This window comes from Scophthalmus maximus, chromosome 13, assembly GCF_022379125.1.
Source record: "Scophthalmus maximus strain ysfricsl-2021 chromosome 13, ASM2237912v1, whole genome shotgun sequence".
Lineage (NCBI taxonomy): Eukaryota > Metazoa > Chordata > Actinopteri > Pleuronectiformes > Scophthalmidae > Scophthalmus > Scophthalmus maximus.
Window position 1 is genome coordinate 14136025 of NC_061527.1, and position 139693 is coordinate 14275717.

Below are 139693 nucleotides of genomic sequence, written 5' to 3' on the forward strand. Positions count from 1 at the left end.
CTTTGACAGGCTACAGTAATTAGAGCTGCAGAGGCGAATAGATGCTTTCAAACACACACATCCACGTCCACACACGTCCACACACACACACACACACACACATTTGAGTTTGAAAACAGCTGCCGTGTTCTTCTCTGCTGCTTTGCCGATTGCACTTAAGGAGATGTTGACCTTTGAGGAACTGTCAGCACAACCAATCTACATTGGCTTTTATACACTCTGATCACAAAGCCAGTGACACGGCATAGATGGGGATCGTGCGCCTGAGCCAGTTTATGACGCTTCTACTTATTATTATGGGCAACACCTTTCTGTGGTCTGACAATCAGTACTGCAGTCAGCCTCAGAGAAATTAGCTGTCATTAGGAGGTCAGTTATGCAAATACATTTCCTGTTCCATGTTCAATTTTAAACTGTCTCATGAATATGTAAATGTAGGGAGGCAGCTTGGAATTACAGACAACTGAAAAGAAAAAAAAATATAGCCTTCTGCAAGATTATTTAATGGATGAATGCTGAGGATATGTAAATCTTTAATTCCACTCAAAGTAAGGAAGAGTACCTACCTGGTAAAACAGATTATCAGGTGTCATCCTCAGACAGTAATGTTACATAGCCAAATTTGTAGTCGTGCTAATATACCTTGAAAATGCTGTGCTTTCTTATAAATTCAGAATACATGCACTGCTAAAGGGATGAGGAGAATGGAAAGAGCCAGAAAGCATGAAAAAAAAAAAAATTTCAGTCAAGGTGCAAACTTTCACATTTCTCCATCAGCTATCAAGGCGAAGCGTCCTCATCCTTCCCCCTCTCTCTGTCTGACGTTGACTGGATGAAGAAGAGTGCGGCCGCCTCGATTCACCCCGCATTTACTCTGTCAAATTGAAAAAAGAGACGGTATAGGACTGCGATACTTGTGAATGTGTGTCACCAGGAGTGGCTCAATGAGATGTCAACTGTCAGGAAGGTTGCGCTGTAAGTTATTGGCCTCTGAGAAAAGAAAGCAGCGCTGATCGTTAAACCTGCGCACCACCCAACAGGGGCCACTTAATCCACCTCTGCCCTCCATTGAGCCTTTAGCCTAATTCCGCACACTTTAGAAAGTGTACAGTTACCGTGGCGATAATGATCAACATCTAAATAATGTGTGCCTGCGAGCTGATGCAGTTTTAATGCTCAGCCACCACTGCTCATAATTTATGACATTAAATGCCGAGTACAGCATCAAATGTGCCCTGAGGAAGCAGCGCTGCTAGTTGTTTGTGTTAAACGCTGTTTTAAGCTTACTTCTTATTTTGTGTTTCTGCATGTCCATTTTAAACATGGCATAGCGTGATGACATCGCTGCTTCACTGCTTTGCATGGTCTACAATTGTTGCAGACTTTTCCACCGTAGAATCTTTATGGACACAACATTGTGCATACATTTTCCCCTTCAGAATTCTGAATTATTTGATTAATTTCCATAAAATGCAGACAAATGCAAATTGTCACCAGCCTCATCATCCAAATCCTAGTTTAATTAAACTAACAGGGGCCTGTTTTCGTTTCTTTTTTCATTTTCTGTGTTTCAGTTTACTCTTGTCTTTGCTCACGACTCCTCTCTCACCTCTAAATAGTTAGATCCTGCCAGTCGTTCTCCTTTAGGCTTGTACTCTATGGCTTGGGGATTTGGAAGCTCTGATGCAGTATTAGAGGCTGACTGATGGGGTTTACTCTGAAAGCAATTATGATTGCGGTTTTCCCCTGGGAAGTGTACAAACTGGATCAAACTGATGAGGTTGGAATCGGTGTGTGGGCAGTAACTGACTGGGACCCGAACCAGAGCAAGACTCCCATCCTTCTTCTTCTGCTGCCCCTCTTAATGCCATGGCTCTGTGTAATCCAGTCGAGATCTCACCAGAAGTCACTGAAGTTACCCATAAGGTTGAACACATTTCTTTTTCAGACCGTGTATTGCCTACGGGGTGTTATGCATTATTGATCAACGTAGACGACCCTCTCTCCGCATGATAAGGTCAGCAGCAAGTGTAAGCACCGTGGTGCCAATTTAAGGCAAAGCGTTACCTGTGAAAGGAATTTGATTACCATCATTCATTCATTCATTCATTTAACAGTCTGTGAATTGTATCCTCCACTCCTTGACATCTGATATATTCTCCATCTGATTCAGAAAGCCCTTCTCCCTGTGATACAGGGTTTGTGAGTGGTTATTTCGCAGAAGCATCACACTGTCACAAACATGGGGCGCGTCAGACACTTTTATACTTTCACAGGCACAACACTGACCATGTAACCTTCAATTTCCTTCTACTAGTTTAACATATTCCCTGACTGTTAAACGGTGTAAAACTTGCTTGGGAGTAATTGTTTGCTCCGTCTGTTGTATGTGGAAGAACAAAAAGGAAAAGGGAGTTGAGTTTTTCCTCCGTGATGGCAGGGAGGGTGTGTTTGAGCAGTGAAGCGTGTAATTTACTCCAGCCTTCCTGTTATTGAGGGAGGGGGTCTGAGCACAGACACACTCCTACAGGAAATGGCTTCTTTTGGGCGACGTGTTGGGAAATGAAAATGTGCGTGCGTGGTGTGTGTGTGTGTGTGTGTGTGTGTGTGTGTGTGTGTGTGTGTGTGTGTGTGTGTGTGTGTTTGTGTGTGTGTGTGTGTGTGTGTGTGTGTGTGTGTGTGTGTGTGTGTGTGTGTGTGAACAGAATAGATTATAGTTGATTTTGGATCTAGACAGACTGCAGACACACACACACACACACACACACACACACACACACACACACACACACACGCACACACACTAGGCAATCATTCAGTGTGGGGTCACAGATACTGTATGGTGAGGGAGTATTATAAATGTAGCAGTGGGAGCAGCACAGCCTGTGGCCCTGGTATTATCACCTGTATGTATGCACACACTCACAGACACATATACACTCACATACACACTCCCACCTCGGAGCCTGATGGAGTGTGAAGCTCAGAGCACAGTTCAGAATGCCAATGTAGCTCTCCATTAAGTTTGGGAATAATTCATGTGAATAGTCTCGTTTTTTTTTGCTGTTGGATCACTCAGTTTGAGCACACCTCTATCCTGGTTGGACACAACAACATGAATACCTGCTCAAACCAATACAACAGCTCTGCAATATACAGCGCATTCTTTGACAGTCACATTTTGTTCAGGTCCTGTTTGGACACAGATGAGAGAATAATCATTGGATTAAAGTGCACGTTGTCAACTTTAATTTGGGACTGTTTTTGGCAGAAGAAATCATTTTGCTTGACACATGAGCCATGACTATATATCTGAAAAGCCTGGGTATTAAATTTCAACCTTTTTTGCATTATCAGAGATGTTTTATGTCAAGCTTGTGGAAAGTGCCCTTGTCATGTCTGTCATGTGTATACATGTGTTATTGTGTAGACTTTCCTGAGCTTTGTCAGGGTCACATTTTAAGTCCAAGGAACTCTGCATGTACGATCTGACCTGGATGACCAGATTCATTAGGCTCTTTCCTTTTCTCCGTCGTCTCTGTATGTGCATGAAGCAGATTCATTAAGCCCCATAAAATAGATTTTTGGAACATTGTCCACTTGCATAGGCATTTCAAGTGGACAACCTACCCACATGAATTTGCATGTTATTGACTGTAAATGCGATCATGTTGCATCTAAAATTTGCATTCTGTCTTGTTTACACACCCTCAGCTTAGCCTTACAAATGTCATACTGTAATCCTTAAAAAGGCTCTAACAGCAGATTAAAAAGAACTGGTTTTGCAGTAATGCTTAATAAGAATATGCTCAAATCAAAAATGAATGTTTCACATGCTGTCTACAATATTCTGAGTTAGGGAAACTGCTGTCATTTCTGACCTGTGACCTTTTCCACAGTCTCTGAAGATGCACTGCAGGACTTGTGCCCTGGTGACAAGCTCGGGTCAGCTGACTGGGAGCAGAAGGGGAGAAGAGATTGATCGCTCTGAATGCGTCATCCGCATGAACGACGCTCCCAGCGAAGGCTGTCAGCGGGACGTTGGCCAGCGCACCAGCCTGCGTGTCATAGCTCACTCCAGCCTGCAGAGGGTGCTGCGGAGCAGACAGGAGCTGCTCAACGCGAGTCAAGACACAGTGTTCATCTTCTGGGGACCAAGCAGCTGCATGAGACGGGACGGAAAAGGCCATGTTTACAACAACCTGAGGCTGCTAAAGCAGCTACTGCCCAGACTGAAAGTCTACATCATTTCTCGAAGCAAGATGCTCAAGTTTGATGAACTATTCAAAAAGGAAACAGGGATCGATAGGTAGGTTTATATTGACGGGACCTAACTGAGACAAATTGCAAATGTCTGCACGTGAAAAGAAATGGGGCAACATACACACCATGAATACTGTCAACAGTTTTAGTCACTTTAAAGTCAAATTTGCCAGTAGGGGTGAGTACACCACACGATACACTGCTTTTTGAAAAGCCTCACGTGTAATAATACTTTGCAGCTGCAAACACACAAGGGATTTAGATAAAAACTAAATCTGTATGGGATTTGATATCACAATCTCACTGTTGTTTCGCTAATGTCAGGCTTAGGGAGAGTAGTGCAGAGTAATTTGCCATGCAGTGCGACCATGACTAGATTTACAGATCATATTTTGATTACATTTGGACCCTTTCAAAATGTTTCCACAGTCATTACAAGCACAAAACTGCACGGCGAGTAGTGAGCATTAATCAGTGTGATGGAGGGGGAAGTGAGTGAACTAGTTTCTTCAGGCAGTATTGATGGCGAGTGGTTGGCCACATGCTCAGCAGCATGAGGATCTGTAGGGAGAGAAGTGCCTCAGCTGCCAAGCCTCGCTCCATTAGCATAACTTCTCACTTCTCATGTTTATTTTGAAATGAGACAAAGAAATAATTTTCCAACTAAAATATTTGTACCAGGGGGATTTTTGTGCATTGTCCACATTGCGAGCACAACAGGACATCCCATACATTAATAGGACAAAATTAACTGAATATACACTGGTCAGCCACAATATCAATAGCAGTTACTAGTTTTAATGTTTTGGCTAATCGGTGTATGTACTGTTCTCTTGGGCAACAGGAAATTTAGTGCTTCATTTGGAACAAACAGAATAAATGTAAAGGAAGTTGGTACAGATATGTTATACAGAGAACTCTCTTTTTATATTGATTATGAAGGAGATGCAAAAAAGGGTTCGCTGAACATGAGCAAAAAAAAGAAAAGAAAAGCAGTCAGGCTGTAATGATTCTGAAACGGAGCCAGAGACTTTGATACTAATGTCTACAATCTCTGATCGAGTGATCACACCCGCGGTAAAAGTTAGTCTAGGTGAATGAGCTCAAGATGGATAATAGTATATTTGCTTTATACCTTTATGATTTTCTGGTAATATTGATGCTCTCTTGTCTTCCAGGAAGATTTCCAACTCCTGGCTGAGTACCGGCTGGTTCACCATGGCCATAGCCCTGGAGCTGTGTGACAGGATCAACGTGTATGGCATGGTGCCGCCGGATTTCTGCAGGTAGCATCAGAATAGTAATTGATCCAAGACTTTCAGCTGCACAGCATGGTACTGTAATTAAAGTTGACGGAATGCCTCCTTACTACTTAGTGGATGGATCCAAACAGCTTCAGAAGCTCACTGCCCCCAGTGAAAAACAAAATATATGTTACTAGAAAACCATGCTTTGTGTCTGACAAGCAGCCCAGCCGGTAATTACCTTAGATACGTTTTGTCCATTTATTTAAGTTAATTAAAACATCGGAAACTTTCTTGTCCACATAAGGAAATGTGTTTTGCATTTAGGTGAAATATGAAACACACAGTCTTGAACATTAGATCTACTAAAATACACAAAACATATGAAGTATTTAAAACACAGTAAAACCTCGCATCACATAAAATCTGGAACTTATCCAGCCGTCATCATCCACTTCTGTGAACTGATGTTTTAACGTTGTCCTGTCTTATCGGTGCCTTCACGTCGGGGCGTGTTTGGTGTGTCATAGCATGGAGTAAAATTCTGAAGCTGATTTCAAATAAATCAATTATTTTGAACAGTCACTCTCTGCAACTCCCTGTTTCATCCATTAAACTATACAACCCGGACATCATGGAAATGCCTCCTTCCCAGGACTTACATTTTCAGTTTGTCACTTTCTGTTTGAGCAAGTGTGGCGAGTCTGTCGCAGCCTCACTCTGTGCTAAAACATGGGTGTGGTTTGACACAGAAATCTCGTCCGCTGTATCTTTAACGATGTCTTCACCTTGTATTAACAATTCAACATTTACTCCCTGAGTGACAAATTCCAGTATCTGTCAAATTCAAAACAATTTGAGTATTTTATGGCAGTGTAGTCAGGCTGTGATTTTAGCACCAGGGAAATTATTCATTTTGACATTAAACAATAGAAAGAACTGATTTTACTGAGCAGGCTGAAAATAGAAAGCACAGCTGTTTAATATGCCTATGTAATATTCAGGGTCACTGGAAATAGGAGAGTAACTTGGCTGATATTGTTCTCACATGAATCGACAAGGGCAGAAAGGACTGTTAGGCGCGTTGGGATATTCACAGATAAATGCAGGCCTGACTGAAGTGGCTCTCGAGTGACTGAGTCTTCCTCTGAGCTTGGTGGGACTGAGAGTATCAGAGGCATTAGATGGCGCATAATGAACACATCTGTTGGCCCACATTCTTCTTATCGGTCTGCCTTTCGTTGTTCTCATCTCCGTTTTCCCCCACTGAGATTCACTCCCTCTCCTCCCCTCCTCCCCCCATGTCATAATTATCCCCATGCTGTTTCCACATCCCTCCCACACTTTTGACTTTCATGCTTTACTCCTCTTTCTTCTCCTCCGCTGTAGGTCCTCCTCACATCCCTCCGTGCCGTATCATTACTATGAGCCCCTGGGGCCCGACGAATGCTCCATGTACCTCTTCCACGAGAGGAGTCGACGAGGAAGCCACCACCGCTTCATCACGGAGAAGACGGTGTTCGCCAGCTGGGCTCGAACCCTCAACATCCATTTTCACCAGCCGGACTGGACGCCGGCCGCCGTCGTCAGCAGCATGAACAGCTCGCACACTCCAGCACCAGCTGGATCCTGAGTCTCACTCGACGGATGATCCCCAGAATAGTAGGGTATGAGTGTGGACAGTTTCCAGTGTGCAGATTCCCAGTCCGGTCAATATGAATGTACGTGGCAGCAGCAGGACAGAGCAGGCTGCGGAGGCTGTCAGGCGACTGCCAAAGCAGCTTAGCAGAACGGAATGGTTGCATAAGCAGCACGAAGGCTCAACATTGTTTTGGAAGTGTAACTATAATAGGATGAGTTTCATACTGGAGTCAATGCCAGGCTGGCTCAAATGTGTGTGTTTTTTTTTCTCCCACCCACTCATGTGTAGAGCTGCTTTAATAACACTTGAGCTGTAGGAGAGCGGACAGATGATGAGTCAATACACCACTGCAATAACTTAGAGTACGACTGATCCCTTTTCATAAATCCCAACTGAACACAGATTGATTGACACTGAGGTCTTGTCCTCAGTATTGTTTCTGGGGTTTTGATGACCTGAGAAAGAATTTACATTCTACAGCTACACACAAACAAGTCACTGTGTTTTCTGTCAAAGCTAACTGTGATGTTTCTAGAGTCACTATCTTTAATTTTGTAGACTTTGAATTGATGTATTTGTACGTTTTCAACAAGACAGTGTGAATAAGACAGCAACAGCACAGAATACAATCTCCTCATACATGTCAGTGACATAACATGTCTGTCCTGTTATACCGAAGTGTGGGTATTTATTGTTATATTAAAGCAAATTAAATAATATGATTAAAACAATCCAAACAAACTATAATGGAGTGGGAGATGGAGAAGTGATTTGTTTTTCTTCTAAAAATGTAAATCAATCTCAGCTAACAATGAAGTAAACAGTACAGCATTCAAATCATATGAAGTAATGCTATGGAGGTAAGTGGACTGTGGGTCTATTGATTTGTTTAAGGAACTAATGATAATTTTTACTTTCAATAAATGGATCAAAACCAACAGATATTCAGCAAAATGGTATAAGAGAAGCAACAGGTTGTGACAGGAGGAAACATGTAGTAACATATACATTTTTTTTTTTTAAATAATTAGACCGTTAAACTGAAAAATAAAATGTTATTTCAACTTCTTGCAGCCCTGCCTGGAACAGATGTGCTGATTTGTTTGATTTTGCAACTTCGAAAAAGGACTTCATTCTTCAAATTTCTGTAGAAAAAAGATCCTTGAACCTCTGTAGCACAGAACAGATGGGCCCCAGAAAGGCCCTGTCCGCCACGTGCCTGATAACTGAAGTGCTTTGTCCTGTTGTGTTCATGTCAGAACGAAAACCCTTCGCATTTGTCTCTGCTGAACACAGAGCAGGTCGACCGCGGTTATACAGACTCAGATGAATACTGTGCACCAGAGTGTCCTGGACAGCCTCTGCAATGGTGACACACAGGTCTCATGTCTCCGCCTCCTCATGATACAGAGGGGAGCTGGTTGTTGGAAAGGGCATAGACTGCTGCCTGTTCCTGCGTTAATTCAGGGTGGGTTTTTTTCACCCCCACAGCCTGCACTCAGGTGGAATGTTAATGTCGTAAAGCTCTCAGGTGCCCTGAGAGAAGCCCATGCATTGCTGGGGCGTCAAGCTATAAGTGCACTCGCTGCTCCTTAGATCTCTGCAGCGGGTATTGCTCGCCGAGCACTGGCCCTTCAGGTAGTGAGGTTGGATTTTAGCAGCTTCAAAGGACAAGCTGGCTGCCACTGAGCCTGCTGTTGCTATCTTGAACACGCGCTTGAGGCAACGCTGGGGTTTTCATTGACCTTGGAAACATCAAGAGACAATAGGGATACTGAAGTGCTCGGAGCCAGAAGAGTGGCGCAGGGGCGTTGCTGTTTGATTTGAGAAATGTGAGGCTAATGCAGAGAGGAAAAAAGAAAATAGAATTCCGAATTTGTAGAATTCCGTCTCCATTAGTGGTGTCGTGATTCAATATGTTTCTGTACAAAATGAGTTAAATGTGCCCTAAATTTCTATTTTCGAATGATTTGATCATTTAATCAAGTGTATGTGCAGTGTATTATATGAAAAAAAGATCAATCAGGATTTGTAATATAATAAAAATAATCACATGTGATGACAGAACAGATACAGAAAAACATTGATATTCATATTACAAATTGGTATTTTTTTCAAAAATGTGTGATGAATTGTTTCATACAAGGATGAATTGACTATTGAATTATTCCATATAATAAGATATTGTCCACAGTTTTATGCTGTCGATTTCACAGCATTTTTGACTTACAGCAGTTAATTTCTAACATAAATCTGAAAAATTGTGAGAAATTATAATGCCTTGTCTTTTTCTTCAAGAATACATTTTGACCCAATCTCCAGATTCTTAATTTCCATCACTGATGTAATTTCCCACTGTGAAACATAGGACACATACAGTAGCCACATACCTGCTGCTGATAAGCCCAATATATAAAACGACCTGACTTACAGATCTGCCCTGTTTGTGATAGCTAAGCTTTATCAGCATGGCAGCAAAATACCATCAACCTACAGCACCAAAATGTTTTAGTGATAAGAATTCATGATTGAATTCATTCAGATTCATAACATATAACCAAGTCTCCTTATCTACAATTTTTTTTTTTTATAGCCAGACTCAATTAAAACCAGACAAGTGTTTAAAATGTATTGTGAGTCTTCACTGACACCTGGTGGCCTCGACTGGACTCACAACTCGATACCACCGAAAAAAATGGTTTTTGATCAAACTTATTATGTTTATTGTACAGACATGTATAAGTAAGTGTAACACAGCGTGTGCAAGTGAAATAAAGTTTGACAGTTGATGGAAAAAGACCAAAATAAAATACCGTGTTTGGTTTGGAACAAACTGGTCACAGTTAAGTCAGGCCTAATAAATGTACCGCTTTATTTCATTTTAATTTATATGAATTCTGATTTTATTGTCCGTCAGTCACATAACCTTTAATTTCAGTGACATTTGAAACGGCTACGGCTTGATCTAATTTAATTTCAAGTGAATTTATTTAAACACTGTTAGATGTAATGTTGAGCTCAGGAGATTTTTCTCTGTCGTTCTTTTTAACCGGGTTTTCAAGATTAACATTTTACTTTCTGTAAACTCTTTTACGATTTAAATAAAAAAATTTTTTAAAATATCTGGCTAATTACATACTTAAGGATTTAAAAAGCAGACTTCAAGACATTTTTCTTCCTGTCGTGCTGGTTTAAAAAGGTTGAGGTAAATGATCAAAAGTGCCTCAACCATCTTTAGTCCAGGGAAACGGCGCAAGATGTTCCCACAATGCCCCTCACTAAGTGCAGGTGTGTCACGGCTCGACGGCGTGTTTGTTTGTCTGTGAGAGTCCTTATGTTCTGTGCCGGCTTAATGTTTAAGCTCCTCGCAGAAAAGTGAGTCATCCTGCGCAGCACTCTGTCAGCGTTTATTGAATGTTCTTACGTCAAGTGAAGTTGGCAGACCCCATGCAAGGGCAATTAAAAAGCAAACCAAGGAAAATTAAACAAAGCACACTCACCCTGTGTTGGACCTCGGGTTTTTCGAATGCTTCCAGTTTTTCTGGTGATAAGCAGAAACAAACACATAGGTTTTTAGGTGTTACCGAACATGTAGTGTATGTGTTGTGTATGTGGGCATCAGTGTATGTTCAGACACAAACACAATGGAGAAAGAGCCAGTAACAACTTCGCCACCATACACACGCGTCTGCGTAATTGAATCGACATTTTGACTTTGATGACAACAAATGAGGGAAGCAAGCAAAGTTAAATTTATTCGGAAGCTGCAGCTTTCTTTTCGCGAATTCGTGGCCAAGAGAATAAAGGAGAAAGCAAGGTTTATAGGAGACCAATATAAACGCCGAGGGTGTGGTCTTTCAAACACCATTAACACTGTGCAATCAGTTTCAACATCATTATCACAAGTTTAAGAAAGGTGTATGTTCCCACTTCAAGGGTTATGAGCTCACGAGCTGGCTGTGCTAGTGGAGTTGAATATTCAGAACACCAGGCTTAGTAAATCAGATCTGTTAACAGCAGTTATGAGATGCACACCGATGCCTTCGTTGAACCTCTAATACGTAGCAGGATCACAGATGTCTCTTTCAGCTGTGCTGCCCAGCTGTAGTCTATATCAGTGTCTTCACAAAGGTCAGATGTTAGGTTCAGTGTGACAATCTCTGTGGGACTATGCATTAATCACACACACACACACACACACACACACACACACACACACACACACACACACACACACACACACACACACACACACACACACACACACACAGGTACTATGGGACTCAGACGTCTGGGAGGCAAGCCAGCAACTGACAGTGGTCCTCTAATTCTCAGTCGTTAATGTCACATCATTCGATTGGCACTCCAGTGTCACGACCTCAGACAGTATGATCCAATTTGTGGTGTGTCTGAACACCAGAAGTTTGACCGGCTAAAGGTGAGAATTTTTAGGTGAGGATTGTGGCACAAGGACGTCACGAGCCCAACGTGCGTCCAGTCTGCTGAGCATTTACTTTTTCTGGACTGAGCGCTTTCATCACCAGTCCCTTGTCGCTGTGGCTTTAGCTTTGACACTTTATTTGCCCCTTCCTCCCCATTGCGCCAACTCTGCTCCATTAACAATTTCCAAAATGCGGGGAAATGCTTCGGTCAGAGACTCGGAGACAGACGGAGAGAAAAGAAATGATGGGAGAGGCAGGATGAGTGAGAGGAGAGGAACAGACACTTTTTGTGATTAGATGGAGACGCTGAGAAGGAAGTGACAGTGCTGCTGCTGCTGCTGCTGCTGGCAAAAAGCCTGTATTATGGGTTATTTCCCCATCTTGCTCAATCTACTCCCGGCTCCATCTATAACCCACTGAGGCAGTCGGCCTATTACAGCAACCTCATTTGATGCACTCCACAAAAGAATGTGATTGCACTTCCCATGCCTGTGCTCGCCTTGCATTGTGAGCGCCCACTCCGCTGCCCGTCATTACAGCACACTGCAGACACTGTATGACACCACACTTGTAGGTGTAATGTCACCTGGGAAAAGACTTTATCATGAGCCACCGTGTTGGATAATCTGTGACCATTAGGCAACGTGAGAAGGCTTAGTAGAAGAAGAAGAAGAAGAAGAAGAGGTTTCATTAACACATTGAGAGGACAAGACGTTCCGTTTTTACAGTGAGAGCAGGACCAGCAGTAACTATGTTGTTAAAAAATGTGTTTGTTTCATTTCCTTTTTTTTTTCTTCTTTAATTTTTTTTTTTTTACTGAAACAAGATGACCATTCCAACATGATGGGAAAGAAATTGCAGCCTTATTTGACAAGCTGCTGGGAAATGCCTACTTGGCTACTGCCTACATGATGCTGGGGTATAAGACGGAAATGAGGTGGCATTTTGATCACACCGCAAAACAAACAGTATTTCACTAAGTGTATATTTTGGCTACGAACATGACTGAAGCAGTAGGATCATTATAGTTTGGCTGGTGAAATTATGAGCAAAGATTAGTAACATAATACCACTAAATCTCACACATTTCCGGTATTTCCAATGAAATACCAACAATGTAGGAAATGCACACACGAGTTGTTCCCACAGTCTGACTGTGGATGTGCCCTGGGTCAGATTTTCCTCCCTCTTCCACCGTAATTGCGGCGAGAAAAGGCGACAGAGAGTGAAAGGAACATTTGACGCCTCTTCTGTTGAGCGAGAAATTACAGAGGAAATTAACTTCAGGAGGAGCATCTCTTCACACTTCAGGCTCGATAAAGCAATGTCCTCCGGGGTGCAGCAATGAATTGGTTTAAAAAGAAAAAGAAAAAAGAAAGAGGACGATTCCTGTGTCTTATCAAACTGAACTTCAGTTTGGCTTATTCAAAGGAAAATCCATTACTACTGATTGAAACTTCGTGACCCAGGACAATTGTGGTTGAAGATGCAGTAAAGTCACACGAACTAGCACAGAGCCGCATTGACTTTAAAATAAGTCTAAGGTGTCAAGTGTGACTGACGGCAACATGATACACTTTCTATGTTCAAGATTCTACAAATACTAGTGATGATTTTTGCTATAGGTTGATGAGGAATTTGAGTTTACTTATGTCAATACGATGTTCCCTGGAGTCCATGAGAGTGATACAGAGTTTGTGTCACTCTCCTTGGAACTTACTACAAGGAACCTATGCTCTCAAATCATGTGCTCATTCTTTCTTCTCTTTTTCCATGTTTCGGCAAAAAAAACTATAAAACAAATCTTCCCTTGTTGACATCTGCTCCTTGTTGTGAGTGAGGAGGCGAAGAGAATGTGGCTTCCTCATCAGAGTAAGAACACAATCATCATCTAAAGGCCCAAACTTCACACACATCCTGTCTGGATATGCTCAAGTTGTTCCCAAAGCCAGGGCAGGACTATAACCGAGGACTTGACTGTGTGCAAACAACTACCGCAAACACATGATTATGTTTTAGTGGAAGAAATAATCTCCAGAAAAAAAAAAAAATACAGCCATACTGGAGATGCGATGAGCATGGAGAAATGTATTTTCATGCCTGATTAGAAGGTGTGATTACTGTCTGTTGATTCACTATAAACACGGGGTCTGCAACACTTCAGATCCCCATGAGAGCAACTTCCACCTCACAGTTACTGCTACAAGCATCCTCTTTATTCATCGTATTCAACATCATACACAAAACTGTGACTGTTGATGAAAAGGGATCAAATTCACAGGCCAGGTTTCATTTTGGAAATACATACCAACAGTGGACCGGTACAACCAGCATCTGTTTTTCAAATGAAGCACATCTGTCCTCATCCTTCTTTCTTATCCCGGTGGCTGCATAGCTGCAGGTTGTTCAAAACAACCGTAACATATTTTTCCACCAGACAAAACAATCTGGCTATCATTCCCCCACTGACTGGGTCACTACCTCAATAAAAGGGCACTGCGATGAACCACAGCACGAAGCTCTGTCCGAACCATCAGAATAATGTATTAATGTTACATATAGACAAGACATTTAACATTTTGATAACAAAATTCATCCGAGTGAAGTTGGGACTGGATAATGAATGTTGAACATGAGGATAAGAATTATACCCCACACGTTTCCAGTTAAAAAAGTTGCACCAAAATTTATTGTGGAATTTGATTTTGGTGAATCTTTGGGAGGAGGGCTCTAATTGTTTCAATTAATCTAAGTGCAAAGCACAAACAAAATGACTTCAGCAGGTGATCCCATGGCTTTCACAGATAAGGATGCAAATCCATGGCACCATAAGAAGTTGACCAAACAGCAACCAGTTGAAAGAATGGAGAAGTGATGGGATGGATGGATTATTTTTTGTGACATATGTGAATTTAGGATGAGCCTCAAAATTGCAATGATACAAAACAATATACAGTATCATAAGATGTCCAAATCCAAAGACACATATCGTCAAATAGGGCAACCATGCGTAATTGCATGCATTCACAAAGTGTATTAATCAATATACTGAATAGCCACAGTGTCGACACTTAAGTATGCAGATTTAGGCCGAATGCGAGAGACACTCATACTTGATGTTCAGCCTCCGAGCTGCGCGCTCACAGAGACACTTGGCACCAGCTGAGCGCAGGAGGAACCAGCGGCGCAGAGCGCTGCGTCCACAGAACCGTGGAGCAGCGGAGCGGAGTCGGGACGTTCAGTGGCTTCCACCGCTGCGCTGACGGGACGTCCCTTTGTGTTATTGACTGTTGTAACAGTCCCGGAGTGCAGCAGCTGTTGACTGATGGCGAGTTGTGTGAGAGAGGGAAGCGCAGAACGGAGGTAAGGAGCTGTGCCACGTATCGACCTTTCGTCTTCTGTCGTTACTTTTTGGAGCAGGCTTACGAGAGTCTGGGAAATCCTTCAGCGTGAAGTAATGACTTTTTTGGGGCGACTGGCCAATGTTGACCGGAGTGGCAAACAATTATTTGTGAGTGGAAACCTATTGCACAGTCAAACTCAATGTGCACTGTCTAGAGTCTGCAAGAAATCATTACAATTCTGAGTGTAGATGAATTGATCAGTTTTTTGAAGATGTAAAATCTCTTATCAGACCGCAGGTTACATTTTGAAAATGTATTTGTTCAGCCTTCGGAACAGCATTTTTTAAATGCACACCCCACTCAACCCATTGACCTTCTCCTTCAGATTCCATTTCCACCATGTCGACCAATGAGAGCTCAGAGTCTGGCTGCAGGTCAGAGGTCAGACCCGACAACAACACCTGCGGCCAGAAGGAGCTGTCTGTCACCGCGTCCGTCATCTCCATGAGCGTGGGCATCTTCTCCAACAGCCTCGCCGTCTTCATCCTGGTCAAGTCCTACAACCACGTCCGGATCAAGTCCAGGGCGTCCTTCCTGCTGTTCGCCAGCGGCCTGGTGGTCACAGACCTGCTGGGTCACCTCATCACCGGCGCCATGGTGCTCTTTGTTTACAGTTCGCAGAAGAAATGGGAGACGTTTGACCCTCACCGCATCGTGTGCAGCGTCTTCGGGGCATGCATGGTGTTCTTCGGCCTGAGCCCTTTGTTCCTGGGCAGCGCCATGGCAGTGGAGCGCTGCATCGGTGTCACCAGGCCCATCTTCCACTCCACCGTGTTGGCTCCCCACCACATGAAGCGGCTGCTGGGTCTCACCTGGCTGGTCGCTGCCCTGGTGGCCGTGCTGCCTGTGCTGCTGTGGAGGCCCTACAAGGTTCAGAGCTCCAGGAGCTTTTGCTTCTTCCACATGGAGGAACCCGAAGACTGGCTGGATGTGTTCCTGCCTCTGCTTTTCTCCGTGCTTGGGCTACTGGCCCTGCTGCTCTCCATTGTATGCAATACTCTGACGAGCTGCACTCTGCTGCAGGCCAGACTACGCCGCAAGCACCACTGCAGAGGCACTTCCTACCACATAGAGATGATCTGCCAGCTCCTGGCCATCATGTTGGTGTCCTGCGTTTGCTGGGGCCCGTTACTGGTAAGACTTTTTCTTCAGGATGAAAAAAAAAGTGCAGGTTAAAACTATTGAATTCATTTATAGTGTTGGCTCAGTTAAGATGCTGAGGCTATTGAAAATTAGTTTCCCCTCTATTATTCCATTGACATTCCCACACACCATTGCTTTTGTGATCTTTAAACCACAGCAGCTTGTTGTCAGTTCTGGGGGTATGATCATTTTTTAGCATCACTAAGAACAAAGTGACTGGCAGTGAAATGAGTTTTGAAGAATAGAAACCCGCTAGGTGAATTAAAACAAAGCTGATTTTCATCTGTCCATCCCTCTAAATCCCTGCTGCAAACTAACTAAAAGTTATGTAAAAACGTTTTTCCCCCAGTACTGTTTTGTTTGATGTTTTGATTTGCATCAAACATCTGTCGTGCAGACGGTACGGAGGAGCACAGCAAACAATTTTTTAGAGAGTCAGGAAAACAGCCAGTCAACAGCTGCCAGTAAACTTTGCAATGGGTGTGACCGAGCACACGGTTTGTCATCTTGAAAGTCCTGTGGAAACAAACATTGCTTTGTGAACATGAAGAGCGAGTTTGACGTGGTATTTGACAAAAAAGCAAACCCTATATGAGAGACTTTTTAAAGGATATCCTACAGATTGTCACATATTTTAAAATTCCGAATTTTTTCTGTCACAGGACTTTTGTTACTGTAGTCAATAACTTTAGTTGTGAGTCCTCATTTCAAAGACGTCTGTGTACTGAACCTCGGCACATTTGTGGATGATAATGAAATGTTCTTTCTCAAGGGCAGATTTTTGTCTACTGATAGACACCATCAGTCTCTGGAAAACATAATAGCTGCTTTTAAGGTTCATTGTGTAACAATGACTATAAAAGATGATTCCAATGAAGCATTTGCATATCTTACCAAAACATGGGAGGGGAACGCGAGACAAAGCTTTTGATCACTCAGAGAAATGACATTTGCATCACTTATATTGAATAATTCACAAAAGTGTTAACTCATTCGTCCATGAGAACCACAATTGTTGATTATGCATTTGTCTATTTCTGCTTATTAAACTCTGTGCTGAAAGATATTTTGGCCTCTTCCAACTTGATTTCCATTATGCCAACTAAAAGGATTTCATTATTTTACGACCACCCCACCAGATCCATGTGATGATTCTCAGCAGCAGAGCCACAGATGGGCCCGCATCTTTCACTCTGCTGATGCTGATACGCATGGCCACGTGGAACCAGATCCTGGACCCCTGGGTCTACATCCTGCTGAGGAGGGCCGTTCTGAGGAAGATCTTCACGCTGATCCACTGCTGCTGGGACTCAACGTCTCCGAACCCGCACCGCTGGACGTGCAGCATGCTCCGCAGCTCTGTGGAGACCAGCAACTCTGGAGGTGTCGGCCCGTCCGACTGCCTCAGCAGAGTTCCTCCTTCAGACATTGTGATCAAATCCATCACATGATCCCTGGTCTGAATGGTTCTGATCTGAGAGCAGCTGGGAAGTGAGGACAAAAACAGGAGGAAGTTGTGGAGAACTTTGTTGAAATAAGAACATTGGGAGAGCTGCACACAGAGTCTGTCTTCGTGTTAGCTTTGCAAACTGATCACTATGAACTCTCAGTATTGTGATGTGATAGCGTTACATTGGCGGAAGTTTTTGCTCTTAGCTTGCAGCTCTGTTCTATGGACCAGCGGCTGTGACCTATAACTGTCCAAACTGTTCATGAAATATGACAGTCAGAGTGAGGTTGCTTCAGTTATTCTTTTATTGTGCTTTTTGTATTGAGAAACTTGTACTGAATGTGTTTGATTCTCTTTGCCTCACGTTATCACTGTTGTTGCTGGCAGTGGCTCTGGTCACAAAATGGCATCGCAGAAGACACGAAAATGTCCGCAAACCAGTTGATGCTCCCAAAAATCTTTTTAATTACCTCCCAGGTAATGTTTCAGAAGAAGGGCCTGTGGCCGAAACATCACCTGGGAGGCAATTAAAGCGCGTGCGGACATTTCCGTCGCTGCCGTCCAGCACCTCGTGATTATCAGGTTTGGATGTGGTACAGCCCTGCATGTTTCCACAGCCCTCACATGTGAATAGTAAGATGATGTGGATTCATAATCAGTCAGCAAACACAGGCTACATGTGAAGTCTTGATTGTAATGTGAAGCAGGTCCATGCAGTTTATGTAGTTTAACTGTAGAATGTGCAGAATGTATGTAACTGCGCTGCTGTAACACACACACCATCCGATTTGATCCAATCTTCAGAGATCTTTATTCTTATTCACGGAAGTTTATAACACAGATCCTTTTGAATACTCTGTCAATTCATTTTTGATGGGCACAATACACTGTAAAATCTAAACTCCTGATGTTCAATTATTTCCATGCAGTTATGATAAATGTCATTCAGAAGTCTGCTGGTTGGTTATACAGTGTGTACATCAAAGTAAGATGTGATGCTCTGCACAAGTGTTTATTTAGTACATAATCTTCCTCTCGTGGAATCCATTTTCAATATTTGGGCAAAATGTGAAATGGTAAAAAATTTTAATAAAATAAAAACCACTACAGACTAGATTAGTGTCCTGTTATAATGGGTGTTATTCAGCATGTGACTTAGAAGGGAATTATTTTTTGCCCAAAACATCTTTTGAGGATGCTAATTATAGAGTTTTGCAGTGGGCTTTTTTGGACATTTTCATACTTTTTTGCTATAAAATCTTGATATGATCTCATGATAGAGTTGTTTTCTGTTAACCTTGCAGTTTCTACCGTGAGTTCAGTCTTTCACAGTGAAATTAGGAGATTCTGGGTGAACTGTCACTTTATAGTGGAGGAGGGTTTATTAAGTGTAAATTATAAAGTGTCCTGTAGGTGGCAGCACGACATCCAAAGTCATCCATAATATGATGTTGAGCTGTGAGAAACAGGGCGAAGCGATATGATATTATATATTGTGTTACAATATAGATGCATCATTTCATATTACAGTATGCTCTGTTGTGAGAAACTGTATGATTAACTATTTGTATCGTTCTGGATATGAAACTAATTCTCAATCAGGATATGAGATTGTCAGGTGTTGTGATTGAAAGACTGGACTTTCAGGAACTGGTGGAAACACTAGTTATTGTTGTACATGTGTCAAATGAGATGGACTCCTTTTCCGTTGAAAGTGCTTTTGCATTTGGGGGTAGACAGTGTTGTGTGTTGTACAGTTTGTAAAGCCCCGTGAAACAATCATTTGAGGCTGCATGAATAAATGACTTTACTTGCCTCGAGGTCATTGTATTGTATAAGGTCAGAAAAGTGAAGGTGTTATGCAGGTTGCAGCACCACTGTCAGATTTGGTCACTGACTGGTAGAAAGTTGTGGCCTACGATCTGATGATTTCGTATCGAGATTGATCTTGAAGACGTCCACAGTCGACTTTCCAAATTAACCATAGAGATCGTGGCATTTTATGACATTTGCAGTCGGTAGTTTTAACGTGGCTCCACGCTTCATTTAGAAAACCTGGCAGAATGATTTCTTACTGGCTGTGCTGATTGGCTCTTTTATGTCTGACAGTGTTGAACTATTTTCATCTGTGGATTAATTCCCATTTGGTGCGATTGAGAGAAAAAAAACTACAGCGCCAGTTTTATGAGGGAAACAGTCACAATGGTGTGACTCACTGTTGAGTTTTAATAGTGTGGACGACTGTGGCACAGAGGAATACCCTGCACATACAGTGCAGGTCTTTGATGACAGCAAAAAAATATACAGAATATCAACAGACATATCCTCTGAGAAAATATAACACACCTGGTTACAATTATTATCTCTTTTTTTTGTATTTACATTTCATCTTAGTTCTCAGCAAGCCTCCAAAGGGGAGGACATTGAGGAGGATGGTGATGGTGTTCCAGGTATGAACTATTAGAAATATGTTGTCTACATACATGAAGATAATAATTTTTCATAATGCCATCCAAGAATTCTATAATCTTTTTGTGTGTGTATTGTTTACTTACACAATTTGTAGAAGTGGTATTTTGTTCAATGCACGCCCTAAGAAAATAAATTCAATAGTGCATTTGGAGAGGAGAGTAAAAGCGGAGGTGTTCTCCATCTTGTTGTTCTGCAGATCTTGTGGAGAACGTCGATGAAGCCTCGAAGAATGAGGCAAACTGACACACAGGTTCATCTGCAGTATGAAGGAGAAACCTCCTGTGGCGTTTCATCCAGACTTATCGGACACTCTCCCCCATTAAAACCAGACACTATCATACTTTGTTATGGCCCCAGGGATGTCTGAGTCAGCCTGGCTTGTGCACTAAGTCAAGAAAAGCGTTGACAAAGGATTACAGCCATTAATAGTGTAAATGACTTTTTGGGGGGTTTATGAAGCAAGATAAAAGTGATTTCACATTTTCTTTTAGACGGTGCTGTGGTCATTGAGAAGATTCTGTTCCTGTTAATGGTTCTCGGCCAAATTGAAGATTCATTTTTTGAAATGCACTTTTGAATAGAAACTAGTCAAATACAATGATGGTGACCTGCTGAAACCTTCCATCTCCTTCAAGATGCACGGTTGAGCGTGCAGCCATGCAGGCTTCTCATCCTCTGGCACCGCACCACATCTGTTGTCTTGGCTTGGCTCGCTGTTCTGCGGGATGTGCAAACTGGGGGTGGGGGGTGGGGGGACGTTTCTGCACACCTCTTGAGTTTCTTCAAAGAGCTGCAGAGAAACACAGGGGAGGAGGGACTGAGGGAGATCATCACACGGAGTGTGGGGCAGAGAGGCGAAAATCACCCGCGTCCTCCGCTCGTCGGGAAGCCGCTGCTGCTCGGATCCATCTGCCTCGGCCCCTTGGATGTGACGGGATCGGGGGGAAAAAATGCTGAAGTTCTTCTCCGCGCGGGATGACGAGAACGAAAGCCTCCTGGGGGCGATAACGGAGGGTAAGAGATGCACTGATTCCAACCGGGTGGGGACGGATGCAGCCTGCTCCCCATTCACTGCCCGTGTGTGTGTGTGTGTGTGTGTGTGTGTGTGTTGCAGGACGATGATGCTGTTTTATCACAGAAAATCGCTGATGCAGCGTTTGACTGCGCGCACAGTCAGCATCACCTGAAACGCATGGTGTGTGTGTGTGTGTGTGTGTGTGTTGCGCACATACCAGTGTAGCGTACATACATACATACATACACACACACACACATCAAACACCTCACTGAGCATCACCTCAGCGAGGTGTCCCTCATGGTCTGATGTAACGGGGGTGCGTGAGGTGCGGGGTGAGTGTCGCATTGCCGCCGGCCTCGGTGCCCGCGAGCGGATTAAACATTTGCACGTGCGCTGAATGCGTCACTGTCCCGCGGAGCGAGCGACGCTCGACGCTCAGTCGGGTCGGTGCAGCCGGGGAATGTTCCCTCGGTGGCCCGCGGACGGAACGACCCGCTCCGGCCCGGTTCGCCTTTTTCCTTTTTTTTTTTTTTTTTTTTAAATGAAGATTTTCGTGACGGAGCTGCAATGCAGTTTAACCTGAAATACATGTTATCTTACCCGTCTTGACAAAAGCAACTAGATCCCATTCCATCAGTTTGGTGCCAAACCATATCCAACGATATGGCAAAAAAAAACAAAACATGTTTAAGTTGGAACTAGAGGCTGTAGAGACTACCAGTGTTTGTTTTAGTTCTCCCGAGTCACAATCAAAATGAAACACCATAGCCACATTAACCCCCTTTGCATTGCATGCTGGTATAATGTGCAGTAATGGTTATGATGCAATTACCGAAAGATGCTGAAACAGCAATTGGCTAATGAGGGATTTGCCTTTCTGTAGTCTGATGTTGAGATTATGGATGGAGCAGTTAGAGAAAAGAGCACTTATTTATATTTACTGGAGTGCACATTCAGGTTATAAGTGCATAACTTGGGTCCAAACCTTTTAATTACATACACATTTGTTAATGTAGTCCATGTTTTTTTTCTTTTACCGAATAAAAACATGAATATAGGCAGTATATAAAAAATACCAGCATATATTTTTAGTTTGAACACCAAACCCTCAGGGTACCACACTGATATCTTCAATATGAGATGATTTACAGAGCCAATTACCAATACTGAACCTGTAACATCAGTCACTTCTATGGCCTATAATGGTTCAACATCAATAAGCACTGACCAAATCACTTTTCTTAAAACTGTACAGTCTGTCCTGTGATCAACTCTCAAGGACGACCGAATGCTAATGCTGCCTTTAGCGGTGATTGAAAGCCACGGGGGGGGGGGGCTCAGAGGGGATGATATGAATTAACTCGTGCTGTTAAAAGGCCACTTAGCACATGTGAACACAGCTTTTCCACCTAATGGGTCATTATTAATCAGCGTGCCTGCATGGCATGTGTAAATGTGTGTGCGCCTGATGAGGGGCGAGAGCGATGGAGGCGGGGAGTGTTGATGGTATCATCATGTTCCCCCCTCGAAACAGATGAAGGAGACAATCCATCTCTTCAGGACACCAAGCATCACTGGCTGAACAGACCGTGCCTGCTTGTGCTCAAAGATGGGGACGTGTCCAAACCTGGATTGGGCTGCGGACAGATCAGGCCAGAGTCGCCTTCCAAGCCTGCTTCAGATGCAGCGGTCATGACCACTCTGGTGCCGTGTGAGCTGGAACCACCTGAGCATCCTGCCAAAACTGCTTCACCCTCCCAGCTGGAAGAGGGCAGCTGCACTGTGACGGCCATCTCCTCGTGGGGCGAGGGGTGTTTCGGGGAGTCATCCGGCCCCCTGGTGCTGAGCCCAGCTGAAGCTGCGTGGCCGGAGGATGAGGCCGAGGTGGAGGAGGAGAAACCCCAGACCCCCCAGTCGAAGGAGGACTCTGTTATTGAGGAGAAGGAGCTGGAGGAGAGCGGGCAGCAACCAGAGCCCTGCAGCTCGGAGGCAGCTGCAGCACCTTCTGCTCTTTCACACGAGGAGGCATGTGGCAGGGTGTCCGGGGAGCTTCAGAGTCAGTCCAAGAAGACCCAATCTAACAAAAGAGATGAGCCCAACAGCAGCAAGGCCCAGGCAGGCAGTGAGGAGGGAGCAACGGGAGACTCTGCAATTTCCCCTGGGGATCCTGATAATGACAGCCAGCCGAGCCCCGCTGGTATTCTGTCCAAGGATCGAGGCAGCGTCCTCGGGGAGGTGGCACCAGTGTGGATCCCTGATGCTCAGGCACAGGTCTGCATGAAGTGTGGGTTAAAGTTTACATTTACTAAGAGGAGGCACCACTGCCGTGCCTGTGGGAAGGTGAGAAATGATTTTTGTTCATGTGTTGTGCAGCATTTAAAAGATGCGATCATAAGCGTTTAATGTGCGTATGCATCCTTTTGTATTGTGTGCATGTGTACGTTTGTATCCTCAGGTATTCTGCGCACTTTGCTCCAATCTGAAGTTCAGACTTACACATCTGGATGGCAAGGAGGGACGAGTTTGTGTTTGCTGTCACTCAGCCCTCATCAAAGGTTAGGACACATAGTTGGTTTTTTTAGTTTTTTGTTAAAGTTAATCATTTTATGAGGAAACTTTGCTTAAATATTCAGACGTTGTCTCCTCAGGGACACCCCCGAGGGGAAAAAGGAGGGTGTGGTTCGCCGATGAAATCCTCACCAGTAAGCAGTCGGAGTCTGCTCCCACCACGCCAGTCCGAGGGCCGACGTTCTCACCGCTGATGAGACGAGCGCTGGGCGAGCAGGTCAAAAGTCCCGTGGGTTCGCCACAGATCAGGAGAGCCTCGCGGCCAGATCGGACATCTATCAGTGTAGGATCACCCAAAACATGACACCATAGACGTGACACTTGTTTCTCTATGATTAAGGGGAAACGGAGTCATGAGTGTCTGTGGCCAGCGTTTCTATTTGCTAGATAACTTTTCACAACATCCATCCATCCATTTTTCGACCTCTTATCCACACCTGGTTTGTAATGGAAGGAGGTCAAGCATGGTACCACGCCAGGTAGTTTGCACAACATAGATTTGACAAAAAACCATGCCCACCTCTCTGTCTCCATCTTCCCCTAGGAGGCCTGTGGTCCTTATGGCTGGGGCACCACGGCTTTAGTGAGCAGCTCTGCCAACCTCATCCCCCTGGATGGCCTGCCTCCCATCCTCACCTCCACGGGAGTTAAGGGAGGTAATGTAGTGAGAATCACAGATTCAGCAAAAAGGACTTTGCCTCATTGTTGCTAGTAGTGCAGACACTGGTATTTACCTTGGAATATGCTTCCGTGCCTTGCTCAGTGTTCAGTGGTGCCAAGAAGAGACGGGAGTGCCATACAAATTCAACAGCACAAGACGAGGTGAAGGACAGTGTGGTGATGACACAGGAAAGTGCAAAATGTTGTGTAGTGACAGCAGCACTTAAATGGACACTTTTAAGCTCATCTGTACTGAATAAAAGATTAGCCAGTGATTTAATTTTCTTTTCAGTGGTTCCTTTTTTGCATCAAGATCCATTGCAGCAGCCTGGTGTTGGTGATGCATGATTTCATCCTGCTAACCAAGGATGAAATCATGCAGCATCGAATCATCAAATCATGAAATCATGCAGGCTGCTGCAGATCACCACAAAAAACGGATGTGGTTCTGTAACATATTAATCAGACTGGTTTGTATGAACAGTCTCTTAGATTCATCTCTGTCCAGCTGTTGTTGTACTTCGTCCTTCGGTCATTGTGTTTGTGCTGTTAAACGTAGCGTTGTGACACGAGTACAATCAGTACAATGCAATGAGATGAACACGCATCCCCGTCTTCACTGCTCACCATCAAAGTGCCGTTGAGCAAGGCATTTAGCCAGTGGTTATTAATCTCCACACAGCTGTATGGAATTTATTTTCACACATGAATCTTCGGCGAAGCTGGTTTCTCTTTCTTTTCCTTTGAAAAAAAAGAAAGAAGCCTTTTTCAAACTCAATAGTATAATTGCAGTGATACTATGTTTTTTTGTTGTTGCTCAGATTACACAGTGGAGGAGCAACCCTCGGAGATGCTGCTTATTCAGGAGCTGGAGAGCAGTAGGCCAAGGCCCCTGGTATTCGTCCTCAACGCAAACCTACTCGCTATGGTTAAGCTGGTCAACTGTGCGTATTTTTTCTGTTATTTTCACCGAATGATAAAATGCATTTAAAGTTTATAACATTGCTGGTAATCTAGTGCTTTCACACAGACTAAGGAGCTGATTTGAAAATTCTAATAGGAAAGAACTACGCCGAAACAAAAAAATACTTCAATTGGTAACACAAATAAATGTATATGATAAATAAATAAAGTTGAAAGGTTGAATCATTGATTTGGTCACTGTCATAAATTGTTAAGTTGAACAACCTTAATTCATTTGTGAGTTGCCAATTGACGTGATTTCTTTGCGTTGGTAAACATTTTCTTTCTTCAGTGTACTTTCTTACCTTATATTTTCACGTACTTATTTTCACCTTGACACCTAGACAATGTATGTTGTGATGTGGCGCTATACAAATAAAATTGAATTGAAAATTGAATTGAATATTTTCACTTACCTGTCCTTGTCCTGTCCTTGTAGACACCTGATGTTGTGCCTCGATTGTGTGACAGATGTTAACAGGAAGTGCTGGTGCGTGACCACAAAGGGAATGCATGCTGTGGGCCAGGTGGAGGTGGTGGTGCTGCTGCAGTGCCTGCCTGAAGAGAAAACCTTCCCCAAAGACATTTTCAGCCACTTCGTCCAGCTGTACAGGGACACGCTCACAGGTCACAGCCCCACGCACGCACGCACGCACGCACGCACGCACGCACGCACGCACGCACGCACGCACGCACGCACGCACGCATCAAGATTTAAACATGCAGTTTTGCAATATCTATATTGAAAACAGTCTCAACACACTGACTGCCATCTCCTTCTTTTTTTGTGATTACACATCTTTCTATTTCCTCTTCATTTCTGTAGGGAAGGTTGTCAAACACCTGTCACTCTCCCTGTTTGGCAGCACTTTCCTCGGCAGCGAGGAGCATGCAGGCTTCCTGTATGTTCACTCCACTCTCCAGTCCCTCCAAGGTCTACCTCTGCCAAACCAGCCCTACCTCTTCGGCCTGCTGGTCCACACAGCGGAGGTGGCCTGGGCCAAAGCCTTTCCCTTGCGTCTCATGCTGCGACTGGGGGCCGAGTACAGATGTGAGCCAGGGGTTGCTGTGAAATCTTGCATCTGTGACGCGACATGTTTCCCCCTTCAAGTTACTCACTAACTTTCTCTTTTTTCCAGTTTACCCTTGCCCTTTGTACAGTGTGCGCTCTAGGAAGCCCTTGTTTGGGGAAATTGGTCACACCATAATGAGACTATTAGTGGTGAGTGTGACATTTTGTAACAACTTCTTTATGTTGGTGATACGAAACCTTATTTAGCATCAATAACAGGGAGTTTTAGTGTCTTCATTTTTACCAAACGTACCATCTTAGACATTGTGGTATACATCTATGAATGAGGGTTAGGGTTTGTATTCCCAAGCTTCTTGCAAGAGAGTCTCAACTGCATATAAATCGCACAAGAGCTGAGGAGCCCCAATCAAGTCTCCATCTTTTATTTCCCTGTGCGCACGTGTTCGCTACGTAGCGACTACATGTGCACTTCCATACAGGAAATCTTGCAAGAACTTTTGGACCAGTTTCATCTGGTCTGTGTGATCATGATATATAGGAAGTAAGAAAAGAGAGCACAGAAAGGTCAAAGCAGTCGTGCAAAAAAAAATGTTCAGTGAAGCTAATATGTTTTTCCAGAACGAACATCGACCTGTTTCTCTCATCCCCGTTCCAGGACTTTAGGAATTACCGTTACAGCCTACCAGTGGTGCCGGGGCTCACTGTGGATCTAGAGGCTCAGACGACCTGCATAAAGATACCTACCTCTGGGTATAATGAGGTCAGACTAAGCCTCCACACGCTTGATAGTTCATGCTAAAGTTGTGTGCTTTTCGTCACCCTTCCCTCTCTGCTCACTTGTCTCACATTAGCTTATGAAGGCTTTGAATAAGTCCAATGAGCACGTGCTGGCCATTGGGGCGTGCTTCAATGAGACTGCAGACTCCCACCTCATCTGTGTGCAAGCAGACAGTGGCCAATACCAGACCCAGGCCATCAGCATCCACAACCAGCCACGCAAAGGTGGGTTACATCACTATACTGGACATTATGTTCTAGACATTACATCAGAGTCTGGACTCAATGCCCTGAAGTGGGGGACTGAAGAGCGCATTATGCGCATTATCTGCTGTTCAGGGAAACACTGATATTTTTATGATTTACTGCACAAAAAGTTAGAGATCAGCACATTTTATATGTGTATAAGAGCTAGAATCAGTGTCAGTTTTCTCAAGAAACTTCAAAGAAGTGCAATTTCAAAGGTCATTTGATGCTATCTATTAATTAAAAAACTTGTATTTAATTAATAAGAAATAATTTTAACTATATATTTTTCTTAAATTTCAAGGATTTTTTTTAATGAGTGATCCATGATCACCAATATATGTTGTGCATCCAAACATTGTGCAAACCCATAGACATGTACTATACATTATAACATTGCCAGAGATATTAATATTTTTTTTGGTCTATGGAGCTATATATAAAATAATGCTAGTTTTATTAATTGTGCAGCCATACAAAATTGAATTGTGGCATTACACTGAATTTAAGATTACAAATTAATATGTATATGCTGTTCATGGTTCATCTGGAGGCTGCTCAAGGGGAAAAGTAAGCGCTGCAAACTAACCATGGGTTCTAGTGTAGATAGTTAGTGGTGCACTTTCCTTCATACAACACTAGATGTCGCTACACCATCATGTCACTGTAAAGACTGCTCACACTCGGATTAAACCCTGTTGTCTAAAGACGGTTTCTTTCTTTCTGTCATTTTGTTTTTGTTACAGTAACTGGATCCTGCTTTTTTATATTCAGTAGTGCTCTGAAGGCGTCTGCAGGATACCTGGCCAAGTCCAGCATTGTAGAAGGTAGGATGTTCACTCAGAGGGGAGTGGGGTTGACCTTGACCTTGTTTACTTGTTTGAAGTAGTGCCTGTTAACATCCCTGCCTTCAGACTGGTGCATTCAGAACATGTTGATGTTTGTATGTATGTGTGTCTGTGTACATTTTAACAGACTATATGTCTAGGTGTGTGTGTACGTGTGTCTCCATCGGTGTCTGTTTGTGTGTTTCTCCTGTACCGCTCTCCGCTCTCCTCAGACGGGCTAATGGTGCAGATCACCGTGGAAACCATGGCAGAGCTCCGCCGGTCACTACGGGAGATGAAAGACTACACTGTCACCTGTGGACGGCTTGACCAATCAGAGAGCCAGGAGCTTGTTTGTGTACAGTGGGTGGAGGAAAAGTACACTGTGAATAAAGGGTGAGTGTGTCCACCAGTTCGAAGTTCACGTGCCAGCTGCAGAACTAAGAACAGCACAACCATCGCACTCAAACACAGATGAATGAAAACGTTCAAAAGGCTTGAAATGAATAGATGATGATCAGAAAACATCTATGATATGTAAGATATTCCTCTTTTGCAGCAGCAAAGGGGCAAAGACATTAGTAAAAAGTAATAAATGAGTCAACATGCAATATAAACAGAAGGAAACATAAGAAATAGGGAAAACATTACCATGAGTAAATATAAAAATAGCAATAATTTATATATAGTGTAAACAGGATAAATAGTGGTAGTATGATTGCACATAAAAAATATTGAAATATTGAAATTGGAGGCACATTTTAAAGCATAGTTGATAGAAATCGCACTTGAGGGAACTTGCCGAACTTTCAGTACTCATTTCTTCTTCAATCACTTCTTCCCATCTAGCTGTGGTAATCTAGAGGTTTAGAGACTATCCAAACTTACCCTACGCCTGCATGATGTTACCTTCGTTGTCAGTCTTAATAATGGTTTCTTTACCCCAGAGTTATTAGTCCCATCGATGGGAAATCCATGGAGTCCATCAGCAGCACCAAGATGTTCCAGAAGTCAGAGTACAAAGAAAATGGGAAGATCATCCGCTGGACAGAAGTAAATTTGACGATCCGCTGAAAATATTCAATTCAATCCACCTGAAATGGTCTCCCCCCTTGACATGTGCGTGAATGTGTTGTGCAGGTGTTCTTCCTGCAGACGGGGGATAATCCCAAAGGGGGAGCGAGTGACTCTGCAGAACACAACCGGCTAACGGAGCGGATTGCCCGAGCCTTCTGCTTGGCACTGTGTCCACACCTCAAACTGCTGAAAGAGGACGGGATGGCCAAACTGGGACTGCGTGTCACGTTTGACTCTCAAGAGGTCGGAAAATAATTCAAATGTTTGGAGGTTAAAACTGGTCTTGGAAGCATCAGATGTCATGTGTCCGCCTCCTATTAAGACGGTGACATCATGAATGCTGCCAAATACATAGTACCTGCATACTTTCAGAATTGAGTTAAAACTCTGTTATGATTATATAAAATATTATACTCATGCTATAGATTTTTTTTCTATGAAAACGCCATGAAACATGCAATTATCACAAAATAGAATTCAAAAACCAAGTCAAGCTGCAAGTAGCTGCACTTTGGTGCATAACTAAATGTATTTGATGACAAATATATTTATAACATTGATTTCAATATCAATGTTATTAGTAGACAGACAGACTGGCATAGCAAATCATGTAAGATGTGACTCACATGATGCCTAGTAGTAAAGTTTATAACACAGTCCCCTGGGTGTGACTATTTGCTTTGTAATTTCAGGTGGGATTCGTGGCTGGGAGCAACGGGCAGCCCCTCCCAGCTCGGTACCTTAACGCCCTGGACAGCGTGCTGATCCCCGTCATACACAGCAGGGGGCACAAGAGGGGCGACGAGCCCATCGTGATGGAGCTCATCTTTTACATCCTGGAGAACATCACTTAGACCACACACACACACACACACACACACACACACACACACACACACACACACACACACACACACACACACACACACACACACACACACACACACACACACACACACACACACACACACACACACACACACACACACACACACACACACACACACACACACACACAACCATTATAATCTTTTCAACCCTGACCACAACTCTGTCTCTGGCCCGTCTCATCAGCGCTGCCATCGGTTTCAGGGCAAGTATAGCATTCAAAGGGCGAACCGGACCACACCCAAGGCCTGCATCCATCTCATCCACCCTCGAGTAGAGATAAGTGGTCCGACTCCTTAGTGGTTTTCTGAACTCACTCTGCCCTGCAGCAGACAATCTCAGTACGCATGCAACCTTCAGTGGACCAACAGACCAGGGTGCTGCACTTGTAGCACTGTAGTAGCATATTTCATAGCTTGATATCATCCACGTCACGATGTTCAATACGATTTCCAATATGGAGAATACCTTTAAAGTGGGAGCTGGATTCAGCCCCACGAACCTAATGCGAAAAGAAACAGAGAATGACTTGAAGTACTGTATGTAGTAGATCTGTAGAAATCGGATGCACACCGAATGAATGCCTGAAGAATGTTTTCGTACTGGATGTGTTTTAACTGACTGCTAATGAAATGTACAATGTACAATGTAATGTCAGCCTTGAATTAAACTCAAACAATGACTGAATTACTGCCCGTTTATCGCTGACACTCTTCACAGCACCCAGTACATTGAATTAAGTACATTTTAAAGTATTTTTACTTACATTAGGTACTGTCGTTGTATACTTTACTTCTACTTTGCTACCTTTCAGGGAATATTGCCATTTGTCCTTCACTGCATTTGTTCAACAACTTTAATTAGCAGGTGCAGATTACCCTCATCACAGGTCAAATATTGCATGTAATAACCTACAAGTAATTTTCTCTTCTCACATAGTTTGTTATTTTCCAATTTAAATTTTGGTATTAATAATTGCATTCATTGAGAGGATACAAATACTTTTTTACAACTTGTTAACTCCAATTTCAATTTGAACAATTTCCCATTCACAATATCAGTTTCATTCAGCAGGTTTAAGGAAGGTTAATTTACAGTTGTGACAAAGTAGGTTGGGTTAAAGAAAAGTTGTGTATTCCAGTGTGTAATTTGACCGAAATAGATATTGTTTTATATTCTGGATTAGTGGTTTATTAATTTTATACCCATTATCGTGGCGAATGAATACAAAAGTAACACCTTTATGCTGCGTGATATTAAAAATGTTTTCTGTCCCAAAATGAACCAGCTGAGTATTTCAGCTTTCTGCCTCTTATGATGAATCTTTTCAAACAAAACAGAATGGGTCCCTTGTTCTGCCTCCTACTTGCTCCGCATATTTGAGATAGCAAAGACAAGAGGCCCAAGCATTTGCAATGCTCACACTCTGTGGCAACAAAGCACAATGTCCGTCTTCCCAAGGACCTGACAACTACCGGAAAACATTTCCAAGTAGTTACGCGTACAGCAGGCAATGGAAATCCTGACACAAAGATAATTTAAATTGAAATTTATTGGCATTTATTTTATTTTAAATACACAATGTAACAAAATTTAGAAAGTCTAAAGCATACCAATATAATTAGTTATTGTTTGTTGTAAAAGTATTTACAAAAGTTTTTTTTCAAGTTTGAAATAAACTGTACAGTCATCTGTCCACAGGGGGGGTCGAGATATAAGTAGTGAAGGGAAGTTGGGTGAAAGGTCACCGGTGTGACAGAACTAGGAGGTCGTCTGCAACATCAGTAAAGATGGCATTTAAAACATCTTCTCATCATACATCGTTCAACATGGTTCAACAACTCAAAAACAAACCAACCAAATGTGAGACCCCAACTGTGGAAATCATTGACCCCGTCTTTTGCCCATGTTTTACATATAAAAATTAAAATCAGGAAAAGAAAAAAACCAAAATTATCTTTGGAATCTGTAGTAATTTTAACAGGTTCGTTGGTCATACTTTTTGGGGAGTTTTCTACCTGAGAGCCTACGCCTTCTTCATCTTGCTCACGTGAGCGCTGCCGTTCTCGTGGTGAGCGGAGCTATTGGTGCCGTTGGAGGCTCCGTAGTTGGCGCCCTTGCCGTTCTCGTGGTGTTTGCCGTTACTGTGCACAGCCGAGCCGTTCTGACTCTGCTTAATGTCCTGTTTGGGCAACCGCTTACCCTTCACATAAGCCTGGATCCAGAAGTTGGAGAAGAGCACAAAGAAGAAGGTGCCATAAATCCAGATGAGGTGGAGGATCATGGGGAACTGGTAGTCGCAGCTGTCCATGAAGTAATACTGGGTAGCGTGGAGAGATACCAGGACAAACTGGATCTGTTGGGATGACATCAGGAGTTAGCCAAACACACAAATACATGTAAATTAACTCACCTAGGTGCTTTAGGAGCAGAAACATGGACACGAACAATGCAAACGACTGGTATACATACGAGTTGAATGGCGGTCATGTATTTCTTCCACCACAAAAACTTCTGGAAGCGCGGTCCAGCCGCAGCGAGGAAATAGTAGAAGTACATGATGATGTGGACGGAAGAATTCACCATGGCATGGAAGGATCCCATTCCCCCTGGAGTAATAATCACAAAAACACATTAGGCTGACTCCATTGAAGCCAGAGAGCTGCTGACCTTGCATGAAAATCAAGAACGTGGAGGCCATGGAGGTTTTTATGACTGATTAATAATTTACTAATGATTAAACAGAATTCAGTACTTTACAGGCAGCCGGCACAAGGGGTCTTGAAGGGCTCAGAAAGACCAAGGTAGACACCAAAACATAGAACATTGCAGCTGACAGTCTGTTATGCAGGATGATGGAACTGCGCTACACACCCCTGGCTGCTTTTGTCTCTTCATTAATCAGTTTCTAATTCGGACAAGTTAAGATTTAGTTAATGTGTACGCACCAGGAGCATAGCAAATTCCCCACCACCATGTCCAGGGCATGAAGGAGTGGTGAAAGATGTGGAGGAAGGTGATCTGGCCGTGCTTTTTCCTCAACACAAAGAAGATCTGACCGCAAGAAGATATTGATTAGTTGAAGCCGACCTCTGCTGACCAGAAACTGAGCATTAAGACTAACTGCACCGAGGCGTCGGGTTAAAATAGACCGGACTTACTGTGTCCATAAGCTCAATAATCTTTGAGAACCAGAACAGCCAGGCCACGCGCACCATCTAGAATGGGGAACACAGACCCATGTTGACAGGATATCAGTGCACAGTGAAAGAGGATTTCCGCCCATTGGTAATAAATTATAGAATGTGTGACTTACTCGAAGAGCCTCAGGACTGTTTGAGGTATCAACAGGATCACATCTCCAGTTATATGTTGTGACCCAACCAGACATCATGAACTAAATGACAGGTAACGTGGGAACAAAACACTCTATTAAAGTTACCAGTCATTAGCTAATAAGCAAATTTCAAATTTCATCCGTACAAACACAAATTCAACCAAACTACACAAGTTTGTGTCCATTCAGACAGCAGCGATGTGTGAACATTTCTGAAGTGCTGGAAATTCACAGAGACATTGAACGACAGTCTCTTACTTCATAGACGATGAATATCGACAGTGCCACCAGCAGGAAGTTGTAGACTATCATGGCTTCCTTTAGCTGGAATGGCTTGCGATTGGCCATTAGGCGAGGTCCGAGGTACAGTACGAAGAACAGGTAGCACAGCAGTATCGTGGACATGTGAATGGGACTCTGCATCAGTACATAGTCCTTAAGCCGTGGATCTAGAGGGAGAGAAAAAAAAGGATGACATGACATTAAAAACAAGGGTAAAAATAACCCAAGGTATTTGAGTTTTGCACGATCAATCACTTACCAAATCCTCCCACGAGGTAGTCATAGATATCCATGGCGTGCAAGCCCATCTCCCGAATCCCTTGAAGCATGGTAACCGTCTTGTGTTGTTACGGCCCAATTATCTGCAAAAAAAGAAAAACATTGTCAGTTTCACTTCGTCAAAGCCAAGCACAGCAGTGATCCGTCCAGCAGTCCCCTGACAGAAATTCTAAAGTTAAATATCATTCAGTTTTTGAAAACAATATTTTGTTGCACTTTTGGAAACCGAAAATGCAACAGGCAGAGTTATCTATACACTACAACACAATTTCTAAAGACGCAGCACAAATACAATTCACGTGTGTTTAATTCATTGCTGGTGATCACCCACATGACCAATAAATGTCTTCAAGAAGAAGCATTTTGTGACATTTCCTGATTCAGCGAGACTGAAATGCAATTACTGGGACACCGAAGTTCATCCCTCAACAAACGAAACACTCCCATCGAAGAAAAAAAAAAAAAAATCCCAGGATGCTTTGCCTTGGCTCCAGCCACTCATCAGACATCAGACATGGCCTGATATCAGAAAGGAGGTGCTACGGGGAACTGGGAGGGCATCCCACAGGGAGGCGGCATTCAACAAGCAGTTTGTGTGCACGAGTCAAGCCTGAGGCGAAGACACAAACATCCAAACTGCTCCTCACAGCGCACCCAACTGGGAGCAAAAGAAAGTGAAAGTTCCTGTTCAATGAACTTGAAACACAAACTGCTGAACCTTGACACAGATATCCAGGCTCCACTTAACCACAATCACTGGAACACCGCCATCACAAACTCAATCCGTTAAACCATCAAATATAACGAGAACCATTTTGCAAATGGCAACTGCCTTGATATGCGGCCTTGCACGGAAGAATGTTGCTATGGTTATTAGACCTGCGTGTTTTTTCTGTTGACAAAGGCTTGTCATATCAAGTGTAAACTGTGAAGTGTAGACACAATGTAGAGGGCATGCAGGGTGCGGTCTCCTTTCAACATACTGGACCCAGAGGGGGCTTTTGTTTGATGTGCAGGCGAGTTTTCACAGTGCAAGGACTTAAGCACAGCCCTCCTTAAGCCGATAATTATAAGAAAATAATTTGAGGTTATAGAAGGAGGGTAGGGAGCTGAGCAAATGGCAAGAAAGAAAACCATCTTAAAGAAACTCCGGGTGTGAACTACAGTTATGGATTTTGCCCACAACGAGTTGGACAATGTCGACCTGATTTTGGAATACGTTTTAAAAAAATTTATTAGCGCAGGATATCTGACAAAGAAATGTAATTTGCAAGGATATGAAAGAAATCAGAAATGGGATACACCATTTCAAGAGAATTTTTCTATCTGCAAATCATCTTACAACATTAGAAATAAACTGGCTGCAGAAAACATGAATTGACACGTGCAAGTGCACGTGCACACGCACACACACACACACACACACACACACACACACACACACACACAGGCCTGTTTACACAAACCAAAACAATTGGCTCAAATCACAATAGCCCACAAACTAATCGTTACCAACTTTGTTAAAACAAAAGAAGTATCGAAAAGGGAAGAAAAAAAAATTTAATCAAAATGAATCTTAAATTAAATGAAATTGATACATTGTCTCACATTCGTCTTCCCGTTGTAGATTAACCCCTGCAGTATGTTCACCTCAGGCTTTGTCAGTTGTTAGTCACTGAGCTACGTCAACTCTTTTAGCAATGTAAACTGGTCTATAAATGAAATTTATTATTATTATCATAACACCAGTGTATCTTCACTGTGAATTCTCTTGTTAAGCTTTACAGTAAACCAGTCGCAGCATTCCACACCAGCCACATTTGACACTACTGATGAACTTCCTCCTGTTGACATGGCGAAAACTGGAGTTTCGTCAGCTCGCAGTCCTTAAGTGTTGTATGTGCAAACGGTGGTGGTTAAGAACAGAATAGACACACGACATTTCAGAAAACGCTTACATAAAAAGCTGTGGTTTGTGAACCGACGATGAGGCGTTCGGTGAGACGCCTCACATTTCAACAAGAGTACCATCGTGTCTGTTGTGCAAGGTCTTGTTCTGAGGAAAGATGCTGAACAGTTATAGTGATTACATCCTACTCTAGTCAGGTTGGTGGTAATGTTCAGGTTATTGTAACACGGTGACCTTGAATTGTGTGTGAGGCATTTTGGTCACATCGCATGGCTTAAATTTAAACATTTGATTTTGCTGGATATCTTGAGGAGATCTTAAGGCCAAAATTCTCCCTTAACCAGTTTCAATAATTGGGTGTTTTATGTCAGTTTGTAAATCTACAGCAAAATGTGCAGGATTGGGTTTTGAAATTTAAATACAAGTATGGCTAAATTTATATGAAGTTTTTTAACACAAATATCTAAATTTATATTAGTAACAGTAGTATCTAGTTCATGATCAACATGTGATTCACTATGGAGTGGATTTTTTTTTTTAAATACTGACAATAATACACCTGATTGTCAGGGGGATATTGTGTGAAATTCATGGTAACAATAACAAAAATATAATAATATTTCAGAATCCGAAAAGACTCAGATGAAGATAAAAGTTCCAAGAAAACCGAAAATGTACCCCCTTCCATTCCAGCTCAGTGAATCCATTATTACAAGAACAACCAACAGTCGCTACTGCACCTCACTGCTCTGACACTTCTTTGCCAATTATTATATTGAGTTATCGATTAACTGCTACTAATCTTTACAAATGAAAAGGTTTGTACAATACCACCGAGTTGGACTGGCACAAGTACAAACTGATCTCAAGTGGTCTTTGTTCTGCTATATCAGCAGTACTGACAGTAATTCCACAGGAGGACAGGAACTTAAAAAAAAGTTGTCTGCCCTTATTAATCCCATGACAGAGTGATGCAACGTAGCTGCAGACACATGACCACTGAAGCACCCGTCTACATTAGTTGCAGCCCAAGTTTATGCCGGTCTGTACTTGTGACCAAAATTGAATTTGTTTTAAGTCCCACAAGAAAAAAAAATTTGTGGTGGGTTTACATCTACCAAGGAGACACAGTACAGTGCAAAGGGAGGGGGAACCTTGTCCACCAATCATAAGGATGGAAAAAGGGAACTCAAGCTCACGAGGTAGAAGTTAATGATGAACAAACTGAAGAAAGGAAATCAGAGAGGAGTAGCCAGGAATCCATTACTAAAACTAAAAAAAAGGGGAAATACATTTTACACAGAACAGCCCAAGATCCTCAAACACCAAATGAACCTACTGAGTAAAAGAAAAAGAAAAATGAAATAAAACCACACACCAAGGAGCTCAGCATGTGGGCAAACTCCACACGTAAGTTAGTTCACCATCAACTTACCTTGCCGAGACAAGAATTGTCACCGCAGGGCAAGGCTTCTTCGTAAACTATATAAGGCAGGCAGACAGGCAGGCAGGCAGGCGGCAGCAGCAAAAAGAGAACGGAGGAGCAGGGAGGGAAAGACAGAGTAGGGGAATGAGAATGTAAACTGACAAAGTGTGACTGGTACAGCGGTCTTCCGAATCTCCACCCTCCCTGACTCACACAGTGGATGAATAACCAGCTCACAGAAGGAGAGGGAGGGAATGAGGCACTGCGCCAAGAGAGAACGAGCACTGTGTCCGCTAGCGTCCGAGAGAGAGCAAATAGCCGGGTCGAGAGTGAGATGGCCCCTATTTGGACCCACAGCACAAAACAGCCCCAAATAAAAATGCAGCCGGGTAGTTTTTTGGAGCGCCGCCCTGACTTGAACATGTGCGAGGTCTCCTCGTCACATGAAACACACACAACTCTGGAGTGGAGTCGCCCTGTAAGTTTTCTCCGAGGGGGTGGGTTGATAATATTATTCACAGGCAGCAGGCGAGAAATCAGTGGAGACTCTGTTATCATCAAGGGGGCCATTGTTGTGGCCTTTACTGGCTCTCTCACTGGCCAACACCCATTAACCAAAACTAGCTTCCATTTCGTTTTCTGTGTTGTGGGACAATCCGTGTCATGATGCCTGAAACAAGTCGCAGAGTAGTTTCCAATTCTTTCCACCACCATTTTTAACTTTATGGGTTGCATTAACCATATAAGCTCATTTACCTTTTCAAGGTATAAATATGCTTAATATCTGGCCCAGATCTACCGTCCATCCTGATTCATGAACTACAAAGACAAAACAAAGGTGTTCAACACAATAGCTCAGCGAGGAAAAACAAAAAACACTCCGGAGTTAGGAAATGGAACATGAGTGGTCATACCACTATGTGTACTCAGGGCTGGATAGCGAGGCTAATGGCTGAAAAGAAAACTATTGCGGCATAGGGAAGAGATGACTCATACGCTAATGTTTAGAATTCTTCAAAGTGTGTTATGTAATGGGGTTTAGCTCACCGCAAGAGGGAATCACCTCGTCTGATCTCACTGGCACACCCAGAGGATCCAAAGAAAACCAGGGCACCCGATAGAGTGCATACCTCCACCAAGGCCCAACAGAACAGTCCCTTCATGAAACCACACCTAAATCCACTAGATCTGGACTTTTTATAAGCTAAACCTGCACCAAATTGAACACACTCGTAGATATCGGTCCCCTAATTATTGCCATTCTTTTTCATCAAGATCCATGCATTGATCCCTGAAAAATTCCTAGATCTGCACCAACATTTATTGGGTTCTTTCTTGGCCCATGTTCCATCCTTCCAAGGTTCGTGGAAGGATGGGAAGGTCAATTTTTGCACAATCCAGCTGACAAACTAACCAACAGGGGTGAAAACGTAACCTCCTTGGTAGAGGTAATACACCCGTCATTAACAACACCACCACTAATAATAGGTAGTTACGTTGGCTGCACATGAATGCCTTTGTCTTTTAGCAGGAGGCGGGGACGGGGAATGCATTGGGGAAAACCCTCTAGTTCGGTTTCATTCAGTTTTTTTGACTATGACTAGTCGTTTGTGCATCCTAATCGGAAAAGTACACAACGGCTTAAACGTTGGGAGCTTTACAGATCACGTTTAACATTTGTTTTAAACTTGCGAGGCAGCATTGACTCTTGCAGAGCAACAGAAGAGCAAAAAGAGACTTGACAAAGGCTGCAACAGAGACCCTCGCAGTCTGTATGATCTGAATCTTTTGCGTTAGAGAGTAATTGTAAATACTCTCACCGGTGTCCACTGCACTGTATCGAACCAAGTGGGCTGTTTTTTTGTGGGGGGAGGGGTGGTAGTGGCAAAGTTGACAACAAGTTTAATTACTTTAAGTTACATAAATCTATGAGCATATTGAATATCAATTTGGCTTCATACCAGCCTAATTTTTCTTATCAACTGCATGGAGACATTGCAAATTTTAGTGAAGTAAAAGTCAAAGTTATCAGACAGAAATTATATAACATTCAATTTTTGTCGATGCTGTAGCAGTCGTGTAGAGGGTGCAGGGTGTGAACCTTGTGCTTCAAAAGGAATGTCAGTAAAATTCAATACTGTAGATACGTGCCGCAGATAAACCCTGATGTTTCCCGGACACAATGCCAAAGAAAATACATCTGCCCATGTTAGAGTACAAAGCAATTTGTACATTTTATACTGATTAACCATGCTATCTATAATGTAATCATGAAACAAATAAGTAGGGTCCAAAAGTCTGGGTACATCTTAGCAATCTGTATAGCCTTGCAGACCTTTGGACACCACCCCCCATTGAAGATCAGTTCAACTCTACTTACTGTATGTGGATTTCAAGTGTGTTTGACATAAAAAATGCCAAAACCAACCCCTAACTAATGATAACTTTGGTAAATCAAAACTGTATAAATTCATCCAATCCAATACATTATCAATCAAGTGTAAATGTGTAGCAGATGCATCATAGGATGAGCAAGTCTGCTAGCAAAACAAGTCTGCAATAAGTCCTCACTGCACTGAAAACAGAGCACACACAGCCACGGAAAGTACTACAGGTCAAAGTTGACCCAAGAAGCCATTCTGTAAACCGAAAAAATGCCAAAACCAACCCCTAACTAATGATAACTTTGGTAAATCAAAACTGTATAAATTCATCCAATCCAATACATTATCAATCAAGTGTAAATGTGTAGCAGATGCATCATAGGAATGTGCACGGTTCCCAGAATTTCCACCAGCATGTGACACACGGGTGTGAGGAGTCAGACTTTGCCGCGGAGGCCTTGTCACTGTACAAATCTCAGGTCAAGCTATGCAATGTGATTAATGACATTTCTGTGTAGGAGCAGGCATCAATGACAACACATGACATTGATGATGTCAATTCCAATTTTGCATAAAAAAACAGGTCCGTATCATGTAGGGTCTTCACCAGGGTGTGAACCTGAGAGCATCTATCTGGTTGGAAAAATTAGGAGCAACACACACGCAGGGTAAAGCATAACAACATTTTAATGGTTAAATAACATTGGCTATATTATTACATTTTCATATTTGGTATATATGCTGGCAGACATGAAAAACAAAGTACAGCATGTAAAGAGTTCTAAGACATTCCTGTATATTGGAATATCTGATAATAAACTTGTTTGTAGTCTTTATAAAATATTATTTTCCACTGAGATCAATAATGACCTCAGCAGACTTCATAGCACACCTTCTTTCAAGTAATGTTATGGGCTTACAGTGCAATACATCTGTGAAGTATCTGTCTTTTGCCCTATCAGAAAATAAAAATGCCTGGGATGGTGACATTGTATTGAGCAAAAATATTTTTTGTGACAGATCTTCCTCTGTCTGGAGATCGGGCTTTTAAATGACAGTGGCTCAGTGACAGCATATAACTCCAACTGGTCTCCAGACAGATTTGTGGCATGATACAAATGAATACCAGTGACATAATGACAAACATGTTGACCCCCCCCCCTCTAGCAGTGAGCTAAACCTCATTACACAACACACTTTGAAGAATTCTAAACATTATCGTATGAGTCAAAAGAACAAGAATGTTGGTGAACTTGTTTCTGGACTGACGTGTGTACATGATCTACCCTTCATTTTGTGTGTGTGTGTGTGTGTGTGTGTGTGTGTGTGTGTGTGTGTGTGTGTGTGTGTGTGTGTGTGTGTGTGTGTGTGTGTGTGTGGTGGTAGTTGGGGGGTAGTACAACCTCCTACCTGCCTACGAGAGCGATAGTTCAACACTGCTCTCGTTCTCTTCACGCCCCTCCCTCCCTCTGTTCCCTCTGCAAGTTTCACCCACCAACGACTCAGATTTCTCAAAACACACACGCACACACACACACACGCACGCACGCACGCACGCACGCACGCACGCACGCACGCACGCACGCACGCACGCACACACAGTAATGCCAACCTCAGCAGGTTCAAGAAGCAATGGGGGAAGTGAGTTCACACGGCGGCATCCTTGGGTCCATTTCCACAAACTGACGTGTAATAGAGGGTCTGCAAAAACACAGATACCAGTTGATTTACGACTTTAGAGAGGAATTCCTGTTTTTCAGAACTCAAGTGTCTGTTTTATGATAAAATTGTACTCAAAGGTAATTGCCAAAAATCTAAGAGCATTGAGACATCACCACAATTAAGTTAAACAGTGCTAGAAACCGGCTTGTTCGAACAAGTAATAAGCCAACAATTCTGTCCTATTATCAAACCACAGGTGAGCAAAACAAGTCTGCAATAAGTCCTCACTGCACTGAAAACAGAGCACACACAGCCACGGAAAGTACTACAGGTCAAAATTGACCCAAGAAGCCATTCTGTAAACCGATCAATGTTTACAATGGACAGGTTGGGTTTGTATTTAAAAAAAAGAATCTGTATGACCATCTCATTTCTTATTAAAGATGTAGCTTTACATGTAGTTCTGAACAATCAAACTTGGATGGTACTATGTTATGACCAACTGTAATGGTACAGCGAGAGCCAGCCCAAGAGTGAGAAGAAAAAAAATTGACAAGTCTTGACTTGAGCCATCTGTAAAGTGTCATGCTATTCCGACAGGGATTCCACACCAAAGCCACGACTCCAGAGGAACAATTATCTGGTATTTAAAAAGGAGGGACAAAAAACCAAACAAGCCCCCACTCGAAACAGTGAACACCACCCACTCCCCAGAAACAACCTACTGATGTCTGAACGGAAACGCTCAGTAAAACTTTTTACCACAATCATGGTTCAAAGATGGACCACACGTCGCACTAAATGGATTTAGTTTGCTCCTATTTGGTACAAGCAAGTACCACTGGTAACCAAATTGACAAAAGATTACAAAAATAAAACTGCAAGTTAACTTTTCCTTATTATTTTGAATCAGGAAACTCTTTAATAATCTGGAATGATCTGCAAATCTGCCAGCATGCTGTTTATTGGTTTTCCATCTGTGCTGCAATACCATTCCAGTTTTTACAATTAGCAACAATTTGACCTTCCTAGTTTTTCAAAAACTGATAATGCCACTGTTAAAACAAATCACAACAACAAGAAAAACGGGAATTGACCCAGCGCTGAAATATCTTAAGAGCTTTGCAAATGTCATGAATTAAAAATATAAATTTAACAAACTAAGTAATAACTAAACAAAATGCAGTTCAATGACAAAAGTACAAACTTAACTACACTCAAGGCCACTTTGCCAGACATGCTGGTCAAAATAAACACCAGAGGCCACCGTGACATGTTCAAGAAACATAACAAGGCCTGTGCTTATATTTGGCAGCATAAACTGACTTTGCATCGCATCCGGCCACCGTTTAAAGAAGAACAAGTTACACCCACATTGTGTTGAGTCATATAGTTGAAGCGTACTATACACTTACCAAATATAACTTTACATAACCATCATCTGGACTTAACATTTGGCATGATGTTAAAAATGCAAGTCTCTCTTCTCCGGTTCCTAATTTGATGAACCAGAACACGCCGATATTCAGGCCACACACCAATCACTTCACACAGGGTTGGAGTTGGTTTGTATCTTTACACTTGTATGTTTCTTACTAAAAACTATTTTTTATAAAGTTTGTAAAAAGAAGGAAAACTTGACATAAATAAAACTAAATTGTTTTCTTATACATCAGTAAAACAATAAGAGAGCTGGTAAAACAGAGCTGATCTTAAAACTTCAAAAGGCTGTACAATTAAACCTTTACAGCCATTTGGAGCATTCAGATGTGAGGAATGCAGCAGGAGAATGTCTGGGTCAGACAAGTTCAAAACAGCAGGAACCCTTCCGAGACATTGGCATCCAGGTAGAGCACCCACTCCTTTCGCCGTTAAACCTTCTGGAGATTTTCCTTCTGTATTATCGCATGAACTCACTCAGACATTTTCTAAGAGACAGCACTAAGCAAACATGAGCCTTGAATCAACTGACAACATCCAAATACGGAAACGGTTGAACAGTTCGCCAGAGACTGTGATCATGAAGCGACTGATCTTCATTTAGTGTGAAGCGCTGTTTAAACACCGGGGGGAACAGTAAATACAACTTTGTAGGACGTCTGATCTGTGACAGTGACTTTACTACACTTTGTGCGTCGGTGATTCAAGTCAATGAGAGGTAACAGAGTGACACACCCCCCCCCCCCCCCCCCCCCCCCCCCCCCCCCGAAACACCAGACCGGTGGGGGAGCGTGTTGTAACGGAAAAGCGAATGAGTAACTTTTTCCTCTACCAGACTGTGGTCAACTGTGTTAAGGAGGACTACTGCAGAAACACACCCTGCTCAGCCACTGTAATTACTACCGGTCGAAGCTTCAACTATGTATCAGTCAATGCGAGTTTCAGTTCAGTGATGGTGTTGACATGGGAAGCTGATGGAATGATAATAACATGCAGCCTTGAAGCAATTTAACAGGCACAATGCTGTTTTGCTGTTTACATTAGTATCAGTGACCCACCTGCGGGCTGGTTGGCCTTCAGGCCGTCATTGTCTCCAACCCGCAGTCGCTAGCGACGGCTAATGTTTACATGTTAACACATGGGTAGTGATCCATCATGTCCCTCACTGCGGGCCAGTCCACGTACTTGTTTTCTGCTCATACAGGAGGACATCAGGGTCTACTGTAAAAATATTCACATATGCATATTCTTATCTCAACATTTGCCAGTTGCAGCAGTGCAAATATTTAAAGTATGAAACAGTACGATTTTATCTGATCCCACCGTCTAACGACAGCATTTATCTGTTCCTCGATTTGTTCAGTGGATAAAGGAGTTGGACGTGGTTCTCTGTCTGTGCTGAAATGAAGGCGGAGTTTGACTGTTGCATTGAGTAAATAGGCGTGGGACACAAACACTATCAGTATCTACACTGAACATTACTTTGATACAAGTGTGTTAATATTTACTCCTGTATTGTGAACAGCACATGAAAAAGGTATGACTGCTTCGATCAGTCCAGTAGAGCAGGCTGGGGGAATTTGTCTCAATAGATTTATGTGATAAATACCATGGAAACCAAAAATACCTTTTCATCATCCATGAGCCAGTGACCCGATTGACCTCTTCATGGCAGATTCTCTCATTCTGCATGTTGAAAACAAAAAATGTTTCAAGGCAAGTCGCCCACATCAATCCTCAGTACTATTTCTGTTAAACATCTTCATCGTTGTTGTTTTGTCCCTCATACCATCTCACTTGGCCGACTCCACTGAGCAAGTCAAGCTCAGTCAAGAAGACGTATACAGGTGATGTCAAAAATGATTCAACTATGTGCTAGTTATGGTTGGATCACCTCTGACGCAGCCCGACCACATCACCTGGCGTGGTGAGTGCACACACACACACACACACACAGACAGACAGACATAACTCTTTTGTTCGTTTGTCGTCAGGACCGTTAGACACCGTTATAACATGTGACCAGCAGGGGAGCTTCGATTTACGATCCACGGTCCGGAAACCGCACAACGCAATAATTCATAGTCTACCTGTTGAACGCGCACGCGCGCGCACAAGCACTCGCGCATACACACACACACACACACACACAAACACCCCGACGTTTTTTCCTCCATCGATTGTATGTCAACCTCAGACGGCAACAAAGTTGACAGGCAACGTCATCACCTGCCAACAACAGCCGTTGCCCCCCCACGCAGGTGAACACGTTGACCGGCAGTAACCCCAGATGTCGAAGATGATCCATTCGGATCGAGGGACACAGCGGACACGATGTGAAGGGTTAAAAACCCCCCACAAACCCTACTCTTCATTCAGAAACATCAATCGGTGGTGCTGAAGTCTACCTGTTAGATTACACAAAGTGTTTGCAGGACGAACGACACTTCGACGCCGCTTGAATTAAAGTCCTTTAACGCGACGCCGCGGAAACGCGCGCCCCTAACAACGCCCACCGGAAAGAAGAACGACTAAAAAAGTGCACCTGAACGCATCTGAGAGCCTCCTGACGCGGCAGGTGAACACGTCGCGAGCTGTTACGACCCCCGCACACGCGGTGTCCTGAGTGGTACTCACTTGTGCCGAGTCAAAGCCCCCCGTGGAATCCGTCGAAAGCAGCCTGGTGGTCCGGCCCGGCGCGAATGAACGGCTCAGACTGAACCGCTTCCTCGTCGCTTCCGCCTAAACCTTCCTCCTCCTCGCGACCGACCCAGCCCTTCGACAGAGCTGGGGAAAAAAAGGTGGAGTCATTTGGGCTCCGTCGCCTAATATGGACGTAGTCAACTGTGCGCGCTGCCCCCGCTGCCTCGTCCTAGCAGATCTGACAGTGGGCAAAGGTGTGCTCACCTAGATGTTGATGTACAGTGCGGTTGCCATGGTGCACCATCAGTGTGGAACATTGATATACATTTGACAAATCCATATTAATCTATTTACATTTCGTCCCTTGATATGAAGCGAGCAAAGACTCCAGGTAAGTTTGTGACATCAAATTAAAAACATGACAAACACTTCCATAGTAAAATAACCGACTAGAAGCACACACATGGGCAACCAACCTCCACGTGTTTATTATTTTCCATCTTCCATTGCTCTCGTCATTTACACAACTCATTTGTGTTGAAAGAGGATTTGAATCGATGAATGACAGAAGACAAGGCTCTGCTTGTAGATGTCTGCAGCATGGTGTTATATAAACCATACCTCGGCTCAGGTATGTGTCACTTGTGGGTGACACGGCCCCAATTGAAAAAGCGTTTACAGAAAGAATGTTATACTTTACCTGCAGGCAGCAAAGTTTTAGCAGCATGTGCTGTTAGACACCTGCTCCGTTCGCTTACATGGTCATAAATCATCCATCTGCGTGGTTTAGAACCAAGAGCCAAGAGAAGTTGGTACCCAGAGAGGAAAACTTACTGTACATATAAACAAAACTTCCTTGTGTGTGTGTGTGTGTGTGTGTGTGTGTGTGGATGAAGTCCTTATATACACTGTCATAAATCTGTGACTTTGTTTGAGAAGTTTGACTGTCTAGACCCAGACAAAGACTGAACTGACAATGAAAGTGTGTGTGTGTGTGTGTGTGTGTGTGTGTGTGTGTGTGTGTGTGTGTGTGTGTGTGTGTGTGTGTGTGTGTAAACGTCGTCATTGTTTTGCTTGGAATCCATGCGATCAGTTTGAGGGCTCAGAGCGACAGGCAGCTTGGTTTTGGTGAATAATGATTTTGAGCGTACTATGCTGAATGATGATCAAAGAGAAGGCCTGACTGCAGGCACTTCCTCCTTTGTCATTTCCTGGTGACAGTAACACTGAGTGCAGGACAGCTGTAGGCCTCGTCTGCCATACACACTTCCTGTGAATGTCGACATTGTTTTTGAAAAAAATCTGAATACCATTTGTGTATGAAATCAGGTACTGTTTTCAATTTAATCTTCATTTTGACCTTTTTGTTCAGAGCTCATATAATTGTTTGCATATAAAAGAATGAAGACTCTATAACCTTTTTTTTAAGGAAGCAGCTTTTACCTTTATGAAATGAGTTTGGCAAGATAGTCCATCTAGTGGTGTAAGTTGACAACTTCCTCTTCCACTTTCAGATTCTTACTTTGATTATATATTATGCAATATATATAATATTCATATATAAATATACTAAATTGTATACTAAACAATATTCAATTAGCATTCCCAATAAATCCATACTAATGACTGAACATGACTGGGAAATCAAATTAATTAAAGATTATATTTGTGTAGTCTTAGAATTTTCATATATTTCCTTTACCAGTATGAAAGAATAATATAATTTTATTTATTTTCCATAAATAACTAACTAATTGCCCTAAAGATGGTAAGAGTAGTGTAATAAAGCACAATTCAAAGGCACAGTAATGGTGACCCCAAGTGGATATGATGGATTATTGCAACTCAGAAATTATTTTTTCTTGATTTGATATTTTTATTTTTATTGAAGTTTCATCTAGGTGCTAAATGATCCAAATTCAGGAAATCCAGAATAGAACACACACACACACACACACACACACACACACACACACACACACACACACACACACACACACGTAGACCCCCGATATGACTTAATCTGTATGTATAGATTAAGATTTGCATGTTTTTCTCTTTATCTGTGGTCACATTCTTCTGGTCATTCCAAGGAAATAGCAGTCACAATTTAGATACTGTACTTTAACTTACCTTTCTCTAACCTTTTAAAATACAACACATCCTGAACCCACAGGCTGTGAGATATGGGGTTTAGACTCCTTCCGTTTTAGCAGTGAAAGAGATCTTGTTGTATTGTGGTAAAGTTTAAGAAAGCAAAGAAATTCCCAAAAATTGGGAACCTCAATGCCTCAGCTCTTCCGTTCAACTTGATTACTGCAGTTGCAGAAACAGGGCAAAAAACATAGCAAGGTTAACACTAAATGTCATTATGAATCTAATTACAGTTGTCTCAACTGTTTTTACAACTGTTTCTCCTCAACAGTTATCTGTCAACTCTGAAATAATCTATAATCCATTAACAGTTGAGTCCACACACCCAAATGTCTGCAGCTGTATTTAAAAGCAAAATCATTTCCTTAAGCATAATCAGTTTGTACAATCAGCAGCAGAATTAAACATTAGAACCTGAAACTTTTTCCTCACTTTAACCCATCCTACAGTTTTCTCTCTCCTTCGTCCCAATGAGTCAAGCCGACTTCTGCAGGTTGTGTTTCATTCCACAGAATAGAAACAGACACCCTCTGGATTTTTGTGGCACCCATTCACCTTCAAGACAATGGGTACGGTTGTGGCAGGTATCATTAGAACACTCAGCCCTCAAGGGCACGTGGGAACTACACCAGTTCAGTCAAACGTGCCTTGTCTGTTGAATGTGGATTCTTGTCTGTTTTGAAGAGCATTTTTAGTGTGGAGCACATTCTCTGTTTAAGCTTCAACTACAATGTCTTTAAAAGACCAAGAATCTAAATGATATGTTACAGAGACTTCACAAATAAAAGGAGCAGGCATGGACTGCCAAACATCCAGAAATGTTTGTGGGATCAGTCTGTCCTATATGTGGCCTAAGAGGAGGGGTTGTTTTCTCAGGACCTTTACCAGAGGGCTGGGCTTTGATGGGACAAGTGGGCTGTCCCCACTGCCTGCAGGATGAGAAGACGGGGGAAGAAATGGAACAGAGGGGAGGGCCGAGTGGGGGTTTGGAAAGACCTTTTCCAGCCCCTTCTTCTCTTTCAATTTATAGGTTCTCTATACACACACACACACACACACACACACACACACACACACACACGCAGACACACACACACACACACACACACACACACACACACACACACACACACACACACAGACGCAGCAACAGCAGGGCCCAGTAGACAAAGTCAGGATGTGACATCATCAACAGGAAGAAAAGCCAAACAACTTTTTCTCCCTTTACTGTGCTGTCTCTGCTGCCGAGTGAAGTCGGAGCCTCTCGGTCTGTGAGTGGCCGGCGGGGAGGGAGAAGAGCCAGAGGAGCTGGAGGGGGCAGAGCGGCTGGAGCTGACCTCCACAGGGAATTTTAATGTCAAGAGATCCGATGCCCAAATCCTCCCTGAACTCCCCACGACTCTCCACCCCACTCCAGACCGTGCAGGATTTCAGCCAGGTACAGTGCAGACAGGTTTTTCCATTCAATAATCTCTTGGTTTTTTTTTATCTCCCTCTGTCTCGCCCATTATTTTTGGTTTCTGTGACCTGCAGTGTTTTACACATAGAGGCTTGTTTTTTCCTTTGTGTCTCCTGACTTTTGTTAGTCTGCAGCATTCGAAGCAAATTTCATAAAAAACCTTGAAAGTATGCACGGAGTGCTGCCAACCACAGTACACGATAAGACACGCTTCAGACACGCAGGAGTCTGTTGAGGCATGCAGAGATCAAAACAGTCACCCTTATATACACATACACGATCACTGCCTCCAGCAAATGAGTGTCCAAGCTTAATGTTTGAAAGAAACCGTCTCCCTTGGTTTGCGGAGTGAGTGAAGTACTATAACTTGAAGCCTTCCACACAAGACCTTTTGTTATGGACACATTTTTAGAGCTATCTCATGACCACGTATTCATTCTCCCCCAGTGGTGAGTTTTGAACTGGGATCAGGCGGACTGTGAAAGCTAATGGAAAGTAAAAGTGCCCTGCTCATATATCAAATGCTGTGTGCATTTTACATCCTCACTGTTCACTAAAATCAGCTCAAAAAAGAGTGAGGCAGACGTATGAGCCTCACAAACTTGTGTAGGGCTCTGTAGATTGTGGGTTTTCTGAAAGTTCACAGCAAAGAGCCGTTATCAGCGCTTGGTCTATTGTGCGAGTATAGATGATAACAAGCAGAGACAGAAATTTCTTCTAATTTGAGTCACAGAGAAGCGACCACAGGATATGTTAAGAGTGGCAGCTCCACAAATGCGGATGTAGTATCATGTTGCAACCACAGTCACTTGAATGTGACTGCAGTGTCAAACCCATGGAGGCAGCACATGCTCTAATCCTCCAAAGCACTGAATAGAAACAGACTTGAGTTGCCATTGTGACACAATGGATTGAGCCCCTTATAATTATAATTATAATCTGTCAATAATTTATTGGTCATGTGATATCCCAAGACTCATTTCCCAAGGCAGGGGAACCTCGGACTCTCGTCATGTTCTGTATTTTTACACCAGACTTTTTCCCCCTGATAGTATCAATTTTAAAACACCAGTGTTTTAAATGAGAGTGGAAGTACTGTCCCTGAGCAGGGAGACCACATGAGGACCTTTTTTCTCACATGGTGTTGAAAATCTTGTTCATCCTCACTTTAGTTACAGCATGCTATAGATTTTTTCAAATATGCATGACTCTGATGGTCTGATATTTGTTTGACTTCTTTCAGACAGTTTTCCCCCAAAGTTAACTGAAACTGTTGTTAATCCACATAACTGGGTGCGAATGAAAAATCTTGTGATAAGATCATTTTTGTCACACAGAGCAGACGATGTGTCAGACTTGAGAAGCTGACTTCTCCTGTTCTGTTTCACAGGGACGTCCCGCCACCTGAAAACAAGGACGCTGCATTCTTCGCCTGACAGAGGCGGACCCTGGGTGACCTGATTTCAGAGCCGCAACCAGCTTGGTTCCCTCGCGCAGGAAGGTCACACTCTATCAAACTCAAAACTAATCATCATTCTGGAGAGCTCATTCTCCCCTTATCTCAGGGGGAAACGACAAAGTCAATGGCGTTGTGTCTTGGACAAGTGTTCAGCAAAGACAAAACATTCAGGCCACGGAAGCGGTTTGAGCCAGGGACCCAGCGATTTGAACTCTACAAGAAGGCCCAGGCCTCGCTCAAGTCCGGCCTGGACCTGAGGAAAGTGGTTCAGCTCCCAGAGGGAGAGAACATCAGTGATTGGATTGCTGTTCATGTGGTGGATTTCTTTAATAGGATCAACCTGATCTATGGCACAGTGAGCGAGTACTGCACTGAGCGCACGTGTCCCATCATGTCTGGGGGGCTGAGGTACGAGTACAGGTGGCAGGATGGCGACGACTACAAGAAACCCACCAAGCTGCCCGCTCTCAAGTACATGAACTTGCTGATGGACTGGATAGAGTCACTCATTAACAATGAAGACATCTTCCCCACCAGAGTAGGTGTGTGTGAGGAGTCTACAAATGAAGGCGACAGGCCATTATTGAATGTGTAACCTCATACATCATTTAGCAGCCCACGCTAATGTTGTGCTGCATCAGTGTCTGCCCAGAGAGCCACACTGCTCTCCGTCATCAACATTGCAAATGGGATGAGGAAGTTCAAGCAGAGGTTAATTAACCAATAAGGCTGACATTTAGAAGGGGATGAACGGGTAATCCTGGTGTTATCTTATATCAGCACCTCAACTCATCTGTAATGGAGGTATGAGCTTGGGGGTGGCACAGTGGATCAATGGTTAGCACTGACACCAATATGGCCCTTTTATAAAATCAACTGTGAGCCTTTCTTTGTGGATTTAACCACAGACAAGGAGATAATTTACAATAAGCACGTTTGCAGAGATGTGAATGGGTTTAGTTTTTTTGTTGGCCTGTGATAGATTGAAATATTGGTCCATGGTGTTTTCCTACCTTCTGCTCAATATGTGTACAGTCCCCCCATGGCCCTGAGCAGGATGGATAGATTAAGCACAGCATGATTTACCCCCAGAGGTGCTTGTCTTATATGTACCTAACTTCTATCGATGAGATAACCTCAAGGAACTGTTGGATATTTGTACACCTCTGAAAACACCAATTCATGAAAGACATGCTGATCCAGCAATTGGCAATACTTAGGTTTGGTTTCTCATATCTTTTAGTACATTTAGTCAATTTTAAATTTGTATTACTGCTCTTCAGAGTGGCAAAAATGTGTCATTTCAGCGAATTGTCGCCTTAATTTTAGCCGTGAATTTGAACTTTCTGATATCTTCCCCACTACTCTTCATCTTGTCGGTTGATCAGGACTCAGGACAATTAGTTGTGTGTTCTTTTTCATCATTTCTGTTTTGTGAAATAAGCGGAGCTACTCCACAATCTTTACACATTCTCCTTAGTAATCACTGAAGTCACCCCTAAAGTACACCTGCCCCTGGTTTAGAACCGCTGCATATAGCTGCACTTTTACTTACAAATATTGTATCTGAATCTTTTTCAGTTTGTCAACAAAAAACATTTTGACTGATGGATTTTTATCAACCCAGCACCTGAATTTAGGTTGTGCATGAAGTTACCTCCTGTCACTGAGAGATATTGTCCATGCAAATCCAATTTTTAAGACATTGACTCAAAGTTTGATGCTGTAGAGGAGAAATGATAAGAGAATATTACATCTGCTAAATGATCGATTTCAATTATGAAAAAAATGGTTTAATTTTTGCTTCAGATCTAATCAAACAATTTCTCACGTGGAAGTCTCTTTTTATCTGTAACACTTATTTTCCTTCTCCACTTTAGGCGTACCCTTCCCCAAGAACTTCCAGCAGGTGTGCAAAAAGATCCTGAGCCGTCTCTTCAGAGTCTTTGTGCATGTTTACATCCATCACTTTGACAGCGTCTGCAGCATGGGCGCAGAGGCCCACATCAATACCTGCTACAAGCACTACTACTACTTCATCTCAGAGTTCAACCTCATCGATCACTCCGAACTGGAGCCCCTGGTGAGATGATATTGGGACCTCAGATGTGTTGGGGTGAAGTGAGGGAGCAGGGGAAAGGTAGGGGAGGGTTGTCAGAATCACTCCCATGACTGGCAGTCTGTCAGAAGATATCAGCCATCCTGTAGTCTATGACCTGGCTGTGCACCATGCTCAATTACATATTACATCTTCTTCAGTTGGTTATCTTTGCCAGTGCATGTGCAGCACAAAGGAAATGACAGCCATTTCTATTTCCTCAAGAAGCTGCACATGCTACATGATCACTCAGTCTTACTGTGGGCATGAAACACATGGACACGTGTTTTGCCTAAGATAACAATACTTTTCCAGCTGACACTAGGGATGAAATCAGCATTCACTCCCCCTCAGTTTTCCATCATGAGAGAAACTCATTAACTGCTTTATAGAAATTGGTTCGGTTTGAAGCTACAGTCCACAAAAGAGAAATTGCTGACTTTGTGCAGTCGTAATGAGACAGAGTTTGTATAGTTGTTACTTTTTTCCAATAAAGGGACCTCTATCACACATGAGCTTATTGGAGAATGGTTCTCCATGCATCAATAATAGGCTTCAGTTATCATCATTATGTTGTTCTGGCTGTGTAATTCCCCTCGCAATGTGAAATAGGGATGAGACATTTATGAATTTTTGAAACAGACCCTGTTTTATTGTCCCACCTTTGATAATCAAGGCAATTCTTTTTGTTGATGGTCCCACAGGATCACTATCTTTCTTTTCTTTCAATAAGAATTCATGTTCTTCATATTGAAAGTGTAAAATGCCCTACACAACAATCATGCGGTTTCACTTTTTATATTAACTTGTCCTGTGTTTTTTTTTCCTACAGAAAGAAATGACGGATAAGATCTGCAATTAAACAAAACCACATGGACAGAGGAGTTTACATTTTGACGTTGTCTGAGCCCTGTGAGAAAACACCAGCGTCAAAACAAAGAACTTTTTTAAACATATATTTGCATGAGTGGTTTATGAAGCATAAATGGGTCGGTCCAATACCTACCACACTTTCTCCGATGGTGGTGCTCTATAATACATCTCCTGTTTTTATACTTTACTTGTGCATGTATATGTTTGTGTTTTACCTTTTTACAGTGTTGATCATTTTGATCAATCAAAGTTTGTATTTTATTGTTTGACATAAAAATGCAGCCTAAAAAATGGATGATAGTATCGCACTTGTCTATTTATACACTGCTCCACATAACACACACACACACACACACACACACACACACACACACACACACACACACAGTGCTACTGAATCTGCCAAACCTCTGATATAAATGTGTAAATAAAGCTCATGATCATTTACCTAAAAAAAAATGCGCTCTACGTGGAGTGGGGTGTGGCGGATAGTAGAGTCAAATGACGCGAGAGTGGTAGCCTCGTTCTCGACCAATGGGAGAAGCGGGGCCAATCCGGAAGGGGGAGGGACAAACGTCTGTTTACGTGTTTTCCCGCCCCGTCGCTACGTCACCGGCTGTCCGACTGATGGATTTCAGTTAGCGATGGATGCTTACATCAGCAGGCGGCGGCTCTGACAGGGGGGACCTGGCTGGTGTCGGACAGGTGAGAACGTTTCTCTTTCTACATATTCACCTTCACGCTCCCTCACCCGCGTGTAAACGTCTGGACGGACAGCAGCAGATGGACGTTACACCGTTGGACAAGCTAGCTAAGGGGTGTTCTTGCTAGCTAGCAGGCGCTAAAGACAGTAACACAACGTATTATTGTTTAGTTAACGCTTACTCTAGCTTTTCTTTTTCAATGTGCTGTAGTAGATCGTTTATGATCTGTTCTCTCGTGTTCATGGGGCCCCCACGAGTTAGAATGTTGATTAATGATGTGACTATTGTTAGTGGTCTGTTTTAATAACAGACACCAACCGAGAGCTAAACATATAGCATCGACATCACGTCAGCTCTTATCGCGGTAGAGGATTCTCCCCTTACCGTAGAATACCTCGTAAAGCTCATTCTCATTCAACTACTTCAACCAAAGCGAAATCAAATGTGACACAGTGAAAGGAGGAGGAAACATTGAAGGACCTGTGTGGTTTTTGTAGCTCAGATTCTCAGGCCTGCATTGCTCTGACTTATATCCATGTATAGTATATTTATGTTTCTGCTGATGCAGTTCGTTCCGGTCTCTGAGGGACTCTCTCAGTTGCAGACATGGTGAGGCACAGCGTGATGGCGGAGTTGCAAGCCTTCCAGCACTCTCTCCCGGTAGGACCTGAACAGCTGTTACTGCTCATGTCAAAAAAACCCTCCAACTTCCTGAATCATTTTGTGTTGCATAGCATCGAAGTGCCAGAAAGGTGTGTGTGTGTGTGTGTGTGTGTGTGTGTGTGTGTGTGTGTGTGTGTGTGTGTGTGTGTGTGTGTGTGTGTGTGTGTGCGAGCGCACGCACACACTGGGTCAAAGTTGTCCACACTGAAACAGAAGTTTCATCACTCTCCATGAGTCACGCACTGTGCCCGGCTGTGTGACTGTTTCTGGTAATATCCAGGGTGAGATAAGGCCTGTCAGGGGGTTTCCCTGTATTCTCATCGGCCTCCTGTTTTGGCCGGCTGCCATATGGGAAGATATTCAGTGCGGTTGCACTAGTATATTATGTGATCATAGTGGTTCATTTTCACGAAAGGATTTATCATTTATAAGTTAGCCTGTCTGAGGACATTTCAGCTTTATGTTCCACTTGCTGAATTATGCAGTGGCTCTTGTGCTCTCTCTACCACACTTCCACCTGGTTTTATACTGACTACTCTCGCACTCCCTCTGTTACAGGTTAACTCCATGGCTTTGGGTCCCACAGGGCAGAGATGTGGGGAAACTCAGGAGGACGAGATGCCCACAGAGGACAGACAGCGCCTTTCCCAAGGCCCATCAGGTACAACAGCTCGTTATCATTCAGAACAGCACATTGCACTGACAAAGTCTTTGCTGTGTAAACTTATTTTTATATATTTGATATTTATATATGTTTTGGAGGTGGAGTGGGGTCATTCCCTTATGGGACCGTTGGTGATTTGATCGTCTGGCTCCTCCAGTCCTCATATCAAAATGTCTTTGGGCAAGATGGTGAACCCCTAATTACCCCTGATGGCTGTGCTGTCAGAGTGTCATGGGATTTATGAGTGCTAGCAAACTGTGGTGTGTAATTGTGTTTGTGAATGGGTGGATGTGACAAAGTGCTTTAAGTGGTTGTTGAGACTGGGAAAGCACCATGTAAATGCATTCCATTTACCATTTTGCTTGCTTAAGAATTCTTCTGTTTTGTGGCAGATTTTGAGAAAAGCCAGCCAGTCAACATCCCTGATACATCCAAAAGAAAGAAAAAGAAAAGAACACGGGCAACAGACAGCTCCACTGGCACGTTTGATGGTAAGAAAAATTGTGTTATTGTAAGACATTTAATGAAAATGCAGAAAATTGGATAATTAACTTCTGTGAACTCGTATTTACTTCTTTTTGACAGACCTCTACAAGCTGACGGATGAGGTACTTGGTCAGGGAGCATATGCTAAAGTTCAAGGATGCATCAGCCTGCAGAACGGACAAGAGTTTGCTGTGAAGGTGAGTGAGGATATTTGACATCTTCAATCGTCATTTATGCTTTATTTTTACAGTTTAGATTGGCTGAGGATGGAGCTTGTTTACAGCCATATACAATGTTTACAATTGTACAAAATATATTACAAAAAATAAATAATATTAATAAAATTATAAAGAAAAATACAAAGCCAGCTTTTTATTCGGACAACTAATTGTGCTCTGTCTGCTTTTACTTTCACAGATCATAGAGAAAAGTGCAGGTCACAGCCGCAGCAGAGTCTTTCGAGAAGTGGAGACACTCTACCAGTGTCAAGGAAACAAGTGAGTTGTTGCATTGAGTTTTTAAATACATTTCTAAAATGAAACAGGTTCTAACCAGATGTAACCTTATATCTTGAACCAGGAATATTTTGGAATTGATCCAGTTCTTCGAGGACAGCTCATGCTTTTATTTGGTTTTTGAAAAGCTGCGTGGAGGTGAGTCTGAATGAGTAACTCCTCAATGATAGTGTCGCTGTTTCAGATGACTCACTGTGAACATGCTCCGACTGCTACAAGTGCTTCTCTTCTCTTCCCATCAGGCTCCATTCTCACACACGTTCTGAACCGAAAGCACTTTGATGAGCTGGAGGCCAGTAAGGTGGTCAGGGATATTGCCCAAGCACTTGACTTCTTACACACTAAAGGTGGGTCAACATTCCAACAGCTAATCCTAGACAAGTCCAAACAGAAAGTCTGTAGATCGTCATGGTGACAATGTGCTTCTCCACAGGCATTGCCCATAGAGACCTTAAGCTGGAGAACATCCTCTGTGAATGCACTGACCAGGTAAGTGGCCATTAAAGGACAATGGTTGCCCCTGGAGTATAACAGTGTAATAATGTTTTTCCCTCCATCTTTTCACTCAGGTGTCACCAGTAAAGATCTGTGATTTTGACTTGGGAAGTGGAGTGAAGCTCAGCAGTGCCTGCACACCCATAACGACTCCAGAGCTCACCACACCGGTAATAGCCGGACACACAAACAGAATCAATCGAAAGAAAACACTTACTTCCCTCTTACCTGTGTTTTTCTTCATTTTTATTTTAGTGTGGCTCAGCTGAGTACATGGCTCCAGAGGTAGTGGAGGTGTTTACTGATGAGGCTTCCTTCTACGACAAGCGCTGTGACCTTTGGAGCCTTGGGGTCATCCTCTACATCCTGCTGAGCGGCAGCCCCCCATTCACAGGCCACTGTGGCACCGACTGTGGCTGGGATCGTGGAGAAACCTGCAGAACCTGCCAGGTATGCTTTCCCAATCAGTCGGTTTATTCGCTCATTACCTGTGTGCTGTGTCTGTTCCCCACTCTGTCACCGCTCTGAAACAAAGGTGCAATTTAAAGCGACAACATGAACATTAAAAGTCCTTAATGTGTGTTGTAAAAAAATCTCTTCTTTCTTTCTTTACTGTTGCTGCCTCTTTAAACTGAAATCATACTTAGTCTCTTCGGTATCTAAGACCCAGCTATTTAATTATTGATCGATAAAAAGCTGATGCCATAGCATTTTAACCAGATCTATCTATTGATGAAGAAAGTTAAAAGCGCCTTTTGGTAATCAATGATTTAGATTTTTAAGTATTCAGTGAAAATTCACTGTTTCCAGCTCCTCAACTGTGATAGCTGTCTGGTTTTTGTTGTCTTTTATGATTTTAAACTGAATATCTGTGGGTTTTGGCCTTCAAATCAAACAAGCGAACACTTTAACGGAACAGTTACAAAGGATATTGTATAATTGTCTCTCCTCAGAGTAACCTGTTTGAGAGCATCCAGCAGGGCAAGTATGAGTTTCCAGACAAGGACTGGGCTCACATCACTGCGGCAGCCAAGGATCTCATATCCAAGCTGCTGGTTCGGGACGCCACGCTTCGCCTCAGTGCTGCTCAGGTCCTAAAGCACCCCTGGGTGCAAGGGGTGTGTATCATTACATCTGCGCATTAGCATAATTCTTTGTGTAATTTCTATGTTCACTGTGTGATAACGTACATTATTCCCCTTCTTTTTTACAGAATGCTCCAGAGAGAGGTCTTCCAACTCCTCGTGTTCTACAGAGGTATGTATGACAGTTTTAAAAAATCAAGTGATAGGTATATGATATTCATGAGGTTTTTCAAACAAGATCGGAGAATGTTACGTTGCCTTAAAGAGGGGTTCGCCTGGCACACCTGGAAACAAGGTAAAATCAGGCAGAATATATTATCACACAACAGGTAGGGATGTTAGAGGTTGCGACAATCATGGCAAATCACATTAACCACTTTCATCCCCTTTAAAGAAACTTCCTAAACTGTCATGATGACACACAAATAGACAGGGAACATGTGAAGAGTTTTCCTCAGAAGAAACATATAGAGTCTGAGATGTACAGAGTTTCAGTTATGAATGCCGCAGCTAATATAAACAACCAGGAGCAGATGATACGTCTCCTACGCTTATTTCACGTTAAAAACGTAGTCTAGTTTGAAGTTACTGAGAAGTTTAAAGTGATCTATGATCTCATCACGAGACTGAACGGTTTTCAGCGTGTTAGTATCCAACACATCTGTTCATTTGCAGTCGAAACTGGGAAATAATTAATCAAAACAAGCAGTTTGTTCTGCTTTGTTGTGCTTGCTGTCTTCATGTGGCTTTATAAAGAATGACTAGAATAAAGTAAAAGGCTTCAGTATGGGCCACTGACTGTACAAAGGTGCTAAAAAGTTGTCACTAATGTTTATTATGTATGGTTGGTATTAAAGCCAAAATCAGAATTTAACTTTTTATCTGATTTGAACAAAAACGTCCAATACTAGAAGGGGAAAGTTGTGCAAAACCTGAATAAGGGGAACTGTGCAACATGTATCCACACCAACATTGCAGCGTGCCACTGGATAGGCATCGCCGCGCCCTCTGCCGCACCTTTCCTGTCATTGGGCACACCGTGATTTTCCAAGACGCCAAAATGTAGAGTTCAAGGAAATAATCTTAGTGCGTCACAGGAGTGAATGAGAAGAGGGAATGTGTTCATGCTGTGGTGCAGGTGAAAAACAGTCCGCTTTCTCTCAAATCCTCCTCTGCCTCCTCTGGTCTTCCAGGAACAGCAGCACCAAAGACCTGACCCAGTTTGCAGCTGAAGCCATCGCCTTCAACCGGCAGCTCTCCCAGCACGACGAGCAGCAGGAGGACGGAGGAGCTATTGTTTGCTCCATGAGGCTTTCTCCTCCTTCCAACTCCAGACTGGCTCGCAGACGGGCACAGTCCAACGCCCTGCGCACCAGCGACTTTGCCCCCACCTCAGACGACCTCGCTGCCTGAAAGACACCAGCACAAGCCCCATGTCATTTTGCCCGACTTGTGTGTGTTCGTGTGTGTTCGTGTGTGTGTGTTCGTGTGTTCGTGTGTGTGTGTTCGTGTGTGTGTGTGTGTGTGTGTGTGTGTGTGTGTGTGTGTGTGTGTGTGTGTGTGTGTGTGTGTGTGTGTGTGTGTGTGTGTGTGTGTGTGTGTGTGTGTGTGTGTGTGTGTGTGTGTGTGTGTGTGTGTGTGTGTGTGTGTGTGTGTGTGTGTGTGTGTTTTACAGGGAGACTTGTAGGATGATCCCAATATTAGAAGTGACTAGCTGTTCCTGGTGTTAAAGCTCTTCCCTTTGGCCAGTAATCTTTTCACCTTGACAGCTGATCCTCGGTCTCCATCTCCTAGTCGAAAAAACCTAGTGGAACCTCCTGAGATTTGTTCAGGTAAACTTTTAAGCTGCCTCAGTTTTAAACAAAGTCTTTTTCTCATTTGAACATCGCTTTGGGTTTTGAAAAAAATCACACGCAGTCTTGACAGATGTATTTATGATCACCAAAAAACGGCTAACAACGTTGTTAACGCCAGCAATTTATATCACAATATCCATTAGACAGGTTCAGCCGACTCTGCAGCCTGCTGCTGTCCTGATGTAATATTATATCATTTTAACAGCTTTTATTTTTGTTGTTGTCCAACTGTTAATTAATTAGTGCGATGTTTAAATGCTACATATTGCTACTCAGTCACTGGAGGGAAAGGGATGACCTATCTTTTATTTATTTTTTAAGCCTGCAAGTGTATGTGGTCTGATGTGTGATAAAACAGATGATAAAACACTTAGAGGAAGATTATGGCTTTGTCTCCATTGTACCCACATTTTTAAGTAGTATTTGTCTAGTCCGGTGATGTTAAAGAGTGTAGAAGGTTTATGAATGTGATTAGAGAGGAACCTTGGATCAGATCGTTTTATATTTATTTTAATTTCTAGCTTTCACACCAACACAAGCTACCTGTAGCACTGATGTACTTTAAAATAAGTCACTTAAATAGTTCCAAGGGAGAATATAGAAACAGTTTGGTCCAACAATGTGAATTCAACACCGACATAAATATTTATCTTCAAAGGGGTTTTAACAACTTTGTATCCTCAGTCCAAAATTACCTCAGACTCTTTCTTTTGCACCACAGCTTGACTTAGTTCCTTACTACATGTCTTATTAAGTTCATATCTCGTAGTGTTTACAGTCAGAATGAAATGAAATGTGAGAATGGAATTTGTTTTAGGTGGTATGTTCAGCAGCTGATAAGACTTAAAGTAGCTTTGTGAGTAGTTGATGTTACACTTGATAGTTAGGTCTATGATTCCATCATGGTGTTGAAGGGATTTATTTTTTTAAAAAGGATTTTAGTATTTGTATATTGTTCAGTTTTGTATTTTGTGTACTGTGAATGTGCCTACTGAAAGAGCGATGTGACTAACCAAGGCTTCTCCTCCTTTTATTCTGTAGTTGCTCTTTTACGTTTTGATTCCCCTTTTAATATAAAAAACGCTAACATTCTTTTAAAAAAATTTCATTACTTGAGGACCCAGTCTCTGTTTGAATGCGATCACATTGTCCATCTATCACTCCTGCTTCCCTCAACTGTTACTTTTATGTGTTGCCCCATAAACGATATGTTCCCTGATTTCACACTGTTGCCATGGACACCATATCCCTATAGCAACTAAGGGCCTTCATAAGCTGGAAGGAATTGACGTGAGATTTGCTCAGAGCGAATACACACATTAGTAAACAACCACTTGCTACGCCGAAGCCCTCTTACACTCATTATGAACCCATAAAAGGACTTGTTTGTTTCCCCACATCAACTTGTAATGGCATCAGATGAGATACAGTGGCCTAATTGGTGTGTGATCATGTACTCCCACTGACATTACTCAAAGCTCTTTATGTGGTCCTGTTCATAAAACTCACCACAGAGCAGATCTTCACTGGTATGCTGTGTTCTCAATAAAAAAACAACAACCCAAAAACCTCAAAAGTCTCCTCTTTTCTGATTTGTGATATAGCGTAAAGTGTTTATTGTTATTGATTTTACTGCAAGGTTGAATTCAGGAGTAATTAGCACATGGGGGTAATTCTAAAGGTTCAATTCAGTGAAGAGGAGGGTGAAGAGAGGAAAAGTGGGTGATTAACCTGCCCACACTGACCAGATCGCAGCGCTCTGATGAAAGCTGTCTGAAAGAGGAGAGGTGATATAACAATAACTCATTTTATCATAAAGTAATATTGGATTAGAAAAACAACGCATTAGCAATATTATACGTCTCTAATCCTTTGTCAGAGTGTGTTTTCCTTCTGTGCTCACATCACATGCATAAACTTGATTACTTCATAGGCCGCTTTGATTGGACCATTCATGTCAAGGAGCTCCGCAGCTTCCCCAGTGGCACATCTCTATTATAACGTGGTTTGTGCAGCAGCAGCAGCAGCAGCAGCAGCAGCTCACTCTGCTGTTGACCGGCTGGAGAGAGAGACCTCCTCCAACTCCTGCACGACACGATGGACGCTCGACACGCGGCGACGCACTCACCTGGATCATGCGTCTGAGATGATGTAAGTGAAAATCTGATCAGGGGTCTTTTCAAGTTTCCTGTGAGTCTTGACAGCATAACAATAATGGAACTATGCAGTTATTTGTTGCCTCTGTTCAGCTTCATAATGAGTGTTATATCACAAGGACGTGTTGCTCACTTTTTGCAGCTTTGCCCCATGAATTTAATGTTCTGCCATTGCTTTAAATTTTTTTTGTGCAATTTCAAAAATAAATTTTTAAAGTCTAATGTCTAAACTCCTCAGCCACATCACTCTCTCTGTCTCGCACGTCTGATCTTCTGTCTCTCAGACCTCCACACGAGACATGGCACTAGCTGAAAAAAACTCCAGACCATCTCCTCCCAAGAGGGTCCACGAGCAGCGCGCCCTGCGGCACCAGAGCCTGCCCTCCCCGGCCCTGTGCTGTGCCTGCGGCCTGTGCATCATGCTGGCGGGCATTAACATCACCCTGGTGGGAGCGTTCGCATTTGGCACCTTCATGCCCGCTGGCAACCCCCCCATCATCATCGGGCCCCTCCTCTTGCTGTTGGCACTGGCTTTCTTCACAGGCTGCTGCGTGGTCAGCAGGCGACCCCCGGCCCACATGGCCGACATGGCTACAGGGGGCGAGAAGTGGGGGTTGATGCGGATGGGGACGGCGGCGTTCGAGATGGAGACGAGTGAGCACACGCTGCAGGAAACTACGGCCGTCCAGCTCAGCCCCACCAACTCCCCCAGCTCCTCTCACAGGTCCGGCTCCAGCCATGGGGGCGCCGCCGCTGTGCGTCTGCCCGCCTGTCAGGATGGAGCCAGTGAGCTTCACATATCAGGGATGTGTGACACAGGAGATAAGCCCACCTTGACCTCTGACAGCGAGGAGAGCACCCCCACACAGATGCTGCCAGCCCACAAGACTTCCTCTTCATAGACTGGACTCGCTGTTTGCTGTTTGCCGTTTGCCGTTTGCCGGATGAAAGTGTCAGGTGTGAAAAGACTGATTGGCTTTTTTGTTTTTAAGCCTAGAGATCAAAAATCCTTATAATTGAGCAGCTGACTCTCAGCCTGTATAGTCTGTAATGTGATGTGTAATGTGATGGTAACGTATTCAGTGTATAGTTGAACACGTGCTGCTCAGTCCCATGATGTCCAGTCACTTGGCAGAAACAGGAGCAGGCGATGATTCCTTAATCCAAGTGTCTGTTTGTGTATTTTCCCGTGCAAAACACCCAGTCAAGGCAGATTATCCTGCATTCATGTGGTATGGATCAGACGTGGTTAGTGCTCGTCGGCGTATACGTCGGGGAAAGAAGATGAGTGTGACCGACCAAGCAGCTTCTCTGAGTCATGAAGCCGTTCCTGGGTAAGTCCAGTAAATCTCAGCCACAGGTTTTACACACACTCCGACTGAATCTAAACATTTCATAAATAATGCTGACATTTTATGTGATTGTTGACTGAAGTTACTGTATATGGTGTATAAAAAAAGAACCTCTTTATCATGGAGACTGATTCTTCTTTGTGCATCATCCACAAAAGACACAATAGTACACACACACACACACACACACACACACACACACACACACACACATACGCTGCTGAAAAAGAAAGGTGTTTCCGCTTGTGAGGATAATTCTTTCGTTATCTGAGAACAGCCAGCAGCGACCGTGCAAACAGTCGCTTCCCTCACATGTTGCCCATCAACTTGGCGTCCTACCCAACAGCTGCCGGCAAAAGGCGAGAGCTCTGTTTACTCATCATTTCATCTGCTGTCCACAAACACAGCATGATCGCCACACAACTCAACCTCTGGAACAGATAAGAGAACAGCTGCCGCTTGCAGTTTTTAGGGTCTTTTGTGTGTATGTGTGTGTCTATAAAGCTTTTTGAATGGCAGCAGAGAGGCAGTGTTGGTGTCATCCGGTGACTCAGATGACATGTCTCGGCGATCTGAATTCACTTACTACTAAACCAGCAATAAGGTCACGTTGCTCTGGCACAATGAAATACATTTAGAGCAGAGTTGTTGCATGTTACTGCAGCTGAGCTATTTTTACACTCTTCTATTCTGGTCAAATCTGCACAGTTTTCCATCTTGTTATTGATAAAGTACTCCCAACTTGATCATAATTTTCACCTCGACCCAGTGCCTCTGCTTGAAAAGGATTTTGACTTGTGATAGAATACTTTAACATTGTTGTATAGGTGATTTAACATTTCTCCCACTACTGCAGCTCTGCTGAGAACTTTGACAATTTGAATATCCTTCGAGTTACACATGAAATATCCGAGTTTATCCCGGCAAATTTGAAAACTCACTGAAATAATGAATATGGCACCTGTGGAAAAAAAAGAAGATTGTGTTGAAAAGCAGAACAAATCACCAAGACTCTGACCCACTGTCCCTGTCTGCCCCCAGTACTGTGGACTCTCTGTGGGGATTATTCCTTTACAGCAAACACAACAAACACACCGCTGTGACAATGACCCTGCAGGATTCTTCTGCTCAGCACAACACAACCAATAAGAAAATATGACATAACCATCTTTGTCATTTAAGTGGTATAGTTCACCATATTTCACCGGAGTAAGCCTTATGGATGGGTGGACATAGTGTTTGTATATCCAGAGAGTGAGAAGGTTATCGGCCAATAATCGGAAAGGCTACATGTCTCCGAAACATGTAGTAAAGTTTCAATTACAATTGCTCTTAGCCTGTAACTCTGTTCTTCATTACTCTGGTAAAGACACAATAATCATAATTCCTTGAATTTATTTTACTATGTTGGAGCCTTGTGAGCGTCAGACACCCACACACATGGTCTTCAGATTAATTTTCATGTGACGCTTTGTATACAACCATCAGCGAAATCTGCCATTAATAATAGATAAATAAACAAAATTGCTGTAATTTGCAAGGCAGTGTATTGAATCCCGTCCCACTCATTAGAGTAACAAGTGGTGAATGTAATAATGCTGGGTGTGAAGCTGAAGGCTCATGATCACACACGTGTCAGTTAGAGCTGAGTGGTTCACATGAGACTGAGGCTGAGACGATTACTTTTCATGGGAATAGCTCCTCCTGTTAGACAGAATAAACGATCAGAGTTCAGTTTATGACTACTTATATGTCTTATGGCTCCCCCTTGTGGAGAGAAGACAGATAGGCCCCCTCAGTGCTTATGAAGAACATGACTGATGAAAAATAAGCAATAGTTCTAAAACCTTTTTTGCCAGGTCCCCCATCACAAGATTAAAAAACGTTCACATCCCCCATCAAACAATTGCTTTCAACTTTTAACAATTAAAGAAAATGAAAATTTTTTTTTGTGAAATACAGCTCAGCACAATACAATCAGCAAACTCTTATTTGCTTATTTTCCTATCTTGAATCAAATAATTCAACTTTGTTTCGCTAAATATTTTCCCCCTGTCCCCCAGTTTGAGGGCCTCTTCTCTAAAGTACAAAATGATAAATTCATCCTGTAGCTTTCTGCTTCAAAAAAAGGGACTAATACGATTAAGACAACTGCATGTCAGATAATAAATGTTGCCGCTTTACACACACACACACACACACACACACACACACACACACACATATATATATATATATATCATCCTGAGGATGCAGCCCTTGTTTTTCTTCTCATTTTGAGCACAAGCATTCATTGTAAATATTGATCACTTTTGAAATAGTTATCGTTGCTAATTTATATTTGTACATCAATTTATGTTATTCTCAATTTGAGTACAAGCATTGATTCATTTAAATTGTATTGTATTTGTATATGTATATTATTGTGGTGATTTGTATTTGTACATTTATTTATGTTAGAAATAAATTGTATACATGAAATTTTTACTTATTTTACAGTATATTCCTTATAAATCCAAGAGGAAAAGTTTATGTATTTCTAGGTCTCACGTTCTGCATTGTGCCACTAGAGGGCAGTATCACCATTCACACTGTCTTTCTGAGCCAACTGAGGACAGTTCACAGTCACGTTCATTTCGAGGTGAGAAAATATTCATGCTTTGATGGGAAGTTGAATTAGACTGCATTAGTTTTAGCTAGCAACTGAGTGTAGAGTCCCTATAGTCAAGTTAAAGCCTCTCTCTTTGCTATAACATGTTTTTCATATTCTTCCTTCTTCACCTGATTCGAGCTCACGTTGCATGATGTGCGCGCAGAGTTTGACGCTATATTGACGCTGTTTTCACTTTTACCTGCCGAGGGTGACGTGGAAACTTCACAACAAGCCGTGCACATACTGTCAGTCATACATACAATTGTTTTTTTGTTTTGTTTATTTACAGTAAAGTCCACTGTTTAAACAACTGAAATCTAAAATATTTTTACATTCATAGTTTATTGATATTTCATTCAGAAAGAGGGGATGTACTTTTAAGATTTTTTAGATTTAAAGTGAGGGTGTCTTTTTAAAAAAAGGAAGAAAAAGAAAGAGCCTATAATGGAACTGACAACTGAAAATTGGTATATTTCAGTGAAACATAAGTAAAAATATGAACAATTTAATATATTATGTTCTATATTAGTAATTGCTCAAGACTATTTTCTTTGGTAAAGAAGTCACCTGCTCCATCATCAGGTTTCTCAATATTAATGTTCCTAAACTCTTAAATGAATTAAAGTAAATTATAAATTAAATTTATTTTTATAGATTAGACTCTACTAATTTTTTGGTCATTGGTTCCAAAGTGTTGGGGCCTTGGTCACATCGCTGCATCGTCCCTCGGCCTCCTCCTGCCCGAGGCTCAGTGCGTTTCAGGCGGATGCAGCGTGCAGCCCCTGAACCACTGCCAGGTCATCTCTGAAACCGCTGCCGAAGAAAATACATTTCCCTCAGGTAATGCACTTCATTCCCAGATAACAGGAAGATAGAACAGTAGCAAGGTTACAGTGTCTTTGGCCTTGTCTGTGAACATAATCATCGCCAGGTTTAGCGACCCAGTGAACTTCCTATACACAGGCCCAGCTCGTATTGGCCATTCGTCTAGCCATCCCGATAGAATAAGTATTTAATATTGCACCTCTTGAAATGAAGTGCCATCAATTTTATCCCTCTTCTCAGTTTGCAGTGTCCCTCCAACCAGCACCCGGCTCCATCTAATTCCTAATGACCGTTGTGAGTGCTGACTCTGCTATTGTAAAACAAATGATATCTGTGTCCTGTTGCAATAATCCTAATCTATTTCAATGAGAGGGGGCTGCATTAAAGTGACAAGAGGGGGAGGATATTTCCATCTCATGATAAATGTGCAAATGTCCACCAAAGCTGAATCAGACATTGTATGTTAATGGCCTGATTGCACGTTCATTTCTCGCCTCATTCTCTTGCAGTCCCGCTCCCTCCTTTTTAAAGCGGAGCTGGTCATATTTTGTCCCAGATTAGTATAGACGCCGGCTGACAGCTGCCTCTGCTCAAGGTATTTAGGAGACATAATTCATTTATAGATCGAGAAGTGCTCCTATTTGTCATCCTAATTTTTTATGCTGAGTCCCCCCACAGTCATTCCTCTGGGTGGTGTGTAGGCGTGTGTGTGTGTGTGTGTGTGTGTGTGTGTCAGGGGAGATGGGGGCCAGGGCAGTTTCCAGCTGATGTATTAGCTGGCATATGCAAGCAATGAATTATCAAGGAGGAGGAAGGAGTCAATTATCCACTCCTAAAGAGGGGCCGGGCCTGTGTGGCCTAGGGGCCCCCTTCCATATTTACCAAATCATTTCACAAAAAGGTATACCAGGAGACCTGGGGAGGAGACAGTGAGGAGACAGCACACACACACACACACACACACACACACACACACACACACACACACACACACACACACACACACACACACACACACACACACACACACACACACATTCAGCCTCTACCCTCTCCAGCTCAACCTTGCACCATCTCATCACTTTCCTTCCTGCTCATGCTCAGTGTTTCTCTCCCGCGGTTTAGAAGGACGAGCGGTGACGTTTTTTGACCCCGTATTGTAATAAACTATTCTATATACATCAACTCCTCAAACCGATTTTGGCCGGGTTGGATGGGTCAGCCATTTTACCATTTGCGAACTCTGTCCCCCGACTCCCCTCGAATCAAAATGGGGCCCTGATTGAGTGTGCCGCTCTGACTAATAGAGTGGATATGGTAAATGAAATACCCGGGACTTTCATTCCAAAGTCTCTTACCCCCTGTGTCCCCAGTCACTTTGCCATGACATATTTTCAGAGATTGAGCGTTCTATCCTGTTTTTGATGAGGACAGGCTGAGACGAGGTGTATGCAGCAGCGGTGATACCTCAGAGCATCCGAGACCCTCGGACATGGGCGGCCGAGCTGACGGGGCCTCTGGTGACTGACAGGGCTGACACTTAGGGAAATGAGGTCGTTAGACAGCATTATGAGTGGGCTGATAGCTCGGTAATGGGTTTTAACTTTGGAATTTAACTCAGAAGCCCACCGGGGATGGGTTTGATGTGCAGGCAGACAGGGGGGCTCCAGAATAGAGAAGGCAACTCTCATGGACACCGGGGGGGAATGGTCTTGGATGAGAGGGGAAGGCCGGGGGGGGGGGGGGGGGGGGGGGGGGGGGGGGGGGGGGCGCTCTCAAAATAAAGCACACCAGACAGTGATCCTCTTTTACAGAAGGAAATCATGAACAGCATTTGAGTGACTTTTGTCTTTGGTCCTGCCCTTCACTTTGGGCTCACTGGAAGAGTTATGCTTTCTTTGAATTTGACTGTTTCACATAAACCAAGTGCGGGGGGAAAAAAAGTCTCCTCCATCCAGATGATTGTTTCTCCAAACTGTTTTAATCTCTTATGGCTCAACCGCAGAAGGTAATGATTTCTAAAACAATGAACATTTTCAAACCCTTTGTTATGTTTCGGGAGGTTTACGATTCTTCACGCTGTATGCACTCAGCTTCGAGCCGCCTTGAGTCTTAAGAAAGGGCGTCTAAATTTAGCAAATAGTGATAAACTCTTTTTAAGTTATAAGACATAGGCTAATACGTAAGGATGTTAAAACCAGTGGGATAGTTTAGTGGAGATTAAGGGACGTATCAAAGACTTGTGTAAAGCTCCGTCATGAGCTGTGCGGTTGTTTGGTGGGCATCTGCACAAGGTTTTAAATTTTTTTTTCTAAAAGGGGGCAGGAGTGGCTCACAGAGCTTTGGCAGCCAGTGAGTGACTGATAATGTCTCAACATCGCACCCATTACTCCTTCTGGCTGTGCTGTGAAAACAAATGGTCCACTTTACTGCAGCCGTGGACACGGCGAGTTCTGTTCTGGAGGAAGATGTAGAGGTGCGTTGTGGTCGTCCAGCAGAGGGCAAGACAACTCACGGGAGAGGGAGGAAACGGATGAAGGTGGGGCCGAGTGATGACGGCAGCTTCATTCATTCCCCTGACTTGGTTTGGGGGAGATGAATTACGCCCGGCCTCTGTGAGAGGTTTATGGAGGGAAAAAAGAAGGTCAGGTTTCCATGGCAGGGTTTTTTTTCACTGGAGCAGATGAGGAGGGTTGGCAATGCAAATCAAGTCCAGTGGCCTCATGTTTTTTTTTTTCTGCAGGCATCGCTGTCACTGCTCCCCAGGGAGTATTGACTGAATTCAACCTCAACAGTCCAACTGGTTAAGAAGTGATATCTGGTTTATGAGAGGTTGACTGTGCGTGTGTGTGTGTGCGTGTGTGTGTGTGTGTGTGTGTGTGTGTGTGTGTGTGTACACTGGTGGCAATCCCATTTCTGTTTATGTCTAAAGTGTTAAGTAGCTTTCACAAACCGGCACTGCTTTAATCAGCATCTGTCAGGGAATTCATTATGCCACTTTCGTTGGCTCAAGTGAACATAAAGCCTTTCTTCAAATTGTGAGGGGGGAAAAAAACAGAAAAAATAACAGCCCCTTTCATTACCAGAGGTGTGGATGATCGCTGCAGTGGGCTTAAGTGACAGGTAAATTGCAGGTTAAGTGGAGAACACAGTCTTTTAACAAGAGACTCTGGGCTCCTCCAAATCCTCCTTAGTCTTTAATCTGAATACAAAAGGCAGGGGCGGGGGGATTAAATCTGACCCCTCAATGTTCTGTTTGTTCCAGACTCCACTCGAGGGCCGGCTGTATCCAGCAGAAGAGTCCCAGGTTTGCATTTCCCTGTGTTCAATGTAGCGGCATTTAAAAACAACATCGTCCACAATGCTGCCTCTTCACTGGATAACTTCCCGATAGGACAAAGGAGGCCTATAGGCCTGGGGTCACCAGCTTCCCTCTCATATCCACTCTCATCGAGCTTTAGCGCAAGGTGTAGTTTGAATGATCTTAAAGGGAACTGTTTATTTAATTGTGGATCAAATGCCATAACGTAGATTTATTACAGTTCTGTGTTGTGGAGGAGAAAATAAAAAAAAATAAATCCTTCTTTATTTAGCAGCAACGACAGTTAGAAAGAGGAGAAGGGGCCGGGGTGAGGCAGGCGGTTAGGGCTTGCCGAGAGAAAGGCGCTTTGGGTTGTCAACGTTTTAGAAGCTTAGAGTCAAACCTATCCGAGCTCAGGAGAGAGGAGTCTGGGTGTTAGGAAGGCAGAATGACTCCTGATAGAAGGAGTTTGCGGCTCAAGTCGAGAGGAATCGTCTTGGCTCCCGGATGAGGCAAGGACTAATTGATTCTCTGAAGTTTCCTGTCGCAGAGCCCGATTACAGGTATGACCGGATTAAAAAAGGAGAAGGGAAAAAAACAAGGGATCTGGAGGAGGGAGATGGTAAAAATCAAAGAGAAAAGAAGATGAGGGCTGCCATAGACGGATCAGCATCGCTTATACGCATTGATGTGCTTGCTTCTGTGTGTGTTTGGTTTGTGTGTGTGTGTGTGTGTGTGTGTGTGTGTGTGTGTGTGTGTGTGCGTGTGTGTGTGTGTGTGTGTGTGCGCGTGTGTGTGTGCGCGTGTGCGTGCGTGCGTGCGCGTGCGTGTGTGTGTGGGTAGTATATTCATGTGTACACACGCCGGTGCAACTGTGTTTGATCTCTATACTCAGTGGCAATCATCAGGTCACATTGCAAGGCCCCTTTCTCCGGCATGTTGCACAGGAGCACATTGTGTTGTAGCAGCATGCTTCCCCTAATCACTCACTTCTGGTTAACACGTCTCAAAGCCAGAGGCATATGTCTCGCCTGCCCATAACAGTCCATGACAAGATTGAGTACTGAGGCATGTGGGAGCCATAGTGAGGCGGGCTCTGAGAGAGGAGCCTCCAGGACAAGGAGAGTTAGGACGCATATCTAGACCTAAGCTGTCATGCGTGCAGCTGTAATGGCTTGTTTAGTGGCAAAGTCCAATCTAGGGCCCCAGAGAGCCATTATTCCTGGACTATCGATTGGGCCCTACGGCCACCACAGCCCGGGCCCCTGTCCCTGATCCTGTTCAGTAATAAGCGTACTCATGTCAAGGTGGTAATTATCATTGATCTGTAGCTGCTGTGACAGGGCAGCGGCCCATTGGCGTGATTCATACCTGGCGTGGGGCTACTGGACTTGAGGCACCAAATCACCAATCTCGAACTCACATACAGCTTCTGGTGGCACTACCATGCCCGCCCCTGCAAACAAAGCAGTTTGGAAATGGATGTCAGTTTTTTGGGGTTGTTGATGCTTTCTGGGTGGCAGTTTTGAACAAGGCTAATTACCAACAGGAGAGTCTTGCTCGGCAAATAGTGTAAGAACTCTAAAATCCTTCGGAATAGGACTCTGTTCTCCTAGTTAGGCAACGAAGGGACCTGTCTAGTGGATGAACTTAACTTTATTCCTATAGGTGTTCTCTCCATCTTCTCACATGTTGTTGCCTCTGCCAAGGATCTTTCCCATGTGTTGGGCCAGGATGCCCCCCCCCATCATTATCAGATCAAATATGTAGATATTAAATATTCAGATATTCATATTTAATTTAAAAAGCGAAATAAGAGAGGTAGATGTAGCGATAATGTGTTTAATTGTAGTCATTATTTGATAGTAAAACCAACATAGTGTCCGTTTTGATTGGTTCGAAAAAAGTTGTCGTTTGACAATACACATGTGCAAGCAGTGAACCACTGAACAAGCTCATTTTTATTGTGTTCTCAGTACCATGTTGAAAATCTGTATTTTGTCATAAGCATGTTGACATGCTGATATTACCATTCAACAAAAAGTACTGTTAGTGCAGCATCATGGAGCCACTAGCACAACTGTAGACTCTTAGTGTTGTCTAATTTCTGTTTCCTTAACTTTTGATCAAATGCAGCCCGACAGTCAAAAAATGGTGCAAATTTGTAAACCCACAATATTGTAGCTCTGCATATCTTTACTGGCACAGCTTTCGCAGGCTATCTCTGGATTTAATTGTACTCCATGCACATGTTAACCCCCCCCCCACTTGTACTGCGTTGACAGAGGTGGGAGAGGACATGGAAACAGAGAGACAGACAGTCACACGGAAATGGAGAGATGTTGGGGGATTCAAGGCAGGCAATCAGTTTTCTTTTTGTGAGCACCAGAGCGGGACCAGTGTCACCTGCAGACCAAACCCCATCTCCTCTGATTAAGTCCTGTGAAATATTCCATTTGTCAGTGTCACGGCCCCGGCGTGTCGCCGCGGTGAGCAGCCAGCCGTGTCTGTTGACTGTGTCATTCTCCAATTTACGGCAGACACTGACAACATCATCATGTCCCTAATGTCCCCTTGGTTTGCTCTTGTTCAACCCTTCTCTCACGCACTTTAATGTTTTTCCTTCCTCTCTCTTCCATCAGTCTATCTGCATGCTCTGCATCATGGCTGCACAGGAACCAGCAGTTGTTGTCTGGATCCACCTGGGATTTTCTGTGCAGAGCGAAGCCCAAACTGTGTGGATGAATCTGGGGTCTGTGGACGATCACTTCATGCCCATACCTCGAGGGAGTTTTTTTCTGTAAAAAGTGTTGTTTTGTTTTTTGCATCTGTGTCCGGAGTATCAACAGCTGACATCGTTCAGGCCTCCAACTCTCATGCGTGTCATCTAACCCCATTAGCAGCCAATGTCTTTTCAGGAGCAGAGCTGGCATGGTTCACAGAGGATGGAAATTTCAATCTCCCTTCTATCATTTTCCCTATCATTACTCCATTCGCCCGCCATTTCTCTCCAACCTGAGTCCCGAGAGGGAGTGGAGCGGCTAAAAAGGAGGGCACCGTGGACTCTGTTCCCAACTTTAATATGAGAGGAGCAAAAAAGAGAGCGGGGGTGTTTATACATTATTAGGGGTCTATTACAAAGCAGCTATCACATTCTCCCTCTTCTCTCCCTCGCCCTCTCATTCCCTCACTCTCCTGACAGGTAGCGGGCGGCCTGCCGTGATGACTAGACTCAATCACCTGTGACAGTTTTGATTTGATGTCACTCTCTGGGTCGCTCTATTTGTTTGAGCAGTTAAGAGGTAATTGTGTGACATTGGCGGGGGAAGACGTGCTTTGGCGGCGCACCCGCTGAACCGAGGGGACAGGACGAGGGAGTGTGGCAATAATAAATGAGGGCTATTTTCCCTCAGCATTCCCAGACTGTGTGTGTGTGTGTGGCTGATGGGGGAACAAGAAGGGGTGATGAGCCCCTCTACCCTGGGGGAATTCAGCTGTGAGATGCACATTGAGGTCGCATGCACCCACTATTATCATCACTTTTTTTAGTCTGAACAGAATTGTTTCTGTGCGTGATCTCTGCCCCCCCCCCCCCAAAAAAATATATGAGTTTAGGTGTCACTCACAAGAACTTCAAATGCAACTTCTTTTGATAGTTGTTGAATTAAATTCAACAACAGATGACAGTCACACACGTATGGCCCAAATGTGTGTGCACGTGCTGCAGCACCATTTTCTTGAGTTTGTTAGACTTAACATGATGGATGAAGTTATCTGGGTAAAGTAGCGGTGAAAGAAATATTGGAATTCAAGAAAAATCTGTCTGGACCTGATCAACAAACCAGCGCCTCCAAGGCTCAATAATTAACATGTTGTTTCTCATTACTTTAATCCGTACAAAAACCCACGTGTCGAAATGTCAGTTTATTGATTAACCAGGGGGTTATGAGACAGTTTCTTCGTCCGGAGCAGAAACTTTGCTTTTTGTCTAGTGCACCATGTTTCCAGTCTTTATGCTAAGCTAACTTACGTCTCTGCTGGCCTTCAAATTCATTGTGAATGAGGGATAACTATTTATTACGGATCTAACATATGAAATGTGATGACAAAGTCCTGCTGAAGTCAGGAGATATTGTAGTCGATAGATAAGACCAGCTGATGAACAACATCAGATTTCTATCTATCTATCTGTCTATCTATCTATCTATCTAGCCATCCATCCATCCATCCATGAAATGACATGACATGACATGAGATGCCATGACAGGTCATCACAAAAGGACTTTTTAGAATTGGAAGAGTGACTCACTAAAAAAAACCCCACCATAAGTATGGAAATGTAAACAAAGGCAATGAACTGGAAATGTAGACCCCCAACCCAACGTGGGCCATACGATGGAGACGTATGGCCCACGTTGGCAGCAAAGTCCTTTCTGTATTCAGTGAGTCTTCGACTCTGCCCGGCTCTGAATGCCAGGGATAATCTAGAATCCTTCTTTTCTTATGTAGAGGAAGCAGGAGGGAAATCGTGGCTGAAGATTGCAACTCTGCGAGCTCCAGCTTTGCACCCCCACCCCTCTCCCCCGGTTCCATCGCTTTACAGCGGACAGGGGACCTAATTTGAGGGAGAGCTGCAGCGTGGTCCAGTCCGAAAACCAAAGAATCTGACCCTGTTGTGTTTTCTACTGCGACCACTGTGCAGCGTGAGGGAAGAGTGGCTGTTTTTTTTTGAAGGTGCCAGCAAAAAGGCTTTCTTACTCTGCATGTTGAGCTCATCCATTTGTTTGTTATCTCAATCCAGGATTTGGAGAGATACAAAGCTGATTAAACAACAAAAGCATATGGGAAGATAAAGAACACTTAGGTAATGGGTTTAGCCTGCCTGTTTCGCACGCCAAATTCATCCCCTTTTCTCTCGGCTCAAAATGCGTTTGTTATTCTTCTCTCAGCCTTGATCCAGCCGGGAGAAAGGGAACAAGAAAAGCAGAAAAGACAAGTGGGGGGAAAAAAAGTGAGGACAGAGGAAGAGTAGCTCTGGGCTTTTTGGTGACGATCTTGTGAGAGAGTGGGAGAGCAGCAGTATGAGTGCAGCGGGACGCAGTTCTTGTGGCTCTGCTGTTCTCACAGTTGCTCAGTATAACACAAAGTGCAACGGTTGCTTTGAAAATGAATCCTAAATGAATCATGCAAAATGGCTGCTTGTTTGATCTTGTTGCTGATGACATGTAGTGGTTGGACAAAATAACAGGAACACCTGAAAGTGTAATGCAGGCCAATGTTAAAGCCAGGGAATAACAGTGCAGCAGTGTGAAGTTTACAGTCACAGTTTGTGACTTCTTGAGAGAAGTTGATCAGTCGGAAGTGTTGTTAAATTGGACCGTGTTATGTTCTGTGGTGTACCTGTAATTTTGTCTAAGTTCAGTTAAACTATTTCAAATTAAACATTGTGACTTTCTTCACCACTGAAGTTGAAGTTTCACTAATTTTGCATTGAAAAAGTACATATAAAACGCATTTGCAGAAATTTGACTAAGGCATCATCTAACACGATTTCCAATAATATAAACGTAGAAACAAGTCATCAAATGTGAGAGATTTTTTCCCTTGCATTTACATTTTCTGGAGGATGACATACATCCTAATGTTTGGGTACAGAAATTGATTTAGATTGGGTGTGTACTCAATTTTTTTATTCATTACAGTTGACATATTTGTGAAATACCATAAGTAGCCACTGTATGTGTTCACTGGGTGGCATGTAAACCAATGCAGAGCCATTTAAACGATCCCCGGTGAACCTGGTTAAAAGCAATCTCAGGGCTTTGCAGCCACTCTGATAATAACACCTCACAGAGGTCAGTGAGCAATGGGGAGGGATGAGGGAAAACATATTTACGTTCCTCCTGCTGCTTCCCCCTCATGGAAAGAAGCCATGAGAAAGGTGCTTACTTAGACGAGATAAAGAGCAAGATGAGAGGCAGCGGACTTGGATTAGGGAAGGGAGACGATCACGGCCAGAAAAGGCAGCGAGGGGGAGGGGTGGTGGTGGTGGTGGTGGAGGACAGCGAGGCCGGGAGCCGGTGTCTGGGCTGGTTGGATATGGGGGGAATATTAATCTGGGTTTAGTGTGAGCAGGACCCCACAAACGGCTCAAGCAAACAGAGCTTAGATGAGGCCAAGCCTCGGAGAAAGTCCTAAATCTTCACATTAGCTCCCCGCGTTTCTTCTGCTGAACCCGTAAGCTCTTTTTCTAAAGGACAGCACAAACAAACCACAACCCCCCAATAGTACCTCTTGCCAGTCGTACACTTCCCCTCTCACTAGCAGACACACACACTCTCGAAATCAAGACGGCTTTGAGAATCGAGATTGCAGGAAATTTATAAATCCAGGGGCCTGAGTGGATGGGGAGAGATTAGATGGGTCCCCCTCTTAAAGTGACAGGATGCCTCCCAATTGTGTTGCTCATTCTACAGCGTGCCCTACTTCTGTGTCAGCGATGAATGAGAGAGCAAGGAGAAACACTTTGAGGGTTTGGGGAGCTGGTGTCATGATAACCTTGGCAATCCTTGGGAAAAAAAAAACTAAACTGAATATTGTGTGTTTAAAGAAGACTTTTTATTGGTGGGAGAAGGTCTCCAGAGTTAAACCACCTGAGAGGTACGTTCATGAAAGAAAAATGTATTTTTCTTTTTAATGCATTTTATCACAAGTGGCAGTTTGTTGAAAAATGCCATTAAATCTCAAAAGATGACTAAAATGTTTTAATTACGCAGTGTTTCCTGTAGAAAACCCAAAAATGTCCTAAACTATATTCACTCCTCCTCTCCGTTAAGAAACGAAACCAACTACATAATCAGTGGCAAACTGACTGATTGACAATCAGCAGGACGAGACAGAAAAGAAGGAGGAGGAGTGATACATCTCAACAGCTTGGGCGTATGAAGAGGGCGTCAGACTGTCCCGTTGGCGAAGGAGGAGGAGGGGGGGCGCTGAGGGATAGAGGGAGCGAGCTGCTGAACCTCATCCCATCACCCGCAGCTTCCTGGTGGGGAGGGAACCAGGGAGAAGTGCCTTCTCACTGAGTTTCATTAACCTGACCACATGTGCCAAAATCCCTGGTATTAGAGTTAATCAAACTGATACTGACACACTTGCTGCAGACAACTGGAGCACCTGGGAGGCACATCCAGAGGCCTGCTGCTTCGAAAGTTGAGCGCACATAAAGTATGCATGTGTTTGCTCATGTGCAGTTACACACACATATAAATATATACATACGCACTCACTCACCAGCTGACACACTCATCGCCACGCTCCTCAGTAACCTTAACTACATGAAATATCATTTATGGAGTTTCATTTAACTGTGGAGGAGCGTTTGATGTGAAGGGAGTGTGTCCGGTACTGTAAGCCTCGTGGCTAACTGTAACCATTGCATGAATGTCATTTAAAACATCAAATGGGACCTTGAAGGGCCTGTAGGTCTTATTTAGAGTCACACTTCAGATCATTAGAGTCAGGGAAAAATTTAAATCTCCAACACGTGACGAGAAATAAATTCTGTAAAAAGATTTGGGTTTTCTCGCTCTCGCGCCATACTGGAGTTTATAAAATCAGTTTTATTCATTTGGCTCAAAACCGCAAATGAGTTTACCTTAAAGGTCTTTCTAGTGTGGACAAAACATCCACTTTAATTATAGCAACAGAGGAAACTTTATAAACTGTTATACTATGGAGAAACTTTATAATATAATTTGTTATAAGTCAAGTAAGTGTTGAAATTATATTTATTTGGTTTATTTATTTATTAAGTTTCAAAAATAGTGTTTAAAAAATTTAAATAAACATGTCAGCTTTTAAGGGAAGTCTTTTATCCTGATATACAGTACAATGTCGTGAAAGGTGTATTTTAGATAGTCAGTATATATTAGAAATAAATTGTCACTGTGCCCAAATTTGAGCTAACTAGCAACTCAAAAGGTGATCTTGTCAAAAGTGGCTGCATATATAAATATAAATATATATATATATGAGACAAGCATGGAGAAGCCTGAATTATGGCATGATTAGCCTAATACTCTACACACAGGGAAGAAATAGCAGTTTAAACTTGACAGTAAGTAAAAAGCCATTTCTGTGGACAAGAATTACTATTGGAAAGGAGTAAAATGGGGTTTAGATATGTACAGTAGGAGGACTGGTTGTATTTAAGCTCGCTGCAAAGTCTCCCACTGGCAGCATTATCCGGCCTGTGCACCTGTCAGACAACAGAACACGGAGAAAAATGTACCTTCGTCAGAAGGAGCCGAGAGACTATCAGACAAAACATCCTCGAAAACACCAGAGGCAGGACAGCTCCGTCCCTCCACCTGCTGGATTTATTCACAGGAATCAAGACAAATTACTTTAATTTGGATTTTTAAAAATATTTCTCAGACTTTTTGGATGTGCACTGACACACGTACAGGGTTGCAGAGTGTGACAGGTTGCTCTGCAGGCTGCAGACGAGGCCCCCGGGGCGTTGCGGAGGGTAACCAGGTGTCCACTGAGGCGCCCACTCAGTAGAACAACCTTCATCAAGGCAACGCCCTCAGCAGATCAATCTTCCTGTGACACTTCATTTAGACTGCATTAATGTGGAATTAGGGCCCATTACGGCTATTGGCAGGACCTGACAGTCCCTCGGCACCGTGATCCTCGCTTCCCAGAAGAGGCTGCTGCTGAATTGAGAAGATAAGGCCTTTTTCGGCTCGGCTACAAAGCTGAATAAGTCGTTATATTTTTTCCCCTTCTTTCATTCAACCCCGTCATCAGTATTGCTAATCAACTAAAGGAATGTGTAAGGGTTTTTTTTCCCTCTCTGCTTTGGTATTCCAGCGCTTTTAGTTTGAAAGGAAAGAATCAAAGGCTTTTGAAGGGCAGATTTCAACTTCATTCACTTCATAGGTCAGAATTTGCAATACTTGTTAATCTGCCTTTTGAAGGGCTACTTACAGTAATGATCTCAATCTGTAATAGATGCCCGTGTGGTTTTGACCTAAACCAAACCAGCAACACAGACAGTAGAAGGTTTAAAAAGTATATATATCTATAGCTGTTTTCCAACCTCGGACAATTTCAGGAGTTTGCAGTTCACATATGAAGAACACAGCAGGCGATTGTCCAAGTCAGAGAAGTTCACAACAGCAGGAACATTTCTGGAACATTCAGGAGATTTTCCTACTGTATTCCCTCATGGGCTCACATTTTGGACATTTTACATACATTTTACCTGGGCGCTGGCAGGAACATTTTCAGAGAATGTCCTGAGCAACATATGCGGTCAATGGCGTTCTCACATACAGCCCCTCCGGAAAAGTTTAGGAAAATGTCAAGACTTCCGTGCATGTCTTGAAAGCATTTAGCTTGGTCTGTGTTTTTCTGTTTTCACTCCCACATACTGTAGGACTGAAAGAATCAGAGAAAGACATAAAGAGTTTTTGAGCATCACTTCGATCAGCTTGCATGTGTTCAAAAACCTTCTGCTGCATTTAGAGACAAATTTTAACTCTCTGTAAAAATACTTGCCCATGCATACATACACACTTTGTCATGCACACAAACTCCTCTCAGATATACTCTTGAATGATTCGGACTAATAAAAGCCATAAATTGACGCCATTCATTTCCTTCATTTATGAAGGGATTCTTGCTGCTGGCACCCAACGCCATGAATCGGAATCGATGTTTGTCATTTGAGCCGGTAACCATGGTCGGGGTGGTGCCAGTCAGGAGGTGGGAGTCAGGTCAGCCTCCCCGCGTTCCACAGCCCACCTCTTCTGTGTCACCCCACCCAGCCCCCCACCCTCCAGTGTCTCAGTGGAGTTCATGGCGAGGCCCCCCTCACGTATCCCTCACTGACCAGGCGGCTGAGAGGCACAAAGATACCCCCTTAAGGAGCTTTGCTCTCTGGAGGAAACTTAATCTCCTTTTTTAACGCCATCCCAAGGCTCCTCGCAGGCCCTGAATAGAGCGGGGGAGGAGCCGGCTGCAGTGTATCTCCGAGCCCACATGGCAGCCCAGCCCAAATCTGAATATCTGAGCCACGGCGGAGCTGAGGAGCTCCAACGCCTGCACAGGAATTAGCCCTCCGACGGGCCACGCTAAATCCCCACCCTCCTTCCCTCCGCCCCACATGCTCCTTCCCCCTGTACTCTCCTGCAGTGCCTCCCCCAATTCACCCACCGCCACTCATGGATGACGGGCTGTGACAGGCAGACATACAAAATGCGACAGTCGCAGATTGAAGGGAGTTTTAGGCCACCTTTCTAATTCTGTATGTGTTTATCACATATGAAGCTGGAGCCAGCCAAACTGTTAGCTTAGCATAGCATAGAGATTTCAAACAGCCAGCTCCATACAAAAGATAATGGAATCCCTCTGCCATCTCTTCTGAAGCTGCTAATTAACACAAAATATCTTGTTTGGTTTGACGGCTTCAAAAATGGTGGATCAAATTGTGTTATGTGTTTGGCACTATTTCTTGTGTGGGAGCAGTGGCTTCCCGGAGTCTTGTTGTCACACTGTGCAGAAATCAATATAGACTCCATGAAGTCTGGGATGTAGATTTTTTTTTGCAGAGCCAGGCTAGCTGTGATACCTTACTAACTCTCACCTTTCTCCAGCTTCTTATTTCACAAAGTTGGCATCATTCTTCTCATCTCACTCTTTAAAGGGTGAGAACAAATAAGCATATTTCCCAAAATATCAAACACTTGCTGTAAAGTCTTGTAACTTATGGATTTCTCTGAAAAGTCTTTCTGTCAACACAATCAGTCCTTGTTAACTAATGACCTCTCAGACCATTCTAAGTGGTTGTAAGCATCAATTGAGAAAGAAAAAAAGCCTGATAAAATGTGCTGTAATCATTTTATCACCTTGTCAGGTCTGGCTGTGAGGACACACGGATGACTCCCTGCTTTTCAAAACCCAAGCTCTCTCTCCCACTTTCTCTCCCCCTCCCTGTGCCTCGCTCTGTCTCTTGACCAAAGGGCAGGGGTAAATATTAACCCTGACAGACTTGTGTGAAAATCTCTGAGCCATTTTATTTGGAAGGAGGTGTGACAGATTACCGAAGAAGGGCGGATTCCTCAGTGGCAAGAGGTAGCGGCTCTCTTTACCCAAACACTTTGGGACCCGTGCTCTGACATGCTCCTTTAGCACCCTGTCAGGAGACTATTCCCAAAGCAAACACTGCCAGGGTTTTCTCTCCACAAGGCGGGCCCTCATAAACTCCCTGAAAAGGACTTAGAGTGCTGAGGAGCAACAAGAAAACAAGATGTGGGCAAACCAAACAGACCTTACAAAGCCCTGGACATGGTGTCTTTAGTCAACTTAACAGGAGCACGACCGTCACTTAGGGGAGGCAAGCAAAGGCAAATTTCAGCTGCATTTTATCTCGGCGGGTCCGAACACAGACCGGTTCTATATTTCATGCTACAAAGTGTCAACGTGATACCAACAGAGGAGAGAGGGGAAATATGAGAACAGACTGTTAAACCAGTTTTCTGTCTGATCTACTATATTTATTTTTAATGTGTTTATTCCCCCAGACGTCTGCTCTGTACTAAACTGTACTTAGTAGTAAAACATTTAGTTTGGTCTCCATCATTTTTAAAAAAAAGGGGAACCTAGAAATGAAGAAGGATTACAAATTTTTCTTGGAGGTCAGGTCATTTTGCATCTTAAATCTTGAATATGAATATAAATCTATCATTTATCAATCACTGGTAACGTGATGGTAATGCTCAGCCCGACTAGGCACTGACTCGAGAGCAGCACAGTGATCCAGAATTGGACCTGGGGAAGAGTCATCTATGGTCATGGTGTGAGAATTTGTCACAGCCACGATAATACAGTCCACACACTGGCTTAACAGAGACAGGAAGTATATGAGGAATTTAAACCCTCAACAGCTGTTGACCTGTAAAGACGATACATGAGGGCTTATTTCAACACAAGAAGTGATTTTAAAGATATTTGTTCTTTCTATTTAAATTCTCTGGCACCTGGCCATCACTGCGTCAAGAACAAAGAAGAAGCATCTCAACTTAGAAAAGAGGGAACCTCGTGAAAAACAGGCCAAGATGTAAATAAGGTGATGAATGAAAGCCTGGAAAAAGCAGAGACTCTGGTATAATCACCAGACCTTTGGCTATGTGAAAACTATTTTTGACTGATCTGACAACATTCTGTAAGAAAAAACATCAAATTCAACCTTGTTTTGGCAAAACCCATTGCTTCATATTCTTATTTCTAACTATGTTAAAGTCTCCTGAGGGAGCTTACTGGTCCAATAACTGCAAAAAGCAGGTTCTCGTTGCTAACTTTGTCTCTCCTCTAAATGTCGTTGGACAAGTATAAGCCAAAACAATGACCAAAAGTGCGTCAGAGGCTGGTGACTTGCATCTCGTGTTACACATTGTCATTGTCATCCGACTTTTATATAAAAATACTAATTAGAGCTGTGAATCTTGCACCTTGCTCAGTCTCAATAAATACATGTATTGGAACATGAATCGTTGTCAAGGTTGATGTTGGGAACATGCACACAGGGAAATCTGTGTTTTTTAAAATTTGGCCTCAACATTTGGAATCAGATTTTAGATATATTGACTGTTATATTCCTTTAGGGCAAAGTACTGCAGTGAACGTTAATCTCAAACATTATTCTTTCACACTTGTTATCCTCGGCCTGATACCTGACAACAGAGCCTCTGTGTGTGTGTGTGTATGTGTGTGTGTGTGTGTGTGTGTGTGTGTGTGTGTATGTTCCCTCTGTTAGACCTGTGTAAGCCTCAGCCTGCAAATGCACGGGGGGGACAAACCTGTATTACCTCCAGAGCAAGAACTGGGTCGAATGGTTGAACCAAGATTTAATTTACAGGTGGTGGTACTGGGTATTACAAAGGTTCACCGGGTTGTACAGTGAAGGTGGTGACTGTGGGGCAGGAGGGCCAAGGAGGGATCTTAATTCAAATGGACCCTAATGAGCAGATTCCTCTTGGGTAAGAGGGATCAGTAATTCACATTTTCTTCAATTGAAAAAAAATGAGCCAAATGGATCATCCATTTATTCATCATGTGAGGAATCATTTTAATTGGAATTCAATTTACCAGTGTGTGTGTGTGTGTGTGTGTGTGTGTGTGTGTGTGTGTGTGTGCGTGTGCATGCTTGACAGTGTGTATGTACAACCACAGAGGGCATGTTGGACCCTCTCTCTACATTTGCTGTGCCATGGGCTCTGAAATACATTTCTCTTGAGCCCCGAGCAGACTTAGATACACTTGTCACATAATCAAATGTGAAATACAAAGTACTGTATGGTGAAAGGGCCAGGACTTTATTCCAGGGGAAATAATTTACTTTTTTTCCCCCTCCCTTCTCTCCAGCCAGTTGCTTTTCATGTCATTTAGATGAGTGGTTAATAAGGCAGAGCGTTAAGAGGATTATGATTTTGGTTGGGCCATAGCATAGTGGTGGTGGAGAATGGGGGTGGGGGTCAGAACATCTAAGGCAGTGAGATGTGGGCGAGGGGGGGGGGGGGCACATACTCTGTTGTTACAATGCTGGGCAGGAGGAGAGCATCCTCCTCACTGTCAAGATTCATTTAGTCAGAACTAAGCACTCCAATAGGCCTGAGCTCTCCAAATAGGCCATATCTTTTTCCTGTTCTTTCGGGCTGGGGGGGATTTTCTTTAAAGACTCGCTCCATCTCGCATTCTGCGTTAATGAAGACCCTCCCAGTCGTCCAATGGGAGGAGATGCAGGTAATGGTTGGCCAATGAGGAGGTGAGAGCCTGATTCCCGAGTGGCGTTTTGGGGATCAGTTTAGAAGAGGAGCAGATGAGGAATCAGGGGGCAGAGTATATTTCAGCTCTGGCCTGTGCATATTTTAGGGTCCTGTGTGCTGGGATCCAAAGATAGAGCCTAAGAAGGAAAAAAAAGGCTTTTGAAGAACGTACACTTTTTGGCCGTCCAGAGTGAGAGGAAGGAAGGTATTTAAGTAAAGTCTCTTACAGGTAGAGCGGACTTCACCTGGCAATCATCCTCTTGATGTGTTCTCAGAGGAACTCGGAGGATGGACAGGACTCGACTCATTATCTCTGAGGAGGTAAACGTAACCAGAGCCTCCTCTTCACAGAGGAGTCTTTCCAAAACAGTCACAGATTCCCACCACTGCTGGTATTGGCCAGTGTCCTCTGATGCCTTCTCCAAGAGCGGCACTTTGCTAGAGCCCATTTTAAGAAATCTCCGTGGATCAGCCCCAGCTATAACTCCTCTCGCTCCACTGTGAAGACACAAGCCTCCCCCCACCACCATTCCCAAACACCCTCTGCCACCCTCTCCCGCAGCACAACCTCCCACCCCACCCCGCGACTCACAGCGCCCGGCACCAGGCGTCTTCAATGCATCTTTAATTCAGCAACTTTGAAGTGGCACTCCGGCAAATGCACTCAATCAATTATAAATGAAATAATCTCCTTATATTATTAGAAATTTTTAAAGTCTAAGAAATACTGGGAGATTAGGGAGCCCAAATCAGTTTAAGCGGTATCTAAAGTGACAGCAGGAGAATCATTGGAAGGAGCGGGTAGAAACTTAAAATGATTATGTAGATCTGTGTCACTGCCGAATGTTTCTGCAAATCCCTGCTGGATCTACCGCAACGAAGGAAACAGATTATTCCTGGCCTTATTTAAAGGGTTGGAGTTCTTAAGTGGCTTTTTAAAAGGGAACATTTATATATATTTACACATATATTTACAGCTACTCTCCCCTTCTCCCTCTCCATAGCTGCTCTTGAGGCTCCTTCACCGCCATCTTTTTCCTCTGGGTCAGGAGTTGTCACATGTACATGGGCCTTCCTATTGGACAATGGATAAAGCGGTTGTTGAAGTTTTATCTCATGTAAACACTAACGACTAATTCCTAAATGCTAAGGGTGGCTGTAGATATACAGACGTTACATGCATTTTTTTTTGCCAAATGATGTTATTATGTGAAATTTTCGTGGGATGCGTCAGGTAAATCGAGCTGCTATTCTTGTGACTCAAGTTGAAACTTGTTTTGGAAAAGAAGAAAAGTAGAGGTTTTATATTACATCTTTCGCTTTTAATGTTATTATTCAACTTTTATGATTTCATTTTCAGTCAATCAATCAAACAAACTTTATCTCTTTTTAGCACCTTTCAAATAAATCAAATGCAATTCAAAGTACGATGTAAAAGGTCAATAAAGTAAAAAAAAAAGATGATCAACACTAATCCTAGCAAAACAGAATAGAAAAAAAACAAATCATAATGATAAAAACATTTTCAGATATAATAAAGGATTTTGTGTCAAATAGCACTAGTCTGATCTAAAAAAAAGTTTGTATTTGCAGTATGCTGGTAGATAAACTCTAAAGCTATAAAAACCTTGTGTTTATTTCCATTGCAGCGGCTGCTGTGTTTATCCCCTCCCTCCGTTACTGACAGTGGTAGAAATTATGACCCAGTGCACATTTCTATCACGCTGGGGTTCATTCATCTTTGATTACAACTTTCAGATGATATAAATTAGGCCTATCCCACACTGTTAGCTTGATGGATTACAGGCGCCGATATGAAACACACTGATCAATATCATGGATTTTGTTTCTGTGTTCCAAGGCTATGCGTCTCTGTGAGAGCGTGTTTCTCACGTCTGCCTCTGCTAGGGAGAATGCTGCCACATTTTAACTTCAGCAGCACTCATCTATGCAATGCTGATATAAATGAAATTTAAAGTTTGCCCTTTTGTTATCACTCACCCGATCCACATCAGTGCTGACACACTTTTCTTTCAGTTGGGATGCCCTGCCACGTTGCTGTGCACCACCAGGAACAACTTTCTCTGCAAGAATTGATCCTCTCCCATCTCTGTCTCTGCCTTCCCGGTGGATGACTTGGACTATCAACCAGGGAATTTTCTCTGGTTATCCTGAATGACACTTAGCTGAGGGCAGGAGAAAGCGGAAATCAATGTCAGCCTAACTGCTCCAGAATGAAGAGGTCAGGGACATTCTGGACTCAAGGTGCAAGCGGCCCTCACATCCATTTTGCACCTGCAGAGACTAAAAACAAAGAAAGACACGAAGAACCCTTTTAATGTCGTTTTTACACACAAAGGAAATCTGACCTCTACAGTTAACCCGTCCATGAGTAGGTGACACACAAACACCCACTAGGAGCAATGAGCACGGCTGCAGCAGTCGGGGGGTTTGAGGGCCTTGCTCAAGAGCGACTCTCACATGGATGATGAGAGAGGACAAAGTGCTGTTCATTCATCTCCCTCACCCGCATTTCTTCCTGCCAGTCCAAGGGCTCGAGCCAGTGAGCTTTTCGCCTGTGACCTTCATGTGTAGCACCACTCTCTGCTGACCGTGCACCCACATATTAATTTACATCTTACACAGGCATCGTTACATCATCTATTCATTTTTAAAATGCATTATCGTTTTAATAGTAACAACAGATCGAATGACTGTGTTTAATTATGAAAGCGCTCACAGAGAATAATCATCCAACCCTGTGGTTCCCTCTAAACTCTACAGAGCAGTGTAGCATCTTTCAGCTCATTGTTTTGGTTTTAAGACTCACAACTTTACTGTTTTGGTTTTCAAGTGTAGTTTCAAATAGTCGCAGACATTTTTTTTTGCCCCCAGAAGAAGAAGCTTCCATTAAGACGCTGTATGCTACCTGTCCAGCAACCAAAACGGCAGACAGGCAATGCTAGCAACCGGCTGGTGAACATAGTGGAGCATTTAGCAGCCAAAGAGCCAGATAGTTCCCTGAGGAGTTGGTGTTAAAATCCCATCAGCGCTAAAAGAGGAGGGAATATTGGGCCAGAAACAGACACCTATGTGCTTCTTGTCTGCTGGATGTGCAGTTGTTTTTAAGGTCCTAATATGTCACCAAGCAGTCAAAAAATATCAGTTAAAATGAACTTTAAGTACTTTAATTACTTTAAGTAATGGCTTTTTGTGGTTAATAAAAAGAAGTAGGGGTCTGTTACCTAAAGTTTTACAATGTCACTTGACAGGGCTGTTAGAGCCACAGGCTTCATCCATACTACTATACAGTTAGGCGCTATGAAACTTAAGGAGTAGTGTGGACAACAGATGTAAACGTAACAGCGTTTTAAAAAACATGGTGATGTGAATGTGGCCACAGTGTTCGCATGATATCTGGTATTTGGAGCACTCGTATATTATTCATTAGAACGCAAACTCTTCTGCCTATCAGACATGATGTCTCAGTTCATTTCTACTCCCTCACGTGCTTTATGAAAAGCATTGAGGCTGACACTGAAAACGTCTTACACAGATGAGGAAAGATAAGTAAATACATGCAAGTGTAGACAGCACAGGCAGTGTGTGGTATTTGGTCTCTTCATCCAGACCTGCTGACAATTTGACAGGAGGTGTGTTCAACTGTCCCCTTTAAGCAAAATGACTAATTGTGAGAACCAAGATTCATTTGACAAAGAGGGGGAAAGGATATTTCAGGAAAGCACAATTTGAGAGCATCAAGAAACTTGCTGAAGCATTTGTCAAGCTTAAAGGAAATGCTCCTATAGGAACAAGGTGCGGGGTCAATTGAATAAGCTTTTAAAAATCAATCTGGCCAATTACTGTCTGTCTCGCTCCTGAGTGAGTCATGCTCCACTCGGCACACAATCAAAAGGGGCAGATGCAGAGGGCGAAGACTGACAACTTCATGTTTGGGTAATTATCACCACTTCTGGCATGAGCTGAGGGGCCTCTTAACTGCCTCATTGTTGTTGTTAAACAGTTTGCTCCGTTGATTGATGATGAAAAGGGAACATGCGCCCACAGCTCTCCTGGGACTGTGACATAATGTGTGTGCATCCCCTGTGACCCGGCCAGCTGGGCAGGCCAAACACAACACGCACAGATGAGACTGTATGGACTACCACAGGGGGGCTGGCCAACAATACATTATTCATATCCATCTGATGGGTCGCACCCTGAGACAAGGCGCACACACACACACACACACACACGCGTGTGTGTATATATATATTCAAATGCAGCCACTTTATCATATCACTGGCAGGGCTGAGAACTCCCACATCCCAGTAGATGCTCTGGTCCTTTCCTGCACTGTCATCAGATTCCCCGACTCTCCCCTGTGTGTTACCTCCTCATTCATATTCATGTAGAGTCAGATCTCTGCCAAAGGGCTCCTCTGCAGGGGGGGGGGGGGGAGAGGTGCGACAGGACCCGGAGGCACAGAAAACACTTGCACGCACGTATGCACGTACGCACACACACACACACACAAACACACTGTACTTTGTTTCTTATAGGGCAACGTGACAAATGTGTGGATGCATATTTTGAAAATATAACTTTAAATACTTGCCTGTTATCACTTCATGTCCTGCAGAGGCGTCCTCGATCCAGCTCGGTGGACCACTAATCAGCGCTCATTGGGAACAGATAAATACATACAGATATCCATCGGCACTGGTTCTCTATAACAGGCTCTCGCTGCCCCACCCTCCCTCCTCCCCTGCCCCTGCTGTGTGCTGGAAGGATTATCCATCGAGAGGACAGCAGCTCTCACTCCTCCAGCAAGCCGCCATCTGACAGGCAGGGCAGCCCGGCTCTTTACATGGCCAGTTGGGCCCAGCAAGACTCCTTTTTCTTCTCAAGGCCTCTCTCTCTCTCTCTCTCTCTCTCTCTCTCTCTCTCTCTCTCTCTCTCTCATGATTCCCACCACCTCTCCCTCCTTTAACCCCATTCAGTCTCTGATGGTTGAGGAGATGCTCATTTGTGGGTGATTTCCTTTAATTTTAGGATCAGGAATCATACTTCGGATAGTTTAACCAGCCAAGCTGTTCAACCGATCTTCTTCCTTTTAACTGCAACTTGTCCCCGATTGGTGCGATCTGATTATCCAGGTATCCAGGTTAAGTGGCCGACTGCAGCTTCCCCGCAGAGAGCCCGGTGCCTCCAGGCCGTCGCACACAGTCATTTTTTAAGCACTTATTTCCACACTGGCATGTATTCTCTGCAGAGGCCTCCACCACACTGTAATTAGAGCCAAATAGCTGGGAGCAGAGCTGCTGAGCTGCAGGTATAACCCAATAAAATATGATCTCAACTTTTCAGCCTATTGTTACCACACAATAATTAAGGGTAGTGTTATTTGTCTGAGTGGAAAACCTCCCTGAGTTACACACAACGTGACACAGATTCTGCGAATACATCTTTGATCGTAGAGTCCTGCAACATACAGACAAACAGTATATGCAGCGTAGGAATCAGATAAAGAGAAAAATCAAATTCAGTTTCAAACCTTTGAACAAAAAAAATTAACAAAGAGCTGATTAAATTAAATGCAAGAGAATGTTAAGAAAGCACAGATTGTAAGAAATGTCAAAGGAATTGTTTGACATTTTGGGAAAACACTGTCTTTTTCTTGCACAGGAATGGATGAGAGGACTGACACAACTCAGGCTCTACAGCTGCTGTCAGACATGCATTGATGTCCAGATGTTTTCCTGAACTTTTACGGCGGGGCTGTATGTGAGAAGTCAAATGTTGCTCCGGACAATTTTTCCGAATAATTTCCTCCTAGTGCCCTCGTAAAATTTTCAGAAAATGTCGGCGTGAGCCAATGGGAGAATACTGCAGGAAAATCTCTGCATGACTCTCGGTGAGCGAGACGCCGCCCCTCGCCTGAATGTTCTGGAAATCATCTCCTGCTGTGTTCTTTATATGTGAACGGCAACCTCTGGAAAATGTCTGGACCCAATTTTCCAGACATTTTCTGGAGTTCATATCTGAAAACAGCTTATGTTAGCTTGACCCAGGAGATTGTTTCTTGTGAGGAAATGGTTTCTGAAGGTAACGCCTCACCCTTCCACAAAATGCTTTGTTTTTCGCGGTTTACTATATGAAATGATTTGTCAGTTGAAGTATTCCTCATCCACAAACCACACGGCCCTGACTGTTGACTCTTCTTGTCAAATATTTTCTGGCTCGTGTCTAAGTGGTCATGTTGGGTTGGTGTCCCTGCAGTCCGCTCGTGGGCTAATGCTGGATGAGGCTCTCCCCTGACAGCCAGCCAAAGGCTTTTTAAGAAGGCTTTTTACAGAACAAGGCATAAACCCAGATTATGAAACAACAACAAATCAATTCCTTATGCTCATTTCATAAAACACTGTAAAATAAGGCTTATGGGGGAAAGAGCTTGGTCCCATGGGCCCAGTGTGCTGAGCTCGCAGGCTCAACAGCTGATGAGTGAAAAAGACGACAGTGGATAGATGGAAGTTTTACTCTCACTGATCAACAAACTGTGGTGCGTTGTTCTCGTTTTTTTACATGCACCCACAATTTTGTGCGACCTCACTGTGGCTTATTTACCAGATATTAGGCTGAGAAAGCAGCACTTTCAGAGGTGCTTGAAACAGAGCCTCTGCTCAGCAGCCCATTATTCTGATTAAAAAGTGAGGAGTGCAAATCGACAGTGACTTAAGCTCAACAGATGAGCCTCAATTCTCTAAATGTTTGAATCCCGATGACCCGCGGATGCTTTAAAGCAGATTTCACAACAATAGACAGATGTTGAAAGGTAGCTATAGTGCAGGGGGAGCAGCTATCACACCGGCTGAGGCTCTTTCCCGTCCCTCTAATCGAGAAAAGACTTGGAGCTGTTTCTAAGTGCTCCTAAATCAGATAAAACAGACAGCGAAAATCAACTTCTCCGTGTAAGTGTGTGCTGCTTTGCGAGGCTGATATGGACCAGAGAGGATTATTCCTGGATGGGAGGATGGCTTTGGAAGGACTATGAAGATGGGAATATATAGACTTTCCTACTTTATAGGATCATGACAGTCCAAAAGGAGATGGAAGTCATTCGTGTGCTGCATGCAAAGATTAATAAAAGGGGCATATCGCTGAATTTCATTTTAATACTTCATGTCTTAGCATTGGTTTTAGTAAAACATTTTACACCGGTTTATGTTGCACTGATTGCCCCCAATGTATTCCCCCCACTCCGGATTGTAAATCCAGGTTTCCATTCATTGTCACTAAAGTGTTTCAGTTTTCTAATGTTCGAAGATACAGTTTGATCAAGCCCAGGTCCAGACTTTTTGTGTTTATTTTAGCTGTTACACATTTTGTACATTGCTTTCTGAATTATAAACACTGTATATTAAAGTGACTTGAAGCCATTAAATGAGCAAAGATAACCAGAGTCTGCCCATAAGAGACAGACTCTACTGTAGTCCCAGTCCCAGCCCTTTCCCTGGGTGATAGTTAATTACCCTAGATAAATCCATTGGCAATTTGTTAGGCGGTTCCAGTGTGCACCCCCCCCGATTCCCTAATCACCCACCCACCCAAATGCAGCCACTTCCCTTCTCTCTTTCTCTTCATTCTAAGCTTATGTAATGAATCACTAATCACGCCGTCCCTGACGAGCATCCCCTGCCCATTATATTTTAATTAACCCATTCATGGAGGCATCAGCAAAGGCCAACAGGGGGCGTGCTGTCAAAGAAATACAAAGAACATGCTGCAGGTGAGCCACATCAGTTTGTGCTCCGTGATGTATAATAAATTTAAAAAAATGCCTGAACTTTATTGTGTGTGGATGAGGACAGTGTGTTTACTGTCAGGTAGTGAATTATCTTTGTCACCATGTTTCTGTTCGTATACCTGAGAGGGCGAGCAACACTGAAAGCCCCCCGGCCGTGGTAGTTTATGTACATATAGAGACAGAACGAACTGGCTTGTTCTCAATCTCTGCTCGGCTCTTTGACTGCCGGGCTCCAAATGGTTCTCTTGTGGAGCATTTGGGGCTGTGACAGAAAATGGAGCCCCTAACTCACAGAGTCATTTGCAGATGCGACACTTGGGATTTCGAGGCGAGTTGCCACAGATCAAAGATATAAATTGGAATTGGCAGCAGACATGAAATGGGGTCAGGGGACTTGTCCCCGACACAGACACACATGAACACCGAGAACATATGAGTTTTCTGGTCCTCTGGTTTTACAAGGGCGGGGGGGGTCTGTTCAGACAATGGTGCCGCAGATGAACTGTTGCTTACAGAGTCTCAGAAACAGACTAAGAATAAAAAACCCTCATTTTTTGCTGTCACTCGCTGTCTTTTGAAGAATTCCCACATTCGAAATGAAGCAAATCCTTGCTGACTTGCATTTCATTGAAAGTAAATGTGGTTTGGACACAGGTCGGGGTCACCCAGTGTGTGATGGAGCAGGATTTCTTTGCGGTGTGTGAGGCGGGAAAGACAAATTCCCATACTCCCTTTTTGTGGTCTGAGAAAAGAGCAAAGAATAGGTTCAAGATCATACAGTTGTCGCTTGTTTACATCAACTCAGTTGAATTCTTTTTACAGCGTCAGGTTCAGGTGCCCCCTGCCAAGTCCTCTTAATAGTTAAGGTTTTTGAATTTAATCTCACTAATTTCTACATATCCATCTAAGGATCTTAAAGCATAGCCTTAGAAAAGAAAAAAAGACCCTGTACGGCCCTTTTGGAAATTTCTGTGTCCGTTTTTTGTCAACCCTTTAGTGAAAGCCTGTCAAAAGTGGTTAGCTTCTCCAGTGAAACTACTTCTTTGCATCTTAGCTCCCGGTCTTGCCCTGTGTCTGCACAATTTCTCTCTATCCTCTTGTTTCTCTCCTTTTGTTTAGATAAAGCGAGGGATTAGGAAAGATTTGCCCCCATAAAGTAGTGGTTTGATGGGCTTTTATCCCACCATGTTGCTAAAGCTGTGTAGCCCCTGGATTAGGCCCTGACAATAGGAACCCTTGTGCAGGGCCACAGCCTGAGGGCCACAACCAAAGACTGGCTCTGAGAAAGAGGGAGGAAACAAACCTGCCAACCTCGATATGTCAAGTCTGCTAGAGACACTGTTCAGAGGAGCGGCCCTGGCTGCCGCATGGTGTGCTGCGTCTGGGGGATCATACGAGGATAAACAATAGTGAGAGTGAACAACGTGTTGTCAGACACAAAAATACTGAATAATGGGCTCTCTGCTCCGATTATCACATTCTCTCAAGACCAATAATGACCAAAACTAAAATCTGCCAATCATATCACACTGAGTTCATTGGTCTTGGGCAGTACTACTACTTTCACAACATGTGTGCAAAATGTATTGATACAACATATGTGTTGTGTGAAGCCACTTGTGGCTCCAGAGGAAGCTGCTGCAAGTGAAGTCTGATAAGTTGCGTGAAGGAAACAAATCCGCCGGTGCATGACCTGACCTCATGTAGCCCGCTCCTCCACTCTTCTGGAGGCTAGCTACATTAGGCTAGGCTACTAGAATAACATCCGCAAATTTCAGACTGAACAGTAAGTTGTCATTTTGCATCATGGGTAATGTAGGCACCAGATTCTGACAAAGAAGAAGAATGTGGGGAATAAAAAAGAAAGAGCTGCATTTTTTTTTTAAACATCTGTCTGGCTAAGGAAGTTAAATACGTCAAAACGCTGCCTCACGAAACAGCAGTAACTGATATGTTGAAGCAATCAGTCTAATGTGAAATTTGAAAAATTGTTCAGACAAACTTCGAGTTTGGTCTCTAACTGAGTTTGGTTGCTTGAACATTTGTGCTGTTCACGTCATCCCGTTTCTCTGACAAACCTCCTCTGAACAAAAACACTCTGGGTGCCGACACAGCGACAGTAGTGATCCTCCATTTCCCCCCAGTGACGGAGGGGGGATCTCAATGCTAATTGACAGCCGCACCACGCGAAAATATTTCGATCGCGTCTTGCTAATCGCACCATTCGCTTCGCCCGACGTCAGTGACGTAAAATGCATTGTGTCGGTGGGAACGCACCATTACATAAGAGTTATCAGTTAACTGTACAGTGTTTTAGTGTCCTTCAGCTGATTGTTTTGGCTTTCCAGTCTACAGCTTTAACATTTTTGTTCTCTCTCTCTGCTCTCAATGTGTTTGGTTTTCAAAAAGGGGAGTGAATGTTGCACTTCCATTCATCAGGTCGCCAAATGAATGAAGATGTTGCTCCATGTCTGCTGGATGTTTTAATGAAGCAACAGCTTTCTATCAAGTTCAACTCAATAACGTTATGAGGTCAATTTCATATTTTGAGAATGCCATCAATTAATAACCTGTAAAGTAATATTTGCTACTCATTGCTGTGGGCACTTTATATATCACTTACTTACTAAATATATATTCTCTCTCAAATGACCATTTTTTATGATCAAACATTAAACATAACTTTTACTCAGCACTGGTGTTACGGGAGCTCTAAATGTACTCATTACTAGTATTAGTAAATAGACCGAGGTCATATAGAATATAAAGATGAATTACAGTACTTGTAACCCTGGTGTTTTAATACATAAAGAACATGTCAACCTGAACGTTACGGGAGCTTAGCACACAGCTGGGTATACAGGAGACTGTGTGATCTAGTCCATCCACACACAGTTAAGTGATATCTTAGTACAAGAATAACAAAGAAGTATGAACAATTAAAAATGTGGAGTCAGAGATTTATCCCTTGTTAATCAGGTATCCAGCACATAGTAGGAAAGTCTTAAAGGTGAACGCCCAGCTAATACACAGCCAGGGAGTTGCTAATGGCAAGTTGCTTTGTTACTCCGGTCACACAAGTCCCATGGAAGCAGTCAATTCTCAGCCATACATCAAAATGATTAATTTCAGCCAAATGAGCACAAGCTAACCTTGACTAAGAGCGTGTGCAGACCACAGCAGCTGGATTGAAACCTAATATATTCATGAAGTTAAAGAAAACCTAATGATAGAAGTTAATGGGCTCTGAAGGCTGAAGGCATCAACTTTCTCCTCGACTTGATGTAAAATGCCACTTGGAAATATGGGCAGCCATCTGAGGGGTAAAATTACAAACTCTCATGCGTTATAAACCTGATTAAAAACTGAACATGATTTATAAATCGCTGCAGCTTCCTCGGCTGAGCTTCGATTCAGGCTGCCAAAGTCCTGATGCAGGGATAAAGTTTTGATATTCAGAAAGCGTGCGGGAGGATGATTGAGAGCAAAGGCGATAACTCACATCTGAGGCGAGGCTTTAACATGATGGAGCTTGAATGCAGCCTGAGTGCAGAGAACAATGAGCGCACCAATGAAATCCACAGAAATCTCGAGATGAATTTGGGGTTTAGAAAGTTAGCCCGGAGCGAGCAGAGCCGAGATCCTGGAGATGATCGGGATGAGGAGCGGGCTGTGAGGATTGTAAATAAACAGATGGGTAAACTACAGAGCCTGCATTCAGGATAATCGTCAATACCACCAATACAGTTCTGTGAGAGAAAACATTTAGAGTCACTGTTTGTGTCCTTTAAAGTTAAAAGGACTGCAGCAGTGAGTTGATTGATCAATTATTAAATCATCAGACAATGATTTTGATGACTTATTAATGGTTTGAGTCATTCACCTGACACAAATATAAAAAATCTGCTGGTTGTAGCATCTCCAAAGCTTTTCTGTGCTTCACAGACAGATTTTCTTTGGGTTTCAGACTGTTGGTTGCAAAGAAAAGATATTTCATCACATCTCATTGGTCTCTAGAAAGTTGGGACGGACTTTTTTCAGTATTTTCTGACCAAACAATTATGAAAAACATTGCGGGTATCAACTGTAGTCTTTACTTGGATTAAAATCTTCCAGCATGATGTAAATGATCCACTTCAATAAAATTAGATTTTTTTTTTCCCTTAGGCAAGGCATTTCAGCAACAGGGCAATTCAAAGTGATTTACTCAAACAATCAAGAACATTGTGACAACATGGAAAAGAACATAATTAAATCAGTTATAAAAGATTAAGAAAGATTAGAAAATAATAACAAGTTACAAAATAAATGCCAGAATAGAATTAAGCTAAAATAAAGTATAAAATACAAGGATATTCTTGCTTTTTTGAATATCCGTATGATAAATGCATTGATTTGGAAATTCAGTTTAGAGATTATGTGGATAGAAAAATGAGTGTGAAGATAAATTGGGCATCACAAGTCCAAGTAAACAAATCAGATTCATTTCAGTAAACTAAAAACGAATGCCTCTGAATATAATTATAAAAGTCACATACATAAACATTTTTTTTCTCCAAAAAGTGTCTAAATTCTACTACAGAGATTTAAAAGATATTCAGTGTGAGTGTACTGTCCGCTCCATCCCATGCAGGCAGGTCTGGAGGGACTGCAAGCTGCTGCTGCTGCCGCTGGCCTAATGTCTCTCTGATAGCTGGCCTCTTGACACTGGCACCAAAGCCCTCAGCCATGCTGGACATTAGCTCGCATTAAGTTCCGTAAAAAGCTGATTTGAGGAAGAGCAGCTGAGAGGAATTCCTTCTCGCTTTAATTGCTTTAGAAACGGTTTCCACAAAGAGACACTGGCCAGATTTATCTCCAGTTTAAGTTCTTATTTCCATCGGTTCACAAGTTAATCCGATTTGCCCCCCCCCCTATAGGCCCAAAATGCTCTGCAGTTACTGGCCAATTTATTATTATTACTAATATTATTATTATTATTATTATTACTAATATTATTATTATTATTGTTGTTATTATTATCATGTTAAATCGCCCATTTTCGCCCTGAGAACCACTTGTTGCTTGACAACGTCAGTCACTTCACAGGCTGTTGTCAGGAATAAGTTCTGCAAATGAATGTGGCCAAAGATCAAATTGAGTTGAGGATTTAACCCCCCCAGCCCAGCCCACCTCCCTCTTTTCTCTCGCACTCTCTCGGGGAAAATTCAACAAAATATGCAAGCTTTACATTAAAAGGCTACTTGCCGTCGCCCTTAATTCCAGCCTAAACGGGTTTTCTCCGGGAGAAGAAATCTTTTCTTGAAAAACCTTGAAGAAGAGAGGGGCATTATTGTTTTAATCCTCTTAGCAGCAGTCATTTGAAGACATTTTTTGGGAGGGTGAAATGGCGTCTTGTCTACCCGATCCTCACCCAAATCCCTCGGGGCCGGGGAGCTGCCGGAGGCTGTGCCGCCCAGCAGCATCGCTCCATCTCCGCTCAGTCCCCGCGAACCTGCAGCCACACACCGAGGCAGCGGGGAATAAAACCAAAGCTCGGAATTAACCTGAACAAAGTATACAGAAATAGTAGAGGCCATTACTTACAACTCGCATATCATTTAATTGAGACTTGTGGCATAAACCGAGATTCATTTTTAATAAGGTTGAAATACGTTTTATAAACCACTACTGCAGTTTCTTAATATTTATATATTATAATATATAATATTATATATATATATATATATACATATGTATTCATTCAAATCTGGTTTCATTTGCCTCATGTTATGCTTAGTCCTTAAAAACAATCCAAAACGTACATTATCTTTAGCTATAAAGTGATATTTCAGTGTTTATTAAAAATGTATATAAATTATCAGCATTATCAAATGAGGATAACGTTGTTTAAAACTATGATAGGGATGCTATAGCTGGACCTCAGCTGTAGGTCCTGCATCGAGCGACATATAGCCAAGTTGGAAATTAAGGGATATTATATAAATGCAACTTGCCCTGTCGACAGTTGTTCAAATCAGTTTTAACATATTTACATCATTAAATGTTTAAATGGTCCGTTCCGTGTGTTTTGTCCGTAACAAACGCCCCAAACAAAAAAAGAGCGTATTATTATCATTGTCAACTACAAAAATAACCACAATTAGCCTAATATCAATAGCTGATTAGTATAATAAATGTCAGCCCCCCCAAAAAAAGAAGAAAATAAAAATAAAACCCAACTACCTAAATATAGAAAAAAAACTGTACTGTATTTCTTTCAGAAACAAAAAGAGCGACAGCGGAGAAGTCGGCGGCTCGGACGCAGAAAAAAAACCAAGTCATCTATAGGTGTAATGTGAAGGGGGAGTGCGCGAGGGGGCGAGAAGCGACGTGATTGGCTAGAGAGAAGGCGCGTCGGAGCGTCCCACTGACCCCGCCCGGGGTCGCTTTAAAGGCCGATGGACGGCAGCTCAGCATCCTCCCACCTCCACACCGAGCAGAGAGGACACACACCGGGACACTGTCAGGATACGGGAGTGGAGGACATGAACACCTGCCCGCGGATCTAAGGAGGACAATATTCGGTCGCTCTGCCACTGGAGATATTTCCCTTCACACTGAGAGGAGAGGTAAGAAGTTGACTGAGTGGAAGTTGGACCGTCGTCGAGAGTTGCAGCCCAAACTCTAATCATTGGTCGTTTTTCTTCAAAGATCATTCAATTGCCAAACGAGACTGTTTTTGTTTTTTTTACCTGTTAGTTTTATTATATACATTGTCGTTTAAAACAATAACCTGAACTCTGATGCAGAAGTTCCCACAGAGCAGCCCGGCGACATCCGAGCTCTACAATGTGGAGAAGAAAATTATACAAACAAGAATTAACAATTAATAAAGCTGCAAATTCCTCAAAACGTCAGTATTAATATGATTTTATTCATGGCAGGCGTCTTTTTTGTTGTTGTTGTTTAACACGACATGTTTAATTGTCTGCAGCTTTGTAGTTTCATTATTCCCATTAAGTTCCTCGTTTTAGTTTGCGGAGCTGCTGAACCGACGCCAGCAGCTCCGGCCCCTGCGGGGCAGAGTCTTTAGGAAAAGCTGTATAACTCATAAATCCACAGCAATTAGCATAATTAGGCTTAAATCAGAGCCCGAGGCTGTGTGACATTGTCCTGGAAGAAGAGCATTATGGTGAATGTTTAAGCTGAAGATTTGAAAAAGAAAGAAAAAAAATTTGAACAGATTAAATGAATCCAGCCAGAGACTGATTTAGTAAAATAATTAAATGAAATACACGGGGGGGGGGGGGTTATTGCATTAGTCACACGTTTTGATCTCTCTCTCACACACACACACACACACACTGGCCCACCTTTCACGTGTCAGGCCTGATGATAAATGAATAGCCCCATATAGTGGAAACCTATTTGCACCCACATTAGACAGGAGCCCGACCGGGGAGCCGGTGTCACACGTCTCCGTCCGCCTCCAGGCGTCTGGAAGTGACCCGGGACCCGACGTCCCCCTCACTCGTGTCAACCTCCTCTGGGAGCAAAGGAGATATGTCCCCGCAGCCTGCGGAGGTTTGACTGCGTTTAAAGTCTCAAATCAAAAACTCTTCGTCCTGCAGTTCTATTCGGCGCCTGCATTAGAGAGGAGATCCTCGTAATTCATTTCTTTGGCCTATTTTTGTTTGGTGTCAACGCAAACATTACCCTTTTTTTTTAACCCGTAATTTTTTTTCTTCTATTATTATCCATTTACTTTTGCTACACGTCGCCACCGTGGACCACCGTCAACGAATTATTAAATACGTACGTGCCAAAAAGTTCAAAAGTATCCTGATGACTGCTGAAATAACAAAGGCCACAAAATGGTGCCGTGATGCAAAAATAAAAAGTAGAACAGAGCAACAAAATTATTATACTTTTAAACTCTTACCTTGAGGCCTGTATCACATTTATTTATGTAAAAAAAAAATCACTGATTAATGAAAACTGCAAATTGTGTGGATCGTGAATTCTCTGCAGAACTCTGTTCACTGTCACCTCTTTGTTTAAACAGCCTGCTGTACAATTGTTGTGGTGGCGCAGTAGAATCATAAAACGAACCATATAAATATACATTTTTTTAAAATAAATAATCATTAAACAAAATCCTATATTTGCTGTTTCAAAATGTTATTCTCTGACGATTTAAGAGTAACTTTTAGTAACAAATTGAGTAAATTGCAACAACACACGTGATCTTTATCGGATACATTTCTGAATGTCCTTCATAGTTTTCTTCCAAAAAGGAGAAACTATTTCTCCTTATAGGAGCGCAGTCTTTAATGTTTATAGTCTACTTCACCTGTTGCCATTTGGTTAGTGGAACATTGTAAAGCCATGTTTGAAGCTCCCCTCTTCTTCTTCTTCTTTAAATAAACGAACTGGCCCCAGAGAAACGTCCGGTTTGTTTGAGGCCCGGCGCTCACCGCATCTCGTTTGCTCCACCACAGACAGCCCCTCCGTCATGCAGCACTACGGGGTGAACGGCTACTCTCTGCACGCCATGAACTCGCTGAGCGCCATGTACAACCTCCACCAGCAGGCGGCGCAACAGGCCCAGCACGCACCCGACTACAGGCCCTCGGTGCACGCACTCACTCTGGCAGAGAGACTAGCTGGTAAGAATCAGTTGCTCCTTGTGGTTTTCACTTCTTCACACCCTCCTCCGGTGTCAATGTAACAAGCCTCCCTCCGAAGCAACCGCTGATGACTTGAACTATACACTTTAATATATGTAGTGTGTTGATCTCCTGGGTGATCACCGGCCCTTTGACCTGTCCCTCAATTAAACTGGTCATGTTTCTTCTTTCTCAACGGTTGTACATTTCAAGACATTATCCTCGAGGCCCGGTATGGCTCCCAGCACCGAAAGCAGCGGCGGAGTCGGACGGCCTTCACCGCCCAGCAGCTGGAGGCCCTGGAGAAAACCTTCCAGAAGACCCACTATCCAGACGTGGTGATGCGTGAACGTCTGGCCATGTGCACCAACCTGCCCGAGGCGCGCGTCCAGGTATAGGAAACTCCCAGAATGCATTCATCCTGTGTCCCGTTTGCCAGTCGCACCCTCACTTCCTCGTCTTATGGGTTAGAGGCTTCATTTAAAGGCAGTCCACTGTTATAATCGTTTTTAACGCGAGCTCTGATCTCTCCGTTTATCTTCCTGCCAGGTCTGGTTCAAGAACCGTCGGGCCAAGTTTCGTAAGAAGCAGCGCAGCCTGCAGAAGGAGCAGCTCCAGAAACAGAAGGAGGCGTCAGGGGGGACAGAGGGCTCTACAGAGGACTCCACCAAGACTGACCTCACTACCACCAGCAACACCACCACCACCACCTCCACCTCCACCTCCACTCTAGTTCCAGAGGCCTGCTCTCCTCCCCTGCCCTCCTCCCTCTCGTCCTGTCACTCAGACACAGAGAGGCTGGAGGCAACAAGGCCCCAGCATGGTGAGATGAGCGTGGAAGTCAACGTCACCTCCCCTGAGCCGTCGGACAGCGAGTCGGCGGCAGAAGACAATGCTGACAGAGAGGAAATGACGGGGGAGGCGAGGGTGAAGATCGTGGAGGAGACGCAGAGGGACGGGGGGGCACAGCCGGGCAGCAGCTCCCCATCCTGCAAACGACTCAGCCCTACATCAGGTAAAAATATAGATGTCTAAAGGGGAATTTAAAAAATGTCAGACACAGTAGAGATCTGAATGTGTCAAAACATACTGAAGTCCTCCTCTCTTTCTTTCCATCAGACTCTCCCCTGAGCTCTCCCGCCTTGCCCTCCTCCAGCAGCGTGACCAGCAACTTGGCCCAGAGCAACTCCTATGCCTCGTCCCCCCTCAGCCTCTTCCGGCTGCAGGAGCAGTTTCGCCAGCACATGGCCGCCACCAACAACATGGTGCACTACCCGTCCTTCGACATGAGCACGCCACCCTCTCTGCCCTACCTGGGCATGAACGTCAACATGCCGTCCCCGCTGGGCTCACTGCCCTGCCAGTCCTACTACCAGACCCTGTCGCAGGCCCAGCAGGTGTGGAACAGCCCGCTGCTGCCGGCGGCGCCGGGCGGCCTCCCAGGGAGCCTCAACAGCAAGACGACGAGCATCGAGAACCTCCGCATGAGGGCCAAACAGCACGCAGCCTCGCTGGGATTGGACACACTCCCCAACTGAAGCGCACGCTGCTCAGTCTACGCGTTCGATCCTCTGCTCTGGGCTGAAGCTATGAATTATGCCCTGTCCACAAGAGGCCACTCTGGCTCCCCGGCACTTTTCTCTCGACCTCTCACCACGTGTGTCAATACAAAAATGCATTGAGATAATAGCTCAAGTTTAAATCCAAACTCTTTGACTGCTTATCCAGTTGGCTGTCAAAACAATTAGTTTGAACTCCCACGGTTCAAAATCTGCCCAACGTTGTTTGCAGTTTGCTGAATTTTAACTGAACCCAATCTTCAATACCAGAGCAGTGTGACAGACGGTAGAGACGCCGTATTTTTCAGGCGACAAATGAAGGCCACAAAAATGTTTCAGAGCAGGCACTTAAGGGGCCCCTCTCTCAGCTTGGGGCCCTCGGTTGTTGACAAAGCACATCGTATGGGTGCGCAGCTCACTGCTGAGAGCAAATCCGAACATGAAGAACATCTCCGCTGGAGAGACCAAACAGAGAACAAGATTATAAGAAGAACTCAATGGACTTGACAAATGAAAAGAAATTAAATAGATCCCACCTGGACTGGAGTTACGACTGAACAGTACGTTCTGCCTCTGTGGATCTCACTTGTATTGAGCTTAAGCCTAATGCAAGCTGCTCACCATATTTTCGAATCAGCTTTGTGAAGTCAGTCCAGAAGGTCTTGAGCCACCGAGCGCTCCGTCTCGTTCCAGGACCGATGAGAGATATTAAAGTATTCCATAACTCAACACCTGAACATTGAACTATGCATGTGTGCACCCTGTGAAGCATGACTTACAGCCGCACAACGCAGAAGGAAGTCACATCAGATCTAATATCAGAAACCAGATCAGATAATCCCAGAGCCAAATGTTTTTTTTTTTTTTGTAGATGTCGATTCTCCTCGTTTAAAGTTTAAAGTTGCCTGGGAAATTCACTTGAGCATTGTAAATATCCCTCAGTGTTTGCCTCCATCTGCCTGGTTAAAGAGAAACTTTTAGGATTTGACAGGAAACGTTCCGTTCATTTTGTCAATTGTGGCTTTAAGCAAAGGACCTACAGTGAAGAGGAGGCGCAGTCGAGAATAAAGCTGAACCCAGCCCATGTATATTTTTTTGTTAACTCGGGCGCCAGATTGAGCTCACCACTCATTCTGAGCCAGTGGCTTCAGCAGAAAAGATGCACGGGCCAGTTCTCTATGTATTATATCGCTGTAGATTTAAGACATGTATTTCTCGATTGTTTCAAATGTGAGTAATTTATCTGTTTAATTCAAGGGAATAAATCACACATAAGAATGACTCCTGTTCTCCGTGTTGTCGGTTGGAATAGGGAATGACAATGTTTACTTGCACTTGTGCACGATGCCTCATTTTGCCATTTTCCAAAGCAAACTAATAAACAAAACTTTATGGGTGCCATCCAAAGACACAATTTTCGCAAAGGCAATTTTGTATTTTCTGAAACTTTGGACCTTGTCAGCTTGAAGGTGAGTCATACAAACATCCTCGTTTTCAAAACGCCCCAAAACATTTTTCTTTTTAGTTTCTCGAGTCAGAGTTTTAGTTGGCGACGAGACAGGGATTAGTTAATGCTGTGCCGAATCCAGCTCCTCTCTGGCTGATGTCTGAGTGGGACTGACAGAAAACTGAAGCCTAACAACAAAAAAAAAAAGTTTTGATTTCCACACATCACCTTCAAGCCTTTGTAGTGAAAATTTCAAGTTTGGTTAATGTGTTCCACCAAAAAGACACCTTGATTATCCGTTAATAATTTAGACACAGGGGGTCTACCGTCGTTAATGGTGGGGTTTACACACCACATAGGGGAGAGGCTGCCACTTGTTCTGCCGCTGTAGAATAACTAATCTTAAATGAAATGACTGAAGCACAGTGTCAGGCTCTAAAGAGTCTCCAATCCAACACCCACCCACCCACCCACCTCTCTCTCGCTCTCCTTTGCAGCTCCCCTCTTCCCCCAGCCTGTCAATCGAGGTTTGGCTGCACCGAAACAGAATGCTTTGCCATAAGAAGATTACCTTCGGTCGGGATATCGATGGATTAAGTAAGAATAGAAGGAGATAAAAAAGGGCTGAAAGAGTTCCCAGAGCCAGCAAAGTTCAGACACCTGTTCTTTTCCTCCTCTTTCGCGGTCTCTCACTCGATGACCACGAAGATTACCGGTATATCACTTTCTAAGTGCAGGGGAGGAGGTGAGAGGGGTGGGTGGGTTAGGATGGGGCCAGTTACAGTGCAAAAAAATAATTTTGGGGGCTGAAGAGATAATACTTTACACATTTCCTTAGGTTATTTTAAGTCACTCTCTTTAAATATGTGGTCAATTTGTCACAACTGTCCCTGTTCCATGTGTTGGGAAAGATCATATGGGTGTAAATCAATGGGAATGCTGTGTGTTTGTGTGTGTGTGTGTGTGTGTGCGTGTGTGTGTGTGTGTGTGCGTGCGTGTGTGTGTCTATGGCAGCTAAGCCGCTGAAGGTTTCCAGGAGCTCTTTGATGTGTATCTGGGCAATGCGCTATTAGAGGGATTTTCCTAGTTGACAGCTCAGAGAATGTGTGGAGGAATTGCGATGCCAGCGGGCTAAAAGAATGCTGGAAACAGGATTAGGATCATATTCTGGCAGCTCCTGTCACTTCATCAATGGGCTAAGGTTTCCTCAGTGACAGCCCTCCTTCTCTGCCCGGCTAAAACCTTTAGTGGGACTATAAAAGGGGTGAGAGAGGGGAAAAAACAATGATTGAATGGTGTGCTATGATTTCTGTGCTGGGCTTGCTCTGAGGGCTTTGTGTTGGGAGGTCTGAGGGGGGGACGGTGTTGATTTGGAGGGAGGGGTAGGTCATGGGGATGAGAAAAGGGGGGCTTTTTGGAGAGGGGGGGGGGTGTAACTGTGGAAGTTTTACACACAAATCCCTTTGGCAGAGCATGAGGAGGGGTTTTACACTGATGCTAGCAGACAGGGACGGCAGCGTGGTGTCCCCCAGGGGACGACAGCAGCAGCAGAGGCAGGTGGGAAGGGAGAAAGCCGTTTCCTGAATCGTCAGGATTCACTTTGTCTGCGTGAGCCCTCCCTGTCTTCACCAAGTGAGACCTCGCTCACCTCGAGATAGTGCGATGTGGGTGTGTCATGCACATTTGTAGGCTCTTCTCAGACTATTAACATAGGGCCTCTCTTGTGATTATTTGTTTTTTACTAGAATTTGTTTTAAAATAGAAAAGATCAAATCCAACAATGAGCTAATGTCATTAAGAAGTTTTTTTTCTCAGTGCAGCCAAAAACCCTGTAGAGCTTATTCACATGTGACATTTTCCTTCATTATGATAAACAGGGGCATTATAGGTTATTTTGAGTTCGTATATACAGTTCACCATCCTGCTACTGTGAATATTCCCTATAGAGCATCAAATCTGTATTAATCCCCAGCTGAAAATAGTTCCCAATAAATGCACACCAATGCATTGAGTTTACACAGCTCTGAAATACATAGTTGGGGTGTGTGAACTAAATATTTGTATAATTTAGATTTAACAGTTAAACACCACATCATGCTTGCTTTCTCTAATTTTTCAAGCCTGGTGCGCTTTACAGCCACATGCTCGTGTGAAAGGGTGACCTTTGACCCCTGTCTCTGAGCGGCATACAGTACTTTATTACTTACAGGGACAGGAGTAAAATGTGTGTGATTTTCAGGATGGATATTTTGAAAATATAATTTGAAATACTTTTTTATAATTTCATGTCCTGCAGAAGTATATATATATATATTATAACAATTTTTGAAAAATGCATCTTTAGAAATTTGAGGCTACCACAGACAGGCTGGGGAAGAACTTTCCATGGGATTCATTGGAAAAAAATAAATATGGAAAATCACTAATAGTATCTAAATATTTGTCGAACCGTGTAAATAAAATTAATTCTCCCGCAAATACCACAATTGTCATCTAACTTCTAGCAGCAGGCCCTGTACAAAACAAAAAAGAAATTAAATGAGTGAAATCGTGATTCACATTTCCCATGCTAATCACATGCTGTATTCAATCAAGTGTGATAAATTCACATTTAGTCTCAAAATATGATTTTTTTATATTGATCATCAAGTGTAAGAAACCTTGTGAGAAAACATGTGGTGTGCAGACATTTCAAATGCAAAAGCATACACTTTACGTATCCCTTTTTCCCATAAAAACACAATAAATACAAAATCAGTAATGCCAGGAAGAATTTTAAAGGACCATGTTAAAGGTCAAGCTTTAGACCTGTTGCTTTGGGACTACAGATCTGTATTCTTCACTTTCTTTCAATTGTCTGGATCTGCTTCTTTCTAGGAAACTCACCGTGTTCAGGTAAGTCATTTATTTTCAAAGATTTTGAAACTCTCCACTAGGGCCTGAGATTGTGTTGCTGAATATATTTTTTTTCTTGAGTGGGCTTATAGGGTGGTCTCTGTCATGCATCCTGGACCAGCTGTCTCAATGCTGCCACCAACAAACCCTCCCTCCAAAGAGTGTAACTCCACACTCTGCTCACCCATGTGAAACAATACTTTCACAATATCACAGGAGTTTGATTGTTGGGGACAAGTTATATAATGCCAGGAATTACAGACTAGCATGCAAATGCTAAATCCTCTCTTTCTCCTGAAAAGTGGATGAGACGGACTATATCTGCAGGCTTCACTCTGGCTCCCGAGCTTTGTGCTACAGAGACGCTCTCCTTTCTCCCCCTGACTTGGGTGATAATCCTGACACGCACTGTCTGCATTTTTTACTGTACGTGTTTAAGCGCATTTGCAGTGCATTTATCTCTCCAATGTAAACCAATTTGGCTATAAGGGCCTTGGGCCAAGCAAGGCACCGGAGGAAAGAAAGGAAAACTCAGACCTAGCAGATGTGCAGAGAAGGGAGGATGGGAGAGCTGGCGGAAACTCGGGGGTTGATGAATGACTGCAAGCAGCAAAAAAAAAAGGGAAAGCGGAACCGGGTGTGAGAAAAAGAGTGTCCCTTGTCCGAGGGGTAAGCTTTTCAAACTTGGGATAGGGGCCTTTAAAGCCGATAGAACGTGGATCACTGAATTGTTGAGTCACAGAATCTGAGAAAATCATACGGAGCTCCCAGTTAATCCTGTCATAGTGAAATCACTGGGCATACTTTGGGGATCCCAGCCCCTTCTGAAGACATTTGGAGGCTGCTGTATTGACAGAGCTGCTGTTTGATACCGCCTGTACACCTGTATCAGCTGTCTGTTAATCTGCCTTCCCCTCCTCCCACTCGGCCTCCACAGCATGCCGCCTCCGCTGGAAGAAATGGCTGATGAAATGCACCAAAGACCTAAAAGCTGCCAATCTCCCTGCTTCTCGATGTCTCCTGTAAGTGGCTGTGGTTGCAGGATGAACTCGTCACTTTGATCATCTGAAAGGCAGGAGCCCTGCTGTGTCAGACATTACTACCTGCAATTCTGTGGAGACATAAAGACTATGGGCTCCTTGGTCCCTGAAATGGGACATTAAGACAGAATCATCCTCGGTTAGTTGTGGCGATATCAAGGTGTTTTATTTGCTGGCACGCAGGCACGGTCTGAATGTGTTTGGATAGCTTTTAAAGTACCTGATCTTACAGCCTAAGGTTCCTGTGAATGAGGTGTTTGCTGCTCTTATCAATGAGACGTTACATGAGAAGAGCACCATGGCCTGCCGGGGCTGTTGGACCGCTCTGCTGTGCGGTTTCAGCAGGCTGAGCTTTGGCCAGATGGCCTCTACATCTAAATCAAACTATTTTAACTATTCACTCCTTTTCTTTTGCAAGTTCTGATGCTGAATTCTGGTTCAATATTAATATATTTTCGGTATCATGACATTTACAAACTTTTCTTACACTGAAACCGATTATACTGAGGGTTTTATTTCATATAAATGTGTGCAATAGTGGAAGAATTATTCCAAGATTTAAATTATGCAGCTTTTCCTCTGTTTACCAGCTTGTCAAGTAAAAAGTTGTATATGTGGACTCGATGAGACCCACTGGAGTGAAACATATGGACGTGCAGATCAAAAGGATAAACTGAAAATAGCTAAAAGTTATGAATATAAACCAAAAAACTGCACAACCGGGTATTGACCATCGATGCTAGAGACATTTAAAAGGCCTGTTGATTGTTCGTTCCTGTTTCAATCCAGAAATAAAAGTAAGGAGAGATGTCACGTGAGATTAAATTATAGGTTTATTAGGATTTTTTTTCCCATTCATCAAATAGTATCATGTATTTTATGCATTTATGAGTTTTGTGCTTGTATTGTACAAATGAAATAAGTGAGGATGTTAAGACTGCATTGATAAAAAATCTGAGCAAATCAGTTTACAATCACCCTTTTCTATAGAAAAATGTTTTACTTGCTTTACTTATTTATACATTAATAAAAAAGTATTTGCTCTGTATCACTTGTGCTCTGATCATCTGTGAAGTTTAAAAGGGCTACAGTATATAAATTATGTTTAAATTGATTTTAATTATGTATAATACAGTATTATACACACATGCTAAACTGTAATTGGTAAATGTATTTAATGGGCCCATTTGAAGGAAGAATTTGAATGTGTGTGTGTGTCACTGCCTCCGTCTCAGATCCTGAGGGATTTATGAACAATGTCAGTTCCCTCTGAAGACCTGAGTCTCTTCACTGCCTCTTAAAGCTTAATGCTCCCTGACTGAGTGGCACAGTGAGAGCCACACTCTCTCCTCTCCATGTGCCACAGATAAGGCTAAGAACAACCTCTCAATTCCAGCTCTCCTCCTCGCCTAATGTCCCCTCCTTCCTCTACCACACGCGCACGGCCATTTCCATTCAATCAGACACGAGTTCTAACATGGGCGACTGTAATGGAAAACACTAACATTGTCACTAATGGTTTCCCATCCCAGGAGAGGTTTTTTTTTAAAAACATATGTAAATTTATGTAAACCCAACAGAAACACATATTTACAATAGCACAGGGTAATCACAATATGACGACATGGTGCGCTGGCCGCGTAGATGGAGGCGCCATGAGTCATTAGTCTTCTTTATCTCTTTTCTGTTTCCTGTTATGGCATCAGTGCAACAATCACTCCCAAAAAGAATGAACATGATCTGCACTCATCTATGGCAAAGTGAGGCAGAGGTGGAAGGTAAAGAACGAGGTTGTGTGCCCTCACAGCTGCTGAGTGTATGATGGTGAAGGAGCATCAAAATGTGTGAATTTAGTTAATTTAATATTAAATGAGGCAAAAGGTTTTGACGAATAGGCTGCCAATATCAAATCAAAAACTGTATATTGAAAAAAAAGGGTCTTGGGTGGTGGTGGTAGTGGATTACATTTCAACATTCAGACATGATCAACAAGAAAATATCATTTTCCATATTCATCATAAATTCTAATCGAAATATAGAATTATGCGGGTGGTCACAGTGCCTCTTTGTCCAGCAGTGATGTGAATTCAATTTGCTGTACAGTACGTGGTATGTGTTCTTGCTATATTGCATGAAATATTAAACAAGGTCACAAGAACAAACATTTAGCCCATTTCACCATGAAAGTACAAATCAGGTACTTGATTTCACACAAAAAAAACAAAAAACATAAATTCATATAATTAAAACTGTCATAATTTTAAAAGTTTAGTCATCAGTGATCTATTATCTTCAGTTAACCTTTATCAGAATCAGAAGCTTTATTTGCCAGGTTTGCGCTCTATCTTTATTACGACCCCGCAATACAAAAACCTAAACAACCATTTCTAAAACAACGTAAATTGTGCTAACTTATTTTTTCATGTCTCGTTCATATCGTACCACTATGAGTCATTAGTTCAAAGATCACCTTCATCAGACAGGATTCTGGAGACTCACTGAAGCCACTGAGGTCCGTAGCTCCACCTGTGGCCTCCAGGCTTTAACCTCTGCTCTGTTTGACCAGTTGTTCCACCTCCTTCATGAGACGCAGGCAGAGCTCATCCTGCCACGGCAGAGCGACACACTGCACCGCCACAGGCAGACCCTCGCCTCCAGACACAGCCTGAGCACAAACACACACTCCAGTCAGTCAACGGTAAGCCATCAGAAGCACCACAGTCTGCTGCCTCCACCTACTGGCCAACTGTGGAAATACAGCTTTAAGAGAGCATCTGGCCATGGCCTGACACTGAAGTTTGGTATGACACACAGGAAAATACAGTAAGTGCAGGTGTTATGCCACCTCAGCAGCTTAAAATGTTTTTAAGCTGTAAACTATAAATTATGTGACTGTGCTGTGATGAGACAGATTATTCGTGGTTTTAATATCACAATTCTTACCCAATGTATAAAAATGTGGCATTTAAATTGCTTGAATATGGCTCATAACGCCACCTAGTGTTTTTAACCATCTTGGACTTTGCCAGGCCAATGCTGACAGAGTCAATGTCTAGGATGTCTCTACATGCTGATATTTATATTAAAGTTTACGCATTCTCTCTGCCCCCATCCTCTCTTGCACTGCCTCGGCTCAGAGAGCTCCGACTTTGGGCAAAAACTGGGTCTGGAGCCAACGGCTCCAACTGAAACGGCTCGGGGCCAGGACCACCATGGTCCTCCACCACGTTAATGCCCACTTCAGGGGATTCTGGAGGGGAAAAGTCCTCCATTGCTAAAGAGACCCCTGTAGCAGCCTTTTTAGGGCATGAGGAAGTCACTGACCTTTTTGAAGAGCTTGTCCCAGTAGTCCTGGTAATTGCCCTTATAGTGCTTGAGTTCCTCCTCATCTTCTGCGGTCACTGTGGAAACGGGAACTACACCGGCGGGAAAGGTGAGGAGATTGTAAAGCATTGTGTACGAAAGGGCGGCTGAAAGGAAAGAAAACAGAAACAAGTTAGTCACTGAGTTTTATGACTGTAATATTGCTGTTCTGTCTGGTGATCATAAGTTAAGTGGTTAATGGGCTGTTATAGTGTTTTACCACTTTCTTTAATTTTCCAGATTTTTGACAAATGATATGTTAGATTCCTTTATGTATATTGATGTCATTATTCAAAGAAATTATGACATTATTATTTCACTAAGAGCATGCTCAAAACAGTTTGCTGGGTTTTTTTAATGGTGTGCCATGATTTATGGAAACACCTCATATTCCCTTTTTAGAAAACACTTGTGATACCACTGAAGGTTCCATTGAACACACGGACACTATTGTCTCTCATACCACTGTCGAAGCATCCAGGTATTTGACAAGTATTGGTTCAGTATACTGTACGTGTAACCCTGCCGCAGTATAAGAAGTTGTAGGCCGGTCCTATCATGGGGCAAAGCAGCACATCTATGTTGCATCTTCTCCAATCTCCTATCGTTTCATGGATGTAGTCCTAATGAAAACACATGAGAATCCAACAAGTGTAATTTTAACATGCAAGGTCATAATTTTCATTCAGTTCGAGTTAATTAACTGACCACTGCCGGTACCTCAACAGCAGCATGCTGCTTCCACAGCTCTGGAATAGATCTGAAAACAAGGCAGAGAGAGAGAGTCGGTATGTTCTGACATTTTGCCCATCACATGAAATGTAGGATTTTGCAACAAACGCTCAAGCACAAACTGTCAACTTCAACGCCCTTACCCAACTCCGCAGAGAGCTCTGAAGGTAGCAGAACCACGAGTAGACTACAAAACATGACATGACACACGACACACTCTTTAAAAAACACTGTATCTGTTTTAGTCAATAACCAATGTAATTTTCAACCTAATGTCGTACTCATTGTCCCTGAGGAAGATGTATATTGTCTATATCTCACCAGGGGCTTTAGGAGGAATGAGAGGGTTCTCTTCAACCACTTAGGAAAATAGTAAGGGAAAACCTGTGATCTGAGACAGGGGTCCAGGGGGCCTCCCTCCCTGAAACAGAAACAATATGAGATCCTTGGCACAAAACAAAACAATCAGTTCAAAGAGATTGTTCTGAGATTTTCCTGCTTGTGAATTTTTGAGTCGGACAATCTCCTGCTGCATTCGTCATATGTTGTAATGTTGTTCAATTGTCTTATTGCTGTTTGTGTTCCTTTAATTGTAAAGAAGATTGAGTCTAATGGTGATTTTACAGTTTAAATATATTTTGATTGATTGATTGATTGATTGATTGATTGATTGATTGATTGATTGATATGTGAAAGGCAAACTCCGGAAAATGTTCGGAGAGTTGGGTCCAGACCTTAATGTCTCCTTCTGGTTGCACCTTTTAATGTCAAAGTACATAAATATGTGTATTTTGGACTGTTGATCGAGCAAAACAAGCAATTTAAAGCGATCACATTGAACTCTGGGATCCTCCATTTGAAGAAAAAACAATTAATCAAACCAAAGCAAAAGTTGATCAAAAGGCCAAAAGATACTTGGGGTAGACTGATTATCCAAAAATACGGTCAAATTATTTGTCTTATTAATGACGACTACACTGATCTTAGAGTGAATCTCACAGTTTTTGTAGCAGGCTGGTGCCTCCATCTGCCATCACACCCTTAATCAACATTTCAGTGACAACATGGTCGATCTTCAGAGGACTGTAGGGCACCAACTACAGGCACACATGACAGAAAGGGGAAACAGTCACTACATTAAAAAACATAAACTTCAGGTCATATATTTTAGGTGTGCCTCAGGGTGTGGTTTGGTCTTACGGTGTGGCCTGCTTGCTCCAACAGGGCTTTGACTTCTCTGATGGCTCGGGTCATGCTTGGAGACGCCTGCATGTAGCCATCGCTTTCAAAGTAACCGATCCTCAGAGGCTTAGTGCTCTGGTACATCTGGGGAAAATACATTTTCATTCTGTCAAGCATTTGGGTAAGAAGCACAAACAGATTTATTACCGTTATATTATACATAGATATTTATAGATAGAAAGTTCAGGCTTTATTTTTCTTCATCTTAAGGCATAATCAAGACATGACAAGCTCATTATCGTCACAGCAGAGTCCATTACCTCATAGAAAACATCCCTGGTGCAAACAAAACCAGGGAGAAAACCCCTCAAGGGGGCATCACCATGAAACCTTACACTAAGCAAAGTTTTTTTTTACCACTTAGATAGCAGCCTGTTTTCCCTTCCGCCCTCTGTACAAGAGGAGTCCGTATTTGTGTTACAGATTCTTTTGCGTGACTCACAGATAAAGCTGCAACTACTTTTTAATAGCTGGCAACACCTTTTTGATTGACAGAAAACTGGCACAGGGAGTGATCCTAAGACACTGCATACATTTCCAACTCTGTGCAACCACTAAACAAACATGTAGAGAAGACTGGATAAGGTCAAGTCTGGCTGGAAGTCACAATTCCAGTTCATCGTATTTGCTGTCGACCAAAAGTAAGAAAGCACAAAATTTCAACATACAATACAGTGAGAGGATTGTGTGAACTGTATTGCAGTGGCTACTATGGTCGGTCACTAATGACACAATGAATATGTGCTGATGTCTGCATTGTTAAATCTCACCATATTTCAATCCTCCATCTCAACATACTATAGCTTATTAATGTGTGATATTTTTAGTATGGTTAAATGAGGTTTGCTTTGACGCATTATGTTGCATACTGCAGCCAAGGACTTGCCCTCCCTTTCCAAGCGTGTAGGAGAACCTACAGTGGTAATGTGAAAAGCCCTTTCTATTGTGGTTGGTCCATTCTGAAACCTCCCCCATTGCAGCCCCTTTGTAGTCAGTCCTGTAGCAGTGCCCCTGTTGATAAGAACTAGAACTGCTGTGGGTTATAATAATAATAACAGTAATAATAAACTTTATTGCTATCGCACCTTTCAAAACCAGGGTTACAAGGTCCTTCACAAAATTACATATAAAACTAGAACACCATGCACAGCAATACAATGAAACAAAAAACACATAAAAGAACAACTATAAAAATGCCAGTCTACGGGTGAGTTTTTAAACCGCTTTTAAGGCACTGATTCTGATGATCGGATGTTGAAAGGGGAGTTTGTTCCACCATGAAAAAACCCTGAAATCATGATACTCCTTGGTCTTCAGCCTGGATCGTCGGACTTTTATCAACATCTTTTATCAACATCTGATTCTCTGATCTCAGGGGTTTCGGAGCAGTGAGGGGCTAACATTTCTGAGACATAAAGCAAAGCCAATCTATGTAGTGATTTAAAAGTGATCATTAGAATTTTACACTGTATTATGCAGCGGATAGGGAGCCGGTGTAGTTCGGCCGGGACTGGAGTGATGTGTTCCTAATTATAAGAAATATAAATCTATCTATCTTTCTGCAGTATCTATCTTTCTTTTTTCTTCCTCGATACAAGGGTCTCAGGACCAAGGGTATGGTATGCTGTACAGATCGTTAACCCCATTTAGGTAAATGTATGATTCACGATACAGGGTTATATGAATATAATATGACATACCTCCACATTAAAAGGTATGGGCGGAACAGTGGGGTCCAAGGAAAACATGTGGTCACACAGCAGAGCCTGCATACACAGGGCCAGGCTGTCCACGTCCTTCGCCATGGGTCCAGCAGATGACGACACTAAGTTAATAAGAAATATAAGAGTATACCAGCAGCTATATCTTGTAGACGGCACATGTAGTATTGCTGAGAATATTGATGTAACTCTGCATTACTGTATATAATGTGTTTCACCATACCTGACTTTTGCCCTCTAAAAATGGGCCTCAGACCCTTTGAACTGACACAAAGAAAAAAGTATGAATGAAAAATGAAGTGTGATGACTGTGGAGTGATTATCCTGCCTCACTCAGTAGAAACACTCACCTCAGTCGTCCTGATGTTGGCTTGAGGCCACAGATCCCACAGAAAGAGGCCGGAATACGGATGCTGCCCCCGATATCACTACCTAAACCAAGTGGAGAGCCTCCTCCCCCGATGAGAGCACCCTCCCCACCGGACGAACCTCCAGAGGTCTTCTGGAGGTTATGAGGGTTCACTGTCTGCCCATAAATGGGGTTACTGCAGTCATAACTGAAAATTGGGCAATAAAAAAAAAATTGATAAACAAATGAGCATGTGCCTTTGCACATCTAAAAACCATAAGTACCTTTGTTTCGGACATAAACTAACAAGTGAGTATGTGACACAGTGTCACCACTTTACTTTATAACTTAATGACTTGGTTTGGAAATTATTTACTTTAACAGGCCTTGGGGTAAGTTGGTTTTCACAAAGGGAATGGCTCCTTGTCGCTTCAGAACTTCAACAAGCACGCCATCATTGTTTGCGGGCTGGTCCAGATTAATGATCACACCACAAGAACAGTCCTGATTCTTGTGATATCACGAAAGACAAAGAGTAGTGTTAGATAATAGCAGACTGTCGAACCCAACTTGGGCTACAGAAAATATAGATAAAGGTCTTACAGGTAATATAAGGAGGTGGTAATATATGACCTAAAATTACCTTGTATTCAAAGTTTTCTTTGATGCTGACTGGAACTCCATACAAGAGACCTTTCTTGTTGGAGTCAATCGTTTTTAACTGGTCAAAACTCTCCAGCAAAATCCCAGTGCAGCAGTTCAGTTGTTTGTGTACATCCAGAGTCTGAAAGAAAAGAAAGGACAAAAAACCCCAGCACAGACAGGTTCATAAACTAAATGTTTTTTTTGTTTTTTTAAATAGGAACATCTAATGAAGGTAAAGCAAGTAGAAAAAGATTTACCTGATAAGCTGAGAACTACATTTACTCTGTGTCAGCAGCCTTCAATGAACTTATGTGCATAGTGTACAAGGGTTGATTCAAGGTTTTCCTTGTTATTACATGCAAATCCTTAAAATAAGAAATGTATGCAAACTATGGAAGCCAGAAGAAATCTATCGCAGGAAAAAAATGATTTTCAGTTTTCGGAACTGTTGTGTGGGGCAGATCAAATAGCCTCACCAGAGATTCCCCTCAGGCCCTCTTGCTTTTAAGTTTATGTCAAACACCGGTAGCTCTCCAGGGGATTTCTGTATAATTATAATATACATGTAATATTCTGTATTGTATGTTGTACTAATGTATGAGCGTGTTCTTCAACAATGTACTTTAAAGAGAGCTTTGGAGCTCCTGCTTTCATTTCTTGTAAATGCGTACAGTAATGTCAATCAGGTTCTGACGTACATTTTTAAGACAGCTCTGATGGAGCTCAGTATTTGTCAGGTGGATGACAGGTTTACTCCAAACAATTTCACTGTATGAACCTAGACTGTACGTGTGTAATTGCTGGAGGATGTTAAGAAGATGTTAAAAGACATTATTATTATTTTGAGAAAGTCTCTCGCCATTTTTTTTTTTCAAACTAAAATACCCTTCCCTGTAGAGATCACGAGGAATGTCCGAAAATGTTCTATGCTGTAAGTATTGAGTGTTGTGTCGGGAACTGAACCTTTTCCATGTAAGTGTAAAACACATCCTCAGGGCTCAGCGAGCCTTCCTGCAGTTGCTTGGTCAACTCAGAAAGGGACAGCGTCAAGATGAGAGCAGAGTTGGTCGTTGGATGCTGGAAGACACGCGCGCAAAAAACACACAAACAGTCATTACAGGGTGGAACATTAGTCCCAACAGCTGGCAACAACAATTCCCTTTCAGTATTAGCCTAAAAGTTGTCAATGACAGATGTACTGCTGTTATTATTCTCTGATCTGCTATTTTTTTGTCATTATTTAACAGTTCTTCATCTGTAAACTAGAATAGAAAAGTAGAAACAGAAGGTGGTGAATTTAAGAGTAAATTCTACTCTACCCAGAGCCCGATGGCATGTTATAAATCGCTTGCTTCTCTCTCTCTCTCTCTCTCTCTCTGTTTTTTTTCAGTTTTTTTGTTGCTGTGTTTTTTTTTCCATTTCATTTGTAGAGGACCTTGCTGTTCTCTGGTAAATCTTAATTAACATTGTGTTTTAAAAATCAAAAAAAAATATCTCTTTCTCTCTATTATTATTGATTAAAACTTTAATTTATACTATGCCTTGTTTTCTACTCTTCGCCTTTTTAAACGTTGTTTGTTGCTAAAATGTGGCAAAATGTTGCTGTTTATTTCAGTGCGCTCCACTTTACAATCGGCGCCCCATAATAACCAATAACTATTCAGTCAGCTGATTAAGACGAAAACACAAAATTACATCATCACATCTAAGCAGCTGGGGCTGGTACATGTGTGGCAACTTTTTGACTATGAATGTGATTGCCGAATGACTTTCCTCCCCTCCCTCACGCTCACCGACTGCCTGTAGCGGAGCACCGCCTGCTCCGCACGCTGCAGACCCTCCGTCCTCCGGTCGCTGGCTCTCTGGATCTTATCCTTTGTCCGTCGGTGGCGGCTCATGTTCCGCAAGAGCAGCACCACGGCTCCCGCGCCGCAGGCGGCGGCCGTCAGCAGTGCCGCTGTGCGGCTGTCCATCTCCGCCCTCCGAAGAAACAGGTTCACTTGCTCCATAGTCGTCGTTCTGTTAGTTGGTGAGCTGCGGGGAACATCCACTTCGTGCACCGGGACAGACCAGATGACCAGCCCCGCCGTGACGTCACACGTCGCACCAGCCTCCGTCGCCATGCGGGCGTGTCAGAGACTGCAGTTCCCCGAATGGCCATTTGGGGTACAAGGCCCAAGTCAACTCAGCAAAGCAAATACATTTAAATGAGTTACTGGTGTTTGAATCTGTCTACGTAATTTTAAATGATCCATTTGAACTATATTCAGGCTTTAAGGGGATAGTTCAGTGATTTTGAAGCGGGGTTGTATGAGTTATTTAAGCATAGTTAATATGTCAACTTATGCATAAGTAACTCATACAACCCCACTTCAAAATCACTGAACTATCACTTTGAGTTGCGCTGTATTATGGATATGTCTGCTTTGAGGGACAGATTGAGTGTTGCTTAGATTTATCTAAAAGATGCCTCACAAGCCTATGTTTACTCAGGAGTGCGTGCTATATCCAACTTTGTGCCATATGCAAACCACCTACCTCATGAACTGTCAGCTCTATTGTGTTACTATAGTAGCAGCAGAACCCTGATGAATCATTATATTGTGTTAGTTAGAGGACTTCATTTGGAGGCTGTATGCATGCTGTGCCAAATCTAATAAAATCGATTCTGGTGCTGACAGAGCTTTTTTACAGGTTAACACTATATAGGTCTCATATAATGTTCTCTCCTTTGCCTGGTCTGCCTACCCTGTTGCTCAACTGTAGCTCTGGGGTTGAAGAATATACTGAATCTTGGGAGCAACTGGGACACAGATATAGAAGCCCCTATTGTTTAGGGATTTAAAATCCACTGGTGAACTTCACCCTAAACACTGACTCTGTTCTCTTACATGTCATTTTGACTTGGCTTTACAGGCCTTACAAAAATGAAACTCAACTTTGTTATTTTGGTCTATTAACAGTGAACCAATATTGCATGAACATGATAGTCATTTTACATGCTTCTAACATACAGTACATTTAGTCTTTTGGGTTATATCCTGATAGTATTGAAGACTGTACCCCCAACCTAATTTCCATAAATTTATCAATTTGACATGTATAAATGGAAGACATTTCACATGTCTTGAGACACATCTGGGTAAGCCATCTTGCCTGCTGTTACTGTATTTGTCCTGAGGGTGACAGCAGAGGACTGTGTTGGTAACAAGCTGTGCCGATGGATCTGTCCATCCTCCTGAACTGATAGCTTTTGACCTGTTGTAGACTATTTTAACATTTAATCATTTTGATATATATTACTATTTTATTCTATCGACCTTTCTTGGTTTCCATGTGTAATGATAAAGTGCTTTGAATTACAGACCATTTAAAAAAAGAAAGAAACTGTCAATAAATCATGTCACGAATCAGCTTAACAGTGTTTCAGCACGACAAGAATTATTCACAAATTTCTATTGATTCTATGGGTCATACAATAAACTTGTGACACTGGGTAAGGTTTTGAAGCCATCCACTTTAATGGTCGTTGACTTACACTACCTTGTTAAATAATTTAGTTGTTTTTCACATGAGCAGATACAACATAGTATACACTTAGAGCAGATCCACATATGGATGGATTTAAAACCATGTTCTCCTCAAGATACAATATTAGAAGAATGCCATCAGCCAGCGGTGCAACAATCCGGCAGGATTTCATTTGACAGAATGGAACAGTTTATGTGCCACCTAGAGAGAGGACAAGAGAGGACATTCATTTATGTAAACATACTGCAAAGAGGGGAAGGTAAGGGAAACTAAAGAGCCTTAAATAGCTCTTAAAAGAAAACCCAAAAGTGCTGTAAAAGGGGATTTTACTTAACTACATCTTTGTAGTATACCACTACTACATGCGGCTTTGTTAACAAATGTTGGCAAAAATAGTGCAAGCTAAGCTGTTACTTGACAACAAAATTACTAATATAATAACAACTCGTGTATATGGACTGCTTTATTGTATCATTTATTGCTTGGCCCAAATGGTGCATGTCACACTTACACAGTGGTCCCGGGCATGCAGGAAGTCAAACAGCTCCTCAGTGCAGTCCTCCTCCGTCGCGGACCGAGAGCCAACTCTGTTCTCGCACTGCTCCAGACGCTCCCGTGTGTGGACGCAGTGCTCGATCTCTTCACACTTCTGTCGCATCGTTTCCATGGGATCCTGAAAAAAGAGGACCACAGCATTACCGGAGAATGTCCGTCGATAGTAGATACACATTCAACAGATGATCAGATGTACACTCAGTAGCTCCAAGGATATTTAACAGCAAAAAGTAAATATTGAAAATAATGTATTGTGATAAACCGAGAAGATGAATGCGCTGGTGGGTTTCAAAGAGCTTAATTCCCTCAAAGACACATACAATTATTACCCACAGCAACTTCTGACTTTCTATCCCTTCAATGTGTAGTAGTATATCAAAAATGTGTGGAGTTTGGAATTGCTCAGTGAAAAGACATTTCTTTGAAATGAAGGGGGGAGAAAATGAGTTGTGTTTACAGATGTGGTCCAAAGAAGAGGGGCTGGAGATGGATGGAGCCTGAAACAACCCCACCTCTGGTTAACTGCTCATGAAGAGGAGTCTTCACACAGCTTAAAAAAAACCTTGTCATGACACTCCACTGGCTTTTTAATCCAGCTTCTTCAAATCTAAGAGAACTGGTTGACATATAATGAGGAACATACCACCATGTCTTCCTCCTCCTCTTCTTCCTCCTCCTGAAACAGTCAAAGCACAAGCACATCCACATCATTCACTCCTAGCCACTGGACAGCTGGGAGCTGTGGTAATTGCATCAACACTCAACCATCGACAGCGGGTAAAAAGACATTACAGCCGATGAGTTAGAGTGTTATGATCCGGATACACGAGTTAGCTTCATCATATTTCTGGACGACAACTAGCACATTAACGGTGGCTAATGCTAGCACCGGCTAACTGTTCGCGTAGCTTGGTTAGCCGTGTTGTGTTAGCATGCAAGCGGAGACAACCAAACGCTACTTGCGTAGCGGAGTCGTGTTGAAGGTGTGAAATCAACTAACATCCTCGGGCTCTCCGTTCATTATCATCTTCTCCTCGAAAACCATGACTGTTGTGATTGTTGTCCTGAGATGACCCGATCTCAATTCGCGAGCGTTGGAGGACACGACCGGTCACGCGAGCTAATAAGACAGCGAAAACATTACGTGCCGTTTCCGGTTTTTGACCTTTCACAACAAAACCAAAACAAACCCCACACAATCGTTGGGAATTATAATGAAAGTACATTTTTTTAATACACAAACCACCCAGTTAGTGGCGATTAACTTGAGACCCACTTTATTATATCATACAAACTGTACAGAGGCACAACGGGCTAAAGAATTTGTGGTTTATTTTGAAGTAAAATCGTCTACTTCCTCTTGGTAAAAATTACGAAACTACATGCATACTGCCATCCAGTGTTTAAAAGAAGTAGTAAAACAGACCCTTAAATGATAAAGCGGTAGACGATGGATGGATGGATGGATCTGCTACTAAAGTATATGCCTTTATTGTATGTGTGTGTATGTGTGTGTGTGTGTGTGTGTGTGTGTGTGAGAGAGAGAGAGAAAGTGATATATTTGTTTTCTTTTATAACATGCAACTTTGCATTTGTTTTATTTAATCATTTCACCTCCCCAAAATGGGCTTTGAGACCTATATTTATGCCTGGCATCAATTTTAATAGGATCTGTGGAATTTAATAGACACTTACACAATTCATAGATTTCCTTTCTTTCATGAAAGTAAAATGCATAATGCAATTCAAAAATGTCTAGTGTGTCATTTTTATCCTCATGTCCCATGTATGCGTCTAATAGCTTGTACAGTCAGTGTGGATATTAGGTTAAAATACATCAAAAGGACATGAATTGTATTTTTTAACAGTGAATGTACACAGAGTAGGGCAAAGGATAAAGATGTTGGCATGTAAAACCAGTTAAATAGGCTGTAAATTATTATGGAACTGTTACATAACACAACAAGCACGTAATAATCATGTGAGGAGGACTCCTTCTGAAAAGTTCCAGAGAAGCTGATTTTGGAAATAGGAGTGTTTAATCGGACAGTGACGATGACCCTCCACCCACTGATCTGCTTAGAAAGACGTTTTGCCTCTTGTTTGAACTGCCAGGAAACAGCCAATCACAACTCAGTCATAAACCCTGCTCTATATCACAGTATATAGAGGGGAAATCTGTTTTTGTCACCTCTGTGATAAGGTGAATGTAAAACTAGAAAACCTATCGGGATCACTGCAGTTTTCCCAGTGGACCCAGTGGTAGCAGGTAGTGAGGATGGACCGATTCTTTTGTGTGTCACTATCCTCTGTGTGGTCGTGGCAGGACAGCCGCAGTCTGCTTGTCTTCACTCTAGTCTTCTTGGTGATAGCAACATATTTAAAGAACCGTCGGCCCAGCAGCTTTCCTCCAGGACCCTGGGCTCTTCCTCTTGTGGGGACCCTGTTCTCCGTAGACTTTAACAATGCACATAAAGACATGACTGAGGTAAGTGTGCGATGATAGAATTTTCAAATGAATTTGCTCAGGGACAACTTAATTCTTTGCACAGTAAACGTGTGAGGGGTAATGTGAAAGAGGCACAATTCTGATCAGAATGAAATTATTTCTGTAGAGCCTTCCAAATGTTCAGATCAATGCTAAACAAAAAAACACATTGCCAAATTGTCTCTAACAAACAAATATATTTAAAAATAAGTCATTTAAATTTCGCAGCAGCCTGCTATTTACTCAAATTACTCAAGGTGAAGGCTTCACATCTGCCTTTTTTGTTAATCTGTTCTTGTGGCAGTTAGCAGAGAAGTATGGGAATGTGTACAGTCTGAAAATGGGCTCTTCGTGGATCGTGGTGTTGAATGGCCTCAATGCCCTGCAAGAAGGTTTGCTCACCAAAGGAGACATCTTGGTTGACCGACCATTATTTCCGATCCACACTGATGTGCTCCCCGACCTGGGTAAAGAAATGTTTCTAACCTTTTAGCCTTAAGATTACCTACTTCCAACACTAGGGCTGCAGCAGTTCATAGACAGTTTTGACTCATTAGGAAAAATAGTTACATTATTTGAAATGGAGAAAAAGATCCTGTGATAGATTCAACATAAATTACTGAGATTTTTCCAACTCTGCCAAGACTGTTTCAAACCCTGTGAACTAATTTATATCACAAGCTGAGTCTAAATCCCACTTTTCTCATCAGGTATTATTTTCAATAATGGATATATGTGGAAACAGCAAAGGCGATTTGCCCTCTTCACTCTCAAATACTTTGGACTTGGCAAGAAATCCCTGGAATCAACCATACAGGACGAATTTAATTACATGTCCAAAGAGATGGCTAATCATAAAGGTAAAGAATCTAATTCATAAATCCCTACTGAAATGTTGTGAACTGAAGTGAAATTTGGTAAGAGTATTTTTTTTATTCTGATATGCGACATGATCACCTATCCAGGCAAACCCTTCAATCCACACCTCATTATGAACAACGCTGTCTCCAACATCATCTGCTCCCTGATTTTTGGTCACCGCTTTGAGTACGACGATGAGAAGTTTCTCACTTTGATTAAAATGATCGATGAAGGAACTCAAATTGAGGGCTCCATTTGGGCACAGGTACTGATTTCGAAATCTCCAGTATTGAAGAAAGCCTTTGACTTGTACTGTGGATTTGATTCATTGCTATTAATCAATTCATTGACAGCTGTACAATGAGTTCCCCATGCTGATGAGACGTTTGCCGGGCCGACACCGCACCCTCCAAAAGCTTTATGGTGAAATATTCAAGTTTATGAAAATAGAAATCAATCAGCACAAGAAAGACTGGGACCCCTCTGAGCCCAGAGACTTCATCGACTGTTACCTGAATGAGATTCATCGGGTAGGTGGACAAACTAGAAGCAAATAGATAATCGAAATGAGAAGGGCTAATATGACTAAAATCAATTCATTGTTTTCAGTTATTTCAGTTATTGTCTCGTGATAGTAAACAGAATATCTTTGAGGTTTAGCTCTTTGAAATTTCATTGACTAAGTGCTTGATTGACAGATTAATGGAGGAAACCGAGGAAATAATAATAGTAATGATAAATGCAGCCATTTAAACACAGTCCTAAAATAAAGGGTTTTAGACAGTTACATAGTCTGACTAATATGACAATGTGTATTTTTGAAATGTTGAACATTAAATACCATTAGAACAAGAAGGACGGTGAAGTGGATGCTGGTTTTCATGAGGACAACTTGGTGATGTGTTCGTTTGACCTGTTTGGTGCTGGCACTGAGACCACATCGACCACCCTGCGCTGGGCTTTTCTCTACATGGCAAAGTACACTGAGATTCAGGGTAGGACCACACGGATGTGGAAAAGAAGTTATTTGCTGTTTGCTGGAACATTTGCCAACTTGTTGACCCTCACCATCTGACTGACCCTCATCAAGTCTCATTGTTACTGAGAGACCCATTTTCTGGTCCCTTCTCCGCCTTCATGTTCCACAGAAAAAGTCCAGGCTGAAATAGACAGAGTGATTGGACAGTCCAGACAGCCGAGCATGGAGGACCGTGCAAACCTGCCCTACACTGACGCTGTCATCCACGAGGTCCAGAGGATGGGCAACATAGTTCCTCTCAGTCTGCCTCACATCACCAACAGAGACCTCAAGCTGGGAGGCTACACTGTCCCAAAGGTCAGTTCTTACACTGCACGTTGTCTTGTTCCATCACACGTACGGTTGCTCTTCAATGAATTCATAACAATCCCATTTTCAGGGTGTTACGATTATTCCCAATTTGACCTCGGTGCTGTTCGAAAAGACCCAGTGGGAGACACCCCACGTCTTTAACCCAGGACACTTTCTAAACCAGGAGGGCAAATTTGTGAAGAGAGATGCTTTTGTCCCTTTCTCTGCAGGCAAGTACCTTTTCCCACAACATTTTAATGTCAAGGATGAGATTGAACAGGTCATTTTACTATAACCGTCTCACTAGGGATAGTTAAAACCAGAGCGTCGGCTAATGCCACCTCGAACCATAAACTTTCTTTCGAACTCAAACACACCTCTATATTTGTTTTTTTTTTCCAACCAGCGTTGCTTGAATCAACCAATGCCGAATCGTATGACATCACTTGAGGCAATTTTGTGCTGCTTCCTCTGTAGTCACAGGTTTTATACATTTTATTCTTGACATATGCAGCTACTCCCAAAGAGTTTGTGTAAAATGGCAAAAGGCAGCAAAGTATATTTAATTTATGTTTTGACCTAGCTCCATTAAATCGTGGTTGTGAATTTTGCCTGCAGGTAAGCGGGTGTGTCTCGGGGAGAATCTGGCCAGGATGGAGCTCTTCCTCTTCTTCACCTCCCTCATGCAGCGCTTCACCTTCTGCATGCCTCCCGGGGTGGAGCCTGTGCTAAAGCCCCGCGTTAGCGTCATTCTCTCACCCAGCCACTATGAAATCTGTGCCACACTACGTTAAGCAGCTATACTCCTCCTCGGGTTGTGATTCAGAACATTAATGGGGATATACTTGAAGCATCCTCATAAAGCTCTTCAGACGCATTGATCGCATGTCGTGGTTTTATTGGCGGACTAGTGCACATCGTGAAGCTGCAATAATTACATCATTTCTTATGGCTCCTGTTCTAGCTAACTTTACGCATTAGCTGGAATTGATGCTTCTGCAGGCAGATCATTCTAATTCCAGCATATATTCTCCGTTTTCAAATTACATAACATTCGATCCCTGGAGGTCAGTCTGTAGATATGGTCCAACCATATTAACATGTTTTTCACACTGTCATTTATGTGTGAATAAGAATATGTTGGTCTGTAAAACCCTGTAGGAGGACAAGTACTCCAGCATCTACAGATTACAAAGTATGCCAGGCAGTGACCTTTGACCTGCCTCTGTTTTACCTGAAAATAACATTTCTGAGAACTGCAAGGTCACGGGACTGTGTGTGAGATAAGAGGGTTCATATCAGTAGTATGACGATAAGAAATATGCTTAACAGTCACACACGGCTTTTCTTTTATGCCATTTCAAACTAAAAGTAATGCACGAAAGCAGACCAAGTACTTCTGTTGTTTAGCAGGACGATCACATGAAATAGTTGTGTCCTGTCATTCACACACTAATTCTAGTTTGAAGTCAACTACCCCCTCAAAATTGTGTGTTTCTTTATTGGGAATATTCCTTGAACTGAACTCTTTCAGTACGACTTTTCACTGAATGTCATTATTACTAGACAATCATTGACAAGAGTCCTGGGGCAATCTTAATAATATCAACACATTTTTGGAAAAACTACAATAAGTGAACTTTTAACCACTTCCAGCTGCCATATATAAACATTACAAATAAAAAAATCGATTATACATTTTATATACTAAGGATTTTTTCTCATGAAATGCAAAATAACATATGATTGTGTGAGACAAAGACAGCTGTCAACATATATCACAAATATATTTGGTTACATTAATTTTTTACAGTTTACTCACTGTCTCATTTTAAATTCTTTCTGTTGCCTAAAATGTTGTAGCAGTGATATTTCCTCATGACCAGGGGCTTTGAGACAGCACCCCTCATCTGCCCTTCCTCTCTGGACACTGGATTTTGTAGCCCACCCTGTAAGCCTGCAGGTACACACGGGCCTGGTTCATCCTGGAAACCAACCACAAAGCAGACACACCTTTGTCACATTGTACTGTTATTATACTATGATCAAATTTAACCTTTTTAACAAATGGCTTAACTATGATCCAACAAATTCTAATGTGACACACATCTTACATTTATTTAATGGCATAGCTTTTCAAGAAACTGGGAAACCATTTCTCAGTATTTTTATGACATGTTTAGTCTAAAAGTAATTTCATTGGCACCACAACCAGATGAAAACCACTTCATGAACTATGTAGTGCTGGAGGATGCAAAAGGAAAACCGTTAACCTGTATTTTGTGCAAAGTTTAACTCCCAGGGGTCCACAACGGTCAACATAACTCTCCCTGAACGCCTTTCTCACCGCTCGAGCCATGCTGACCACCGTGGTGACCACAGGACACGTCCTTAAAAACAAACACAAACACACAAAAGGTACAGTATTGTAATTACATGACAACTCTTTTTTTTGCCCAAACCTTCACATTTTTAATTTTAAACTGGTAAACACTGATTTAAAGGGAAAAATACCTTTACATGACAAAATGTACGCTGTCACTTAAACTATGGGTCTGACAAAGGAAAACAATCACTGACGAGAGCACGATGATTTGTAGTTCGGTCAACACTAACTTAAGACCACACAGAAATAATGGGTGATATTTGTGACTCTGTTCCTGCTGCTGTTGTTATCCACACTTACAGTCTTTCGCAGCGCAGGCCTGCAGTGCCCTCTGGACAGGTGCACGTGTTGTGAGGACTGCAGGTGGCACCGTGTTGGCAGGGTGGCACACAGGGGGTGGTCACCGCTACAGACGCAGCACACAAGAAGAGTCAAGAGGGGTTAGACACACACACACACACACACACACACACACACACACACACACTGACCTGTTTCACAGAGGTTTCCAGTGAATCCTTTGGCGCAGCGGCACCTGTTGAGGCCCACACACACTCCACCATTCTTACAGGGTTTCTGACACTGAACAGGTTCTGAGGGAGACGTAAGAGGAAACACAGCTCATCTCTACAACACACTCGTCTCCTCACCTCGGAGACCAAAGCAAACATAAGGATATATATCATATACACATTTTCAGTGTGATTTTATTGTTTTGAAGTCTCCATCCGCAATCCAAGAACAAATTCATGTACCTCATCATAGCATAAGCAATTAAAGGTGATGTGGTTCTATTTAACATATATGAGGCCTTCCGCTTATGGACAGATGCGGTGATAATGAGTGTGTGGAATCTCACCTATCTGGCAACGAGCTCCTTGCCATCCACCAACACACGCACATTTGTTGACATCCACACATCTTCCCCCATTTTGACAGGCAGGAGTGCACAGGGCTACAAAACACACACACACACACACACACACACACACACACACACACACACACACACACACACACACACACATAACCTATCTTGCGTTTTAGTTTTACCATCATAGTATAACCAACATTTTACCAGGCAGTGCTGCTAATAATCCTGGAGGCAAATGATTGACATATAGCAACAGGCGAAACTGATGTCTCCTGTGCTGGAAGTTTTGCTACTCACGCAAAAGACACTGCCGACCGGTGTAGTCAGAGGGACACTGGCAGGTATCAGGCGACACACAGCGACCGCCGTTTGCACAGGGCAACTCACACACCGCTGACAAGGACATGACGAAAAGTCATTAACATGTGTAGAAATTTGGTGTTTAAAAAAAAGGCATGACACATTTTTAGAAGAGTAAAGTTGGAAAAAGTGTGAGTCGGTGCACACAAATCAGATTTTCTAACACATATCTCTGTGTTTACAGATACTATCTCGAGAGGGCTAGTATCTACAAATGTGGGGCAGTCTTCATCAACCATTGTGTCAGAGGGGATTTACCTGCGTGGCAGCCTGCTCCCGTCCAACCTGGGGAACACAAACACTTGTCCCAGCGCATACAGGTGCCTCCATGGGCACAGGGCGGTGAGCACATGGCTGAAACACACAAACCAACACGGATCTCCTTACATTTCCTCCATCCATCCATCTCTCACAGCAATGCAAGGTTTTGGATTGTCCCCACAAGCGTGCTATAATCACCAACCTTGAAAAAGCACATGTCTCAATACCACACTGAGCAACGTGGGCAAATGAAGCGCAGACACACGCAAATGAAATCTACAGGGTTTATATACCTGTGAAACCTTTAGCTTTTTTTTTTTAAGGCTTCTCTTCACTACTACATATAGTACTGGCAAAACTATGTGAGTGTAACATATAATATATGTTTCTATACATTTGAGTCTTGTTTTTTGGTCACTGCAGTAGTTTTCAAGGCAGGCCATACAAGTGAAAAGATCTCCCAGCTCATCATGCCAAACATGTTGCTAATATCATGTTTTGTCTCTCTTCATCTGTGAGTAAGGATGAAATTTCGGTCTCTCCCTTCTTTGATGATGGAACATCATATCATACTTCTGTTGTCAGATAATAAGAATCAATGTACAGCAGTGAAAGTTTGTACCTGAGCAGCCCACCCCAGGGTATCCCGGAGGACAGTCGCAGCTGTTTGGGGCCACACATACTCCATAGTTGTGACAGGGAGGGTTACACACGGCTGCAAGAGCGGAGTCATATTAGCAATCATAGAATTTTATTTATAAATCATGTATAAAGTTGATTTAAAGAGTCTCTTATGCTGACAATGTTGCCTGCAGGATCCATCGTAATAGCTGCACGAGATGACTCACGCTGGCATTTGGTGTGGTCATCGGTTCGAACTTCATACCCTTCCCTGCAGGTGCAGGTGAACCCACCGGGATGGTTCACACAGAGCTGCACGCAACCTCCGTTTGTAAAGTCCCCGCACTCGTTCACGTCTCAAGACAAAAGACGGAGAGAGCGTTTAACAGTTGGACACTACAGCACAGCAAAACAATCTATAGGAGTCTGTCTCCAGAGAAACCAGGCAAGCCTAAATATATACAAAGCCACAGAACAGAGCTCCAAATTAACAGAGGTGTTGGTGTGAGGAGACAAAATGAGGCCTCACCCACGCAGCTCCTCAGGTCCTCGGCCAGCTTCCAGCCGCTCCGACAGCTGCACTGGACGTGGCCCTCAGCCTGCACAGTGCATGTGTGGTCGCAGCCGCCATTTCTCAGCTTGCAAGATGTAATATCTGCTCAAGTGAAAGAGAGAGGATTTTAACAAAGAATATTTACAGATTGTAATAATGTTTTCAGTTTCTAAATTGTGATATTCTCGACTGCTATATGTCTTATATCATAGCAAACCATCTTTATGTTAAATTAATCATTTTATACTTGAGAATAAATTGGCAGATTAGCACTACTTTGTGGTATATGAATCATCACATTATATGACATATTTTAAAAACAGTCCTTAGAAACAAAGGGTCCTTAGAAACACATAGTTCCACAAAACGATTGTTTGTGGGATTTCCAAAGGGAAATCTCTAATTCAAGGTTCACTGATGATCATAGGGAATGTACAGCAATAGAAGGTACGGCCCAGACTTTGTTAAAGAGTCTATTCTGTTTGAGGAGCATTTGAAACATCACGTTTTCCAATTTCAATCTGACAGGAATATACATTAAACCTCAAAAGAATGTAATGTTGACTGTTGAATGAGAAACCTACTGCTACAAGTGAGGTTGTCCGTGTCTACAAGCAGAGGAGGAGGGCAATGGCAAACGTGTCCTCCCGGAGAGTTGGTGCAGGTGTGGGAGCAGCCACCGTTCTGCAGTTTACATTCATCAATGTCTGAGTACACACACACACACACACACACACACACACACACACACACAGACACAAGGTAAACATATTTTTAGACCCTATTTTTCTCCTGTGCAACATATTCCTAACTGAGTCTGTCTTTTGTAATCTCACTAATCCTCCAAAATGTGCTCTTAGGGGACCCACATAGGTCAGGGCAGAAAAGACGTTTCTACACAAACTGACACAAACCGAGAGAGTGAGATAACTTATTGATGTTTTGTTTTTTTTACTTCATCTGCATGCTGGTAAACGGCCGATGCTCATCCTGTTTAATTGACGGGAAATGAGTGAGCAGACAACAGTGGAAAGTGAACGAGTGTGGGCGAGTGACTGACCCACACAGGTGTGGCCATCGATGTGCAGCTGGTAGCCTGGCTTGCAGGAGCACTGGAACGACCCAGGAGAGTTGACGCAAACCTGCTCACAGGTCCCATTCAGCGCTGAGCACTCGTCCACATCTGGGGGATTCAGAGACAAACATTACACTCTTTTGTCACGACCAAACACAGCTCAGTGTAAGGGCTCATTGAGCTCACACTATTTGCATTTCATCCTGGCACTTGGAGCGCCAGGTGAGTGGGGTTTGCAACAGAGACACGTTTATAAGAGGCAATTTTGTTTGGTCAATGGCTCAAAAGTGGCACTGTCTTTTGAGGAGGATGCACTGGTCCAGGGAGACTCGAACCCTTCTGCTGCCCTCTACTGATGAGCAGCAGAGTGATTTTGAAGTCCCCTCCACCTGAGTGCAAGTTGGGGATAAGGGCTAATCTTGTAAACAGGAACACAGTCTATAAATTCTTTCACAGGCTGCAAAAGTAATTCAAGTTGGTTACAATTTCTCTGCTGTATAGTAACATCTAAACTATGGAATCACACTTCTGCAGCCTCCTGTGTCTGTAGAACAGCAGGTACTTGGGTTATCCACTCATCACAGCCTGCTTCTTTTCGAACCCCGGCTCCTCCTGTCCATATGTCAATGTGTTGTTGGGCAAGACACTCAACTCAATTTGCTCACAATTGGCCGACCAACACTTTGAATTGCTGTGTGAATGGGAGAATGAGACACAAATCGAGCTTTGTTCATAGAAACGTCTGATATAAGTGCAGTCCATTAACTATCTTTAGCATGTTTTGAATGGCACTGGCAAGTTGCCCCACTTACAAACATGTTGTATCTATTTCTTTCCTCATAAAAACATTTGCAAAGGTGTTTTTTTAATCTGAATGTTTAAATCCATGTTCAGATCAACTAGCAGTTTTCTTTCTCTGCAAGCACAAAATTATGTTTCTGCCTGTGACCACAACTTACTTTCACCTCTCATCCTGTAAATAAGCAGCCATAATCAGAATATAACCAGTATTTTTGTGACAATGTGAAAATCATAGCTCATAGTGTTGAACCTAAAGATTATCAGCGGAATCCACGGCTTCTCCGAGCTTTTAAGTGAGTTTCAGTGCCTTGTACATAAATTGTTGTTAGTTAACCTATAACTTTACTTCACTATCACTATTCCACAGCATCATTTTCTTCTGTTCTGAAAATGCTTTAAGAACCCACTGTACAATACCGGTCTAGCAACAAATGGCAGACAGGCACAGTTTGAGTATCTAACAACTAGGGAGCGAGATATTTCACTCAAGAGTTGGTAAGGACCATAACCTAGCTAAAAGAGAGAAAAAGATTGGACTTAAAATTCATCAGGTGACCAAGTGAATAATAACATTATTCTGTATCTGATGATGTGAAGATTTATCAGTATCAACAACACCCGGCTCCCGACCTGTGTTTTACCTGTGCAGTTGTGTCCAACGTGGTCCAACTGGTAACCGGAGGCACACTGGCAGCTGTACCCTCCTGGCTCGTTGGTGCAGTTGTGTTCACACTGGCCGTTGTTCAAAGCACACTCATCCACGTCTGTGAACAAGGACAATCGTGAAGGACTGGTGCTGCTGGCACGTGACAAGAATTGTTTGGAAGTAAGTCTAACTTTCAGACACTTAACGACACTGAGCAACACTCGTGGGATGCACATATGGAAAACACACACACACACACACACACACACACACACACACACACACACTCGCTGCTTACCCACCAAAACAAGAGTGTCCGTCTCCATTGAAGCCCTGGTAACATTGGCAGAAATATGAGCCAATGATGTTGCCACACCGAGCGTTGATATCACACCCGTGACCACCAAATGCACATTCATTCACATCTGGATAGACAGAGCACATGCTATTTATTCAATTATCAATTTCAAATCCAATCGTTTTTTCTATTCAATGAATGTTGTTCTCCCATTCGGGATTTTAATGGAAGGCATAAAAGCAAGCATTAAAATACAAGCACACACGGAACTGACCCCATCTACAGGAAACCCCAGTTTTCCCACGGAGCGACGTCAGCACTGATTGCTTACCTTCGCAGTGTGTGCCGTTTCCCCGGTAACCTGGTTGACAAACACACTTATAGCTGCCAAGCGTGTTCTCACACACACCCTGACCATCACACGCCGCAGGACTCTCTGTACATTCATCCACATCTGGGACAGAGAGGAGACGGAGAAGAAAGTGTTATTTACAGTATACATCCTTTTCCGTTGACTTATTTGTCATTTTACTTCAAGCGAGAGATTCACCAAAGCATTCTCATGCCACCAAACCTCACTCAAGTCCTTATTAGACATAAGTGGAGGGGGATTTTGTCCCTTCAATAGTTTCTGTTATATAAGACATTGTCTTTTTCTAGATCTTTTATTCCCCTTTGTCCAGTTTGAACCCTTTATTACTTTCAAAAGGGACATTTTGTGGAAATATGAAATAAATAAATCATGAAAAATAATGACATATATCAAAACTTCTATGAAGATGACCATTTCCAAAGACTCTGAACGCATTATTTGGCAAGCGGCATGTGTTAAACATGGCCAGCACGTCATACCTTGACATACGGTGTATTCTGGACACACAGGACCTAGAGAGGACCAGAGACCAGAAGTGCAGGGGTCACAGAAAGAACAGAGGTGAGGTGTAAAACAGGAAATGATGTAAATTCTGAAAGATTTTGGAGAACAATAGAGGAATTTGTTATTGACAAATAAAAGAAACCAAAAAGAGGGTGTGGGACACAAAAGCAAAGAGGAACGAAGCAGGCGAGCAGCAAAGCAAAGCAGATTAAAGCTCACTATTCCTGAAATGACTTCCTTCCTGTCAGCACGAGTTATCAACTCTGAGTGGAACCTCAGGAAAATGTGAAAACATGACAATACCAGGTCAAATCTGGACATCAGTCTAATCCTGCTGTGGCGAGGCTTAACCACAGACTCACCAACGCAGGCGGGCGCCTCCGCTCTGAAGCCCGGCTGGCACTGGCACATGAAGCTGCCAGGCGTGTTCACACACACGTTTCCCAGCTCCCGGCGACACTGCTCCTCGAAGCTGCACTCATCCACATCTGCAGTGGGGAGAAACCAATCAAATAGAAGCCTTTATGCTCGTAGGGATTCGTCAGCGTTGGGGAAGTTACAGAGGTTAACCTGTTATGGCCGGACCGTCTTACCTCCCTGGGTGCTTCAAGGAATTTTTTTTCTCTCATATGTTTTTGGTACATTGCAGTTTGACATTTGGTTAGATTCATTATTGAGGTTAAATATAGGCAAAAGTAGGGAAAAGATTTTGTGTGTTCTTAAATTTGAACAGCTCGCTATTCTGTCAATTTGTATAAAAGGCATTTTCCAATTCTTGTTCAGTTATGTTGTTTGAGAAACAACAGCACTGCTCTGAAAATTCTTGTACATGTTAAATCCACATCCCATAGTCAATGACAACAGACTCACCTACACAGCTTTGTCCATTTAGGGCAAATACATATCCCGCAGGGCAAGAGCAGGTGAAGGAACCAGGCGTGTTGTTGCAGTCAGCCTCCCCCTGACAGGCCTGCAAGCCCGTCACTGCAGCCAGAGCACACTCGTCTATATCTGTAAAATCAAAAGGGCGCACATGCATCAAAAACCTACTTCTACACATGCTGGATGGCTCAGATTAATATTTCTGAAACTATCCTTCCAACATGCTCATGCACACGTACAGTCCATTCTCTCTCCCACACAAACACACAGCAAACGTCCTAACAATGATGTTTTTGAGTAAAAATAATTCCTCATAACCATTAAGAGACATGTGAACACACGCACACACACACACACAGATGCGGACGAACCCTGGCAACCTCCAGCACCCATCAGGTAACCACGGAGACAGCTACACGAGTAAGAGCCGGGGGTATTAGCGCAGCTGGCGTGGAGACCACATGGTCCTGGCCCCGCACCTTCACACTCGTCAATGTCTGTTGAGTAGAGCGAAATAATTCACTGCACTTATGTGTGAAATCAGTGAAACATGTTCTGGTGTCATGTAGCAACACGTGGTAAACAGATGGACAGTACTTAGTATAGCTCAGTAACATTTAAAGCATATTTGCTGCAGAAAGAAGAAAGTAGTGGAGGCCTTTTCTCATGCCTGGTTACTTTCTCCAAATTAAAGGCACGACATCCGCACATAGAGTAAATATTTTCCTTCCCTGTAGAGGATAAACATTTTGAAAATAATTCATCATTTGCACCATATCTCATTGCTCAATTCCTGCAAAAAATTGCCAGTTGGATGGCAAAAGAAAATGGTTTAAAATGCAGAGAAGGGGCTGCACTCCACTGCCCTGATTTGAATAAAGTAATTACACTGATTTGTCAAATTGAACGCAGCAATGATTTGATTAATGTTCCTGTGCTTGACGCCTTCCTTTAAGCACTGGTTTCTGCAGCAGATCATGTCCTATCTCACCTTTACACTCTGCGGCCCCTTCCTCCAGAGTGAAGCCCACAGGGCAGGTACAGTTGTCACCGACCTTCACCATGCCAGGTGGACAGCCACAGCCGGGGCTGCTCTCCAGCATCACCTGGCTTCCTGGACACTGAGGGACAAGACCGGCGCTCGGAGACATCGTGGTAGTCAAGGGATTCGCTTATAAAGGAGGGAGAGAGAGATAGAATAAAAAAGGGAAATTTTGGGAGAAACAAAATGGAAATAGGAAATAGCAGGAAAGAAAAAATTACACAATCTCACCTGTGGAGGGGGTGTGGCTTGTTGTAGGTTCACTGAGATTCCCTATGGCATTCTCCATCACCTGTAAAGAAAAGTAAATGGCAAAAAAATTGAGTTTAACTGATGCATCCCGCCAAAGGGGAACTTTGTAATATTGCAGAAACTCTTTAACAGCAAGGAGGATTTCCTCGGTCACTGACTTCGTTCTTTGCGATTGCAGCCTCTGTGTGTTTCAGGACTTCATTGGCATTTTCCTCGGGGCTGCTCAGAGGTTCGGCCGCCGACAAAAGCAGCAGCAGCAGGGCCGACAGGAGACTCCGCAGGTGAGACATCACCTGGATCTGTGGGAAAGAGGAGGAGGAGGGGGAGGGGGCGGGGGGGGGGGGTTACTGAGCTATCATCAAAAAGAAAAAAGAAGAAGATCACAGTGTTTGATAAGTGAGATATGAGAGCTTTAATGGTTTACAGTGAAGTTGCGCTCATATGGATTGTGTGCAGCAGTAACCAGTCGTACAGTGCATGTCTGGGCAGGCAGAACAACACAGAGGAGTCAGGGCACCCTGTTATTAAGGGAACATCAACCCCCTGGGCTGTCTGCACTGAACAAAAGAAACTCCCAGCACACTTCACACACACACAGCAACACGATTAAACAACGTGAGACGGATTTTGTCTAATGTCAAGTTATTGTCATCACTGACAAGTTTAGACTTCCTCGTGGATAAAGCGACGAGACACTCTTCCGACGCAAAGGGACTGTGGTGGCACAAACACTAAAGACTAATGGGGCGATACAGACGCGCAGTTCAAGAAACACACTCGTTCTCGTCAACTTACCCGGGCTGGTTGGATAGACCCGCGGACAGACAACGGGGCGCCGGGAAACAGACGGAGACAAGAAGATTTTCCAGATGTGGCACCAGAAAAAAAATCCTATCTTCTCCAGATGCGGGTTCGTGCAGCCGCAAGGCCAGCTCGGTGTGACTGTGTGTGTGTGTGTGTGTGTGTGTGTGTGTGTGGGGCTGTTCGCCGCAGCAGTGATTCCACATCCTGTTCAGGAACTTCCCATTCCACAAATCCCACACCAGCGCAGAGAAGCTGCCGCGGACAGGCCCGCGGGCTGCTGGAGGAGGATGCCCCAGATGTGAACCCTGACGACGGGGAGGAGGCGGCGAGCCAATCAGGAGGCTCGGTCCCACACCGGGGATGAGAGCTCAAGGTGACTTTACGACGGGAGGTCATAAGAAAGAAACATAAAACTGAGCACACAAAAATATTGAGGGACTCGTTGAAGTTTGATCTTTGAGTCTATTCATCATTTCTTCCACTGAGCCTGGAGAAGGAGGAGCAGATGATATGCTGTGTGAAGCAAGTGTAAGTGTGCAGAGAGAGACCCGTAATGATGTGAGGTAGAAAACATGTTTGTTTGTTTTTTACAAGGCATTAAAACATGATCGCAGAAAGAGGCAGGAGAAAAGCAGCAGCACCAGCCAAGTGACTATAAAAACAACAGTCTGGCAGCAGCTATAGTTTATACACTCTTAAAGGGCAAATGTTTCAATTACATCATAGAGACGCGTCATTTAAAAAGATGATTTTGGATTGTTTGTGTAGCCTTTATTCTTCATGACACATGTAAAGACAGATAATGCAAATGCTAATCTGATTCTCTAGGTATTTTTTCTTATCATACTTTGTATTACCACGCAGTTTAAAGCGCTGTACTGTACAATATGCTATGCGATATGTGCCTGAATATGAGTTTAACTTAAGATCCATTGACAAATGCAGTACATTTACCTTTAAGGGCACAGGAGTTGCTGTCTGACCACTGCTGCCTCCATTGGTTGGTTCGCTTGTGTAACTGTGTGACTTTCAGGTAGTAGTAGTATTCTGATCCTTTACTTAAGCTGTCTGTAGAGATTCTCATTCATCATTGTTATTCACAAGTGTGTTGAATCAGAAGCAACTGGACTGTGGTTGTTGTTCCATTACTCAAGTGACAAAACTACATTAACCACACACGCCTAAATAAACTAACTGATTGAGGCAGCAGGTTAAAAAATCCTTCGAAATCTTTTTCAGTCCTGTGATAAATCAGAGATGGCAGTGCCAGTGAAGATGCACATCAATATATATTACTGGAGGTAAACCTTTGAAGTTAAATACAACAATGTGGTTTGAAAATAAATTGAAATCTAGAGTACAGATGTTCATTGCAACCAAAATAAAAAAGACAAACAGACACGCACACAAAGGTTATGAAGCTGCACTCGACAACACCACAATCAATAGGGGTGTGTCATTTTAATTTTGATCCATACTGTAAAGGAATTAATGACGAAATATAGTACAAAAGATCATAGTACAAAGATCACAATAAAGCATATGCATACTTTCAGTTTACGTGTGCTGAACAAGCAGTTCAGAATTATTTTAACTTGAGTGATGAATCATTTGTGCGTCACTTGGCTGTCAAAAGATACAGTCTGCCTCAAGTATCACATGTTCAAACAGCTTAAAGCATCTACCACAATGTAAATTAAACGTGTTGTACTGTATCTTAACGAGCATCGACACCATAAACTGGTGTTTTGTACGAACTGTGCTGCCCATTAGAGATGATGACATGCACAGAAGCAAATCCGCTTTAAAAGTACAGTTAGATCAGACAGGAAAAAGGGTTACGGCATTTTCAGAACACTCTAGAAGGGCGTGTCCATCTGGCTGCCCTTAGCAGCAGGCGACACCACGCCATAGCTCCTCTCCTGCCACCTCAGCCACTGCATGTGGACCTCTTTCTGGACCTGTCAGACACAAACACAAACACAGACACACCGGCCACATATAATGTTTGGACCTGAATAAGAATGCAATAAATGATTCTTGCTTTATATGTTTAGCACAAAAAACACACAATGAAAGGACAGTTTACTCCTATAACAGGTGTGACAAGCTATTGTACTAGAGAGACATGGGACTAGAATATTTTTTTATCTGACTCTCGGCAAGAAAGAAAATAAGTTTCCCAAAATGTTCAGCTATTCCCTTAAACTTTAAAAACATGATCAAAAATCCCTCTAAGTCGATTAGTATAAGTCAAACACAAAATCTCAATTTATTTGTTATTAAGGTATCATTTGATTTCTTACTTTCGTATCAGAGACATTTTGAAAGCATAAGAAATTTGGCACTTGGCAGCAAAAAAATATGCATTAATAAACCACAGTGGTTTGTTGATGAAAGAATAGAGATTAAGATCAATTTAAATAATCCATTGGTCTATTTGATAGTTCAGAGTCTATCAAGTATAACCTGTGGGGTCCTAAAGCACAGATGAACATGGGTTTTGAGTTATTTTGTAGTGAATGTAAAACCCAGACTGGTGTTGCCCTCGCACTGTCTGGGGTTGACCTCACATTAATCACGGTGGTTACATAAGTGCTCTGGGTCCTTTCCTTACGCAATGAGGAGAAGAGAACTGATTCTTTTTCTTTTTACGTTTTAGGCCCTGACTACTTCAATCTACTCGCCCCATGCTGACATGTGACCTGGGTACACAGAGATCATGATAAACCTGTAAATTATCTGTGTGCATTTGTTCAATATGTTAAGATATATGTTTGAGTGGTGTGGCTTGTACTGACCTCTTGATTGAGAAAGCAATAGAGGATTGCTACAAGGAGCCCCTGTAAAAGAGATGGTTTTGATCATTAACATTTCGGACTAGTCCACATCATTAAGAGGTGTGGAGATTAGCTTTAAGATGTCAGACAAAAGTGAGAGCTGATGGGCTGAAAAATGAGAATTAATTACAGGTCTATTGTTCGGCTCCCGCTGCCAGCAAACAAGAATGGAAAAGATAATGGTCTTGATTCATATCTCTGTAATACCCAGCAGTGAGCTAGGTATAATCTTTCCGCAGTTCCTCTTATCTTTACACCAAAACACGCAGGATGAAATTGGTCTTAGCCATTTCACCTCTTTTATTCACAAAGCCTGTGTTACAGCGAAATGGGCAGTGTTGTAATTAAAAGATTTAATACTTATTTCACACCCTTAATTAATTTGAATTCTCGACATCGGGGAGCACAGGATAAATAATCCAATTCGGGGAGCTGGGAATCAAACCAGCTTGCGCCAGATGTGACATGAAGTGGCGGAAGCTATTTTACTTTTCCATGTCTCTGGCAGATGTAAAGACCAAGTACCAAGCAACCTTCTGCAAATTCAATTAAAGGGACTTAAAAATAACACGCCTCGAATCTTCACAGAACTGTTAGCATGCTTCCAGAATTAACTAGGATAATGGGAAACCTTACGTCAGCTTGTTAGCGGTTTGAGTGCGTTGCATTAAGACCAAACCACTGCACCTATAGGCATTCATCTTTTTTTACATAGTGTTGTTTGTATTAAAGAGAATTTCCAGTTGAAATTTCAATACCTTTCCTCTGAACAGCCTATTTCAATCACTGAGGG

General features: G+C 43.0%; 13 protein-coding genes across 19 annotated transcripts in view; 8 read left to right on the forward strand and 5 right to left on the reverse strand.

The window, feature by feature from the left end:
- Nucleotides 1-7896, forward strand: part of st6galnac5b (ST6 (alpha-N-acetyl-neuraminyl-2,3-beta-galactosyl-1,3)-N-acetylgalactosaminide alpha-2,6-sialyltransferase 5b) — an 11009-nt gene extending 3113 nt beyond the window's left edge. The window contains exons 3-5 of the mRNA XM_035648757.2: nt 3900-4309; nt 5442-5549; nt 6897-7896. Of these exons, the coding sequence (XP_035504650.1) occupies nt 3900-4309; nt 5442-5549; nt 6897-7140 (762 nt within the window). The 3' untranslated portion in view covers nt 7141-7896. The remainder of the gene's footprint in view (nt 1-3899; nt 4310-5441; nt 5550-6896) is intronic.
- A 6885-nt stretch (nt 7897-14781) lies between these two features.
- ptgfr (prostaglandin F receptor (FP)) lies at nt 14782-18910 on the forward strand. The gene is made up of 3 exons (XM_035647748.2): nt 14782-14954; nt 15321-16129; nt 17278-18910. The coding sequence occupies exons 2-3, from the start codon at nt 15335-15337 to the stop codon at nt 17587-17589; spliced, it is 1107 nt and encodes a 368-aa protein (XP_035503641.1). The 5' UTR covers nt 14782-14954; nt 15321-15334; the 3' UTR covers nt 17590-18910.
- A 1665-nt stretch (nt 18911-20575) lies between these two features.
- On the forward strand, nt 20576-30804 carry zfyve9b (zinc finger, FYVE domain containing 9b). 2 transcript variants are annotated; one of them, XM_035647038.2, is made up of 16 exons: nt 20576-21074; nt 22613-23418; nt 23534-23633; nt 23712-23929; nt 24191-24302; nt 25128-25250; nt 25741-25896; nt 26096-26320; nt 26409-26491; nt 26958-27062; nt 27154-27304; nt 28072-28152; nt 28386-28548; nt 29100-29205; nt 29293-29472; nt 29922-30804. In XM_035647038.2, the coding sequence occupies exons 1-16, from the start codon at nt 21011-21013 to the stop codon at nt 30081-30083; spliced, it is 2835 nt and encodes a 944-aa protein (XP_035502931.2). In that variant the 5' UTR covers nt 20576-21010; the 3' UTR covers nt 30084-30804. The 2 variants fall into 2 exon arrangements, with proteins under 2 accessions (XP_035502931.2, XP_035502932.2); XM_035647039.2 differs by having other exon boundaries at nt 20577-21074; nt 23727-23929.
- Nucleotides 30805-31651: 847 nt separating this feature from the next.
- elovl1b (ELOVL fatty acid elongase 1b) lies at nt 31652-45631 on the reverse strand. Of its 3 annotated transcripts, XM_035647044.1 has the most exons (9): nt 45474-45602; nt 44464-44522; nt 33996-34098; nt 33713-33903; nt 33434-33514; nt 33279-33335; nt 33066-33171; nt 32590-32726; nt 31652-32473 (listed from the first exon to the last, which is right to left on the reverse strand). In XM_035647044.1, the coding sequence occupies exons 3-9, from the start codon at nt 34063-34065 to the stop codon at nt 32144-32146; spliced, it is 972 nt and encodes a 323-aa protein (XP_035502937.1). In that variant the 5' UTR covers nt 34066-34098; nt 44464-44522; nt 45474-45602; the 3' UTR covers nt 31652-32143. The 3 variants fall into 3 exon arrangements, with proteins under 3 accessions (XP_035502937.1, XP_035502935.1, XP_035502936.1); XM_035647042.1 differs by lacking the exon at nt 44464-44522 and having other exon boundaries at nt 45474-45631; XM_035647043.1 differs by lacking the exons at nt 44464-44522; nt 45474-45602 and adding an exon at nt 37360-37510.
- Nucleotides 45632-48692: 3061 nt separating this feature from the next.
- mob3c (MOB kinase activator 3C) lies at nt 48693-53815 on the forward strand. 2 transcript variants are annotated; one of them, XM_035647045.2, is made up of 4 exons: nt 48705-49071; nt 50483-51093; nt 52432-52634; nt 53482-53815. In XM_035647045.2, exons 2-4 carry the CDS (start codon nt 50676-50678, stop codon nt 53509-53511), a joined length of 651 nt encoding a protein of 216 aa, XP_035502938.1. In that variant the 5' UTR covers nt 48705-49071; nt 50483-50675; the 3' UTR covers nt 53512-53815. The 2 variants fall into 2 exon arrangements, with proteins under 2 accessions (XP_035502939.1, XP_035502938.1); XM_035647046.2 differs by lacking the exon at nt 53482-53815 and having other exon boundaries at nt 48693-49071; nt 50483-51089.
- Nucleotides 53816-54101: 286 nt separating this feature from the next.
- On the forward strand, nt 54102-61566 carry mknk1 (MAPK interacting serine/threonine kinase 1). Of its 2 annotated transcripts, XM_035647041.2 has the most exons (14): nt 54102-54227; nt 54795-54886; nt 55448-55550; nt 55946-56044; nt 56139-56236; nt 56457-56536; nt 56619-56692; nt 56797-56901; nt 56988-57043; nt 57124-57219; nt 57305-57499; nt 58003-58167; nt 58263-58306; nt 59328-61566. In XM_035647041.2, the coding sequence occupies exons 2-14, from the start codon at nt 54833-54835 to the stop codon at nt 59545-59547; spliced, it is 1389 nt and encodes a 462-aa protein (XP_035502934.1). In that variant the 5' UTR covers nt 54102-54227; nt 54795-54832; the 3' UTR covers nt 59548-61566. The 2 variants fall into 2 exon arrangements, with proteins under 2 accessions (XP_035502934.1, XP_035502933.1); XM_035647040.2 differs by lacking the exon at nt 54795-54886 and having other exon boundaries at nt 54114-54227.
- Nucleotides 61567-61985: 419 nt separating this feature from the next.
- Nucleotides 61986-63616, forward strand: LOC118317916 (transmembrane protein 275-like). Its single transcript, XM_035647047.2, has 2 exons — nt 61986-62141; nt 62431-63616. The coding sequence occupies exon 2, from the start codon at nt 62446-62448 to the stop codon at nt 63046-63048; it is 603 nt and encodes a 200-aa protein (XP_035502940.1). The 5' UTR covers nt 61986-62141; nt 62431-62445; the 3' UTR covers nt 63049-63616.
- Nucleotides 63617-98351: 34735 nt separating this feature from the next.
- Nucleotides 98352-103410, forward strand: LOC118318809 (diencephalon/mesencephalon homeobox protein 1-B-like). Its single transcript, XM_035648813.2, has 5 exons — nt 98352-98530; nt 100403-100570; nt 100784-100962; nt 101120-101585; nt 101690-103410. The coding sequence occupies exons 2-5, from the start codon at nt 100417-100419 to the stop codon at nt 102106-102108; spliced, it is 1218 nt and encodes a 405-aa protein (XP_035504706.2). The 5' UTR covers nt 98352-98530; nt 100403-100416; the 3' UTR covers nt 102109-103410.
- A 4916-nt stretch (nt 103411-108326) lies between these two features.
- Nucleotides 108327-117701, reverse strand: LOC118318667 (vitamin D3 hydroxylase-associated protein). Its single transcript, XM_035648523.2, has 15 exons — nt 117357-117701; nt 116527-116640; nt 115562-115702; nt 115295-115428; nt 114920-115126; nt 114793-114833; nt 114549-114673; nt 112807-112932; nt 112606-112703; nt 111928-112027; nt 111750-111793; nt 111595-111634; nt 111389-111497; nt 110836-110981; nt 108327-110176 (listed from the first exon to the last, which is right to left on the reverse strand). Exons 1-15 carry the CDS (start codon nt 117684-117686, stop codon nt 110054-110056), a joined length of 1878 nt encoding a protein of 625 aa, XP_035504416.1. The 5' UTR covers nt 117687-117701; the 3' UTR covers nt 108327-110053.
- Nucleotides 117702-119060: 1359 nt separating this feature from the next.
- LOC118318502 (cytochrome b-c1 complex subunit 6, mitochondrial) lies at nt 119061-120807 on the reverse strand. The gene is made up of 4 exons (XM_035648235.2): nt 120650-120807; nt 120293-120325; nt 119606-119767; nt 119061-119295 (listed from the first exon to the last, which is right to left on the reverse strand). The coding sequence occupies exons 1-4, from the start codon at nt 120692-120694 to the stop codon at nt 119263-119265; spliced, it is 273 nt and encodes a 90-aa protein (XP_035504128.1). The 5' UTR covers nt 120695-120807; the 3' UTR covers nt 119061-119262.
- Nucleotides 120808-121788: 981 nt separating this feature from the next.
- On the forward strand, nt 121789-125206 carry LOC118318501 (cytochrome P450 2J4). Its single transcript, XM_035648234.2, has 9 exons — nt 121789-122137; nt 122442-122604; nt 122848-122997; nt 123103-123263; nt 123352-123528; nt 123846-123993; nt 124147-124334; nt 124417-124558; nt 124947-125206. The coding sequence occupies exons 1-9, from the start codon at nt 121928-121930 to the stop codon at nt 125120-125122; spliced, it is 1515 nt and encodes a 504-aa protein (XP_035504127.1). The 5' UTR covers nt 121789-121927; the 3' UTR covers nt 125123-125206.
- Nucleotides 125207-125809: 603 nt separating this feature from the next.
- Nucleotides 125810-136303, reverse strand: si:ch211-221n20.8 (neurogenic locus notch homolog protein 2). Of its 2 annotated transcripts, XM_035648231.2 has the most exons (23): nt 136052-136301; nt 135415-135555; nt 135236-135296; nt 134954-135133; nt 134334-134459; nt 133951-134091; nt 133443-133568; nt 133056-133088; nt 132535-132657; nt 132208-132330; nt 131901-132023; nt 130444-130566; nt 129968-130090; nt 129360-129485; nt 129058-129186; nt 128832-128924; nt 128207-128302; nt 127886-127981; nt 127574-127669; nt 127206-127307; nt 127015-127120; nt 126602-126718; nt 125810-126313 (listed from the first exon to the last, which is right to left on the reverse strand). In XM_035648231.2, the coding sequence occupies exons 2-23, from the start codon at nt 135544-135546 to the stop codon at nt 126235-126237; spliced, it is 2454 nt and encodes an 817-aa protein (XP_035504124.2). In that variant the 5' UTR covers nt 135547-135555; nt 136052-136301; the 3' UTR covers nt 125810-126234. The 2 variants fall into 2 exon arrangements, with proteins under 2 accessions (XP_035504124.2, XP_035504125.2); XM_035648232.2 differs by lacking the exon at nt 133056-133088 and having other exon boundaries at nt 136052-136303.
- A 1170-nt stretch (nt 136304-137473) lies between these two features.
- ghrhrl (growth hormone releasing hormone receptor, like) overlaps nt 137474-139693 on the reverse strand; it is a 16232-nt gene continuing 14012 nt past the window's right edge. Inside the window, exons 12-13 of the mRNA XM_035646927.2 lie at nt 138862-138903; nt 137474-138021 (exon numbers count right to left, since the gene is read on the reverse strand). Coding sequence (XP_035502820.2) covers nt 137920-138021; nt 138862-138903 — 144 coding nt within the window. The 3' untranslated portion in view covers nt 137474-137919. The remainder of the gene's footprint in view (nt 138022-138861; nt 138904-139693) is intronic.

What these genes read in the sequence shown, in the direction of transcription:
- si:ch211-221n20.8 (XM_035648231.2), bottom strand. Translation starts at nt 135,546, where the DNA reads ATGTCTCACCTGCGGAGTCTCCTGTCGGCCCTGCTGCTGCTGCTTTTG. An exon ending in AAGCCACACCCCCTCCACAG is followed by an intron (nt 135,134 to 135,235) that starts GTGAGATTGTGT and finishes CTCCTTTATAAG; the next exon opens with CGAATCCCTTGACTACCACG. An exon ending in AGACGGACACTCTTGTTTTG is followed by an intron (nt 132,024 to 132,207) that starts GTGGGTAAGCAG and finishes CCTTGTTCACAG; the next exon opens with ACGTGGATGAGTGTGCTTTG.
- LOC118318667 (XM_035648523.2), bottom strand. Translation starts at nt 117,686, where the DNA reads ATGGCGACGGAGGCTGGTGCGACGTGTGACGTCACGGCGGGGCTGGTC. An exon ending in TGCTCCGCTACAGGCAGTCG is followed by an intron (nt 116,641 to 117,356) that starts GTGAGCGTGAGG and finishes CGTGTCTTCCAG; the next exon opens with CATCCAACGACCAACTCTGC. An exon ending in ACCAGCCTGCTACAAAAACT is followed by an intron (nt 112,028 to 112,605) that starts GTGAGATTCACT and finishes TTTCTGTTTCAG; the next exon opens with GGAGGGAGGCCCCCTGGACC.
- mknk1 (XM_035647040.2), top strand. Translation starts at nt 54,171, where the DNA reads ATGCTTACATCAGCAGGCGGCGGCTCTGACAGGGGGGACCTGGCTGGT. An exon ending in TTTTGAAAAGCTGCGTGGAG is followed by an intron (nt 56,693 to 56,796) that starts GTGAGTCTGAAT and finishes TCTTCCCATCAG; the next exon opens with GCTCCATTCTCACACACGTT. An exon ending in AAACCTGCAGAACCTGCCAG is followed by an intron (nt 57,500 to 58,002) that starts GTATGCTTTCCC and finishes GTCTCTCCTCAG; the next exon opens with AGTAACCTGTTTGAGAGCAT.
- elovl1b (XM_035647042.1), bottom strand. Translation starts at nt 34,065, where the DNA reads ATGCTTCAAGGGATTCGGGAGATGGGCTTGCACGCCATGGATATCTAT. An exon ending in CTACCTCGTGGGAGGATTTG is followed by an intron (nt 33,904 to 33,995) that starts GTAAGTGATTGA and finishes CTCTCCCTCTAG; the next exon opens with ATCCACGGCTTAAGGACTAT. An exon ending in ACATGACCGCCATTCAACTC is followed by an intron (nt 32,474 to 32,589) that starts GTATGTATACCA and finishes TCATCCCAACAG; the next exon opens with ATCCAGTTTGTCCTGGTATC.
- zfyve9b (XM_035647038.2), top strand. Translation starts at nt 21,011, where the DNA reads ATGCTGAAGTTCTTCTCCGCGCGGGATGACGAGAACGAAAGCCTCCTG. An exon ending in TCACTCAGCCCTCATCAAAG is followed by an intron (nt 23,634 to 23,711) that starts GTTAGGACACAT and finishes TTAAATATTCAG; the next exon opens with ACGTTGTCTCCTCAGGGACA. An exon ending in ACTGGGGGCCGAGTACAGAT is followed by an intron (nt 26,321 to 26,408) that starts GTGAGCCAGGGG and finishes TCTTTTTTCCAG; the next exon opens with TTTACCCTTGCCCTTTGTAC.
- mob3c (XM_035647045.2), top strand. Translation starts at nt 50,676, where the DNA reads ATGGCGTTGTGTCTTGGACAAGTGTTCAGCAAAGACAAAACATTCAGG. An exon ending in CATCTTCCCCACCAGAGTAG is followed by an intron (nt 51,094 to 52,431) that starts GTGTGTGTGAGG and finishes TCTCCACTTTAG; the next exon opens with GCGTACCCTTCCCCAAGAAC. An exon ending in ACTCCGAACTGGAGCCCCTG is followed by an intron (nt 52,635 to 53,481) that starts GTGAGATGATAT and finishes TTTTTCCTACAG; the next exon opens with AAAGAAATGACGGATAAGAT.
- LOC118318502 (XM_035648235.2), bottom strand. Translation starts at nt 120,694, where the DNA reads ATGGTTTTCGAGGAGAAGATGATAATGAACGGAGAGCCCGAGGAT. An exon ending in TGAACGGAGAGCCCGAGGAT is followed by an intron (nt 120,326 to 120,649) that starts GTTAGTTGATTT and finishes TGACTGTTTCAG; the next exon opens with GAGGAGGAAGAAGAGGAGGA. An exon ending in TGCATGCCCGGGACCACTGT is followed by an intron (nt 119,296 to 119,605) that starts GTAAGTGTGACA and finishes TCCTCTCTCTAG; the next exon opens with GTGGCACATAAACTGTTCCA.
- ptgfr (XM_035647748.2), top strand. Translation starts at nt 15,335, where the DNA reads ATGTCGACCAATGAGAGCTCAGAGTCTGGCTGCAGGTCAGAGGTCAGA. An exon ending in TTTGCTGGGGCCCGTTACTG is followed by an intron (nt 16,130 to 17,277) that starts GTAAGACTTTTT and finishes CCACCCCACCAG; the next exon opens with ATCCATGTGATGATTCTCAG.
- LOC118318501 (XM_035648234.2), top strand. Translation starts at nt 121,928, where the DNA reads ATGGACCGATTCTTTTGTGTGTCACTATCCTCTGTGTGGTCGTGGCAG. An exon ending in CACATAAAGACATGACTGAG is followed by an intron (nt 122,138 to 122,441) that starts GTAAGTGTGCGA and finishes TTCTTGTGGCAG; the next exon opens with TTAGCAGAGAAGTATGGGAA. An exon ending in AAAGTACACTGAGATTCAGG is followed by an intron (nt 123,994 to 124,146) that starts GTAGGACCACAC and finishes CATGTTCCACAG; the next exon opens with AAAAAGTCCAGGCTGAAATA.
- LOC118318809 (XM_035648813.2), top strand. Translation starts at nt 100,417, where the DNA reads ATGCAGCACTACGGGGTGAACGGCTACTCTCTGCACGCCATGAACTCG. An exon ending in TCTGGCAGAGAGACTAGCTG is followed by an intron (nt 100,571 to 100,783) that starts GTAAGAATCAGT and finishes GTACATTTCAAG; the next exon opens with ACATTATCCTCGAGGCCCGG. An exon ending in TGCCCGAGGCGCGCGTCCAG is followed by an intron (nt 100,963 to 101,119) that starts GTATAGGAAACT and finishes TCTTCCTGCCAG; the next exon opens with GTCTGGTTCAAGAACCGTCG.
- LOC118317916 (XM_035647047.2), top strand. Translation starts at nt 62,446, where the DNA reads ATGGCACTAGCTGAAAAAAACTCCAGACCATCTCCTCCCAAGAGGGTC.